Source organism: Myxocyprinus asiaticus, chromosome 10, assembly GCF_019703515.2.
Source record: "Myxocyprinus asiaticus isolate MX2 ecotype Aquarium Trade chromosome 10, UBuf_Myxa_2, whole genome shotgun sequence".
NCBI classification, from domain to species: Eukaryota; Metazoa; Chordata; class Actinopteri; order Cypriniformes; family Catostomidae; genus Myxocyprinus; species Myxocyprinus asiaticus.
Window position 1 is genome coordinate 17,749,391 of NC_059353.1, and position 144,179 is coordinate 17,893,569.

Genomic DNA, 144,179 nt, shown 5'->3' on the forward strand with positions numbered 1-144,179 from the left:
ATTTGTAATATTAATTTGATAATAATAGCCTAATAATAATAATAATAATAATAATAATAATAATTTAAAACATGGGAAAATGAGCCAAATATCATCTTGACATCGTCAAAGGCATCAGTTATTGGCGATCACTCTGACCATTGTCGATCCCCGAGATCATCGTCTGTTGGCAAAAACCTAATGTGCATTTGTCTCTATAAATTAACAAAATGTTCAGACAGTCTCCTTGCTGGTTTTTCTGACACATTCAGGATCATTACCGCTTTTGCTGGTGTCGCTGCGGCTCGCTTCGTGCATGCACTTGTAAAATTTATATTTTAAAGGCTCATTATTACAGTTTAGTATTTCTCTGTAATGTAGAACAGTGTTAGCAATGTTACTTATAACATTCTTTCTCAGCCCTGGAACTCAAACTATTTTCTGATGCCCCCTGAAAATTTCTGAAAATATATTCAAGTAATTAAATTAATATCAAAAACATGCGACTAGAGGACTAATGGCTTAAATTAACTCCTACTAGTCGACTAGGAAAATCTTTGGTCGGGGGCAGCCCTAGAAAGAATAGTTTTCAAGAGGAGGCTCAAACAGTCAAAAAACGAATAGCAGCATTTGTTCTCCCATTTGAAATCAGCCCCTGATGGTTCAAATGAATTGGCAGTTGGTCGCAGTGCTTTCCAAGATATCTTTCTTCCACTCCGTTTAATTATGCTGCAGTTTCAAACATGCAGTCTTCCAAAACGTCTTCCTGTAGCTGTAGTTTTCATTAATATAGTGCACGTATGGCATATTTCATATATTTTTTTTTTTTTTTGTGCAAAGTTATCAGTTACAATGTCTCTTACCATATTGCAGGACACATTTGTACACACTTCTACATGTGTGCACCCACTCGTCTTGCCCCTTACATCTGCCTCTCCTACTGTACACAATTTAGAATTGATTCAGAAACTGTGTTGCTTAGTTACGATGCATTATTGCTCTTCTAAAATTGGGGGGTGGGAGAGGAACTCTCTCTTCTCTCTCTCTCTCTCTCTCTCTCTCTCTCTCTCTCTCTCTCTCTCTCTCTCCCTGGCTTGTTTCATACAACCACATGCTCTGTAGGATCTTGTAGTGCTTTTATTTATTTATTTATTTATTTTTTCTCTTCATTTTACTCATTTTCCATTTAGTGCTGCAGTAAGTGTAGCCCTTAAACAGGCATGCAGCACATCTATAGAACTCCCAGTACTTAACCAATGCTCAGATTTGAAGCTTGTTTTCCAGTCTTCATTAAAATAAAATGAGTTAGAAATTTCTGTTTGATCTCTCTTCAGTTGGCATTTCTAATGTAATTTTCTTTATAAAGGAGTCATTAATCTTCAATTCTATCATATCTACATGTAAATGTAGGTTCTAACAATAGCTTTATGGATGTATATGCTTACATGGGAGATGTCCCATGCTTGTAAATTGCAGCACTGGGGACTTTTGATTTCCACATATCTGTGTCTGTACACATTAATCTTTTTATAGCTGCTATCACACAGATTAACCTAATAAAAGATGGATGAGAATGGATGTAACACATACCGAAGCATCTCTCAGAGCATCTCAGCCCTCCTTTACCTGCTCCTATCTGCTGCCTCAGCTCCTTACTGAGAAAGAACGCATTCACGAGAGAGAGAGGGAGAGAGAGAGAGGAGAGAGAGAGAGAGAGAGAGAGAGAGAGAGAGAGAGAGAGAGAGAGAGAGAGAGAGAGAGAAAGTAATGAGGGAGAGAGAGGGTGTGTGTGAGAGGAAAAAGATGCTGAATCCTGGTTGGCTGGGGAGCAGAGGCTGACTCAGTGGATCTGGACGAGCAGCGTGTGACAGATGCAATTCTCATCTCAGTCCTCGCTATCAGACCAGGGGCTCATTCACCATTGGCCCCATTCATTGGACCGGCAATGCACAGCATGCTATAACACCATGCTTCCCTTCACCAGACCCAGCGGAGCTCTCTCACTAGCGCATATCACTTGCACGCTGAGCAGAAGACTCTGCCCAGACACACTTCATCCCAGCACAGAGAGCTGAGACTCAGAGAGAGAAAACAACGAGTAAGCAGCTCTATCTTACCATCCGTTACTCTAACTGCTGTGGCACAGAAGAGGAGAGATTGGGATAACGCATTGCTGGAGGCTACTAGAAGAAACAAAGCCATGCGAGATAGAGCCCCAAAGTAACTGTAACAGACTGGGCAAAATTATACTCACCAGTGTTTGAGGATCCAAGAGGATGAGGTAACATGCTTGCTCTATTCCTGACTGATGGAAACTGAGTATTTCTTCTGAGACTGAGACTAAGAAAAGTAAGCAAACAAAAGAAAAGCCTTGTTGGGTGGACTTGTTTTGATCTCTCTTGGACTTCGTGCATGGAAGCTTGGAAGTTTCGGGTCCCCCATGGCGTGTTACTACATTGTCATCAGCTCCACGCACCTCAGCAATGGACACTTTCGAAACATCAAGGGAGTTTTCCGAGGCCCCCTCTGCAAAAATGGCAACAAAAACTTGGTAAATATCTCCCTTTTGAATGTGTATTTCATAATGTGCTTTGGAATGTTTGAAATGTTTCCATCCGTGTTTTGAAGCCTGTAATCTTACAGCAAAAGGCCTCTGGAAACTTTTCAGTACTATGATAACACTACATTCGTACACATATTGCATATTACTACAATTCATAAAGATAGTAAACAATATGTAGTTATAAGCAGATTATAACATAAGTAATTACACATTAGTTAAATTATTATTAAGACTCAATACATGTGTAATTACAATGAAATAGGAAAACCAATTTTAAATTCGACCAGGGACTTCTAATCCCTGGTCAATTTTGTGACCTGAAAAAGTATGCTGCAAAGGGTGAAATAAATTAATGTGTGCTTCCTGAAGTGTTGCAGATTGAGAAAGTGTCTAACCAGTGACCATAACTAAATTCCAAACAGATGGATAGGGATAAAATTAATCTGTACACACAATCAAGACCTGGGATTTAGTCTGACTGCCCTCAAAATAATCATCATGGGTTCCGCACAAACTCTCCTATGAACCCACTCTATCTAGGGCGCCACAAAACCAGGATTAGTAAAATATATATTTTGAAGATTTTTATTTTTTTTCTCAATTTTGTTGGCGAGTTAAGCACAATTATAAATGCAAAATAATACAATGAATGATGCAGCCATACAGAGTCATTTAATTAAAGCGCTTAGTTCCTGAATGGAAGCATCTTTCAAAGCTTTTAAATGTAGAAGGGAAATTTCATACTCTCTTTCACTGCCCGCCCTCTCAAGCCTGCTCTTGTCATCTTTGTCAGTTGGGGAAACAGAGCTTTCTTGACAGCAGCCTCCTCTCAAAAGAATCAAAAATGATTGGAGATGAAATATTGAAGCTCTTGGCTTGGGATCAAGCGCCAATGCTGCTCATCTGCCTCCCGCCTCCAGCTGAAAGGCTAATGCTGAGGGAAGGTTTGGGTGACATAACTGTGAATGCAGCAACAGATTGTTTCTCGAGCATAGAAGAAAAGTAGAATGGGTTTTCGGTGCACGTCGTCTGCTCAATCTCAACGCAGTTATCAGATTCGGCACATCTCCCACTCCATCGCAGAGAGAACCTTGTGTCATTGCTTGTAGAATTACGGAGGAGCACCATGTGCTTGCGTGTTTCATGGCGACTGCTCTGTAACACAGTAAATTTCACTCATTACTCTCTCTGCTGCATAGAGCAGCTGTAAATTATACACTCATGCACATACAAGTATGTACACTGAGTTGTATGGGAATTTAATGCAGGGTAGGAAAGCTGTGCTTATTCCAGTGCTGGTGTGGTGCCATCTGGCTCTCTCTCCTGGTGCAGTGATATTTTAGTCCAGAAGAAAAGCTTTGTGCTGTAGAACATTTGTTTAGCGAGGCTCAGACGCAGAGAAAAGGAGAGGAGAGACGCTTGCATGATAGTGGGCTACTAACGGTACAACTTAGAGAGTGTGAGTGCTCCCATATAGACACTCTCATGCAACAGTGGACTTTTACCCTATGAAACAGAGAGTCACTCAGTGAAATCCATCTCTGTAATTAGAGATACTTGCTCTCTTTCTCTCTCAGCTACCTCCACGCATCAGAGGGCTTTGATTTAAATGAAAGAGTTCACCTGTTGATGATGAGAGCGAAAAAAACAAAAGACAATTTGAGGGTAAAGGTGATCTTTGTTGACCCATGATAGGGACTTTAACAATGTTCTACTTTAACCCATTGTTTAACTGTTAGGGAAATTAACAATATCAATGGAAACCATTGCAATATACAATGGGGTTTAAAAGTCTGAGTCCACTTTGAAAATATTGTATTAAATTAAATCCTGGAAATAGAAATAAATAAACAGTTTTAAGATTTTGGAAAACTTGATATAACAAAATGTTATGACATAAAATGATAGAGAAGTTCTGGGACACTAATTAAGTTGACCAAATTGACACTGACCATGTTAAGTTCTTTTGTATAAAAAGTCTGATTTCATGGCTACCTTTGAAGCACACATATTTTGCTGGAATAACATGGATCATCAGGTTTTGCAAAATCTGCAAAATTTGCAGAAGTCTATGCCAGCTCGAGTGCATATTTTTCATTAAAGCAAAAGGGGGGCATAGCAAATGTGCATAAATTTTGAAATTCATGTTAATTTTTCAATGCAGCTTTTCGCTCAAATTGTTACAATCTAATTTGTATAATAAAATAGACTGTATTAAATTAGAATAGACAAAGAAAGTTTGACTGGACACTATTCTATCTTTTAGATCAAGGCTAATGAACGTTGAGTAAGTTATATGAAACTAGCATGTTCAAAACAATTTAAAAGTAAACACTGTGTGAATTGTAATTATATATATATATATATATATATATATATATATATATATATATATATATATATATAATTACAATTTATATCAAACTTATATAAGTATATTTTTGAAAATATAAATTTTTTATTTTAAAAGTTTTGATGATACGTTTTTGATGACTCTGTTCGCTTTATGACAAATAAATAGAAATTTGATCATTTTTTCACTCATATGTTGCCTCATACTGTCATTATTATTATCAGTCTTGTTTATTGTTTGTTCATGTGAGATGAGGCATTAAAAAATGCTGTCCTACTGTACTAAATGTAATGAATACCTGCTTGGAACTGAGCCATGTTAGGGGACTCTTATAAAGTCAGACACTGAGTGAGCACCAGTGCCTGACTGGAATTTTCCCCCTTGCTTTAGCTTCCCTTAATATGCATATCAACAGGGTTATTTCAATGCTTGTATCGATTTCCCCACAGTTGTTGCTATGTCAGCCCATCTCCCCACTGAGCTGTGATGTGAGCATCCATTTCTACTCAGTAATGCCACTTTCAGATGCAATTGTGCTCTGTGAAAGGGTCCTTTCACTAAATATAAATATGGCCTCAATGCCTCTATTGGCAGATGCATGGCCAGGGCTGTAGCTAGGGAATTCTGGGCCCCCTGAAAAAATACTGATCTGTGCCCCCACTAACCATATCCACTACCCCATGAGGAGTGTTATGCCACCTACTTACATATATAAAAATTAATAATATATATATATATATAAATACTGATTCAGATAATGAAGATATTAATTCAAAAAGGAATATAGCCTATATAAAATAATAACAGAAATATAAAAAGAAAGTCTTTTGTGAACAGTGAAAATTGCTCTAAAAAAGCTAAATAACCAGGCATTCTTGTAACATTAACATTCGGCCTCTTTTTGTGCATGAGCTTGAAAATGACAAACCCAAAGTAAAATTCTTTCAGTTCTTGAACCATTTGGTCTAAAAACACAAACTTGGGTAAAAATGTACAAATGTATAATTTTAGTATATATATATATATATATATATATATATAAAATGAGTTAGAGGTATTCAAAAATTTTGAATAGTGACCGCAAATATTATTTATGAAATACTTTTTATTTTAAATATGCAAGACTATGCACAGTGCCTCAAAAACACAAAGTCACATGTCTGATGAAGGTCTGACACAATTTTGAAGTCGATATGACCAAAACTCTTTGTTCCATAATGATTTATGGAAGTGTACTTCCAAAAAGGGCCACTTGGAGGCGCCAATAGAGCACTTGTATTAACTACTTAAACCAAATGTTGAAAGTGGTTCAAAACACACAATTTGTTTATATTTTAATGTAAAAAAACCACACAAACCAAAATATTCATGAAGATATAATTTTTTTAATTATTATTTGGGAATATATTATAATGCATTCCATGTATATTTATGCATTTTATAAACAATGTGAAAAGAACATTACAATTTGAAATGTTGCAATGGAAATAAACTTTTACTTACAATAAAGATGCTTCTGTTAATTTTTTCCCCATACAAATGTAAATTTACTTGAGAGCTTTTGCTCTGCCGTTCACCCAGGGTCTTTAGCCACTGCCTCAAGCCGAGGAGCCTCGCTCTTCCCGACTTCGATCAGTTGATCAGTGCCCCTGGATATGCAGTTGAACAGGGGGTTTGATGAAAAAATGCAGTAGGGAGGAGCAGTGCTCCAGGCCTCAGTGATGGTGACTGAAGCCGAGGAGGGTGGTGCCTCTCGGCTTGAGGCAGAGGCTAAAGGCCTGGGTGAACGGCAAAGAAAAATCAGTAAAAAAAAAAAGTCAATGTCAAAGTCAACGTGTGCTCCAGGGTCTAACTCACGGTGAGAGAAGTCGGGGAGCGTGGCTCATCTTGGCTTGAATGACATGTCCGAGCCCTCTGGATGTGCAGTTGAACAGGGGGTTTGAGTGAAAAAATGCAGTCGGGAGCATGTGTTCTCCATACCCTCAGTGATGGTGACTGAAACTAAGGAGGGTGGATCAGATTGCAGGTCCAAAAGCCGAGTTCTTTGTCAACAGTACAGCAGTAACACGCTATAACTGCACACCATGCGTAAAAGCGCAAACACAAACAAACACAGTCCACGGTTTTCCACTCCAAACCTTCGCGAATCGGCATCAGGGATATATACAACCCTTATATCATTGTTTTCATCTTTTCATTGGCTACACAACACATCAGTCAAAAATGATCTAGCTTTTCAGTAGCCGGCTTTATCCAGAGACAAACCTGGATGACGTAAATCTTTACATCACTTGTGTCGACTATCCTGTTTGGCTATTTTGAGTGACAACCCAATCCCAATTGCACAGAAAATTTGAGGGAGGGCTCATTTTGTTTGTAAGACCCTCCCAAATATCATGTTTGGGTGTTTTGCTACTGAAACATTACACCAAGTGCAAGATTTCGCAGAGAATGGACATGAATGATAACGTGTTGAATATGTAAATCCTGAACAAAGACAGATTGATCAATATTTCTTCATATTTGCACATTTTTGGACTAAAATCTCTAATGGATTTTATGTACTGGACTCTTGGAATGAAAAGCACACCGAAGTTTTGAGGATTGTGCTCATCTGTGTTTGGCTGGAAGACAATAAATGTCAGAACTTCCGGTTTCATTTTCCATGTTTTGATTTTCACTCTTGACACGTTTAATAAAATCTTATTGTTGTAACTTTACGATCATCAAAATCTCTTTAAAATATCAAATCATGAGACCCAGATCTTTCAACTGATATATTGGATGTCAATACTAGTTTACAATTTCACAGTTTAAACATGCATTAAACATAAATTAAATGTAAATAAATATGCTAGTGGGTCATTTTTGAACCACCCGTCGTTAAGAGGCGAACAAAAACCTTTATTATCAAATGGCAAGTCAAAATGTTTAATATTCCCAAATTTGTCTACAAGCATGGAATAATAAAAGCTTTTCAATGCAATATGAGTGCCATGGTTATTTTGCTTTTTTTGGACTACTTTGAACCCTTGACCATAGAGCACCCCACTTTTGTTGTGAATATTGCTATTTTTCTAATTGTTGATTAGCAAAAACTCTAATACAAATTATTGAAGCATATGTTTTACATGCTTTTACATCCATAACAAGGCTACCTCATTACACCTGGTCTGAACCAAAATGCAGTCATAATGTCTTTGATGTCCAACTCTAGACAGTACTGTATTTACTTGTACTTGTTATATAACAGCTGATCATCAACCATCCTAAAAATTAATCACATTAATATCAAAATTTCAATATTACAGTAAAATGTCAGTATTTGATACCTATGCCAGTGAAATTTCACTTCTTAAATACCAATTTCGATACCAAAAGTAATAGCCTATGTTATTGTATACACTATTTTATTTAACATTTAAAGGCTTATATACATATTACCTCAACACAATGGCATTTAGCCTTCAATAATTTCTTAAGTTAACATTGTTTTTAAGTTCTCAAGCAATTATTCAAGATAAAAAGCAATTAATAAAATAAGAACAGAGAAACAAAAACATGCAATAGAATAAAAAGTTCTTCAAAAATTTTCAGGTGACTAACAGCAGTATCAAGTATTCCAGTAAATTCAAATGAATTATACGTTAATACTTAAAGCTACTTAAGTTATTCAGCCAAGAGCAAAGAGTATATTTACTTTTCTTGACAATATTGTTGTCTTAGTAAAAACATATCAGACAGTGGCAGGTCTGTAATGCTGCATTAACACTGCAAAGCCTAATGCATCCCGTGTTTTGACACACATCTGTTTTTTTATACAAACGGACTCTGTTTACATTTATACTTCAAGACAGGGATTTTGACCTGTGATATAATTTTGTATTAGCTCTGAAATGGTGTAAAAGTTTTTATTTTTTATTTTTTTTTTTTTAACTAAGCAGATACAATATTTTTAGGCAATTAATAAAAATCTATTTAACAATAATGAAGGCATGTTTCCCACAGTTTTCACTAAAGGGAAAATTATATAATTTTATATAATAAAATGTATATAATTATACTGTGATATTTTATATACAATGACAGATAGTAGCTTAATAAAAAGCATTATTTTCCATGTATTTAAAAAAAAAAAATAAATAAATAAAAAGGGAATTAACAAGATGTGCAAAAACTACTTCACTTGTTTTAGGACCCAGTTGAATGTTGCATAATACTACATTTTTACTGTGGGACCCAGTCATGTTTATTATATTAATATAATACTGAATTATCATTATTATTTTGAGGATTCGATTTGTTTTATATACAAGTAATATATTTTCTGTCCTATTTACTTCTCTTTCACCTGGAGCTTTTATTTTGAAAAGCCAAACATGAAACGCTGTCATCTCCTTTTCTGTTATACTGTGCTGCCATGGGATTTTTGGTGCCATTGCCCTGCACTCTCTGATTTGCCCATTTGACTCCACTGAGCATGGTCCTATGGCATGCAATCTCCATGCCACCTTCCAAAGCACATAGTTTACCATGCACCATCCGTGAAACCCTAATCACAATCGCCTCTGTGTGCAGAGATGAGGCAGCAACAGACTCAAGCCTAGCCTAATCACGCACACAGAGAAAAAGAATGAGACAAAACAGAGGGAGGAGAGGAAGAAAAAAGGGCAAAATGTTATTATGTTCCTCTTACCCTTTGTCTTTTCTTGCTGGGAAAGCTGGCCCGACAATTTGCATTGTGGGAGCACAATGTGTATGTGTGTATGCGGATGTGCTGCTCTGAATTCCTTCCTAATTGAGAATTACAGCAGAAATCCAGCTCTAGCAGTGACCAGAGATCTTCTGCCAGGTAATTAATGTAGTGGCGCAGGCGATTAGCCTCTGCAACCTTTCATTGCATTTTACCATCCAGGTGTTAAGGGGAGAATCAAGCGTTTAGCTATCACACCATGCAGCATGCATTATTTACAGATGGGGAGAACCCAGGGCCATCACCACTGTATTCAGACAGATGTAGTTAACTTTATGCACGCCTGAGCCGAATGTGTGGTATGCACACACACTCACACTTAACTGATTAAAATTCACTCCATTCATGGCCTTCTGTTACTCATGAACGCCAGGTTCATTTAAATACCTTGAATATGGTGTTTTGCTTCTAGGGCTGCATCAGTTTCATTTCACAGCGCTGTTAACTTTATAACAATGGAATCATTCTCTCTAAACCCTGCAGTCACAGTGTTTGTTTCTGTAGAAATGTGTGTGTGTGTGTGTGTGTGTGTGTGTGTGTGTGTGTGTGTGGAGGTATTCAATGTGACAAATCAAATCTCTTGCCCCGGTTGTGTTGTTCTCCTCCTCTTTGTACTAAAAAGGCACAGTGCAGATTTCAGGGGCCTTATGGAAGTGCTAATCCCATGTTCTTTCCTGATGGTGAACCTATTTTCACACTGATTCACAGAAAATACCCCATTGAATAAACTGTGTATTTAGAAGGCACAAAGGCACAGCAGGGTTTCACTGAAGGCTCGCTTCCGAGGTATAATAGCACAATTACACAGTAGCATGGCAGCTTTACCCTTTCTCATTCTTGTATCCGGCTCACCTGATGTTCGGAGATGAAACGTTTGCAGCGATCCTACTCTGTCAACCCATTGTTGTCTTCTTACACTCATAAATATTTAAGCCAAACTGGCCAAGAAACAGAGGGTCTATAATTTACCTGCTGTTCCGATGTAGAAAAACATCTGAACTCAGTGAGACCGATCTTGTGCTTTGAACTGCCCATCTCCATATAATCATTGAACTTTGACAGCAATTTTCTACGCAATGGGAAGCTTTTGCACTTGTAGAAGTGGAGTAAATACCGTCCCAGCCCTGAGCCCTGGCCTTGCGCAAATGAAGGTCAATGTAGATCTGCTTCCATACACTACTTCTACCTCCTGAGAGACGATTCTTTCCATTCTGTGGCCTGTGACAAATCCACTCTGACCTTGAAAGGCTGCGACACTTAACGCTCTCAAAAGGCAGCCACTATGCATTAGTGTTTATGCTAAATAATATAAAGGCAGAGTGAAAATGCGGCACAGTAAAGGCATTAGGTACAGAAAAGTACAGGTAAAGCATTGGAGAGGGAGCGCTATGGTTGTGCAGTCCCCATCGTTGCTCATAGCCACTCAATGCAATATGAGAGCTGAGAGCCTTTTAATGTTCCCCATTCCTTTGAGTGATATTATAATGCAGAGCTTCCCAGCTGCCTCGCCTCAGTTGATTGGATGCTTGATAGAAGTGAAGCACTTCTTTCTCTTCTTTCTCCACCAAAAAAGTGCCACAGACTGAGCAAACGTGTAAACACTGAGTAACACAGCGCCAGGCCCTCAGCTCATTAAGCTTCACTGCTGCCCAACTCCCGCTTTACCTGAGCTGTTTTTTCAGCAGCGAGTGCAGGGAGGGGAAGACTATCGGGGTGTGTTTGAGCAAAGATGTAGATGCAGGGAGAGAGGTGCAGAGAAACTGTGAGGAGCCCTTAAGGTGAACACAGTATTTCTGATGAGCTCTGAATTAAAGGAATAGTTCAACTAAAAAGAAAACTTTTGCCTTACTTATTCACTCTTATGTCGGTCATAATACTCATGTGCTATATCCACATTTTTCTGAAGCCATAAAATAAAATAGCATTATTCACTGATAGTATTCCCCTTTGCCGAAGCCCTGAAATAGACTACAAAAGTCGCATGGGCAAAAATGCATTAGATTTGATGTCATGTCAAACGCCATTGGGTTTCATGTGTCTCGTAAAGCTGGCATCACACTAGCAGACTTAGAACAACTCGTTTTGGCCGAGGGTGTTACATATCTCACTGTATTCAGTCAAAGGTATGACACACTTGCCGATACAAAGTGGTGAAGGGGTGACACACATAGCAACTCACCGCAACTCTCTCTGTCTGATTCCCTGTCACGTGGTGCTTGCTGAAATAACAACACGAGAACCGCATAAGCATAAACAATTGTAAAAGAGTGATTTAGAAAGCATTCATGGAGTAACATACCTTATGAAAGTCTGTGATTGCATATTTATCCCCTCGAGGCTTGCCCTAGAATGAGTATGTCCATATGCAGCTTTCAGTGAGTAAATACATTTTGTCAATAAAAACAGACTGTTGTGCATCCTCTTTCTGATTTCATGTCATTTTTGTAGGGAAAAAACGCTTGGTGACAGAATCACTAATCCCTGGATTACTGTAACAGTTAAACAATGGGCAAGGAGGAGGCGGGAACCGGCTGAACAGTAAACATAAACTTTAATGATATAAATGAACTTAAAACAACATAAAACATAAGGACACAGACACACATGCAATGCGGCCACGTGCATCTCTCTCTCTCTCTCTCTCGAACCGGTGTCTCTAGCAGCCCCTTATCTCACTCTCCCACAGATCAGCTGATTCAGTGCTGGCCGTGCTCCATCACGGCCTGGCCACGCCCTCCTCCTCGTCACAATTACAATCAGCATTTGTGATGATATGCAGCTGAGTGCGATTGCAGATGAAAACATTTAGATCAGCTTAACATCATGTCAGTTCTTCAGTAAAAGAAGAAGCTAATTGGTCATATGAGGAGAACAAAAGGTTCCGCCCTGGTGACAAACTGATTTTGTCATATTGGATCCTTTTTTCCATTGCTGGAACCATTACCTCAGCAGGGAGTCCCGACAATGAAGTGATTATCAACCTCCCGCTGGCAGACAGTAATGCACGTTACAGTCTCCCTCTGCCTGGCCGGCGATTATGTTAATGAAGCTCACACCTGAAAATCACATGGAAAATCGGCTAGTGTGATGCCGGCTTAACCAAACATCATGCAGACTGATTACACTGTAAATTAGTCTACAGGAGGTCAAAAGTTCTGCTGTCAGTCAGTGCTTACTGAAAATTTAACCACTGCCCCCAATATCTGAAACCTAACCATCAGTGGAGTACACCTGAATTTTTGATCAATAATATAATCTCCAAATCGCGCTCACCATTGTTGATGTAAACAAGATTACTCTCTTGTTTCCACAGGACCAGAACTTGTGTCTCAGAAGTATCAGTAGCATCACAGGGAAAGGAGATTTTTTTTTTATTCTTGCAAAAATGTCTGATGGGGGAGGGCGCTTGTCAGTAATGCAAAATGGGGTTGATTTCAGGCAGCATGTTGATTTTCTGTGTGATCATGTTGCATCATGAATTAAAACCTGCACTTAGTTGCAATATTTCATTTGACAGCTGCAGCAGAGAGGAATGAACTGCAACAATTGAGTCAGTGAACGACGACTTTTATTGAGCACACAAAGCCATCGTATGGCTCCAGAGAGGCTTGGAAAATTGCATGTGAGTAGTATGGACTACTTTTATCGTGGCAGTCATTATGGACTGTTGTTATATGGGAAACAGCTGAAGATAGTTTAAAATTCACCTGTTGTGCTTCACGAGAAAAAAATAAAAAAAAAAACATCATATGGGTTTGGATGACTTACTGTAAGTGTAAATAAATAATGACCTAATTTTAATTTTAATTTTATTTTGTCTAGTTTTCCAGTTAAAATATTTACACACCAATAAAACAAGATACATCTACTTGAGAATAAAAATTGCATGAGATATAAATACTTTTCAGAGAATATATCTTTAATTAAGTACATTTTTGGAACCTTTTGGCATTTTTTTGTTTGTTTTTGTATTGAGAATGTTGTGCGTGAAAATCCCAGGCGATCACCAGTTACAGAAATACTCAAACCAGCTCGTCTGGCACCAACAATCATGCCACGGTCGAAATCACTGAGATCACCAGGATAAAAACTCTACTCATTCTGCTCCCACAATGTTATATTTTTTTCTCTCCACCAGAGAGACCAGAGCTTGAAGTCTCTATTTGCTGTTGTTAATTATTCAAGTGTCTTCACCTTCGTCTCTGGGCAAAATGGAGTCAGGCTGGGGTGGAGGCGCCTGTACAGTCTCCTGTCAGCTGCCTCTTAATCTGCAATCATTTAGATGTAGGAGGCGGAGTCAAGGTCAGACACTAGCACTTGCGTTTGATATCGGAATGATTTGTGTTCAAGTGTTTAAAATGAAATAGATAAATCATTACCAACTAATCACTATACAATTCAAAGCCATGCCTGTATTCCACAGGCTACAATTACAAATCACCTTCCAGTTTGTGTCCATATACATTCACTGAACTAGAGCTTGTGTGTGCAAACCTGAGTGTGTATTCATGTCTTGTGTTTTCCCATTTTTCATGTGTGTATTTGTGCATGTCAATGTGTTTATGTTCCAAACACATTTAAAATCTTTGCCAGGGTTTGCTTGTAGATGTAACTCTGCACGTGATTATTTTCTATGATCAGAATGAGAGCTAATTGACAGAGTGTGTTTAGAGGGTCTGATGTGTGTTTAGAGAGGTGAGGTTTGCATCATGAAATGCTACCTGACATTTCAGCCCTGGCCTCTCCAAAGCAAACGCACAGTATGGCATTTGGGCAGTATTATTATTTACTTTCTTTTTTGTAAATAGTCTTCAGCCTTCAGTGTTTGTATTACTATAGCAATGTTCAAAAAGGTATTGAAATAGCTGATGAAATGTCTAGAATTTAATGTTTGGCTTTTAGATGTATTTTACAGTAGAGACATTTTTGGATAGATAAAATGCCTTTTTACCTAAAAATATATCTTTATTGCTGATTATTATTAATGAATTGGTTATATTCAAATCTAAAATGTGCAAATAAAATCATGGGTACTTTTGGAGACTCACCATTTTGTTACGGCTTATAATTTACGCACATTATGTTTCTTTCCATTTAAATGTACATATATTACACATACAGGATTATGCATGATTATGGCTCTCTACGTTTCATAGTGCAGATATAAAAAACTTGATATAATGTTCGATATTAGAGTGAAATTATGTACATACCTCAGCAAACAAATTGAAATACAGTTTATTGAGAATCCTTTTTTTTTTTTTTGTGCTACCTCATACAAAACCCTTAAATATATTTTTAAGATCTGATGACATGAACTTTGCAAACTTTGGCAAATCCAATGACTAGTTCTACCTAAGAAACACTCATTAGGCCTCATTCATGAAACACAAGCAGAATTCATTTTTGTGTAATTTGTCACTCTCAAATCAATACAATGTAGGTAAGAATGGTTTACAAATTATTTCCACTGACATTCATTCTGTAAGTATTTCATAAATTAGGCACTTTGCTTTTGAAGTTGTTAACATTACTTTGTTTCCCGGTGGACTGATGCAAGGAGTGTACCCTGATTGCCAGGAAAATCAGATTATAGACTGCGAATATTGGAAAGCTCTTGCCATTTTTGGGTGCATCAGATGGTTGTTTTCATTGAAAAAAAGCATTTTGTTCAAAAACTTGTTTGCACTCAGACCTACGTACGTTAAAATGTAATTATGATTTAATAATATATGACATTTACTTGTGGTTTTATAGTTTCCCATCCCACCTCTATGATTACATCTTCTCATTCAGAGAAGGCTATGATCTGGACTTCAGAGAGGAGAAAACCACCAGCCTTTCATGTGGTAGCCATAGTGATAATTGACATTTAAATCCCCATTCCAAAGCTGCAATAAATACCCAAGCAGATTACAAAGTGATCCTCGTTGAGGTTTGGAGCAGATTCCTTGGGATTCAAATGTTGTTGTTGCCTGTCATGTGTTTAAAGCCATGGTGGTTCACTTCATATATATCACACATGCACGTTATTACAGCAATTTCATGCTGTTCTGCCCCTGAGCCCTGGTGCGAGACCGCTTGTCTTGCAGTAGGCACGGTGAGATGAAAGTTTAACAAACAAATGTACACACAGAGCAAAATAAGAAGAGTGATGTGACAAGGTGTCAGGCATAAACTCTTTTGCCTCCGGAATCTGAGCACTTTTGTCGACATCATATATATAGGCCCTTTTTTTTTTTTATCACAACAGGCTGAGTGAGTGACAGTCAAAGAGAGAAAGTTTTAATATGTGCATATCTAAAAGTACAGAGGCACACGTTGCATCAGGCACATTTGAAAGGTCTCTCTGATTTGGGCCAATGAAAAGCCAACAAAAACTCAATACTGCATGATCTTGCACAATCTCCCAGGTTTCCCTGCTAGTCCCTAACCAAAGTACAAATCCCATAATCCCCTCTTCCCCCTGCCATACAGGACAGTCCCCATAGCAGCCTCTGAATGACCTCTCTAATCTCTCCTCTCTAAAGTCACAAGTGATCATCAACGTTTGCATACACAGAAAAATGCATCTGTGACACAATTTACAGAGTGACTATTTGCACCCAGGTGTAAATAGCACCTGCCACACAGTGCAGCTATTTGCCCCCCAATCTAGTGGATATATAGAAATGTAATGCAAACTGCATTATAAGTGCTGCTGCAGTGGTATGAAGTGTAACATTGGTGAAATTGTGCCTTTTTGTGCAGGTGACCCAGGTTCGAATCTGCCTTTGTCCACCTCTTTTCCCCATTCTGCTTCCTGTCTCCACTCCTAATATTTGCTTTAGTACTACTTATCATAATAAATAAAAATAAATATAAATGTCATTTTACTATAGTAATATTGTAGTAACCATAGTTTACTATAAAATACCACGGTGATACTATGGTTACTGTAGTAAAACCATGGTTAATTTTTGTAAAGGAAGGTTAGGGTTAGGTTTAGGGGTAGGGGTTGGTGTGGTGTGTCTGTGGGACCCTAACCAAAAAAAAAAAAAAAAAAAAAAAAAAAAAAAAAAAACCACAATAAACACGCTGCAGTAATGGTCCTATACTGTATGCTAGTATTTAAATAGGGAAGCAAATAGTATGTCTGCCACTATCTGCACAGGGTGCAAATATCACCTACCTTTATTTGTATCAGGGTTGGGGTGCAACTAATATTTGCCACTATTTGCACTGGGGTGTAAATAGCATCAACCTTTATTTGCACCAGGGTGCAAATAGCTTCTGCCGAAAAAGTATTCTGATAAAATTTTTTTTTTTAAAAATAAAAAAATATGGACAACACTTTACAATATTGTTCTATTTATTATAACTTCAGTTACTGTATTGGGTATAATAAGCTAACAATGAACAATGATTTTGTATAGAATTTATTATTTGTGGTTAATGTTAATGTACAAATATTATATTGGTCATGTTAGTTTAAAATGCATTAACTAATCTTAATTTATACTTTTAAAGTAAAATAATAATAATAATAATATATATATATATATATATATATATATATATATATATATATATATATATACACACACACACTCACTTGTAAGCATATGTAGAAATTAACATTAAACAAGACAAATAACTATACAAGTGTTGTTCATTGTTAGTTCATGTTAAATATTGTGTTAAATAATATTAACACATACAACCTGTTTGTGAAGTGTTACCAAAATCTGTATAAAAAAAAAGAGTATGTTAAAATCCAATTATGATGTCTGATAATGTGCTTTTTGTCTGAATATTCACATTTAATGTTCTGTGCAAGATGATTTTAAGGTAGCGTGATATGTGTGCATTCTCAGGGTTCAAAGGTCAAACTTCAATCAAACAAGACAATTTATAGTATTTCCAGTACATTGATCTAGCTAGTTAACTGTGAAATTTCAGCCAAAGGAGAGATGATTGGTTAATGGTGTGTATGAGGTGTTGTCAGACAATAAAGCAACTTAAATTAACAACAGTGAGAAGTGGCGCAAGAAGAGTGCAAATACAGATTGTGTGTCTTCTGTTGAAATGGAGCAGTTTTTAAGCAAAGCAAAGGAGGTAACAATGGGGCAAGTTATGGTTGTGTCTAGTTTCATCAGTCAAAAGAAAACTGAATATGAAAATGAGCTTGTGGTAGCATCTGGACATGCCAAAGCAAAACTACCATTTACTGCACTCTACACTTTAATGAATCTGACCCTAATCCCTTTGCTTTCAAGGGACTTCTTTGAATGACATGCATTCAGTTCACACTTTTGTTCTATAATATTGTTAAAAATGTCCATAATTTATAGGTGTGCAATCAAATTGTATTCTAACCAAAATATCTGTTAGTTCAGTAGTTTGTATGTTAATGTAATCTTGTATGGAAGAGGTAAATGTATTTGGCTTGCTGTCCATATACTGAAGGGCTCGGAGCTCGAGACTCGACTCTAGTCCTGATTATCCCCTCCGACTTTACTTATTTAGATAAATGATGAATCTAGAGAACCAGTGGCGATGGGGTGGAGGAGGGATGTCAGGAGAATTATCATGGGAAGCAGGTAAGCAGCGGCTTATGTACTCCTACTCGCGGGCAATGATTTGTCAGATTAAAATAACATGCTCCTCCTGAACCTCTGTTAATTAACTCCATTTGCTGACACGGCGATGACCCCTGGATGTTTCTCATGATCTCACTCTCTCTAAACGTTTCCTAAGCACTCAGAATATTCTTCTTTTAGACAATGCTATCAAGACTCTCCATTCCGATATCTGAGGAGGGATTTAAATCAAAAGATAGATGCATCTCAGAGCTGAGAAGTAAGATTGAGGAGCTGTATTTGTGAGTGAGACGGAAACCATGCCAGCCGAGACTGATGGCAACAACAAACCCTCGCGTATTTCAGCTCTGACCATTAATTCTGCCTCACACTTTAACATTTGTTAGTTAGCTAATGTAAACAGCACATCTGACTGACAAACATATGTCTTAAAAGTGCCTGCCTGACATATTAGCGTGAAAGGCTTATTTATTTTACAAAACACCCACAAATAGTTCTTACTTTAGCTTTACACGAAGAGTTTTAAAGATCACATAGAGCTTCAAACACTCTAAACCTGCTGGTGATTTGTAAGGCTAGTTCTGCTGTTCCTTCATTAAAATTCTCCCATAGAAAAAGCATTGATTTTTTTTTTTTTTTTTTTTTTGTCTGGCAACCCAGCAGATCCTCAGAATTTATCTTCCTCTAGCCTCTCATTTAATCTCTGCTTGAAACAACAGCAGCAGTATTGGCAGTAGGGAATGTGCATGGTCAGCGTGGAGAGAGATAGAGTTGGTGCTGGCTGTGTAAATTAAAGCAGCACAGCTCAAAGAGACAGCTTTATGGAGCAGGTTCTTTTCTCACTGTGTGTATGTGTGTTTTCTGTGTGTTTACTATACATGCTTGTGTGGCGATTTCTGCATGTGGTGGTATCTGTGTGTGGTGATGGCTTTAGAATTTCACTTGTCCTCTTTATTACATTGTTTCCACTTGCGTGAAAATATTATCTCCTTTAAAGTTTTCCAGCATCGCCCAATTCCTTAATAGTTCACCCAAAAAATAAAATTCTGTTACCATTTACTCAAACTCATTTTGTTCAAAACCTATATGACTTACTTTCTTCCATGGAATGCAAAAGGAGATGTTAGGCAGAATGATAGCTTCAGTCGCTATTCACTTTCATTGTATGAAAAACTATTCTCTCTAACATCTCCATTTGTGTTCCGTGGAAGAAAGACAGTCATACAGGTTTGGAACAACATGAGAGTTAAAGAGGGCAGATATTTTATTTTTGGGTGAACTATTCCTACATATTCAAAAATGATTTAAGATCTATTCTTTGGTTCCTGCAATTCTCAATTTCCAGATTATGATTTCAGAGATTGCCTAACCACAGTGCTGTGTTTGAAAGAGCAGACCACCTTGGTATTGCTATACATGGTGGGATACATTTAATACATTGTTTTATTTTCATTGCACTCTGTGCTACAGTGGTTTATCGGTGTTGTTGTTGAATGTGGCTCTGCTCAAAGGCTCTGGTGTGCTTGTGGGGTAATGGACTAAAATTACATGATGAGGAAAGATGGAGAGAGGTGTGCTTGGACTCAGGGGAGGAGCCAGGTTCAGCTCAGGGTCTGGGCAAGTACCAGGATTTGGCTTATGTTCTCACAGTATCAGCAGAGTTCAGGCAAGGTATCTAGAGATTTAACTTGCAGGGATGGCTGTCATTCATCCCACATATCCTACCCAATTATATCGCATGGCAATCACGTCACAGTCCTGTAAGGTTGACCAATATTGGATTTTGTCGATATCGCTAACTAAGGTGCTGGAAGAAAGCCGTTAACTGATTAATCGGCCGATTAATCTCATCAACAAGGCGTTTCTGTCCACAGAACATCTGCTCACTGGATGTTTTTTTTGTTTTTGGCACCATTCTGAGTAAACTCTACAGACTGTCGTGTGTGAAAATCCCAGGAGATCGGCAGTTACAAAAATACTCAGACCAGCCACTCTGGCACCAACAATCATGCCAGCATCACTGAGATCACATTTTTTCCCCATTCTGATGGTTGATGTGAAAATTAACTGAAGCTCCTAACCCGTATCTGCATGATTTTATGCATTGCACTGCTGCCACATGATTGGCTGATTAAATAATTTCATGAACAGGTATGTGTACAGGTGTTCCTAATAAACGTGCTCCATGAATGAATAAACTATGAACAAACCCGACATACATAGCGGAAAAAATATCTGTGAACAGTCATCATTGATTTTTTACGATAACCAAGAGTTCCAAAAGCAATTATTGCCATTGATTAATTGTTTAATCAGATTACAATGATAAATTATTTGACCTCTACTTGGAGGCCCTCACACCCCCATCTCCCCAAGTGTCTGACCACTTACAGTATCTACTTTAAGTCACAAGGGATATTTGACTAAAATAAGAAAAAAAGAAAGCGCACACAATTGTAGTCTAATATTAGACAACTTAAAATAGTTGCCATGACCTGAGTGATCAGCTTGCACTGTATGTGCCAAAAGGCCTGTGGGTCCTAGTGGTCACCTCCACTTGGCAGTATCAGGGCGAGCTGCCTGAGGCTTTAGTAGCCCTTGACAGTCTGAGGCCCCAGGGCACTGGCCCCACTGGCCCCTGCCACATGGTGTGCCACACTTCAGCGACCCTGAAGAACTGTTTCCTATCAGGTCTTCCACAATTCCACTCACATCCACCTCATTAAAAGAAGAACTTCCATTGGTACTCTTGGGCTGTTGACAAATTAACATTACTAATAGTATGATTGCTGTCATTATCTTCATAATAAGTAGATTTACAGTGCAGTTTTGTGTGTTTTATAAAGTCTTTGTTGGTGGATGTATCTTTGCTGGACTACCCATGCAGCTCACCTCCTTCTCCACCCACTTCCCTCCTCTCATCTGTCAGAGTTGCACCCACATATCAGGCCACTCTCTTCTTTATTGAAATTCATTAGCAATTGCATCTAAAGAGTTTGAGGACTAAGTAAGTTTTTAAATACATGACAGAGAGAACATGAAGTCATGATTCTCCATGCTGTAGTAGTCAATAATGGACCCTAGCAAGATGAAAGGGTCTTTTTTGGAGGGAAATAATGAAACAAAGGGAAACAAAACCATTTTTATCAATACTATTAAGCAAACAATTTGGAACTTGAAAGCTTTGAAGGGAGTTTCACCTCTTCATTGCAGTCCAAAGTTGAACCTTTGGGATTGTGTTCTTCTTTGTGTTGGCCATTGTGCTTATACAATGCATTTGTAAATGTTGGCTCGTTTACCTGAACACACTGCTCCCATGGACTTTGCTTTAAATGGCACAATGACTTCAGCTGTCATCACAAAGTGGGGCCTCGATTGTTTGCCTCAAAAATAACCTGAACACAAGTTTCTGCAGTTCCTGGAGATTTGCATCTTTCAGTATCTTGCCATGTGTTCTGTACAAGGCCTTTGATTGCCCAAATTTATCTCCAGTTCAGGGGCATTTAAGGGCCCTATTTGTGAGGTTCAGATAGCATCTCCTCTCCACAGTAGAGGTGTACCTGCAGTGTACATTTATAAGCCTGATATCTTGGCATTGAATAATTAATGTGTGGTCAGTGATTCGCTAGCACTTACAGCCGTCCCCTGTAAAAGCTGATTTGATTTGCTGCTCTGGATTGCCCCAATCAGAGGCTCAGGGAGCCAATCACACACTGACTCTGACATATGTGATGTAGAGCTAATGTTAGAACTGTTTCTGAGAGCTGCCACCGGCTGGCATGGGGCCAGGGAGCACTTGGTTATTGTGTCGGGCTGAGTGCGCTCATCGCTAATGCAATTTGTCTTTGAAGAGCAGTAGTAATAAACAGAGGCATTGAGGCTATGAACTGACTTAAAACTCACAGACATAAAAATAGAGCTGGGGTAATAAAGGGGCCCGTTGAACAGGTTGTGGGATTATGAGACAGTGCTGTCTTGAATTTTAAAATACACCTAGATCCAAACTGGTTGAAACTTAGTCTGAATGAAAACAAGCAAAGTTAATTAAAAAATCAAAGCTTTATTTAGGTGCAGTATGTAACAATTTTCATGTAATATTTGCCTTTTTTTGCCAATGTGTGAACGGCTTGTAATGCAACTTAAAAAATGAGGCCTTCCCGGACTTCCTAGGTTGCCTATTAAAGCCTGTAGACTGATTTTCATGTGAAGGGAGCGGGTCGGTTTTGCCGGGAAAATCCAAAGAATGTGACATTTATGCACGTTCCTGAGAGCCTTGCCTCAGTAATAGCTTCTCTTCCACTATTCAACAGCGACAACAGACAGTCTGCAACACTAGGTAATGTTATCTTAGAGATGGAATCCAGCAAACGTCCGGCTCCCAGCACAACACTGACTCCTACACAAACTCAGAGTAAACCAAAAAACAAAACATTTATCTACTGAATGCCATCTGGCTAAGCGGGAATGTGATCGTGGTTGAGCGAAAACTAGAGTGAACATCGACAGGGCATTTGATTCCTGGAGGGACCTGCATTCGGTTTTGGGGATTAAAACTGACCCTGAATTGGCAGTAAGCTTACATAACTGCAAAGCATGTGAAATATAGTGCAATAAGGATTGATCTGTGTAATTTTACACAGCTAACGCTGACGAATTGCAGGCTACCTTGCTTCGTAACTTTCAAATAATTTCAACGATCTTCTCTTTATACTAAAAGTCAGGTATACAGGATAAATTTAAGCAAATACGCTGGTTTCTTGATCGTAGTACAGCATATGACATACAAAACATACAATAGTGCAACACAACAGTGCAGTGCAACAGTAAACTCTCTGGTATAGTTTGGTAGTATGTAGCTGTATGTGTGTATCAGTATGCTATGTTAGCTGATAGGTAGTTTTAGTTTAGTCTCAAAGTTTGTAGTAAAACAACCACAACTGTGTAATTGTAATTATGCTGCCTCATCTGTCAGCATGATGCTAGTGAATCACGTTCAGTCTCTTTGTATGTTACATCATTGTTTTTGCCAATGCTCGCTCGCTCGTGTCCCTATGGAGTGTGTGCACGAGCGCGAGAATGAGCAACAGGTAGCTGGCTGCAGTTCACTTAATGGCCACAGGTGTCATTAATAACAAGGGTTTCTGAATCTTACATACTGCACCTTTAACTCTAAATATGTTTGCATATGGAATCCAATTTTGACATTCCAGAAATTCCACAATACACGTAGGTGACTTTCATGTGAAATAACATTTTCATTCAGTTTGCTATTTTAATATTAAAAGAGAGTGTTAAAAAGTTTATTCTGCCTTTTATGTTCCACCAAAGAATAAGCTATCCCTTTAAAGTGTAGGCCTATAGTAGATTACAAATTGTATGATCGACTTGCTGCCCTTTACCCTTGTTAAATCATTTTTGTTTTTTTTATTTATTTTTTTTGCCCTCAAATGGCTTTTCTGTCAATATTCTTCTTTTTTCATTATACGATCACACCCTGTCCTAGACAGGAGCTCAGAGACAATTCTCTTGCTGCTGATCCCAGACAGATATATGCCAGAGCTGTGGCCTCCAACTTAATGTCTTTCTCCTCTCTGATGTCATAGGCTAATCAAAGCTTTCAAGTTCCATCAAATCAGGACTATCGGATCTGTTCCTGATGCTCTGCAGACTCCAGTCGTGAACCCAACTCAGCCAGAGCCATGCACGAGTAACTTAATGCAGAACATGTTTGTACTGTACTTGACATTAATTTGATCTATTATTGATCAAAGCACTTATTACTGTTGATTTTGGGTCTTGTGGCATTTACAACCGCAGTTATTTTTCTCTGCAAAAATTGGTGACATTTGTGCTCTCATTTTAGAAGGAAAGACACTTTAGCTGATAGCTGATTAAGAGGGATTCTGAATAACAAACTTATGGCATACTGAAGTTTGCTAAAAATAGCTGTAACAAGGCAGGCGAGGATGGAGGATCTAAGTGCAGCTTTTAATGGAAACAAAAGATGAACAAAAGTAACTCAGAATAAAAATGAAAACAAAACACATGTACAGAACATGACAAAATATGTGAAGACTGACCAAGAAAACAGGGAACACAAGGGCTTAAAATAAACAGGGGCAAACAAGGGAACAAGTAACACACGGGGAACAATCAGGGGAAAACCAATCATAAAATAAAATTACAAAAGGACTACAAAACTAACAGGAAACAGGAACATGGGAACTAAACAATAATTTCAACATAAGTCAAGACAAAAAACAGGGAATATGTGACAGAGCCCCCTTTTAAGGAGCGGATTCCAGACGCTCCAAAAAATAAAATAAAAATAATAATTGTCCATGGGGTGTGGGGGAAAACAGGTAGTTCAGGGGGGCACAAGGGGGAAGGGGAGCAGAGGAATAAGGAAAAGTTAGGTATGCTTGAGACCAAAGCGGAACAGGAAGGATGGAGAGCCAGGGTGACACTGCAGGCTTGGAGGACCAAGCTGGAACCAGAGGTTCAGAGGGCTGAGGTGGAGCTGGGAGCTCGGAAGACCGAGGCAGAGCCGGTGGGAGTGAGGACCAAGAAGACAAGAGCAGATCAGGCGGATGGCCAGGAGGCCAAGGAGACCAGAGAGACCAGTGCAGACCAGGCGGACGGCCAGAAGACCAGAGCAGACCAGGCGGATGGCCAGGAGACCAGGGAGACCAGAGAAGACCAGGCAGACGGCCAGGAGGTCAGGGAGATCAGAGAAGACCAGGTGGACAGCCAGGAGGCCAGGGAGACCAGAGAAGACCAGGCAGATGGCCAGGAGACCAAGGAGATGAATTCAAGGTGGGGACTGTGTCAGGAGTCCCGGGAGGCGGCCGCAGGTCCAAGACAGGGTCAGGAGGCCCGGGAGGTGGCCGCAGGGCTAAGACAGGGCCAGGAGGCCTGGGAGGCGGCCGCAGGACAAGGACTTGGTCAGGTGGTGGAACCACTGTAGGAGGAGTCTCTGGGGGAGCGGTGGAGCCGCTGGAGGAATAGTGTCTGGGGAAGTGGCAGAGCCGCTAGAGGAATTGTCTCTGGGGGAGTGGCGGAGCCGCTGGAGGAATAGTCTCTGGGGGAGTGGCGAAGCCGCTGGAGGAATAGTCTCTGGGGGAGTGGCGGAGCCGCTGGAGGAATAGTCTCTGGGGGAGTGGCGGAGCCACTGGAGGAATAGTCTCTGGGGGAGTGGCAGAGCCACTGGAGGAGAAGACTCTGGGGGGCGGAGCCGCTGGAGGAGAAGACTCTGGGGAGCGGAGCCATGGAAGCCGGAGCCGTGGCAGGCTCGAGGGGCGAAGCCATGGAAGGTGGAGCCGTGGCAGGTTTGAGACAAAGAGTCCTGGATGAATGGGAAACGACCTCCGTGGTCACGAACATGGGAAGAGACTCGGGAAAGACCTCTGTGGTTGTGGGCATGGGAGGAGACTCAGGAATGACCTCCGTGGTCGTGAACATGGGCAGAGACTTGGAAATGACCTCTGTTGTCGTGAACGTGGGCAGAGATTTGGAAACGACCTCCGTGGTCGTGTACATGGGAAGGGACTTGGGAACAACCTCTGTAGTCATGGGCATGGGCAGAGACTTGAAAATTACCTCCGTCCCTACCCTCACAGGAAGGGACTTGGGAACAGAAACTTTTCTTCTCTTCCTCCTCCTCTGAATGGCCGAAGTTGGCAACGCTGGCTCTAGGACGGGCGAGGCTGGTAACGCTAGCTCTGGGATGGATAAGGCTGGCGTGGGCACTGTTTCGTTGGCCGTGGCAGGCGTGGGCACCGGCTCATTGGCTGTGGCAGGCGTGGGCACAGACAATTTGTGAGGTAGGGTCTTCATGGGCCTACGCACTGACATCAGTGGCAGATCATTCAATTTGGAGACAGGGGCCCTGGAAGGCTTCGAGACAGGGGCCGTGGAAGGCTTTGAGACAGGGGCCGAGGAAGGCGTCGAGCAAGGGGCGTTCACTGTGGAGGGGATCTCCGAGACCACTGAAGCCAGGGTCAGAGTGGGGAGAGGAGGATCCTCTGATCCAAGAGTGTAGCCTCACATATTCCCTCCATGTGTAGTCTCCCATCTCAGGCAATTCCCTCCACCAGTAATAAGTTAAACCTATTCGGTATATTGCCTTGAGATGGGAGTCCTCAAAACCTGTAAGGCTGGCAATGGCACTGAAGCCAAAGGAGTATTCCCTAATGGTTAAATCCACCCGGCTCAATAGAGTGAACATAGCTGCTAGATCCATTTTGTAAGATCAGTCTTCCTGTAACGAGGTAGGCGAGGATGGAGGATCTAAGTGCAGCTTTTAATGGAAACAAAAGATGAACAAAAGTAACTCAGAATAAAAATGAAAACAAAACAAGGGAACCAGGTACAGAACATGACAAAACATGTGAGAAAACAGGGAACACAAGGGCTTAAATACACAGGGGCAAACAAAGGAACAAGTAACACCTGGGGAAACAATCAGGGGAAAACCAATCATAAAATAAAACTACAAAGGACTACAAAACTAACAGGAAACAGGAACATGGGAACTAAACAAGAATTTCAACATAAAAGTCAAGACAAAAAACAGGGAGTATGTGACAATAGCTAAGTTGGGTTTGTCAAAAGAACCATACAAAACACCAGTATACCAAAGAATTTAAAAGCTGAATTGTGCATTTTTTCAAAGTTAATTGTTTTTTTCCTATACCATCTTAATATGCGGAGACAACTATATGATAGCCATTTGTAAGTTGATTTCCCTGAAAACTGTAAACACTGTGGCAGTCTGCAGTTCTATTTGGTGAAACTACTGGCCCAGAAATTACACTTCAGTTTTAGCAATATTTGGATGAACATTTAAATATTTGCGGTCATTAAAAATCCCAGTACACTTCTCGTAAAGAGTAGGGTTGTAACCCCGGTGTCCTGGCCAGATTTCCCACATAAGCCCTTCTCAATCATGGCCTCCTAATAATCCCTATCCATTAATTGGCTGTATCACTCTACTCTCTCCTCTCCACCAATAGCTGGTGTGTGGTGAGTGTACTGGTGCACTATGGCTGCCGTCATATCATCCAGGTGGATGCTGCACACTGGTGGTGGTTGAGGAGAGTCCCCCTATACTATGTAAAGTGCTTTGAGTGCCTAGAAAAGCACTATATGAATGTAAGGAATGAATTTGTATTATTATTTATTTAGGAGGTCAGCAGAAATCCACACAGGGTCAGAAATCTATTCTTCTCTTGGAGGGCTTCTTGTTTGTTGCCCACCTCTTGATCAGACATGTAGTTAAAAAAAAATTGCAGAGTGCAGTATCTGCAGCCGTTGTTCAGCTAGTGTCAGCTGAAGGTCTGATATGGAAGAGAAATGGCTTTCACAAGATCCAGCAAGGAGTCTGCATCCTATCAGTTCACTCCTTTCATTTCACATCCACTGTCCTGTATCTAAATAATGTGTATTATATACTTCCTCATATGTGAGGGGGAAAAGCAATCCTCTTCCAGTTGATAGATTCACCAGGGCACAATACTAGCACTTCTCCCTCTGTGCATTGGTACAGAGAAAAAAAGACACAATTTACTGATTAAACAGGACTGGTAAGAGGTAGAAGCCTGTGCAGACACTTTGAAATTTAAGAGTCACCAAATAAGTGTGAATAATTTGGAGATGGCCAGAAGAAGTGACAGGGTTCTGTTCAAAAGACAAATGACTGTGTAAGAAGAAGAGGCTACAATGAGTATTGATTTCTTTTGTTATGGGAATTAATTTTGTCACAACTAGCAACAGATTGGCATATTGTCTCATAGTGGGCAAGCTTTCCATTAAAAATCACCTTGCCTGCCCTTCCGTCCATTGGTCATCTTTACTGCTGGTCGCCTTTTCAGCACTCTTGTGTCAGGTCTTAGACATCCGATGGAAGTCAAGCCTTACGCTCTTGCTTTGTCTAGATACATCCTATTCATTTACTTATTCCTTTCTCATTCCTTTATTAATGAGGATTACAAATGTTGAAATGTGACCTTCTGTCGACTCAACGAGGGATGAGAGATTTCTATAGGCTTAACCGTGCGGGGTGGTACAGCGCAGCTCCAGAAGGCAGGAGACACCCTCAGCGTGTGGCCTAGTCGTGGTGGTTTATCATTCATTTCAGCTGCATCTCAGCATGTCCCACTGTGCATGGGGGCAATGGACACAAAGCGCTGTTTCCAAAGTTTGACATTAAAAATGTATTGCACTTAGAAATCCTCAAGTAATTTCTGAAATCACAGGTGTAATTTTATCAAAAGCCTGAAAAGGTGTTCAAAAGTGAAAAGAATCTATGGTTCAATCTTAACAGTACTTTTGCACTACAGAATAGATAAAGTACCAGTTAGAAGAGTGCTGGCCACTTCCCTTGTTTTTTCTTTCTTCAGATGCTCACTATCTCTTCAAATGTCGCACATTCTTGTCGAGCAAGCTGTGGAGAGTTCACAGTACAGTGAATTAGAGTGCCTCTTTCTCACAGAAAAGGGATTTGGGGAACATCCAACGCCTCCGTCACACACTAGCAGTCCTGGACAGATTAGATATGGTAACTCTACCAAAACTCGCTTTTATCCAATTATCTTTGTTGTTTTGCTGCATCTGGGCCAACAACAGCAACTCTCTCCTCTCCCTTCTGTTACACCCATACATTGCTGTATCTTTGTAGTCTGTCTCTATAGAGGCAGGGCAGAGCGACTATGACCATATTAAATATGCTAGAGCTGAAGCATTCACTCTGATCCTCTCACAAGACAGAAATACACTTCCTCTCTCTGCTATTGCAACTCCATGTTCGGAGTTCTTTTGATTGCTATCCTTTTTAGAATGACGGCGCTTGTAATGCAGTCCCTGCTGACTTGCAATGGAGCAGAGTAGGTTAGTTACAAAGGCATTAGTATATTTTTGGTGTTCAGTCCCCCAGCATTTAATCTTTTCTCACTCATGTGAATGTGCTCCATGCTGTTTGAGGCTTATAATGGATTCATTTCTCTTTTTTACTGCTTTGGAGTATCTGTTGTTTGGCTGTGTGTGTGGGTTGCTTCACGAGCTGTGTGAGCATGCTTGTTTGTGTGCTTATATTTGTGGGCTTGCATTGGCATGTGTGTGTGTGTGCATGTCTCTATGTTTGGGTGTGGCTAGTCATTGTGTCTCTTCATCCCGTACTCCTTTGGGTCTGTTACACAGAGACCCTTAATTGGTGTGTGTGTGTAGATGAGAGAGGCTGTGGTTCCAGATGAGCAAAGTCAAAGTAGAGAGGGATTGAGAAAGAGAGCTATGCAGACGCTAGGGGATGGAGACAAGAAGTCATTATCAGTCAGTGTGGAAACTTGCTAAGAGGAACAACTAAATCACACCAGCCCACCCGCACAAGCTAAGGATAATCGGTAACACTTTATTTTACAGTATCCTTGTTACACATTTTACATTAATTGACTATAGTAATAACAGTCAATTATGCATGATTACAAGCAACTAACCCCTAAACCAAACCCTTACCCTAAACCTATAGTAAGTACATGTTGTTAATTAGTAATAATCAGTAATTACTTGAGTAATTACACTGTAACAAAGATAGTATAAAATAAAGTGTAACCGGATAATCTTACAAAAGACTACAAAAATAACATACAAGTAAACACACAAAAGAGTAAACAATTATTTTCAAAAATGCATAAAAAAAAAGGTTACATCAAAATCTGACTTGATGAGCCATGTTTGAACTTAAAATAAGGTAATAAGCAACAAGAATCTGTGTGTTACAGTGATTTTACTGTGCCTAAAACCCCTTTACCCATGGTATAATCGCAGTAACACATGAACTCAAGTGGCTTTTTGCTTCTATAAAACAGCAGCAACAGCAAAATAATAAACGATGCAAGTGTTCATTAAACAGTTGGATTTATTATTAATAGTTATCATATTAAACTATTCTTTCTGCCAAATAATATTGTCCATTATCCTATAAGTATAGGCTGTTTTTGATTTCCAAGCAACTTAATGTAACTTGTTGCAATAATATAGTATATGCAAACACAGGTGTGCATTCATAGTAATTTTACGACAGCTTCGAACATGGCTTACGCAATCTGAATTTACAGTGTAGTCGGAACTATTCGTTTTATAATAGTGGTATTGCACACCTGTGATTGCACATTAGTTATGTTCTAATATGTCAAGTTGCTCTCTCTTTGATCATAAGGCTACTTGGTAACAATACACTGCCTACAGTTAGGATAGTGAAAGATATGCAGAAGAATTGTCTACTGTGATTATTGTAAAAAAATGGTAATACTTTGCAATAAGGTTCTGTTTGTTAAGATTAGTAAATGCATTAGGTATTTAAATATTTTACAGCATGTATTAATGTTGGTTATTGATAATTTATCAAAATACTTTTGTTCATTGCTTGTTCATGTTAGCTCATATGGCATTAACTAATGTTAACATATATACTTTTCTCTTAAAAAAAATATTAGTATATGTTGGAATTAAATTAATTAATTATCCAAGATTAAATTCTGTATTTTTCATTGTTAGTATTGTTCATTGTTAGTTCATGTTAACTAATGAGGTTAACTAATGTTTACAAATACAACCTTATTGTTACCTTGTGTCACCTAAAATGTTCAAAAGAATATTCTTTTGAACATTTTTAGAGCTTTGTGTCTTTTGCCACTTCACATCATGCCTCACAGCACCTCTTAACCATGGTAAAATCACCTTAATGCAAGGCCTCTTGGGGTTTATTGCTTTAATTTACATTCAAGGAAGATCATTACAGAGGTGACACAGGAGCAGAATATAAGCTGTGGGATAAATGCATTGCCTCTATGACAAGAGGTTTGATCACCTCCATTTGTCAATGTACGTCACCGAGAGATTGGAGATTACGTGTAGATGACATTAAACTGGCTAACAAAGCTAAAATAACGAACCTGCCTGTTCTTTCAGTTCTAAAAGCCCACTCACTCTCCATGCACTCCTGATAATGTAGAACACCTACATTTTCAAAGTAAAAATAATACACCGATTTATGAACTGTGACATGGCAGAGATTGATTTTGGTGCCCTGATGGCTTTTTAATTATAGTATGCAAGGCCGATTGACACTTTGAGTTAAGGACAATCTCTCCACTGCTTTATATGCAATACTGTATGTGGCCTTAGCAAAATGTTAAGTATAGTGGGGTATGATATAATATTGTTCCAGGCCCACACCTGAAACATAATTAGATAAGCTATAAAAAAAATAAAAAAATCTGAGCGACAGAGAGAGAGAGAAAGGGAAATGATGGTCATAAAAATACCTATTACACAAGCCAGATTCAAATAGCTTGGAGCGTCTTGTAAAAACCCAATCACGATATGGTCTCAACTCGCACAAGAGGAGCAGCGCTCACTGATTTAAGCATTAGAGGGGATAAGATAAACACAATGAGATCAGATTAAGAGAATACAGCTGTGCTATAGCCCCTATAGCATAAGATGCAGGGGAGTAGATGGGGAATTCCTGTGCGCTTAGATCTCAAAGCCACTTCTGTAACACATGGAAAAACAACAACTCCCCCACAAAAAGCAATCTTTGTTGAGAAATGCTTTAAAACTGTTGACACCAACAACATGAAAAATAGCCACTCATTGCCGCATGTAACTCAATGAATAGTCTTTAAAACTCACTGACCTTTTGGATCTGCCATATGGTTCTGCTCAGTGGTGTACTGCAAATCTTGGGGGACTGCCCTGCGAACTTTGAGACGTGGTGTCATCATTAACAAGCATTTGTATCAGGGGTGAAATTTTACTGTTAATCTCGAAACATTCTCTAATCAAGTACGTACACAGACACTTCTACCACAAGCTTTATTTTGTGCATTTCTGCGATCAAAGATGAGTCAGACTGCAATTTATAACAATGGAAATAATAACACATGCTTAATGGCACATACATTTGAAGGTGACTCCATTGCCCCCATGAGAACTGAGGTTCGCCACAGTTCCCTGCTCACTCACATCTGCATACGCATACTGGCGTTAAGTATGTTTCAGGCCCTAAACTTTACATTTATGTAATTTCGAAAGTATATCTGGTGGACTACAGCAAGTCTACAGATGTTTAACACTGGAGATTAAAGTGTTATATTACTCAGTAAGCATTTAAATTATAAATGAGACGGAAGTGATTCTGCGGTTCTAGAATGGTGCTCCATTCTAAAAAGTTGTCTTTGCATCATAGAAAGCATACAGACTGGCAAAGGCTGCTTCTTTAGAGTCTTTACACTGTTGCTTTGTTATGACAATCTTAAGTGTCTCTGGTCCGTTGTGCATGCAAACCAATAATCAACATTCAAACTTCATACATTGTTACTATCAGAAAAGACTCAGGATTAATACAAACGTAGAATACTTATATAATTTGGCATAAGCCCCATCCTATGGTTCAGTGCTCTGATACTTGCTTGAACCGTAGGATCCTGCCGGAAGCGATGACAGTAGGGGAGTGGAGCATACCCCCACCCAGGACAGGACCTAAACTGGTGGTGATGGGGTCAAGGGGGGTGAAAACAACAGAAGTATGCCAACATTGAGAAAAACCTGAACGAGCTTATAAAGTGGAGGCTGTATTGTGATTGGATGAGATGACTGACACAATGAAACCCAAGATCTTCCCGCTAGAACTACCCTACACTTACATTTCCTGTGATTGTGGTTATATCTAAATGCTACTTCTGTGTGGCATTAAAGGGTCATGAAACCCACTGTTTCAGCACAATTCAGTTCTCACCACAGTTTTGAAAAATGTGGAGAAAAGTGGCCATGGTAAGCAGTGTAGTGAGGGGAAGTGGGTACAGATCACACCAATTGTCATTTCTCATCCCTGTCAATTTTATTTCACTTTAATATTTCAAAGTTTCCCACAATGCACACTGTAATTCACAACAACATGCACAAATATATTATACACCGTTTTGTAAGCTTGCAATTACGGATGTTCCTGAAGCTGAATTCTTAATTTGGAAAAGCATGAATAATGACTTCAAAATGAATAACGAATTCTATCAAATCATAGAATATTCGTTAGACTGATTATCCAACAAGCACAGGGATACAGCGATATTTGAAATAAACACATCTAAAATTACAACGTAATGGTGAGTCTGTGAAGCCAGTATGAATGGTGTAAACTTTATTAATGAAAATGCGCACGGTATGATTTCAAGTTTAAATGAGATGTCTCTGTTGCAGCCTCTGTTTATTGTACTTGGCTCAGAAAAAAATATATATATCCATTAGACTTATCCAACAAGCACAAGGAAAAATCTATATTTTAAATAAAAAATAAAAAAATACTGTACATTTACCACGCAATGGTGAGTCTGGGAAGCCAGTATGACTAAAGTGTAAACTTTATGAATGAAAATGTTCATGGTGTGATTTCAAATTTCATGTGTGATCGGATATTTAAGTCTCCTTTTATTGTGTGAGGCTCAGAGAAAATTGTGAGACTGATTATCCAACAAGCACAAGGATAAAGTGATATTTTAAATAAAAATATTTAAATTTACAATGCAATCATGGCTTAACCAGCTATGAGGTCAGGACCTCTGTCATTTTTTCATATTCAAAAATAACTGCACAATTGAATATCAGTTATGAATATGAATGAAAAATCAGCGGTTTAAAACTTCTCCTTTGAGTGTTTTCATGTATAATTCAGTTTAGACAGTTGGCTAGATTGTTAAGTGTCTGCTGTGTGTGAAAGAGCTGTGAGTGAGGGTGCAGGTGCAGACCCTCCTGCCTAATACTTTGCATCATTGCCACTTAAACTGACAGTAATCAAAAAGACGCACGTACACAGCGGGCGGATTATTGCTGGAAGCATACCGGATTCAGTAAGGCGAAAGCAATGATCATAATGACATTATCTGTAAGAAACTTTCAAAAAACAGCAGCACACTACACTAGTACACCATTTGTGAACACTGGCCATGATGAAGGCTAGGCTATTTAATTCATTTTAGTAGCTAATTTTTCACAACGTCATTGCTAAAAACATTAATAAAAGCATTATGAATATATATACATGTATATATATATATATATATATATATATATATATATATATATATATATATATATATAAAAACTCAGCAAAAACAGAAACGTCCTCTCACTTTCAACTGCTGTTATTTTCAGCCATCCTAACATGTGTAAATATTTACATGAACATAAAAAGATTCAACAACTAAGACATAAACTGAAGAAGTTTCACTGACATATGACTAACAGAAATGCAATAATGTGTCCCTGAACAAAGGGGGGGTCAAAATCAAAAGTAACATTCAGTATCTGGTGTGGCCGCCAGCTGCATTAATTACTGCAGTGCATCTCCTCCTCATGGACTGCACCAGATTTGCCAGTTCTTGCTGTGAGATGTTACCCCACTCTTTGGATTTTTACAAAATTATCTTTAAAATACAGTGTCCTGAAAAAGGGACGTTTCTTTTTTTGCTGAGATCTTACCCCGCTCTTCCACCAAGGCACTTGCAAGTTCCTGGACATTTCTGGGGGAAATGGCCCTAGCCCTCAACCTCTGATCCAACAGGTCCCAGACGTGCTCAATGGGATTGAGATCCGGGCTCTTCACTGGCCATGGCAGAACACTGACATTCCTGTCTTGCAGGAAATCATGCACAGAATGAAGTATGGCTGGTGGCATTGTCATGCTGGAGGGTCATGTCAAGATGAGCCTGCAGGAAGGGTACCACTGTAACGCACAGTGTTGAGATTGCCTGCAATGACAACAAGCTCAGTCCGATGATGCTGTGACACACCACCACAGACCATGACGGACCCTCCACCTCCAAATCGATCCCGCTCCAGAGTACAGGCCTCATTCCTTCGACGATAAATGTGAGTCTGACCATCACCCCTGGTGAGACAAAACTGCATCTCGTCAGTGAAGAGCACTTTTTGCCAGTTCTGTCTGGTCCAGCAAAGGTGGGTTTGTGCCCATAGGTGACGTTGTTGCCAGTGATGTCTGGTAAGGACCTGCCTTACAGCAGGCCTACAAGCCCTCAGTCCAGCCTCTCTTGCGGTCAGTCTGAGCACTGACGGAGGGATTGTGCGTTCCTGGTGTAACTTGGGCAGTTGTTCTTGCCATCCTGTACCTGTCCCGCAGGTGTGATATTCAGATGTACTGATCCTGTAAAGGTGTTGTTACATGTGGTCTACCATGGCAAGGACGATCAGCTGTCCTTCCTGTCTCCCTGTAGCACAGTCTTAGGCGTCTCAGAGTACGAACATTGCAATTTATTGTAAAGATCTGTAAAGTTATTTGGATTTTAACAAAATTATCTTTAAGTTTAAGTTACAGTGTCCTGAAAAAGGGACATTTCTTTTTTTGCTGAGTTTAAATTACAGTTTGTTCCACCTAGTGGCATTTAGTCCCCCCTGAGTTAGTTGGTACAGTACAGCTTCCTTTAGTGTATTAAGCACCAAGCAGTAAACAGAATGCACTTTTGCATAGGCCATATTTTTTTGTAGCATTGATAAAATACAAAAGGTTTTTGGTCACAATCATCTACAAAACTGAAAAGCATCTCTTGTGTCGTAAAAGTATAAAATAAAATAGAATAATGAAAAATAAAACTTGTGCATTAGGAGAAGCCATTCTTGTTTTGGGTTGGTGCATAGATGGTCTCTTCTTCTTCTGCTCTTTTTCCTGTTGTGGTGGTTAGCAAACAGCGTTGCATTACCGCACACGCCCCCTTCTGGATTGGAGTGTGGATTGCCTGTGACTGACTGATGCATTCTTCATCTGACTCCATGCACCGAACCGTGACGTCAGTACCGTGACGGTTCGGGATAAATACATGTACCGTTACACCCCTAATATGTATATATATATATAAAATGTTGCGGACTGTATTGTGTTGTGTTGACAAAAATCCAGGTGAAGGGCTGAAGTCTTCTGTTTATTGCTTGACAGAAAACACAGACAACAAGCAGGGCAGTGAATCAGTAGCTTTCTCTCCCTATTCTTCCATGAGACACACACAGCATCTACTTTTAAGACCATTATATGAATAATACAATAAAATATTAAAGAAAAATAAGGTGATGCAATTCTATACTACTGTAATGCAATTATATTTACGTTGGCCTAATTATCATGCGTCATACGGTATGTATTTCTGATGTTCTAGACTAGACAATGTTCTTATTACTTATCATTCATGCATCAATGGTTATTAATATTAAAATATTAATAAGTATTGTTGCATGAATAATAAGTAAATACATTAATTCTCCACACCTAGCCTATAGTAAATTATCAGCCAACTGTGATGCAGTCAATAAGGTCTAATTCAACAATGTCAATGTCTGTCTCCCACAGAAAAGAGAGAGAGAGAGAGAGAGAGAGAGAGAGAGAGAGAGAGAGAGAGAGAGAGAGAGAGAGAGAGAGAGTAGACTGTCAAAAAGGTTCTGGCATAGTGCACTAGCTGTATTTCTAAAGAAAATGCCTAAATGCCTAAACACGGTATCAGGAGGACAGATATGTTTAGGACAGAGAAGAGAGCAACAGGGAGGAGGAGGACAGTGTGAAGCAGGACAGGGAGAACACATTTATTGTGCATGTCTCAGAAATCTGAGCTGGTCATGAGGAACATTACCTAAGATATTATATCTTACAAATTTTCCATTTTTTGAAATGCTTTAAATCTTTCTAACAAGATATAGAAAAAACATGCTTCTGTATCTCACTCGCTCCTCAAGCAGGCAGTGTGTTTTGTGAGGGAGGGGTGAAGTGATTTCTTTCTAAATCAAAATGAACACAAATCACCTGCAAAGAACTGTTGTTTAGGGCTGTGTGGGGCTGGGATATCATCACAATGATTTCGCTGGCGATATAAAATAATGCAATACCGTGAAAATTGCGATGATTTTAATGTGGTTTTTATTTAGCCACTTGAGTTCCTAAAGAGTGCATCATTAGACTCATTTTGCAATCCTTCAGGGCTGCACAATTCAAAATAAGAAAAATCTAAATATCATAAAATTCATGATATAGTCATGTGATTATTTAACCGCAAAAGGCTGTGATAAAATGAAATTAATAGCCTACATGGTCTATTTGTGCACTGTTCTGCTTGCAAAAAAAGAATTAATAATAATAATCAATAAAATAATTAACAATGTTCTATATGGAAACTATAAATAGAATTATATGAACTATAAATAGAGTTACATTTAAAAATGGGCTTTTCATTTAGAATTGACGCACTTCCAGGTTAAACCCCACCCACATCCTGTTATATGCGAGTACAGATCCAGATCATTTTGCATTTGCAACAGATACAGAGAATGACTTCTCTGCACACCCTTACTCATAATACAATACAATCGTTCCAGCTGTTCAAATAAAAATGCTCTCTCGTTAAAACCGCCTTTTGCACACACGCATTATAAAGGTGTCCATTATTGATGAAGAGCATGTCGTCATCAGCTTTGCAGTGGAAAATATGTAGTTATCTCGTACTTTTAGATCATGCAATGTCATATTCGCCATCAACGCCTATGACTGGCTGAAAAAGCGCTTATCTCATGAATGATATAGAAAGAAAACAATGATGTGTATATGTTAAAATCTAGTGTAAATCTAACCCATACACGTCACATCCACGTGACATTTTCTCAGTGTTGATTTTAAATTTTAAATGCATACTATCATTGTCTTACATAATAGACAACACATACAAATCTGTTAACATCTGGAAAAGTGTTTAGTGTTTCATGACCCTTTAAAAAGTCTGTATAAAAACATAGTATACAGTATTTGCTGCTTTAATGTGGGTTCTATGCTAAGTGAAATCACTCTAGATAGGCAAATTTAACCATAATATAATTGGCTCATAATGCTCTGATGTGGCCTCTGCATAGAGGGTGGCAGGGGTGTCCCATACACCGGTGGTTCTGTTCTCTGGGTTTGGGGTTGCAGCATTGCCATCAGTTCAAGTTTTAAAACAGCCAGAGATTGCAGACTCCATATCAAAGTGGTTGCAAGAAAGAAAAAGAAAAACTCCTTTGATCATTTTTGCTGCATGCATGGAAAAGGGAACTATAAACTAGATTCATACTCCAGCTTTCCCACTGCCATATTAATATTTCAGCATCAACCAAGAAAGAATTTGTATTTAGAGGGTGCGTTTCTGCTCACTCTGATGAAAATGGAAAACACAGTTTACAACAGACAATCTGAATTTATGTTCTAACATGTTTTGAAAATGGCCAGTGAGAACTGCACATTGAATATCAAATGATACTCTACATCAACACGCTGTTCTCACAGTTGGTGTCAAATTGGCTGAGGCTCTCATTGTGGAAGATTCTAGTTACATTTAAGAAACAGGTGAATAATTTGTTGTTTACATACTGCACCTTTTCACTCTGTCAGACTGTGTGCATCATGTGAATACATTTATTGTTGTGGTGCCCAGCCTGTAGTGAAACGAACGTCTCTCCAGTGCCCGGTGCCAATTTCTCCACATGTACTGATAGAAAAGCACAATTTTCATTGAATGCTTTAATATCACTTGAATGAAAAAGGAAACAGTATAAAATGCTGAATTAATAATTTATGAATTTAAAAACAAACAAATTAGAGATTCTTTTCAGCACATGTTCTGTTCAAATCTAGTTGGTCTACAAAAATCTTTCATACTATTAAAAATGGGAGACCAGCACTTGACATTGTGCAGTCTTTGCTGCTTGAAAATTCTTGTCACAAGCCTTGTCTCTTTCATCAACATCAGATACACTTTCTTTCTTTCTCACTGGAGGTGAAATTAGTTTAACATTAACAGCAGGATACATCTGTTGCAATTATAAATCAAAAGAATCAATGGCTTTTTATCATTCACGTACTTCAGAAGAACAAAAATGTTCCAGTCAAGGTATGACAAGAAGCAGTCTACTGTAGCTCACTGTGAAATTCATTTGGCATATGACTGAAAAACAAAGAGCTTGCAAAAGTGAGCCAGTAAAATAGATTTGATAGAACAATGATTGGAACTATCAGAATAGCTATTATGCGTATGTATAGCATAGCTGCCGTTGTGGTTTAATTTTAGTGACAATATTCCTACGTGTACAGTGTTCTCTTTGGTTTGGTAGCCTTTTCCCTCAATCCTCACATATATAACCACTTGCCATACTTGCAGCCGTTTGAACCTATCTAAAACAGTTCATCTCCTGGACTCCCACCTTAACTCGTTTCTTAGGTCAGTAAAGGTCATATTAAAGGGAGATTTTGAGAGCTTTCACCTTTTATTTCCCCTTGGAACAGCAGAGATGCCTGTATCAGTTCCTGTGATTGTGGCAGTCAAAACAGAGCTGACATTTCAAAATGAACCGAGGACTGAAACCAATGCAGTCAATAGAGGCCAACACTTTTATGTGCCGAGCCATAGTCCACATTTCACAGCCAAAGTTGTATGCCTTAATACTTTGTGAGCAAAAAGACTGCTATTGCACTATCACCTAATCTACCCAACTGAAATACTGTTCTCCATCATTTGATCATCATTTGATGAATTACCGCTGCAATTATCAATAGAAAATTGTAAAAAAAAAAAATAATTCCACAACCTACCTTTTTACACAGGTGCTAATACCGCAGCATTCATTGTGCCAGGCAAATATTACAACCCTCTACTGACATGTTGGAGAAAGAATCACCATTGGCTAGTACATTTTTGTTTTTACTCACCAGACTTTTGACAACATGTAAGTGTAATGAAACTGAAAACTAAAAAAGATATTAAGCAAATCGAGAAGGGGGCATCTTCACATTTATATAATATTCGTATATGACATGCATGACTTCACACAGTATAGTATGCAGGATTGTACATTTTATTTTTATTTCACTTTTCATCATTTTAATTACATTTTTTTTTTTTAAATGTATTCACATTCTATCTATTCATATGATATTATGAAATTGCATTTTTTTTAAATGATACAAGCTGTTGCCTCTATTTGAAAATTATTTTTACAAAATATTCACAAGGTTGGAACCTTATAATGAACATAGAATTACACATATCACAATTATTAAATAATTATATTATACAAATAATAATTTAAATGCTACAATATCCAAACTAATTGACATGTTTCAGTGACATTTCTTTTCCCCCACAGACAGCATTTTTGTGACCATCAGCGAGAGGAAGTAAGGGCGGTGAATGGAAAAATACCTGTAAAATTATGTCAAGAAAAACCTCAAAAAATGCTTTTGAGCAGGGCAAAGTCCCAGTAAAGGTGTCTAAAGGTTTGAGGTCAGCACAAATATTGCCAAATTTGACTTTTGCAGACATTTAAATATATTTTATCCACAATGTACCTACATACAGCAGTGAGTCTGTTGTGTGACCATCGAGTACACATACCTACCGGTACATCACCATAAACATCTCTCATTCAGAAGTTAAAAATGTTTGTGTTGTTTTCTGCTCTGATTTGGCCAAAATATTGCAAAACGTCTGTGATGATCCCATCTGTATGGGAGCTGCTTTTAACTCATGAAGAATACACAGACATCCACCGAGGCATATTTGTGAACAACACAGATATGTTTACATTGTAGTCTAGTGGTGTGAATAAAGTCTGTGCTTCATGATCTTATGATGTGTTTTTTATTGACTAACATTAATATATACACATTAAATATACACTATATGTTCACATTATAGTGTTTTTTTTTATTTATTACAATGAGTTACAATTATCACATACCTTTATACAGTCTGGGTGTTATGAATAACATCATCCTATGTGCATTTCCAGTTTAATTGTATCCGAATCGACGATGTTATAAATATTGACACGTGTACAGATAACTGACATGTCTAAATAAATACGAAAAGGCCTACAAGTATTTTAATCCCTGCTCTCCCCCTTCATCACTGCTTGTCTTTTGCGAAATGAAGCCGTGTCACTTAAAAGATAAAACTTTATTTCAAGAAAAATTACATTTGGCTCTGGGAATTACACAGCAGTATCACCTTTTCAAGAGTTAGCTGACTTTTGCCGCATCCCACAGCGCAGCACAATGAAGGTAAATGGAACTTTGGTCACAAACATGGCGGCGCGGTCATACAGTGACATCACATGAAACAAGTCAATATGCAAACAAATAAATAAACAAATAAATAAACATTTTTACCAAACCCTTTAGGTATGCTGGAGCAGACCCAGTGACTGTTCTGTATGCCAGCATCAGAGTCTTGAATTTGATACGTGCATCAACCAGCATCCAGTGAAGAAAGACAAGGAGTGGTGTAACATGCCCTGTCTTTGGTTCATTAAAGATCAGATGTGTGCTGCATTCTGGATCATTTACAGGGGTCTAATTGCACATGCAGGGAGGCCTGCAATGAGAGCATAACAGTAGTCCAGTCTAGTTATGACAAGTGACTGAACAAGAAGTTGTGTGGCATATTCAGAGAGGAAGAGTCTTATCTTCCTGATTTTGTAAAGTGTAAATCTACATGATCGTGCTGTCTTTGAGATGTGGTCTGTGAAATTTAGTTGGTTATTGATGATCACCCCTAGATTTCTGACTGTTTTGGAAGGTGTTACTGTAGTTGAACCAGCTGCACAATGATGTTGTGTTCAACAGCAGGGTTGGCTGGAAAGACAAAGAGTTCGGTCTTGGCTGGGTTAAGTTGCAGGTGGTGTTCCTTCATCCAGGCCAAGATGTACCCCAGTAAGTAGCTGATGTGACTTGGACACCTCACCTCTCCAGGCTACCTTGAAGGACCTACCTGAGAGATAGGAATTAAACCATTTAATAGATGTGGCATGAGCCTATTTGTTAAATTATTTAATATTTTGTGATAAGTTACATTCGTGGGCAATGGAGGAGTGAGGAGACAACTCACACTCAACGGTAACCATCGATAAGCACTCTTAAATAATGAAACTCTCAGTTTTGGCTGTCATGCTTCCTGGTCACGCTCTCTCCCACTCTTATGTTCTGGCGTGCCTTATCAGGACTCCCTCTGCCATCACTATAATGAGAGACAGGTGTTAGAGTAATTACAACCCAGGTGACGAGCCTTACCACTTTCCCTTTCCTGCAGAGAGACACATGACCACACATCCCCATGCCACATACCCCCACCGCCGACTCAGGAGAATGTCAGCCACAACCATCTGCGATCTGTGGATCACCTCGAATTTAAAGGGCTGAAGAGCCAGATACCAACGGGTGAACCGCGCGTTAGTATCCTTCATGCAGTGGAGCCATTGCAGAGGAGCGTGATCAGAACAGAGGGTGTAAGAACAGCCCACTTAATCTTCTTGATGGTTCTGTACATTGTCTCCCTGAAGGAGAGCTTGCGACTAATAAACAGGACCAGCCATTCCTCCTTCTCCCACCCCCTGCGAGAGCACTGCCCCCCAGCCCGTCAGATGCCTTACCTCCTTTTTGGTATTGGGCATCGGGCAGGCCACAATCGCTGCGGTTTTATTAACCTGCACTTCTTCGGGTTGTCTGTGAGTCCCGCCTGTTGCAGCGCTCTCAGGACAGCCCTCAGATGTTGCATATGCCGCCTCCAGTCCTTACTATAAATTATAATATTGTCTAGATATTGTATTGAATTCAGTTTTTGCTATTCAAAGTTCCTTCCTCCCAAGCTTCCCGTATGACGTCGAGCATGCCGCGCGGCTGCCACTTATACAGTAGCTCGAATGGGGAAAACCCAGTGGAGGCTTGTGGGACCTCTCGTACTGCAGACAACAGGGGTTCGAGGCACTTATCCAAATTTTTTGCATATTCGTGTACGAACTTACGAATCATGTTTTTCAAGTCTTATTAAATCTTTTGACCTACCCGTCAGTTTACGGGTGATAAACGCTGGCTTGAATCAATTTAATGCCTAATAATTCATACAGTTCACGTAGGTGCACCAAGCGTTGGTGGATAGTGGTTTGGGAACAACCCGAATGCACCAACGCTTGATGTGTATCCCCTTTTACTCTTACTGGTATCCGATACGCACCTGCCTGATCAAGGGCGGCCTGCGGATCATCAGGGATCTGGATCAGTGTCCCCACCTCCATCACTGGACATCGATTCTGGCAGTGCCTGTCTTCCCCACAACTCCAACAGACCGGCCCAGGCTTTCCTTTCACACTCATGGGGGCAGTCTCGCGAACCTGGGAGGGGGGAGTCGAGGGAGACAAGGGGAGTAGGAGGGACAGACAAGGGGAGGGGTCCCCTGGCCCAGGGATGGGGTTTGGACGGGGCTCCTCCCCACTTCCGGGGAGCTGGAACTGGGCGGGACTGGGAGGGACGGGGGGTGGGACATGAGACACAGGGTGGAGAGAGAGAAGAGGGAGAAGAAAACAACACTGTTTTGCTGCCTTCTGGAAACGCTGCTATGTAGTCCTCTGTCAACTGAATGACCTCTTCCAGCGACGCCGGGTGGTGGCAAAAGCGGTTAAGGTCAAGACTCTGTGGTGGCCAATTCATGTGTGAAAATTATTCCTCATGCTCCCTGAACCACTCTTTCACAATTTGAGCCTGATGAATCTTGGCATTGTCATCCTGGAATATGCCTGTACTGTCAGTGAAGAAAAAATCCATTGATGGGATAACCTGGTCATTCAGTAAATTTAGGTAGTCAACTGACTTCATTTTATTGCCGCATAACGTTGCTGAGCCTAGACCTGAGCAATTGAAGTAACCCCAGATAATAACACCACCTCCAGAGGCTTGTATAGTGGGCACTGTGCATGACAGGTACATTGCTTCATACACTTCCCTTCTTACCCTGACACGCCCATCGCTTTGGAATAGGGTAAATCTGGACTCATCAGACCACATGACCTTTTTCCATTGCTCCACAGTCCAATCTTTATGCTCCCTAGCAAATTGAAGTCATTTTTTCCAATTAGCCTCACTAGCAAGTGGCTTTCTTGTGGCCACACAGCTGTTTAGTCCCAATCTTGTAAGTTCTTTTCGTCACATTGTGCGTGTGGAAATGCTTTTACTTTCACTATTAAACATAGCTGTGAGTTCTACTGTCAATTTTTTTAGATGTGACTTCAAGCGTTTTAGTGATCTCCGATTACGATCATTCAAGATTTTTTCCGACCATATTTCTTCCGTGAAGCTGACGGTTCACCACTATACTTTCAGGTTTTAATAATGCAATGGACAGTTATGGAGATGGAATTGTTGCATATTAACATACAAATGGAAAGAGATTCACAAATAGAGGCATTTGTCAATTCTGAAACAAATCTAGCATCAAGATGTGCACACAGATCTACAAATAGGTGGACTCCACCCATCGTCTACTCAAGCCAATCAGATAACGGCCACATTATTCGGACCAATCGTAGCATGTTCTATCTTCAACCAATCACGCTTCGTTTTACTATCAGGGCGGGACCAGATTCACAGCTCTCATAAGCATGGAATCAAGCACATACAGATAAGCTCCAAGGCCACAAACTTTTAAAGAAATGGATGCCATCAGAGGAATACTGTGATTTAAGTTTTGTATCATTTTCTCTCAATAATAAACATGTGTAGTGTCTTGTTAAATGTCGACAGCTGAAAATTGAGTGTCCTGATTATTAACTTTATAGCTAACCTGGCTGACTGTATAAGTCTGCTATTTTAATTTTAACCAAGTTTCTTGACTGAAATGTTTCGTCAAAACCTTTACTCTTAATGTTACATGGCAGATCCAAACAGACACACTACTAGACACTACAAAAGATCAGTAGTACAGATAGTGTCTTTATAAAACATGAATCATATTAGATGATCTTAGGAGCACAAACCATAAATTAATACCCTATATTACACAATGTACAAGATCTGCTATGGCATTAATTTGGCTTCACATTATGTTAATGTATTAACATTTTTTTTTTTTTTAAAGAATTGAAGTAATATTTCAAAGGATTTATATTTTTAGCACTTAGTGTTATGGCAGACCTGTCCAATGTTACTCACAAGAAATAATTATGTTAACCCTGTAAAACAATGCTTCTTTCATTTATTTACTCAAAGTATATGGGCTGTGAGATACAGGAGGACAATAATAATAATAATAATAATAAAAGATTTGTGGGGATACTGGAGAACTGGTGCTCTCTGCTCCACATCACAAAAAGATGGAAACAGTTGTGGGACTTTTGTGCTACTGGTGGTAAGACATCACAAAGCTCCATGGCCCAATCTTGTTTGTGTAACATGTTCTTTTCTATACAGTAATGGACTTGTTTTTAACATGTAACTGTTATTTCTTCAATAATTTGTGCAGAATGCTCTTACCCTGACTAGGAGTATCCGTCCCAGACAACTGATACAACAATATGACGTGGCAATGAGGATGTTCATGTACAACAATATCGAACAAAATGCCAGCAGTCTAATTGTAATGTTCAATTCCAGTGTCTGTGTGTGTAAATACATGTACACAAATTTATTGTATTTTGTAGTTACATGCATGACAACCTGTAATTTGTAACCAAAACAAATCATAACTTTTAACCAACAGACTTGCTTTAAAGTGTAAAAAAAAAAAAAAAAAAAAACACTCTTTAAAACCTATTTACCTCACAATGCTTTGATAGAACTCAATAAAAGATTTGTCAACTAAATGACAAAAAATATTTTGTCAAATGAGATGAGTCATCATTTATACTCATGTTGCTCCAAACCCAAATGACTGACTTTCTTCTGTGGGAGGAACTCATAAAGAGATGTCAGTAATTATGATAGGGACTAACAGCCTCGCTTTCATTTCAGCCTCATTAGCAGCATCTACATTTTACAATGTATTCTCATATTCCACAGAAGAAACAAAATAGTACAGGCTTTAAAAAAACATGAGGGTGAGTAAATGACAGAATTTTCATTTTTAAGTCAACCCAAAGACAATGTTATGGTTTATTTAAATTTTTTATTGCACTTTCATTTCAAGACATGACATTGTAAATGAAAATAAATCTGACATAACAGAAAAATAAACAATCTCATATTACACATTTTAAAAGGTGAGAAAATTATACAAACCTTAAGTTACAGTATTCCTCTAATGGCATCCTTTTCTTTAAAAGTTTGCGACCTTGGAGCTTATCTGTATGTGCTTGATTCCATGCACATGAGAGCTGTGACTCTGGTCCCGCCCTGATAGTAAAACGAAGCGTGACTGGTTGAAGATAGAACGTGCTACGATTGGTCCGAGTAATGTAGCTGTTACCTGACTGGCTTGAGTAGACGATGGGTGGAGTCCACCTATTTGTAGATTTGTGTGCATATCTTGGTGCTAGATTTGTTTCAAAATCAACAAATGCGTGTAGCAATCCGCAAATGCGCAGGAAGCGATCCACAAATAAATGTAACTGATTCACAAATGAATGCTGGACAGAGTTGTGTTTGTGAGTTAAAAAAAATCTTTGTAAATAATTTTTTTATTTGCAAATCTCATGTTATTTATTTGGGAATTCACTTTATTTTTGTGAAACTCCTAACATATATTTGTAAATCTCATTATTTTTATTTGCGAATTAATTTCATTTTTGGGAAACACATTTCTTTGTGGATCTCATCCAATTTATTTGTGAACCAACTTTCTATTTGTGAGTCTCTTTCCATTTGTATGTTAATATGCAACTATTCTATCTCCATGGACAGTTCTTAATCCAATTCCAGTGATTTCAGCAATCTCCTTAGTTGATTTCTTTGCTTGATGCAGGCCAATAATTTGCCCCTTCTGAAACACAGTAACATCTTTTCCACAACCACGGGATACGTCTTCCGACATGGTTGTTTAAGAAATGAGAAGCTACACACTGCATCAGTTAGGGTTAAAAGAATTGTTGCCAGCTGAAACATATTAATCACTGCAATAATGATCCAGTCATAGGCTCTGCTTTTTTAAATCCAAACGGTGACATTTATTTTTATTTTTTTTGGCCAGGCAGTGTATTTCATTATGTATGATTGTGCATTTAAATATTTATGTATTTAGACATTTATTACACTTAGTACTTTACTATATTTTATTGAATGTTTTTGTATGCACTTGTTCAATTTACATTGAGCTTACTTTGATATGAATAACAAGCACTAAATTGGTACTGTCTCTTTAAGAGAACGGCTGCTCTGTGAGCAAATATTTATAGTTGAATGAGCGCATGGTACATTAAGAGATAAGTTGCAGTCATTTTTACCTCATCAGTGCAATGTGTTATTAGAATTAATGTTTATTTTTACCTTTTGATCACCAACTGACTTTAAAAAAAACAAAGAATATTAAAAGAGACATGAACTGAAAATTGGGTGCGTGGATCTCATCTTTTGTCACAAAATACAGGGAATGAGCCTAAACTTTTACCTTCCGACAGGCATTCAACAGGACAGGTGCATTACTGGTCTGTAGCCTTGCTGTAAACTGGAACATGTTGTGAAAACAGTGTGGAAAAGTGCAGCCAAATAAGTCAAAATATCTATAACAATCTATATGCTGTGGAGATATTTATGCAAAATGATATCATATGTATGGTGGCAATTCTGAGGTAAAATGTCCACTGAGTGGCGCTAAAGGTGACTTATATTTTCCCAAACAGATAAGGTTTTTTAATGCTCTAGTCATTTTTAAATCAGCAAAACCAACCTCCCTTCCCTTCCCTAAACCTTAAACTTAAACCTAACCGATAGTGTCATAAAAGCAAATGTGACATGAAAAATTGCTGAAACAACCATGTCATTTTGTGGTGCTTCTATGACACTTTTGGCTCACAGGTCGACTCACATGCTCTTCAGGACTTTATGTATTTAAATTAAATACTCACAGTGCAATGCACATTTAGTGCCTGGTTAAATTGGATTGCAGGTGGTTAGTGTATAAGATGCAGGTTTTTTGCACTGAAATATCGCATGCAAAAGTGACTAAAATTTTCAGTGAATTTGTCTCATACTCTACATAATTTTTTATATATGCATTATTTATATGATGTGTTATGTGCTTCTATTTGCAAACATTGTGAAATATCTGACACAACTGCATTGATACCCAGTGAAGATCTGTTAACCTTAGGGAACGCATTACAACACCAGTTACGCTGAAGTCTAAAGATCTCACTTTAGTTGAGCTGCATTATTGATAAAATGGCAGAGTAATGTCTTTTTACATGGGCAGCAATGGTGGAAGCAGCACACCATGCTCAGGTGGGCGAATTGTGTCATTACTGTCAGTAGAGTGCCATTTGATATTTGTGATATACAGATGCACCCTATGTCCCCAGAGATCTCTAACCCAGATGCCTCATCTTCCTCCCCTGACCACCCGCACACAGCTGCCTGATCCTGGACTCTAGCAATGAACATAGCCTCTGCTAATAACCCACAACAGGATTCCAAACAACAGACTGCGCTCAGTTAGCGCCTGGGCCACAATGTTTATAGCTCCTGACACTTGACTCCTGTTGTCCTTGGGACTTATCAGCCGCCACTTATTTACTCTGTTGTCATTGCCGTACCATGGAGACATTGGTATTGCCTCCCCCTCCAAAATCTCAGATTTCACCATGATTAAAAGTCTGCTACCTTAATCAAATCCCCCCTAGCAGTGCTATTTCATTAACTTGATAAGAGAGAGCTGAACAAGCGGAGCCATGGTGCTTTGTGTGCAAACTAGGCTGTGAGCGCTCATAAACATCAGTCAGTCCTGGAGTGAACATCTGGAGAGTGTCTTGTTGTTGCAAAGGACCAGGGTGTCGTGGAAAAAGTTGTTGATGTGGTTTAGGCGTTGGACTTGAAGTGATTTTAATTTTCTGTGATGAATTCCCAATGATGCATAATTTGAGCATGACTCAAGATGCTTCTCCTCTTCTGCTTGGACAGATATGTAAAATGAGTCCATGTGAATACATTTTCTAGTGTCCCTCTAGATTGTTCTTATATGACCACACTGAGCCAATATGTCTCTGTGTACCTCAGATTCAAGATAGCCATCATTATTTCAGGGGTGTTTTTTTTTTTTCTTTGTTTACAACTAGGAGCCACAAAAATGATTGTCTGACTGCAAAATTAACATCTGCAACTGTAACTTTTTGATTGCTTGCATGCATATTATTTCATAATTGCCTAAACAGGATTATTTGAAATAAACACAGTTCTTGTGCACTTCCATTCACATATTGAAGATAATTTTATGAGACCTTAGAAATGCCATGAAATGCACATTTTTATGTCTGTCTTTCTGATGTAGAAGTATGTTATGTGGACGTTCCAAATAAATGTAAATGTCCGCATCAATAAATGTTAGTATTAACACCTCTGAGGTGCCCTGGTGTGCACACTTACCTTTTACGATGGTTAGTGCAACACACAAAATAACGTGCTTTGTGATTTTTTTATAGTAAAAATGTATTTCTTTTTTTATTTTATTTTATTTTTTTTTTTTTTATCATGCAAAGTTAATTACACGCAGTGACACAGAGAAGGAGCAACTATTAACAAATACTCAAAGATCTAGTTGGACCGCCTAAAAATGACACATGAAAATGAAGAATTTAGGACAGAAATATAATAATAAGAAGAAGAAGAATGTCAACTGTATTACTTTATATTAGTATAATATTCAGGTTTGCTGGGTTTTACAATGCCTTAAAGGAAACCAGACACTCTTGGTGACTCATTTTGGGAAAATTGCTTTATTTTCTCCGCAGATAATCTCTTTACCAATGGTACATTATGAGCATCACTGCAGTGTATTATGTTGATGCACTGAGGATTGGGGTTAACCAGCACTAAACCAGACTTTACACAGGAGAAAGAACAGAAGACATTATTTCCCTACCCTGATCACATCTGAACAGCTCTACAAAAAACACTCCAAATGCTCTTTTTGTTGTTTTTTGTGAATTCAGGTCTAGTGTGGGAAGACAAGGTTCTCTTTCTGTTTCCATGGTTGCTTGTCTTAAGCTTGGTTTTGATAAAGCGAACGCTTCCCTTAGAGATGGGGAGAGAGAGGATTAAAAGAATGAATAGAGCAGCACAAAATTTCTCTCTGAATCAGAACCATAGATGACAGTAGGTCCTGCAACCATTGTTCCAGTCTATGACACTTATTTTATTAACTACCGATAATTATTCCATCTTCTACAATTTCCATCATGCTGTGAAAAGTGAAAGGCACCCACTTGTTTAATTGCCTCTAGCTTGCAAACAAAGGCAGATAAGCTTGCAATCAGTTCTACTAAAAGAAAAATACAGCCTTTTGTCAATTTAAAAGAAGTTCTCCTTAAAGCGTTGACATACACGTTCATTCTCAAGTTGGTCGTGAATGCTGCAGAGAGGAAAATGAGGCTTCCAGCATGGTTAATTGATTCATTTGACAATCAAAATAATTCATGTCTGGATGAATTCTTTCAAAGGTTACCTAGATCCTTCGAGGAGATTTGATTGTACTTAATCTACATTACCCTTGCACATGGAATGGAACAGAGGAGCACATGCTGTTACAAATCTAGATTTTGCCTGGCTGTGATTAAATACTTATGCAATTTGTTAATTCTTTGTACACTTTGATAGCTTTTGTGGCCTGCATACAGTATCCTCGTTAGTTGGTCAAGATAACGTCCTGGTTACTTGCGTAACCTCTGTTCTCTGATGGAGGGAATGAGACGTGTCGATGTAGTGACACTAGGGATCACTCTTGGGAGCCCGAAACACCTCTGGTCTTTGAAAAAAGGCCAATGAAAATTGGCGAGTGGTATTTGCATACCACTCCCCCGAACATACGGGTATAAAAGGAGCTGGTATGCAACCACTCATTCAGGTTTTGTGCTGAGGAGCCGAGACAAGGTCCCGGCCATTTCAGCGGGTAATTCAGCGTTGTGGCAGGAGGGACACAACATCTCGTTCCCTCCATCAGGGAACGGAGGTTACGCAAGTAACCAGGACGTTCCCTATCTGTCACTCACTCGATGTTGTGTCGATGTAGTGACACTAGGGGTCCCTATACGAAATGCCACAACTGGCTGAACTGTGTTACGTGAGCTGGCGGTGTGTGATGGGCAGACCACTGTGTGCCTCGTAGCCAGTGCACCAGGCCGACACGTAACCTCCCCCAACGCTATTATGAGTGTCGAACGGCCCTTCGGGGACAAGTCGACTGCCCAAAAGATAGAGACAGGCTAGCCCAGTCGTGGCCTCTTATCCTCTTTTTTTTTTTCTCTCCCCAAAAAAAGAGTGAAATTTGTTAACCGACTGGGGCCACCATGTCTATGTCAGGGGGGTGTCACTCCCAAGCGGAAGACATTGCGGAAACCACACCCCGCCCAGAGAGGGGGGTGGGGGGTGTGGGGGTATTTTGAGTGGAAATACATCACATGGCCTTGCCGAGCTTTGTCTGAAGTATGTCATGTGGAGAAGTCCCATGGTAGGTCCTACCCTACAGGGGAGGAGTTTCTATAAACGTGGTGACTGGGGCAGAGGGGCCTCTGCCCAAGGAAGATGCAGTTTACCAACAGGAAAACGGATTAGCAGAAGATATACGTCGCATGGGGTTACCTATGGGGAACCAACACATGCGGAGCACCTACCCCTGTACAGGGCTTAGTTAGCACATGTACTGAGCCGGCAGCGAGTTTCTCCGTAAACTCGTCTGCCACAGGGCTCGGAGGAAGTCATCCAGGGAACACAGTTTGTGAACACTACTGGGAGTCAACAGTGCACGTCTTCAGCTCAAGGGAGGTGCACGGGACAAAACCGGTTCCACCCGGAGATTGTAGAACCTTGCAATGGTGTTAGGTGTTGCCCAGCCTGCTGCTCTGCAAATGTCTGTTAGAGAGGCGCCACTGGTCAAGGCCCAGGAGGCCGCCACAATCCTGGTAGAATGGGCTTGTAGCCCTGCCGGGGGCGGCACGTCCTGAGCGTGATATGCCATTGCTATGGTGTCAATGAGCCAGTGGGCGATCTTCTGCTTGCAGACAGCGCTTCCTTTCCGTTGTCCACCAAAGCATACAAAGAGCTGCTCAGAGACTCTAAAGCTCTGCGTGCGATCCAAATAGATGCATAAAGCATGCACCGGACACAGCAACATCAGGGCTGGGTCTGCCTCCTCCTGGGACAGCGCTTGCAGGTTCACCACCTGATCCCTAAATGGGGTCGTGGGAACCTTGGGCACATAGCCCGGTCGGGGTCTCAGGATCACGTGAGGGACAGGCTCTATCGCACCCTTCCGTAGGAGGGTAGCGATTTCCGCGTGCAAGGTAGCGGCGTTCTCGCCCTTCACCAAGGTGAAGTGGACGCTGCTGAACCTGGGCGGACGCCTGGTGAACTGAATCGTGTAGCCGAGTCGGACGTCCGGACCAGCCATCGCGACGGGTTGGAAAGCGCAAGCCACGCGTCCAAGCTCCGGGTGAGGGGGACCAAGGGGACAATCTCGTCGGATGTACTGGCGGGTGGGGCCTCACGGCGGGGCTGAGCCTGAGGTGCCATGTCTTGCCGTGGCCATGCTGAGTTCAGGGACATTGAAGCACTTACCTGGCTCCTTGTGACCACCCCTGGAACAGCCTGGGACGGGGGAGGAAGAGGCCTGTCCTTGTGACCCATGGAGACCGTCATATCGGGGGTGGATTTGTGCCACAGCTGGGCACGCAGGGGCGGAGAGACCGCCGCTGGAGCGCCAAACCTGCCGAAATGGAATGGTGGACGGTGGTCATGATGACGGCCGTGCGCACTGGGTATGTGACCCAAGGAACAAGGGAACCGCTCTTTTGCTGAACTTTTGGGTACCGCAGCCACTTGGGCATGTGGTGAAATTAAATAAAAAGGTAACAAAAGATTCTCCTCCCGGCCCTCCACCGGGGGATGGAGTGGCCTGCTTACCAGCTCCAGAGCAGCGGGTTTCCTCGGCCCTGGGTTGCCCGTCTCAGGGGCGCTTCGAAGACTTTCTCGGGTTCTTGGCGGCCGGCCGTGAGACGGGTGGCATCTTCTTCCTGCGGTGGGCTCTATGCCGGGGCCGGGCCGCGGGGTCAGGCTGCGGCGGAGCCGGTGCAGTCACCGCAGGAGGACGCCCTTGGCGATGAGCAGATGGGATGCAGGATCTTGAGCCGCGCTGGGGCAGGATGTGCCGGATAGCTTCCATCTGCTGCTTCACCTCTGAGAACTGCTGGGAAAAGTCCTCGACGGTGTCGCCGAACAGGCCAACCTGGGAAATGGGGTCACCAAGGAACCGTGCCTTGTCGGCCTCTCCCATCTTGACCAGGTTGAGCCAAAGGTGGTTCACCTGGTCCACCAAGGTGGACATCGCCCGCCCGAGAGACCGCGCCATGACCTTCGTCGCCCGGAGGGCGAGGTCGGTCGCCGAGCGCAGCTCCTGCATCAATCCTGGGGCGGAACTACCCTTGTGCAGTTCCTTTAGCGCCTTGGCTTGGTGGACTTGCAGGAGAGCCATGGCGTGCAGGGTGGAGGCGGCTTGTCCAGCGGTTCCGTAGGCCTTGGCTTTCAGGGATGACATAAACCTACAGGCCTTGGACGGGAGCTTTGGGTGCCATGCCGCGCCAGGTGGCGGCGCTCTGTGGGCATAGGTGCACTGTAAGCACCTTATCCACCGGGTGGATCACCGAATAGCCCTTGGCCGCCCCACCATTGAGGGTAGTGAGTGCGGGGGAGCTGAAAGATCGGGACCGGGCAGTAAAAGGTGCCTCCCGCAACCTTGTCAGCTCCTCGTGCACTTCTGGGAAGAAAGGAACAGGGGCGGGGCATGGCTGTGAGCGGCACCGCGAGCCCAGGAACCAATCATCGAGCCGCGAGGGTTCAGGGGAGAGCGGAGGGTTCCACTCTAGCCCAACGCTCGTGGCTGCCCGGGAAAGCATGTCCGTCATCTCCGCGTCAGCCTGTGACTGGGCAACCATACCCGAGGTGGGGAGCCCAGCAGAGGCTTCCGCGTCCGACTGGACAAGCCCGTTCTCCGATGCTGAGCTCGAGAGCTCATCACTTTTGCGGGCTCCAAGCAAGAGGTCGAAATCACCATGAGACAAGCCCGGCGGACACATCCGGAAGCCCGATCGGGGCAGACGAGCATGCTGGGGAATGAGAGGTCCGTGGGGGGATACCCGGCGGAGGTGGTCCCATTGGGGTCCCCAAATCGCCCCCAGTGCTAGCTGCGCTGGCCTCATACCCGTAGATAGAAGGACCGGGGCGGGGAGCCGCTGGGGTGGCTTGCTTTCTTATGAAGGCAAGCCCCGACCACATCGTGGTCCACGCCGTTGCCATGGACATGTTCTCGCAATGGGGAGTTCGCCCATCCACGAATGCTGTCTCCGTGTGGGCAGTGTCCAGACACGAAAGACAGCGATCGTGACCGTCAGAAGGTGAGAAATAACGACTGCAACCAGGAATAACACACAAACAGAAGGGCATCTTTAAAAAGACATTTCGTGTGTGCCGCTCTTTTAGAGAAATATACTCTTTTTTTAAACATACTCTTTTATTTCTGCTGAAGCGCCCAGGGGTTTTCTCTGCAGTGCACCAGTGCAGAGGGGGGAGAAGCCACTGAAATGCGCCATCAGATCCAGCAGAGGTGAATGAACAGCCGTGGGAATTCAGCTCAGTGAGCATCGACCGTTCGGCTCCGAAGAGAAAATCTGAATGAGTGGTTGCATATCAGCTCCTTTTATACTCGTATATTCGGGGGAGTGGTATGCAAATACAACTCGCCAATTTTCATTGGCCTTTTTTCAAAGACCAGTGGTGTTTCGGGCTCCCAAGAGTGACCCCTAGTGTCACTACATCGACACAATGTTGAGTGAGTGACAGATAGGGAACAGTTTCCATTCCCACTGGAAATGATTATTGGAGAAATGCAATATTTTTTTTCCCCCTAATGATACTCTTCACGTATAATTTACATTTTATAGAACCTTGGTGGAGACTGCCTTTGAGATAACCTGCTTTGCAGCTCAAAGGGTAGCCATAAATAATTACTCCACAGCTCCAAGCTTTGAACATGCTTATTGATGAGGACAAAATCTTAATATAAAGAACAGCAAAACAATAAAGGATTTTTTATTTGAGAGTGTTTAAAACAATAACTATAAACAAACAATAAAATATCTGATTTCTTAGAAACATTATAATCATTGTAATCACAAATTAATAGTCAGGTATCATTCTAAAGAAACACCTGACTTGCTGATCACATATGGGAACATCCCATGCTTTTTCATGATGTTTACTGTTGTTTGGCATCTGTGTATTTTGCAAAACAAATGTAGAATATATAGACCTTTTACGTTTTAGCCTTTCCTATTCAGTTCTCTATATTGTCCCATCAACTATACAGATCAAATTTCAGTCTTCATGGGGCATACAAAGGTTATGAGTTACCTTATAATGCCATCAGAGCTAAATCACACCTGTCAAGACTATATCACAGTAATTGTTTCAGAGGCTATTTTGGACAAATTCATTACTGGATCACTGATCATTCATCACTGAATGAATCAATCTGTTTTATGGGTAATCCATGTGCTCTGAAAGCTTGCAGTGCAGAGAAAATGGCATAATCTGTTCCATATCCCAAACCGATTATTTTAAAATGTCCACTTTTACAGCAGACAGTAATGAATTAATCAAACACATATTTTCCTGAACAGATTGCAAAGAGCAGTTAGAATATCAGACTGTTAGTTTGTGGAAATTTGTCTGAATTCTTGTAATATCAGAGTGATTTTTTCAAAGCAACGCATAATTTGTGCTGAAACAATCTGGCACCTCCAGAATTGCACCTCCAACCTCATAAACCTCTTGAATTAATGCTATGATTTATGCCATGACCTGTATATATGTTTCATGAAAAATCATGTACAGTATAATTATAATAATGAATGAAAACCTTATAAATATTTAAATACTGTGCATATACCGTATATATATATATATATATATATATATATATATATATATATATATATATATATATATATATATATACCCACAAAGTCCCCCACTGAACATCGTGTCTGTCTGAGATTACATATAGAGACAGAAGCAATTGAGACAGCCTAAATAGATAGAAGAACTGTGACGAATTCTACAAGAAGCTTGGAACATCCTTTCTGCCAACAACCAAGAAAAACTGTGTCCAGGTGCACCTAGGAGAATTGGTGCTGTTTTAAAGGCAAAGGTGGTCACACCAGATATTGATTTAGCTTTTTTATGTTTACTGGACTTTGTATGACATTAAGTGATAAATGAAAACTATTTATTGCATAATTGTTTTAAGACATCCTCAATATGCAACATTTTTCACAAGTGCATAAAACTTTTGCACAGTACTGTATATATATATATATAATATATTCACAAAGCAGAGAATCTTTTTTTGCTATATCAAAATATTTTTATTTACACACTCATTTACCCTAAAGCAGTGGTTCTCAAAGTGTGGAGTGCGCCCCGTAGGTAGGGCGCGAATGCATAGTAAGGAGGGCGTGGAAGACTGACCCGTTCTCAAATCAAAAGTTTTTGTTGTTTCAAAGGGGGGCATGACCAAATAAATTTGAGAACCACTGCCCTAAACAAGTTATTAGGAAGCTCACCACCACTGTAGTAACAGTCTGTGCACCAATTATACCCAACCTACAGTACACTACAAATGAGCATCATGACACAACAAAACTTGATTGTTCCCACCACACTCAAATAACCTGCACAATCCGTCACCATTACAAATTCGGGCACCTCAAATTTAAAAAATGTGTCATTGTCTGTGTATGTGCACACTCGCTCCAGATATTACAGTAAATGTGATTCTGAGATAATGATGACAACAGAAATATCAAATTCCATTGATCTCAGTCCACTGATCATGAAGTTATTTTCCCCATTGCTCTTCAGGCCTACAGTCTTCTGAACCTTGAGCCCTGTTATTATAATCCTGCATACAGCTCTCTGTAACAGAGCTCTGGGGTAGCAAAGTAGAAGTAGGTCATTAGAATTATTTTACATTTTTTACTCCTCATTTTTGTTCTTTTCGGTCTCTGCTCCAGTTCTTGGGGGGTGGGAGGGGCAGAAATTGCTATGCATGGTATTCAAATGGTAATCACATAACATGTAATTAGCCAAGGCTTTGTTTTTACACTTTGAAGTTTATTTGTGCCTGTTTTTTGTTTTCTACATGAAAATCTGTTTGTGTAGTCTGTTTGTTCGATTTGACCAGCATTTGGCCTGAAAGTCAAATGAAGACTGAAAACAGGAAGTAGATGTGCCCTTTTTGGGCTAAATATTTTGGAGCAAAAACCTACATCTTATTCATAAAAGGGGTCATGAAACACTTTTTTTTTTTTTTTTTTATAGATTTATTATTTTCCCTGAGGTCCACTGATAATGATATTAATGAATTAAGTCATAATCGGCCACGGTTATGATTGGCTAACAGCATGCAGGCTCTCGAAATCATCCATATTTGAAACTCATTCGGAAGGGAATGAACAAGCCCTTCTACATTATAAAAAATAAATTTCAGGGTTTACACAACAAATATCCAACACATATTAATTATGTGATCCAAATATATGAAACTGCTCATCTCAAGCACAACTGTAAACACTCAGCACCATAAAGTATCAAACAGTCATGACATTCGAAATAATTATGAATGAAACTGTTTACTTAAAGTTTTGCATCAGGTCCAAGTGTTTTTAACTGCCTCATTCTTCAATAACAGTTGCTTTGCAAAGCTTGAATCATATTATGACTGGTTCACAAGCAATCCACGCTGACATGAGCCAAAAAAACATACAATCCATGCTGAAATACACTGAAGACACATCCACATGATGCATACACATAGTCAAAAGCACAGTGTGAATTAGACGCACACATCCAGCATCACTGGAAATGTATAAAAACGGTCAAAGACATCCATCTAGCACATGTTTTCATACACCAACAATTAAAAATAGTGCAGATGGGCAAAAGAATGTGTCCACTACTTGTTTGTTGCTCAAAACAGCAAGAGGCAGATCAGCTGAATGAAACCGAATGAAGCTTCCTCTTCAAAGTTGTAACTTGACACCGCGTCTTTTAAAAGCACATTGAGATATATATTAAGTGGTCAAAGATGTCAGTCTAATGCATGAATAGCACTGGGCGGTATACCGGTTTATCCGGTATACCATTTTTAATTTCCCGTATGATATGTATTTTTCAAATAATGCCATACCGGTATATAGCTGAAACAATTGCTGTGTCTATTCAATGGGCAAAAACTTATATGACATTGTTCGCCACGAAGAGCGCTATATAGAGCGTATTGAGAAGGGATCCTTATTAACTGCATACCCTTCTTATTAATGGTTATAACTTTATAACGCAGCCATTAATAACCCGAACGGCATGCTGGGTACTGCTAGCTAGCCAGGTAGCATAACAGTCTGTTAACAGCTGGGAGATGCTCCATCACTACAGTACATTCAAAAACAGAAAATGAGAAGGAGGATGAAGAAAGAGAGACCGGAGCCAATAGAACTTGTGCCCAAGAGAGGAGCTGTGTCTGCTGTTTGGAAGTTTTTTTTGTTTTAAAAAATCTGACGTAGACCAACAGACAATATATTGCAAAGTTTGTCGAGCCACTGTTGTTGCCAGTGGTGATAACACTAGCAACTTACTCCATCACCTCAGCAGAAAACATGTGTTGGAATACCAAGAATGTATGCGATTACGGTCGCTGGATTCAAGGCCGTCAACCAGTAGCGCCAGTGAAACAGTGAAGCCAAAGGGTCAGACTTTGCCTGAAGAGGCATTTGCTCGAGGCACTGTATATGACAGGAAAAGTAAGCGGTGGAACGACACTATGAACGCAATAACAATCCACCTATGCAAGGACATGGTCCCGTTACAGACAGTCCAGAAAGACCGGTTCAGAGCAATGATTAAAACACTGGATTACTTTCTGTATGTCTTACTACAAACTCTATAGTAATCAAAGCCTTCAGTATATGACATTACAATGTTTTTATATCCAATGTACTCCTGACAGTAAAATAATCCACTATAAACCTATATAAAGGCCCAGTCATGCAAAGAAAAAAAAAAGTGATATACCGTGAAACCGCCAGAATCTTAAAAAATACTGTGATACAGATTTTAGGTCATACCGCCCAGCACTATGTATGAATATATAGAAAAATAATCTAAAATAGTCCAGATGGGTCCCCTTTGGTGTTCAGAAATAGTGAGGCCATAGTATGTCTTGCTCTCTCTCTCTGAGTACGTACTTAGAACCAGTGTGTGGGGCAAAGGGTGCGATGATTTTAAGTAGGCGTTGATGTTTTTTCGTTGTAGATGTGGTCATGAATTAATGTATCCCAGCTTGGTTACAATAAATGTTTTTATGCTTTTTTATTCTTTGAAATTTTTTTTTTTTTTTTTTTTTTATCATAGAAAGACCTCTTATATGTCAAAATATCAAAGAAAATTGTATTCCTCATGACATAACCCCTTTAACCATTTGCAATTCATTTTAATCAGGCTCTGAATGCACTGAAATAGCGGTGTGCCATAAGTATTTCAATCATTATCATTAGTTTTTGCATAAACATGCCTCCTTTCTGTTGTAACACAACTAGACACTTAGAAATTGTGCTGCGCAAATTGCGTTCAGCACTAATTTCTTGCCATGCTTTTGTCTTTATTTGCATAATTTATTTTGTGAATTGGGCATTAAAACAGCACAGACAGTGCATGCAAACAAAAACCCTTCTCTGTCCAATAGCCCAGGAACATTTAGTCTGAATAGCTTGATTCTTAGTGTTACAGAAACTGGAAATCTGTCCATTTGATTGCAAAGTCAACAGACTGAAAGCATTTTCTGAGGGCCGTTCAGACATTTGTGTTTTCCCCTTGGCCTATATGTGATGTGTGTGGCATATGTGTCTCCTGGCCCATTTCTCTGTGTTGCGCTGTGATTAAATGGTTGTTTCAGAGGCTGGGTCATGAGGCCTTTCGACATTATTAAGACAGAAGTGGCTGGCAGGGGCTGGCTGGCGCGATTGGGAGGATTAATTACAGTCTGTCTCATTTCGGCAGAGTCCCTCTTATTATTATCGATTGAGGTGGTAGAGATGAGACTTTGAAGATGCTGCTCACTTGAAGCAGAATGCTGATGCATAGGCAGCACTAGCAGCTATCACACTGGAACTACCGTTTCATCATACAGCAGCTTCAGAGCCCAACCTTAGATTAAACCCTCTCACATCATGCTTTAGTGTGGCTAAGAAGCTCATGTGCACATATGCTACACTAGGGGTCAGCAAATTTTTATTCCAATCTACATCTTGATGTAATCCTTCCTCCTGATCATGCAGCGTATTTTCATCAGCTGAATGGGAGGCTGAACACTATTAAATTGTGATGAGACTCGCGCTGCACGTGCAAGCCATTCGCGCATCACAAGCCGATCAGCAATTTAGCCCTTTTCGGTGAATCGCACCTGCAAAATCCTAAAACCGTATTTCCAGGTTTATTTTATATTTTGAATAGACTTGAAAAGATTTTTGAACCCTACGATGTGGGTTTATGTTTTCTCTCTTAATCGTTTAATGTAGTTTTGAGTGTGACCACGGTTTAAGGAGGGTGTACCTGTATGCTTGGTTGGACATCTCAAGGATTAATAGTGGTGTTTTCCTTATTACATCACGTGTTGTTGTAAATGAAAGAAACCAATGAAACATGGAATGTAGGCTGTTCAGCGCAGACTGACTGAAACAAAGCGGGCACGTTTACTCGCGCGATTAACCGAAAGTGAAGCGCTGCCAGTTTGTGATGCACGAATGGCTTGCATGCGCTGCACAAGTCTGTTGGGTATACTGCAATCTCGTCACGTTTTAACTTTTTTTTTAGCCTCCCATTCAGCTCATGAAAACACTCTACGTGATCATAAGGAAGGTTTACATCAAGATGTAGCTTGGAATGCAGGTGCAGAATTTATATAAATAAAATAGTCTCCTCTCTCGCCATTGTTGGCGTAATTCAATGGCACATGTGCCATAGGTTGCCAAACCCTGTGCTACACTAATCAACACTGCTTCAGATGAGGAATGTAAGACGATTTCAAAATCTTCTGCCTGCCACTGATGGTTCAGCTTCAGGTGCTCAGTTGCCATCGACTATCTCATAGTTAGAATTACAGCAGACTCAAAGCTCACAGAGGAGACATCCCATAGCTCTGATGATTGAAAATCTTATTGAAGTTGGGGTAGTTAACGGAAAGTCATATTATAACTAGATGCTGCTCAAGCACACCTAGTTTCACCTGATTGGCTGATTACTGTGTTAATATGATGATTCCCGCATGTTCACAACTAGTCCACAGATCGGTCTGTATGGGTCACATTGGTGAAAAGGGATGGACTAATAACAAAGTAAACAGCTTACCCAAAAATTGCAGTGAACTTTAAATTACTTTAAACAAGAAATGCATGAAATTAAATATATAATAAATATAATATTAAATAAATAAATGCAGATGTCCAAGACCCAAATGTCTCATTTTGGGAGTACACCACATGCAATTGAGTGAAGCCTTTCACCTAATGCAAATAAACACCAGGGTGGAGCTGATCTCTTTTATTGTGACATCATTACAGTGGATGTTTAAGTGAGATGTAAACACTATGGAGTAAGAAAAATGTAAAATAAAATGATGCACTATGACAAGTTTGCAGCACTTTGCTGGTAGTGGTGAACCTCCAGCAAACCTTTGGCAACAATGGACAATTTGCCACAAGTTTGCCACAAAGTTCATTTGCATGTGAAAATGATCTGTGGCAAATTTGTGGCAAGTTTGCGGCAAATTTGCCATGAACTCGAGATTTTTTTAAGGGTAAAGATGCAGAAGCACTCAGCTCTGTAAGTGCTGCAATTCACACTCCCTGCTTGCTTACACACCATGCCAATGAAGAAATTAGCAAATTAGTCATCTTTCAAAATAAACGTCACTGTCGTCTGTGGGTTGTTTTAAATCTCATCTGTTCCAGCTCAAATTCTATTGCAGTTTTTACAAGCATGCCACTAAATGAAAGAGTGCCACCAACTCACAACACACGTTTTTTGTGCTGATTTATTCGTATTCGCTTGTCACAGTTAAAGTGTACAACTATATTATGCTGTTTATGAGTGTTGCATATGCTGTTTCTATTTTTGGTCTGCAGCCCAAAATATGTTTTGGTTCATATTGCATCTCAGCTTTTGTATGGTGCAATAATAATAACCTATATTTAATTTTTTTTATGAATATGCATGTAGAAGATGAATATACATGCATGAAATTAATATCTATTCATGAGAAGGCTTAGATTTTGTGAGCACTCTTTAGATTATTTTTAACAACATCAACAACAACAAAAAAAGGATTAATAAAAGCCCCATTTTACAAATCAAACCCATCACACCATGTCTGAACTAGATTCAATGCAATTAAATTGATAAGAGATAAATACTCCTTCATTTAAAATCCATAAGTTCCATGAGTTTTGTCTTAAAAAAAACTATGATGAGAGACAAGACATTTCTCAATTGCTTGGTTTAAATTTCTTTGACATTGCTCGAAGTAGCCCTGCCCACCATGAAATCTCATTGGTCCAAACTATGACTCCACATAATTGTTGTGATTGGCTGCTATGGATTCTTTTCACAGAATTCAATGACAAATTTCCACTTGTAAATCTTGATGTAAATCAAGTAAACTTTCTGTGTATGACTTTCTTTCGTCTTCTGAACACTATCTGATTTTCTTCTAAAAATCTTAAAGTCAGAATAAAATGAATCAATAAAAATTCAATGGTGTAATGTTTTCCATGTTTTCTGAAGCAATCTAATCGGTTTTGGGTGAAAACAGACCAAAATGTAACTCCTTTTTCACTTTACATCTTGTCATTGCAGTCTCTAGGAACGATTATGATTTCAAGCTCAATAACACTTCCTATTGCTTGAAGCATGCGTAGAGCGGTAGATAGAGCGAAAGGAAGTGTAATCGAGCTTGAAATTATGATCACAAAGGAGACTGCTGCTGTCAAGATGTACAGTGGCAAAGGAGTTACATTTTGGTATGTTCTCACCCAAAACCCAACTAGATTGCTTCAGAAGACATTGATTAAACCACTGGAGTTGTATGGATTAGTTTTATGCTGACCTTATCTAATTTTTGGAGCTTTTGGAGTTTTGATCACCATTCACTTGCATTTTGTGGACCTAAAGAGCTGAGATATTCTTCTAAAAATCTTAAATTGTGTTCAGCAGAAGAAAGTCATAAACATCTGGGATGGCATGAGGGTGAGTAAATGATTAATGATGAATTTTCATTTTTGAGTGAACTAATACTTTAATGTTCTTCATAAAACCGATATTTATATCACTGAGATTTCTTCTGTTATATGACCCTGGTATTGACACACACACACACACACACACACACACACACACACACACACACACACACCTAACCCTAACCCTAAACCTAACCCTCACAAAAAACGTTATGCTTTTTTACATTTTCAATAAAACATAATTTAGTATGTTTTTTAAGCTATTGAAATTATGGGGACATTAGAAATGTCCTCATAAACCACATTTATAGCATAATACCCTTGTAATTACCAGTTTGTAACCTAAAAAAAGTCCTCATAAACCACATAAACCTGTGCACACACACACATAAACTTGTTTTTATATCATTCTGGGGACTCTCATAGACTTCCATGCATTGTATGGACTTTATACAGATCTAACGATAATTTCTATCTCCTAACCCTACCCTACCCCTAAACCTAACCCTCACAGAAACCTTTTTGCTAGTTTCCATTCGCTTTGTGCCAGTGAATTTAGGGCGTAAAAAGAAGAACTATCTTGTAAAGACTACAATCAAGTGCCCTTGACTTGAAACTGCAAATTCCTACGAGGAACACAGCACCCATTGACACAGAGAACGAGACAAGATGAGTTAAAAAGTAAGAAAGCGAGAAAAAAATAAAAAATAAGAGAAAGGGTGTGGGACTGTGCTGACAAGCAGTCAGTGGAGATGTGCCTCCATTTGACAGCTGCTAATTTTCCTAAGGTTGCCCTCCTATTGTGAGGGAGGGAGAGATGTGATAATTATCATCTGCAATCAACTGAGGTTATGAAGGGAACAGCTTATGTTTTTCTTTGGCTTTTCAGAGACACGACACGGGAGCTTGGATAAATCACAGGGAGCATGCAGCAATTAGAGGGACGTTTTTTCTGCTTGATGAAGCTGAGCTTGATAAGCCTTTCCCAAATGTCTTAAAAAAAAAAAAAAAAAAAAAAAAAAAAAACTTAGCTCTAGTCAGGTGTTCTAAAAGTTGTAGATGAGAGTAGCAGACTGAGTGCTATGCTGCCTGTCAAAAATAGAGTAACATGTTCAAACATACAGTTCAAACTAAACATAATTCCCTTTCACACCTAACAATGTGGCCTAAGTAAGTATGATGCAGTAAAATACTATGTGACGCAATGCAATGGGCCCTTTTCACAATTCCAGTTTTGGAGTGTGGAAATAAACTATGGCAGGGTAAACAAAGCCACTGGCATATAGAGATAAATGGGGGGGGGGGGGGGGGGGGCATAGCAAATGTAATTGCAGCGCATAATTTTTACTGTTACTACTTCAGTAGCTGTACTATAATAGTAGTTTGATTTCATAAAATAGTTTGCTTTTTGTGTGTGTGAGTGGGTTTGGATGGTTTGCGAGCAGAGGTGGGTAGAGTAGCCAAAATCTGTACTCAAGTAAAAGTACAATTATAAAAAAAATAAATAAATAAAAAAAAATAATAATAATTACTCAAGTAGAAGTGAAAGTACTAACATAAATAATTACTTTAGTAAGAGTAAGAAAGTATCTAATTAAAAGACTTGTTACTTTCACAAATGACATAATGGACATTAACATCCTGGTTACTTGCATAACCTCCGTTCCCTGATGGAGGAAACGAGACGTTGTGTCAATATAGTGACACTAGGGGTCACTCTTGGGAGCCCGAAATACCTCTGGTCTTTGAAAAAAGGCCAATGAAAATTGGTGAGTGGTATTTGCATACCACTCCCCCGAACATACGGGTATAAAAGGAGCTGGTATGCAACCACTCATTCAGGTTTTGTGCTGAGGAGCCGAGACAAGGTCCCAGACATTTCAGCAGGTAGTCCAGCATTGTGGCAGGAGGGACACAACGTCTCATTCCCTCCATCAGGGAACGGAGGTTACGCAAGTAACCAGGACGTTCCCTATCTGTCACTCACTCGATGTTGTGTCGATGTAGTGACACTAGGGGTCCCTATACAAAACGGCACAATAAGCTGAACTGTGTTATGTGAACTGGCGGTGTGTGATGGGCAGACCACTGTGTGCCTTGTAGCCAGCGCACCAGGCCGACACGTAACCTCCCCCAACGCTATTATGAGTGTCGAACAGTCCTTCGGGGGACAAGTCGACTGCCCAAAAGATAGAGACAGGTTAGCCCAGTCGTGACCTCTTATCCTCTCTTTTTTTTTCTCTCCCCCCAAAAAAAGAGTGAAATTTGTTAACTGACTGGGGCCACCAGGTCTACATCGGGGGGGGGGGGGTGTCACTCCCAAAGGGAAGACACCACAACCCACCCGGGGGGAGGGGGGTATTTTGAGTCAAAAAACATCACATGGTCTTGCCGAGCTTTGTCGGAAGTATGTCATATGGAGAAGTCCCATGGTAGGTCCTACCCTATGGGGGAGGTGTTTCTACAAACATGGTGACTGGGGTAGAGGGGCCGTCTGCCCAAGGAAGACACAGTTTACCAACAGGGAAACAAATTAGCAGAAGATATAGGTCGCATGGGGTTACCTATGGGGAACCAACACATGCAGAGCACCTACCCCAGTACAGGGCTTAGTTAGCACATGTATTGAGCCAGCAGCGAGTTTCTCTGCAAACTCGTCTGCCACAGGGCTCGGAGGAAGTCATCCAGGGAACACAGTTTGTGAACACTACTGGGAGTCAACAGCGCATGTCTTCAGCTCAGGGGAGGTGAAAGACACTATGCACAAGCGATACACCCGGCCAGCTGTCCAGGACTTATCTGCTTGTGCCTGCCACTACATGGGACGAAACTGGTTCCACCCAGAGATTGTAGAACCTCGCAAAGGTGTCGGGTGTTGCCCTGCCCGCTGCTCTGCAAATGTCTGTTAGAGAGGCGCCACTGGTCAAGGCCCAGGAGGCCGCCACACTCTTGGTAGAATGGGCTTGTAGCCCTGCTGGGGGCGGCACGTCCTGAGCGTGATATGCCATTGCTACGGCGTCAATGAGCCAGTGGGCGATCCTCTGCTTGGAGACAGCGCTTACTTTCCGCTGTCCACCAAAGAAGACAAAGAGCTGCTCAGAGACTCTAAAGCTCTGTGTGCGATCCAAATAGATACGTAAAGTGCACACCGGACACAGCAACATCAGGGCTGGGTCTGCCTCCTCCTGGGGCAGTTCTTGCAGGTTCACCACCTGATCCCTAAAAGGGGTCGTGGGAACCTTAGGCACATAGCCCGGTCGGGGTCTCAAGATCACGTGAGAGCAGCCTGGACCAAACTCCAGGCACGTTTCGCTGATAGAGAACGCTTTTAGGTCTCCTACCCTCTTGATGGAAGTGAGCTAAGTCAGGAGGGCAGTCTTTAAAGAGAGTGCCTTAAGCTCAGCTGACTGCAGGGGCTCAAAGAGGGCTCCCTGTAGACCCTGAAGAACTACAGAGTGGTCCCATGAGGGAATGAGGTGCAGTCTGAAGGGATTCAACCTCCAGGTGCCTCTCAGGAAACTGATGATCAGGTCATGCTTCCCTAAGGACTTACCGTCCACTGTGTCGTGGTGAGCCACCATAGCGGCTACATACACCTTCAAGGTGGAGGGGGACAGCCACCCTTCCAACCTCTCCTGCAGGAAGGAAAGCACCGATCTGACTGTGCATCTCTGGGGGTCTTCGCGTCGGGAAGAACACCACTTAGTGAACAGACGCCACTTCAAGGCATACAGGCGCTGCGTTGAGGGGGCCCTAGCCTGAGTGATCATGTCTACCACCGCGGGTGGTAGGCCACTTATGTCTTCCACGTCCCATGCAGGGGCCAGACATGGAGATTCCAGAGGTCTGGTCTCGGGTGCCAGATGGTGCCCCGCCCCTGAGAAAGAAGGCGAGGAGCGTGAGGTCAGAGAACCACATCTGGGTGGGCCAGTAGGGTGCTACCAGGATGACCTGCTCCTCGTGCTCCCTGACCTTGCACATGGTCTGTGCAAGTAGGCTCACTGGGAGAAATGCATATTTGCGTAGTCCAGGGGGCCAGCTGTGTGCCAGCGCATCTATACTGAGAGGTGCCTCAGTCAGGGCGTACCAGAGCAGGCAGTGGGAGGATTCTTGGGAAGCAAACAGGTCTACCTATGCCTGCTCGAATTGACTCCAAATCAGCTGGACCACCTGAGGGTGGAGTCTCCACTCTCCCCTGAGGGTAACCTGTCATGACAGCGCATCTGCTGCAGTGTTGAGGTTGCCCGAGATGTGAGTGGCTCGCAGCGACTTGAGGTGCTGCTGACTCCAGAGGAGGAGACGGTGGGCAAGTTGTGACATACAATGGGAGTACAAACTGCCTTGACAGCTGATGTATGCCACCGTTGCCGTGTTGTCTGTCCGAACTAACACATGCTTGCCCTGGATCAAAGGCCAAGACCACCGCAGGGCAAGCAGAATTGCCAACAACACGAGGCAGTTGATGTGCCAACACAGCCGCGGGCCTGTCCAGGATTCGGCGGCTGGGTGTCCATTGCATACAGCGCTCCAGCCCATTTTGGAGGTGTCTGTCGTAACCATGATGCGCCTGGAGACCTGCTCTAGGGGAACGCCTTCCTGTAGAAATGTGAGGTCGCTCCAAGGGCTGAAGAGGCGGTGACAGACCGGTGTGATGGCCACGCGATGTGTTCTGCGGTGCCATGCCCATCTCGGGACTCGAATCTGGAGCCAGTGCTGAAGCGGTCTTATATGCATCAACCTCAGCGGAGTGGCCACCGCTGAGGATGCCATATGCCCCAGGAGCCTCTGGAAGAGTTTCAGTGAAGCCGCTGTCTTCTGTCTGAATGCCTTCAAACAGGTCAGCACCAACTGTGTGCGCTCATTCGTGACGCACGCTGTCATCGAGACTGAGTCCAACTCCAAGCCGAGAAAAGAGATTCTCTGAACCGGGAGGAGCTTGCACTTTCCCCAGTTGACCCAAATCCCTAGTCGGCTGAGGTGTGAGAGCACCAGGTCCCTGTGTGCACACAACACATCCTGAGAGTGAGCTAGGATTAGCCACTCATCGAGATTGTTGAGGATGCGAATGCCCACTTCCCTTAATGGGGCAAGGGCTACCTCTGCGACCTTCATGAAGACGCAAGGGGACAAGGACAGGCCGAAAGGGAGGACCTTGTACTGATATGCCCGACCCTCGAATGCAAACCGCAGGAAAGGTCTGTGTCGAGGTAGAATCGAGATGTGGAAGTACGCGTCCTTCAGGTCTACCACCGCGAACCAATCTTGATGCCGGACGCTCACTAGAATGCATTTTTGAGTCAGCATCTTGAACGGGAGTCTGTATAAAGCCCGGTTCAGTACTCACAGGTTCAAGATTGGCCGCAACCCACCGCCTTTCTTCGGTACAATGAATTAGGAGCTGTGAACCCCTTCTTCATCTCGGCCGGAGGGACAAGCTCTATTGCACCCTTCCATAGGAGGGTAGTGATTTCCACGCACAAGGTAGCGGCATTCTCACCCTTCACCAAGGTGAAGTTGACGCTGCTGAATCTGGGCAGATGCCTGGTGAACTGAATCGTGTAGCCGAGTCAGACAGTCTGGACCAGCCATCATGACAGGTTGGAAAGTGCAAGCCATGCGTCCATGCTCTGGGCGAGGGGGACCAAAGGGACAATCTCATCGGATGGGTCGTCGCGGCAGGGCAGAGCCTGAGGTGCCACGCCGTGTCATGTCCGTGTTGAGTTCAGGGACATCGAAGCACTTAACTGGCTCCTTGTGACCACCCCCAGAACAGCCTGGGATGGGGGAGAAAGAGGCCTGTCCTCGTGACCCGTGGAGACCGTCACATCAGGAGACCGCCAATGGAGCGCCAAACCTGCCAAAATGGAATGGTGGACGGTGGTCGTGATGACGGCCGTGCGCACCGGGTATGTGACCCAGGGAAAAAGGAAACTGCTTTTCTGCTGAACTCTTGGGTACCGCAGCCACTTGGGCATGCGGCGAAATTAAATGAAAAGGTAACAAAAGATTCTCCTCCCGGCCCTCCACCGGGGGATGGAGTTGTCTGCTTACCAGCTCCAGAGCAGCGGGTTTCCTCGTCCCTGGGTCACCCGTCTCATGGGCATTTTGAAGCCTTTCGGCGGTGGGCTCCACGCCGGGGCCGGGCTGCAGGGGCGGGCTGCGGTGGAGCCGGTGAAGTCACCGCAGTAGGACGCCCATGGCGACAAGCAGATGGGGTGTGGGATCTTGAGCCACGCCGGGGCAGGATGTGCCGGATAGCCTCCGTCTGCTGCTTCACCCTCGAGAACTGCTGGGAAAAGTCCTCGACGGTGACGCCGATAAGGCCAACCTGGGAAATGGGGGTGCCAAGGAACCGTGCCTTGTCAGCCTCTCCCATCTTGACCAGGTTGAGCCAAAAGTGGCGCTCCTGGACCACCAAGGTGGACATCGCCTGCCTGAGAGACTACGCCGTGACCTTTGCTGCCCGGATAGCGAGGTCGGTTACCGAGTGCCGCTCCTGCATCAATCCCGGGGCGGAACTACCCTTGTGCAGTTCCTTTAGTGCCTTGGCTTGGTGGACTTGCAGGAGAGCCATGGCGTGCAGGGTGGAGGCGGCTTGTCCAGCGGCACCATAGACTTTGGCCGTCAGGAATGATGTAAACCTACAGGCCTTGGACGGGAGCTTTGGGCACTTCCGGGAAGAAAGGAACTGGGGCAGGGCATGGCTGCGAGTGGCGCCACGAGCCCAGGAACCAATCATCGTGCCGCCCGGGTTCAGAGGAGTGTGGAGGATTCCACTCTAGCCCGACACTCGTGGCTGCCCGGGAAAGCATGTCCATCATCTCCACGTCAACCTGTGACTGGGCAATCATACCCGAAGGGGGGAGCCTAGCTGAGGCTTCCGCGTCCGACTGGACAAGCACGCTCTCCGATGCTGTTTTCGATAGCTCATCAAATTCGCGGGCTCCGAACAAGAGGTCAAACTCGCCATGAGACGAGCCAGCGGACTCATCCGGAAGCATGATCTGGGCAGACGAACGTGCTGGGGAATGGGAGGTCCGTGGGGGGATACCCGGCGGAGGTGGTCCCACTGGGGTCCCCAAATCGCCCCCAGTGCTAACCGCACTGGCCTCATACTCATAGGTAGAAGGACCGGGGCGGGGAGCCGCTGGGGTGGCTTGCTTTCTTACAAAGGCAAGCCGCAACCGCATCGTTGCCATGGACATGTTCTCACAATGAGTACATGACCCATCCACGAACGCTGTCTCCGTGTGGGCAGCGCCCAGACATGAAAGACAGCGATCGTGACCGTCAGAAGGTGAGAGATAATGACCACAACCAGGAATAACACACAAATGGAAAGGCATCTTTAAAAAGATGCGTCTTTAAAAAGACGTTCCGTGTGGGCCGCTCTTTTAGAGAAATATACTCTTTTTTAGAATATACTCTTTTATTTCTGCCAAAGTGCCCAGGGGCATTCTCTGCAGTGCACCAGTACAGAGGGGGGAGAAGCCGCTGAAATGCGCTGTCAGATCCAGCAGAGGTTAATGAACAGCCGTGGGAATTCAGCTCAGTGAGCATAGACCGTTCGGCTCTGAAGAGAAAATCTGAATGAGTGGTTGCATACCAGCTCCTTTTATACCCGTATGTTCGGTGGAGTGGTATGCAAATATTCATTTGCATTTTCATTGGCCTTTTATCAAAGACCAGAGGTGTTTCGGGCTCCCAAGAGTGACCCCTAGTGTCACTACATCAACACAATGTCGAGTGAGTGACAGATAGGGAACTCCCCTACATTCCATTACATAATACACATTGAACATGTATTACAGAATTATCATTATTATTATTATTATTATTATTATTATTAATTAGTGAATTCTGTCATCATTCACCATCATTTTGTTCCAAACCCGTATGATTTTCTTACTTCCATGCAACACAATAAGGAGATATAAGACAGAATATTTGTCTTGTACAGAATAACAGGGTAAACACAGGAACAAAGTAAACATCCACAATGGGAAAACACAGCAACAAAGGACGCCCAAGGAGGGCAGGAAGGAGAGACAGGGCCAAGATGGAGCCGGAGAACAAAGAGTCCAGAGCAGAACAAGCTGTGGTCAAAGGACCCAGGAGACCAGATCAGATCAGGCAGACGATCATGGGACCAAGGAAACCAGGGCAGGTCAGGCAGATGACCAGGGGACCAAGGAAACCAGGGCAGACCAGGCAGATGACCAGGGGACCAAGGAAACCAGGGCAGACCTAGAAGACGACCAGGGGACCAAGGAAACCAGGGCAGGTCAGGCAGATGACCAGGGGACCAAGGAAACCAGGGCAGACCAGGCAGATGACCAGGGGACCAAGGAAACCAGGGCAGAACAGGCAGACAACCAGGGGACCAAGGAAGCCAGGGAAGATCAGGTGGACGACCAGGGGACCAAGGAAACCAGGGCAGATCAGGCAGATGACAAGGGAACCAAGGAAACCGGAGCAGATCAGGCAGTCAGCAAGGAGACCAAGGAAGCCAGAGCAGATCAGGGTGGATGGCCAGGAGACCAGAGCAGATCAGGCAGACAGCCAGGAGACCCAGAAGACCAGAGCAGATCAGGCGGACGGCCAGGGGACCCAGGAGACCAGAGCAGATCAGCTGGACAGCAAGGAGACCAGGGAGACCACCTCAGGGTAGGGACTGGATCTGGAGGCCTGGTTGATGGCCACAGAGCTGAAACAGGGTCAGGAGGCCTGAGTGGGGACGACAGATTAGAGACTGGAGTCATGGAAGACTCTGAGGGTGGAGCCGTGGAAGGTGGAGCCATAGGAGGCTCGATGGGCAGAGACTTGGGAACAGAAGTCTTTCTCCTGGGATGGACGAGGCTGGCAACTCAGGCTCTGGGATGGTTGAGGCTGGCAACGCAGGCTCTGGGATGGATGAGGCTGGCAACACTGGCTCTGGGATGGACAAGGCTGGCAACGCTGGCTTTGGGACGGACAAGGCTGGCAACGCTGGCTCTGGGATGGACGAAGCTTCCAGCTCGTTGGCTGTGGCAGGCGTGGGCATTGACTCGTTGGCTGTGGGAGGTATTTGCGTTGGCTCGTTGGCCGTGGCAGGCGTGGGTGTCGGCTCATTGGCCGTGGCTGGCATGGGCGTCGGCTCGTTGGCCGTGGCTGGCATGGGCGTCGGCTCGTTGGCCGTGGAAGGTGTGGGCGTTGGCTCGTTGGTCGTGGCAGACGTGGGCGTTGGCTCGTTGGCCGTGGCAGGCGTGGGCGTTGGCCGTGGCAGGTGTGGGCTTTGGCTCGTTGGCCGTGGCAGGTGTGGGTACTGACAATTTGTGAGGACGGGTCTTCGTGGCCCTATGCACAGACATCAGTGGCGGATAATTCAACTTGGAAACCGGGGCCGTGAAGGGCTTCGAGACAGGGGATGCGGAAGGCTTGGAGCAAGGAGTCGCAGAAGGCTGGGCTGTGACATGGCGTGGAGCAGACGTGGCTGTGACTTGCTGTGGAGCAGACTTAGATGCGGCTGTGACTTGTTGTGGAGCAGACTCAGACGCGGCTGTGACATGGCGCAGAGCAGACTCAGACGTGGCTGTGACATGGTGCAGAGCAGACTCAGATGTGCCTGTGACATGGCATGGAGCGGACTCAGACGTGGTTGAGACATGACGTTGAACGGACTCAGATGTGGCTGAGACATGACATGGAGCAGACTCAAACGTGGCTGTGACAAGGCGTGGAGTGGACTCAGGCGTGGAAGACTCTGAAGCTGAGATCGGGATTGAGTTGGGAGGATCCTCTGAAACGAAGGTTTCTAATATCAGCCCCACATATTCCTCCCACGTGTAATCTCTGGTCGCCGGCAACTCCCTCCACTGGTGTGAAAAGAGTCCAATCTGATATATGGATTTCAGGGTGGTATCTGAAAAGTCTGTGTACCTGGCCAGGATGCGAAACAGGTGTGAATAATCTTTGATGGGTAAGTTCGCTCGGCTCAACTGAATGAAGGGAGCTGCTAGATCCATATCAGGAGGTCAGTTGTTCTGTTGCAGTGATGGAGGTAACGAGGGCAGGATCTAGGTGCGGCGAAACAGTATTTAATCAAATAAACAAAGTACAGAATAACGGGGTAAACACAGGAACAAAGTAAACATCCACAATGGGAAAACACAGGAACAAAGGAAACATTAACGATGGGAACTGGATTACACAGGAGGTCAAAACACATAACAACTGACAAGGACTAAGCAAACAACAGGGCATTAAATACACACTGACTAATGAGGGAATGGAACACAGGTGAGAACAACTGGGAACAGCTGGAAGTGATCAGAGCAGGGGATTGTGGGAAGTGTAGTCCGGGGGGAACAAATGACAGAGGCAAAACACAGGGCAGACAACAGTGAATCGTAACACTTGTCTTAATTTAACTACATCCTCTCCCAGTGTGCAGGGGGCTAGTGCTTATAGAGGCAAAATCATAATGCAAGTCACTTTGGTACAAAACCTCACATGAGACGCTTACAGATCCCAGATGTATTAAACTGAGAGGATAAGGCTGAATTGCTCATCTAACACCTACATCAGCCTTGTCCCAGTCAACGTATATTTCACTCAGGTCTACAGGGATTCCTCTCTCTCTGTAAGCTTTGAGTCTACAGTCTACACAGCCTCGAATTACAGCCCACTACTAGAAGCAAACATGATGATTGCAATGTGTTTGGAATCAAATGCATAATTTTTAAATGTGGAGAACTGATGTACAGGATTATAGGCTTTGGACATTTGTTCTTGATGAGTAAAATGAATACATCATGTGATGTGAAATAAACGCTTTAAGAGCTTTAATTTAGCATTAATGGATCAATGACTTTGCCCACAAATGTGTTTTCCAATTCTTCCTGTAACAAGGTTGCTCTGACACATGTGTTTAAAATTGTAGTGGAAATCCTCTTTGAAAATGAGCTCTGTCATCAAGCAGAACATGTTTCAGTGTTTGGCCTCTGACAAAAGGATATTTTTCTTCATTTTGTTTTCATTTTCATTTTATTTGTAATGTCCTTCAAATGAAAAAAAAAAAAAGGGGACAGACACACACATGCTCACATACACACGCACAAGTGAAATGAGCACACTGTATTTGTTTAATGCATTCACAGTACACTGATCTTGCAGCTGAATATGAATATGAATTGTATGCATAAGTGTCATATGCATTACTATACAGTGTGTGATATATCCCCTGAGCAATGTTTATTCTGAGGTACCAGAAATGCATGGTTCTGGTATGAAAGTGTTTCCCATGATAAAAGGCTGTTCGAAAACCCAGTGCTAAATGAAGCTCTGATGTACCCTCTTTGCCCTTATTAGAATAAATACAAGTTAGTCACAATATGCAAAGTTCAAGACTGAACTTCTTGTGATTTGCATAAGACTAAGGAAAGCTGGGGGCTTGGGTAGCTCAGCGAGTAAAGACACTGAATACCACACCTGGAGTCACGAGTTCGAATCCAGGGTGTGCTGAGTGAATCCAGCCAGGTCTCCTAAGCAACCAAATTGGCCTGGTTGCTAGGGAGGGTAGAGTCACATAGAGTAACCTCCTTGTGGTAGCTATAATGTGGTTCTCGCTCTCGGTGGGGCGCGTGGTGAGTTGTGCATGGATGCCGCAGAGAATAGTGTGAAGCCTCCACACGCGCTATGTCTCCGCGGTAACGCGCTCAACAAGCCACGTGATAAAATGCGCGGACTGATGGTCTCAGACGCAGAGGCAACTGAGGTTTGTCCTCCACCACCTGGATTGAGGCGAGTCACTATGTCACCACATGGACTTAGAGTGCATTGGGAATTAGGCATTCCAAATTGGGGAGAAAAGGGGAGGAAAAAAAAGACTAAGGAAAGCTTACCATCTTAATGTAAAATGCAATGCAAAAGTTCAATAAAACCCACAATAAAGTAAGCTTAGCTGTATTCTTAGTTATATTCTTAGCATATTTACACAGAGCCAAACCAACTCACTGCAAAGTGTGCAGTTATTGAGAATGCCTGCACCTTACATTGTTTTAAAGTGTGACCTGAACCCTGCTTTGTATTGTCTATAAAGTGCAGAATCTATAGTAGTGAGTCGTCTGTTTTTAGTTTTGGAGAGTGTATTTAGAAATCCTTCTTCAGTACAGTCAATGTTCCATCAGAAACAATATGCTCGAAGAGGAGTAAAATGAATCCTTTAAATACACTTGAGTGGGAGGAAACAAGCGGATCATGTCAAAATATATTTACTCTATAGTTTCGCTAGCCAGGAAGAGGGTTTTCATTGCTTGCTGTTGCTTGAACTGGAACTAGTGTACACAGAGTATATTTTAATTAAGGAGTGAAAGATGACAATATGTGATACTAATTCAAGTTTGATTATTAACACTGTGTAAGCAAACAGAACAATGTATTTGGACAGTATAATAATAATAATAATAATAATAATAATAATAATAATAATTCCTTACATTTATATAGTGCTTTTTAGGCACTCAAAGTGTTTTACATAGTAGTGGGAGACTCTATTTAACCACCACCAGGGTGGGGCATCCACTTGGATGATGCGACGGCAGCCATAATGCGCCAGAACATTCAACATACACCAGCTATTGGTGGAGAGGAGAGTACAGTGATGTTGCCAATTCAAAGGGGATTTTTAGGAAGCCTTGATGGATAGAAGCCAATGGGCAAATCTGGCCAGGACACCGAGATTACAGCCCTACTCTTTTCGAGAAGTGCCCTGGGATTTTTATTGACCACAGAGAGTCAGTACCTCAGTGTGACGTTGCATCTGAAAATTGGGAAACATTTAGCATGTGAATGTGGGTATGAAATATATGATATTGGTCTTGGTGAACTAGATCTGCTAATGCTGCTGCTGCTGCTGTTTCAGAGCAAATACGGAGTCTTGATACTGCTAGAAAATACAGATACATACAAGGTTAGCATGTGGACATGCTGCTGCTGCTGCTGCACGATTATACAAAATGCAAGACATGCTGCATCAAGCATGTATTACATGCTGCTGCACAAATAGACATAACAAACAAAACAGGGAGCTGCACAAAATGCATAACACACGAAATACAAACCCCTTATCTAAACTTAACCAATCAGTAGAGTGTGTAAACATGATAGGAAGCTGTTAAGTGTGACAGAAGCAAGTAATTGTCACGTATTATATGGAAACGATGTCCAGCAACATCATTGGCTGTAGTGAAAGTTGTAGGAATTAAAACGGGTGCAGTCGCACGAAATCATCAGGGCTCCAGACTGTGATTAAAATGGTTGCAAATGGGACCAAAAATAAATGATTGTGACAATCATTTAAAATTTAGTCACCATTGGTGACAGTTGGGATATGCTTTCATATGCAGTTTCATCAGATATCATCTTGTGAGTTATTGAATACACCTTTAGAGCGCCAGTGTGTCTCGCGCCGCATTTCACAATTTCTGTTGATGATATGAGCTCGCTGGCTGAATGCAACAACAAACACAGTGCGAGCCATGATGTACGATTTGTGAACAAATTACTCTTTTGAACTGGTTCTTTATAATGAATCACCCAACAAGAGCTTGTTTCAACTCAGGAGCTCAGGTTAGCTGTTTGAATTAGAGTAACTTTCTCAGCGAATCAGCTGTCAGTGAGTTTACAACTGGTAGCACAGACATTTCAAAATAGTAGTCCCATGTGTATTTTGGGCTTGTTTATAATTAAAAGTCCCATGTAATGTACCAAATATATATTTTTTCCTGATGATTATTGATTGGAATTGGAGTAGCACAATAAACTGCATCTGGGATTTCATTCAGTTTGCACTCTTGTAGTCTTAGATTCTGGGCCATCTAGTCACAGTAAAGAAAGGCTAAGTTTTTTTATTTTTTATTTCATATATATATATATATATATATATATATATATATATATATATATATATACGTACATTCTATCAAGTCTTTCTGCTTTCCTGATCTGGAATTTATCATGCTTCTGTGTCGACCATTCTGGCTACCGAGGGAATTCACAGCGGTCATTATCACAGCTGTGTACATCCCGCCACAAGCCGACACAGACCAGGCACTTGAGGAACTGTATGGGATTGTAATCAAACAGGAAACCGCACACACTGAGGCCGCATTCGTTGTGACCTGGGACTTTAACAAAGCCAATTTTAAAGCAATTGCACCAAAATACCACCAACACATCAGTTTTAACACACGAGGAGACTGGGTTTTGGACCATTGCTACTCTCCCTTCCGGGATGGTTACAAATCCCTCCCCCGCCCACCATTTGGCAAATCGGACCACTCTTCCATTCTGCTTCTGCCCGCTTACAGGCAGAAACTGAAAAAGGAAGCACCCACCCTCAGAACGATTCAGTGTTGGTCGGACCAATCAGAATATATACTACAAGACTGATTTGATCACGCGGACTGGGAGATGTTCCTGTCCGCCTCTGATGACGACATCAAGGTTTACGCTGATAGAGTAATGTGTTTCATCAGAAAGTGCATAGAGGATGTTGTTCCGTCCAAAACAATACGGATCTACCCGAACCAGAAACCTTGGATTAATAGCGATATTCACGCGGCACTTAATGCGTGGACCTCCGCTTTTAATTCCGGGAACGCGGAGGAGCATAAACAAGCCAGTTATGCCCTCCGAAAAACTATCAGAGCAGCAAAACGCCAGTACAGGAACAAGATTGAAGGACAGTTTAACACCACCAACTCTAGAAGCATGTGGCAGGGGATTAATATCATCACAGACTTTAAAGGGAAACTCTTTAAAACTCTGCCATGAACACCGCTGCCTCTTTCCTGGATGAGCTAAATACTTTTTATGCACGGTTCGAGGGAAATAACACAGCCCTCGCAGAGAGAGCTCTCGCGGCCAAAGCTACAGAGGTTAGTTCACTCTCTGTCTCTGTAGCGGATGTAACCCGATCCTTCCGACGGGTGAATATCCGTGAAGCCGTGGGTCCAGACGGCATTCCGGGCCGCGTCATCAGAGCGTGCGCGAACCAACTGGCTGGTGTTTTTAAGGACATTTTCAACCTTTCCCTCTCCTTGTCTGTAGTCCCCACATGCTTTAAAACGTCCACCATTGTGCCTGTACCAAAGCAATCCAAAATTACTTGCTTAAATGACTGGCGCCCTGTTGCTCTGACCCCCATCATCAGCAAATGCTTTGAGAGACTAATCAGAGATTACATCTGCTCTGTGCTGCCTCCATCACTGGACCCATTGCAGTTTGCTTACCGCAACAACCGCTCCACTGATGATGCCATTGAATCTACACTACACACTGCTCTCTCCCACCTGGAAAAAAGGAACACTTATGTGAGAATGCTGTTTGTAGACTACAGCTCAGCATTCAACACCACAGTGCCCTCCAAGCTTGATGAGAAACTCCGGACTCTGGGCTTAAACAGCTCGCTGTGCAGCTGGATCCCGGACTTCCTGTCAAGCAGATGCCAGGTGGTTAGAATGGGCAGTAACATCTCCTCATCACTAACCCTTAACACTGGAGCCCCGCAGGGCTGTGTTCTTAGCCCACTCCTATATTCCCTGTACACACATGACTGTGTGGCAACACATAGCTCCAATGCCATCATTAAGTTTGCTGATGATACAACGGTGGTAGGTCTGATCACTGACAATGATGAAACAGCCTACAAAGAGGAGGTGGTGTCAGGAGCACAACCTCTCCCTCAACGTCATTAAGACAAAGGAGTTTGTGGTGGACTTCAGGATCAGAGAAAGAGAACACAGCCCCATCACCATCAATGGAGCACCAGTGGAGAGAGTCAGCAGCTTCAAGTTCCTGGGTCTCCACTTCACTGAGGAACTCACATGGTCCATCCACACTGAGGCCATTGTGAAGAAAGCTCATCAGCACCTCTTCTTCCTGAGACGGCTGAAGAGTTTGGAATGAACTGCCACATCCTCACACGATTCTACACCAGCACTGTAAAGAGCATCCTGACTGGCTGCATCTCCACCTGGTATGGCAATAGCACCGCCCACAACCGCAAAGCCCTGCAAAGGGTGGTGCGAACTGCCAGACACATCATCGGAGGTGAGCTTCCCTCCCTCCAGGACATATATACCAGGCGGTGTGTGAAAAAAGCTTGGAGGATCATCAGAGACTCCAGCCACCCGAGCCATGGGCTGCTCTCACTGCTACCATCAGGCAGGCGGTAATGCAGCATCAGGACCCGCACCAGCTGACTTCATGACAGCTTCTTTCCCCAAGCAATCAGACTTTTGAACTCTTGATCTCTCACGATCAATATACATCAGCACTGCACTTTATTAATCTATTATCTCACACCGGACTGTCATAAATTATATTATCTCTTAACAACACACTGGCAACTGACTATCAACCGATAGCCTGAATGTCAGTACAGTACAATACAACCTACTGTACATTTTTTATATATATACTATATTTTTATTGTATAATGTGTATTCTATATTGTGTGTATTGTATAATGTACATTGTATGTTATTATTTGTATATTGTGTGTAATTATGTGTATATTAGATTTTAAACTGTGTTGTGTAAATTTGATGTTTATTGTAGATTGGTATATATCTCATCACTGTCACGACTGCTATGTTGTTCGGAACTGCACCCAAGAATTTCACACACTATTGCATGTGATTTGATTTGATTTGATTATGTAGATTCTGAAGGGCAGTACAAAATAAAATAAAAAAATATATTTTATCTCTAATATTTGTATAAATTCTGAAAGGGGTGTGAAAACTTATGACACAAAAGGGGAATGCAAATTTGTGCACTCAACTATACAGTATATATACTAAACACCCGATTAATGAGCCATCAGCTGTCTTTTCTTTGGCTTTCTATCTTGTTTTTGAACAACAATCTAAATCTAGCAGTTCTGTGATGTGGCAACTAAAACCAAAATGTTTCAGTTTAGGAGACAATGGCTCCTTCATAATTTTTTTAGTCTGGAGCCCTGATCATACGAATTAGCCAAATGTAGAAAAGTCGTACGAATCCTGACAATTTCACCGTGAGAGTGTGTTGGAATAAATGTCAAATTAAAATAATAAACGTGGTCAGACAAAGACCAGACTTATTTACACCAGTGGTCTGATTGAAGGTTCATGTGTTCATTTGAGGAATCTCTGATCTGCAGTATCTGAATTGCCTCTCAAATGAATACATTGAAAAGTCACAGTGTTTGCTTATTGCACATTGCTCATTTTCAGGTGATATTGCATATCATCTGTCAAGTCATGCATTAAAGTAAAAGTGTTTCGAAGTCATAAGATAGCATCGTGTGAGTAACAGAGTGAAAAAATATGTGTTTATGACCTGTTAACCTGCCGTTTTACTCGTAAATTGTGAGAAAGTGAATAAAACGTATTTTTGAAGCGACTAAGATGTTCACTAGAACAGACTGAAAATATGAATGAAATTCACAACAGCTGTGCCTGTGAGCAATATGCAAAGCTAATATTTTCTTGTTCCTCATAAATTATGCGAGAATATTAAAAAAATAAAATAAAATAAAAATAATCCTAGACAAAATTTAATTTTTGATTTTCTTTATTTGACTAGCTATTGTTCCAAGGCTTCTGGAAATGTGCATTAATTAATCAAAATGTTGTTTTTAAATATGTTTTTTTTTTTTCTCTAGATGGGATTTTTTGAAGGACCATCTTCAATTTCTCTATTTGCACCAAAATACGCTCTCTAACCCTTTGGCCTATCTTTCAGAAAGTGTCCCTATACTACACCACATAAAAACATCACTCAAGAGTCAAAACCCTTGTGTGGGATAAAAAAGTACAATAACAGTCTCTCTTATCACCACTCATGTATCCTCTTGTCATCAAATTTTGTCTTTGTTTCATTAAATTTCTGCAGCGAGAGGGCTCGTTAGTTCTCAACCTTGTGCTTGACCTTGTAAGACGAGACACATGATCTTCAGATTTTTGTGTTCTTTTGCTTAATTTTCAGTGAAAGGAAAAGCCATGTTAAGTTGTGTTCCAGATTTTGGAGATGCAGGGGATGCTGCAGAACTGTGCTATTTATATTACTGGAACACCCCCTGTGTGTCAACCCATCAAAGGATTTGTTTTAAATCAGACAGTAATCCACTGTATGCAAATACCCTTGCCTTTTGATCTTTAAATGGAATGCCAGATTGAAGACTGCTGCTACAAATATTAAACAAAAGACAAATGTTTAGTTTGCAAAATGTTTCTAAACACATTAGATATTCCTGCATTAGATTAGTTTTAAAGGCCCAACAAGGGGAACTTTTCACGCTGAATGACATGAAAACAGAGCAGAATGTGAAAAGAAGCAGTTATTACTTTAGTCATAACTACACCATTCTTCCCACAACTATAATAATTAACTACATTTTTATATTTTCTGAAGAAGGTGGTTGCTAGGGGATTGCTATGGTTTTCTGAGTGATTGTTAACTAACCCAAGTCAAAATTGCTATAGATCATAAGTCAGATCACTTAGAAAAGTAATAGCACACCTCTTCCGATCAATCTGCACGATTTGACTATCATTTGTCTGTAATATACACAGTACGAAACGAGTTATATGGTGAAATGCAATACTAAGTATTTTTATGTGCTAATATGAGCAACCATAAGAATGATGCTTGCCTTAGCACAAAAAATAATGCATTTTATTTGTTTTATTTTTATTTGTTTTTTATTACCCCCTGGCACTCAGCCTATGGTCCCATGCCCTTGAGAACAGCCTTTCTATTTTTAAATTTTGAGAGGAATAAAGAGAGGTATGGGGGATTTCTCAGCTTGACACAAAGTTGTTGTTAAGTGGCTGCTTTCCCCCATACTGTGATTAGATCTTTCTGCTCTGTAAATGAGTTCACAGCTTCACACCACATCAGAGTTTTTCCACATATTGGATCTGTTGTTTAATTTTGCTCCCAAACAACTTCAAGTACAAAAAGTTGCTGAAGTCAACTTGGATTGTTATTCTTGGGTTATTCTAGTTTTACAAGTTTGTAGAATATTATAATCATTTTTTATTGTTAGTTTTTGTTTCTGTTTTAATTTCAATTTGTCTTTTCAATTTAGTTTAGACTCTATGTCCGTTTTAGGTATTTTTATTTTTTAGTTAGTTTTTCAGTATATTTAGTTATTATTTTAGTGTTAGTTTAAGTATTTTAGGGCTTCCAAAGTTAATGCATGAACAGATATCATTTAAATATGTTTAATGTCGTTAAATGTCACAGGGCCATCTAGTGTTATCACAATCTAGTTGCATTTTAATGTGTATCAAAAACCACAATGAAAATTAAGTCATTTTTATCTATATCTACATAATTTTTTGTTTTTATGTTATGTTTAGATCCATTGTGTAGGTAGCTAATAAGTCCTACTAAACAAAAGTGTTTACCTCATAACTCTCATGGAAGAATTTTCCCTATTCACTCTTAGGAAAAAAAAGTATTTCGGGGGTTCTATATAGAACCTTAGGGTTCTTTACCCAGCTCCAAAGAACCCTTAATGCCAAAAAGGTTCTATTTACAAAGATTTAAAGAAAAAAGAACCCTTTGACATGTTTATCTTATACAGTCTATGGTATAGTCTATTCTTGACTCATAATTCAACAAATGATGCAAAACATTGTGTTTATCATAATCAGCAAACAACTTGAGTGTGTAGCTGGTTATTTTTTGTCCTATCTACATAGCGCAAAGGCACATTAAAGCCGCGTGCTCCAGACACGCAACTGGCGTGAGTGATCAAAACGCACGAGCATCCTATTTCAAATTTCAACGGTCACGGAAAGTCGGTTGAGCTGTAAGTTTAAGGGCGACATTACCATGGTAAATAAGAGAAATAAACTAATGTGTTGATTAATATTATGCTATTTTTATTTATTTTGACCTAACTCTTTGTTATTTATGACTTACACATTTATTTCAGCATGCACAAAGAATAAATGTCGACAAAACTGTTTCGTCCAGGCCTCGTCCAGGATATTCTCCGCCAGAAGGTAATTTCAAATTTGAATCACTAAAATCTCTGTTTTGGATTGACAAGTAATCCTGATACCAGGTCATGTTATTTCTTTCTTTCTTTCTTTCTTTTTTGCATCAATAAAACATGGGAAAAACTAAACAAGTTTCCAGGAGCACATCACAGCATTGAATTACTGCACTGATATAAAGAGATTAATGTAGCTTTATTCAGCTCTGTGTGAATATGTCAAATGTCCAAAGTCAGAGAGAGGAAGTGATGGAAATGTTTCAATTTCTCAACTTGTGAATATTTAGTGTTAGAAGTTTTACTGTCATGTATAGCCTACAAAAATATGATAATTATGTATTTTATATAGAAGATGTCATATTAATTTAACATGTTTTTTTTTTTGTTTTTTTAGCAAAGACCTTCAACTAACTCAACTAATGCATTTCTGAAGTTCTGACCATCAACATCATCAGAGTTATGACAAGTGGAAGTCAAAGGGACATTTGACTTCAGAACAATGGCATAAAAGGAATATATTTTTCTATTATTTCTCAATTGCATTGCATCATGGTTTTTTTACACTAAATAATGGTTAATTTCTGTTTGCAGTGGCTCTGGAGTGCAGCATTACCAGTTTGACCATCTTCATACAGATAAAACACAACAATTTTATGCATGTACGTTTTAAGACGTAATTTAGAGAGATGCCAATTTCTTTGTTTTTAATTACTCTGCATTCTGACAGCAGGTCTATTAAATATTTCACATACTTGCAGGGATCAGCACATCCATCCTCAACCTGATCTTTCATATGGTGTCAAGACCCCTCAGAGACTGCCAAACTGGACATCAAACTGATGACATGAAGATGGCTCAAGTGAAGTGAAGTTTAATTTGTTGTCTCTAAAAGACCTCACTCAGTTTGTCAGACCAGTGGCAACAAAATTATTTTGTATCTGCCCCAGTGCTAAAATAGTTTAACAGCTTTTCATAGGTTATTTGTTTTTATTTATTTTAATTAGTTTTTTGCTTGTTTAGTAATCTTACTTATGGTTATAATGTTAACTCACAGTTAATGTTAAATTATTTAATTTTATGATTTTTATATAAATAATATTACTACTAATGAGCTTGTAGCTTATTATTACAAACCTGTGGATTTATTAAGTCAATTCTCTTAACTATTGCATTATGAATTGTGTTAATTATTGCTTGTGTTATTGTAAATACAAATTATTAAAAATATTTTACTTAATGATACTTAAATGTCTTTTATATGGTTATTTCACTTTCTTAGTGATATAGTATATTAACTATTACATTTGCATATTTAATGTTCTTCTGGTATAAAAAAAAAAAAAAATGTAAAAACTGAACAAAAACCAAATGTTATGATTTTATATTGGGAACCCCTAAAAGGTTCTATATAGAACCTTCCAACTTGGCTCAAAGAACCATTTAGGGTTCTTTTGATAGAACCCATAAAAAGGGTTCTATATTGAAACTTTTAGGGGTTCCAAATATGAAGCGAGTGATAGAACCCTTTAGGGTTCTATATGGAACCTTTTCTTCTAAGAGTGTAAGACTTGACCATGTTCTGACATAATTTCAGTCTAACTTTTCAGTGATACTGAGCTAAGAAAATATGCATCACTTTTCATCACACATCAAGCTAATCAAGTGATACTGATTTCATTACCTGTAAGCTAGCCACTTATTAAGTACAATTATATGGCAATTGTTTCATGCTGTTACACAGTGTGAGTAAGTGAGAGGGATGTTATTATCTTTGCATATAATAGAAGTGTGTTTAGCAGCATCACAGTATTGTATTCTCACCTAAGATGAGTGAGAGACAGGCCATTTTCACAAGGCAACAGATCATTGGAATGAGCTGGGCTTCGCTGTCTCTCAGTGTACTGGATTTGATGCAGTTGTGAGAAGATTGGGATGTCAGCAATAACACCAGACATATGTTTGTGGACTTTGATTGATGATTATAAACATATATCATCTATTGGCCATCTCATCCAGGTTGACAGGTTTGATTGTTAACTTAATCACCCCTGACTGATTTACTAGTCTCCCTCTACGTGCTGTTCTTTACAGAGGTGTGCTGAAGAAGTGTTTGGGTGACAGCCTAACGTTTAACTCAACAAGGAGTTATACGGTAAACTGATCCCAATTAAAACAGAAGTGCCTTTCTCTGCCCTGCAGTCATTTGGATTTGAGATCTTTTGGGAATAGAGTTTTTGTGTCTTGCTTTGAAATCTGAGTTTCCATACATACCAAGCGATAAATAAATTAGATTAGAAATACAATCTGCCCATGGTGAAACTATTCCCATCTAAGTTTTGTTATAAATCAATATTTAATAAAGAGTTTTAAAGAAGCCAAAGAAAATGAGGGTGGCATCATGGGAGATGAGTTCAGTTTTATGAGCATCATCAAAGAAGAGCACCACAAATATTCTCCCTCAAAAATTATTAATACATATCAATATGATATAACACATACACACACACACACACACTATATATATATATATATATATATATATATATATATATATATTTGTGTAAGTGCCATGCCCATTTAAACATTGATTGACTGCAATTTCCCTATGCAATTTAAAAAAATAAGATAATTCATTTGCACAAGTATTTTAAATAAACAAGTTGAAAATTGTATTTATCTAAAATGCTGTAACAGAAATCAACCATTTACATGTCAAAACCAGTCCAATCGAGTCGTACCTAACCTACCTCTGGCACCAAGTAAGCCAGGATCACCACAGGTGCCCCCTCAGAAAATATAAGTGCATAAAGCACATTTATTTAGTTAACCATATCAAGTAAATAAATAACAGGAAAGAGTCTGCCTGTATTAATATAAAATTTACTATTCTCAACTATAGCTAAACGCTCACAGCAGAGAATTTGCAAGGACATTTGAATGTAATGGGTAAAATGGATTTTGCCAAACCGATTTATTTATATATTTGTTATATATAAACTGTTCAGTCACGACAAAAGCCAAGGAATGCTAAAACATTTAATTTATTACAGCTCAAGTACATAAAGTAGGACATTGCATGTCAACACAGTGTGTCACACAAAATTATGATTTTATAAGTGTTTTTAAACTAGTTGGAAGCAATTATTCTGATGGATTATGATGTTTATTTTTGCTTCAGGACTATGCTGAGAATGAGAAAACTTTGGACAAAGCCCTGGAGGACCTCAAGGCCAACTTCTACTGTCAGCTGTGTGACAAGCAGTACTACAAGCATCAAGAGTTTGACAACCATATCAACTCGTATGACCATGCTCACAAGCAGGTAATGGTCCTGTTGTGTGCCCCTTGAGACATCCACTGAAAGCAAAGCATAGGAATAAATGAGTGTTTTGGAAAATGACAACAAATAGATTTTGTAGCACGTCTGTACAGCGCAAGACAAATGGATTTCCCCTTGACTCAGAGCCAGTGGAGTGCTAGTGGTCTTATGGAGTTTTAATTTAAGGGCCATAGATCACAAGCAGACAGGATGATTAGAAGTCATAGTGTTTTGTTGTTGTTTGTTCCTGTTGTTTTCCCTATTTCATGAGACAAAGTTAAGCTGACCTATTCTTCAAGGGTTCGTTCACCCAAAAATTTATATTCTGCCATCATTTACTCAGTCTCATGTTTGCTAAACCTGTATGACTTTCTTTCTTCTTTGGCACACAAAAGGAGAAGGCAGAATTAACCTCAGTCACCATTCACACCTTTGTATGCAAAATAGGTGTAATAAAGGTAAATATTGACTGAGGCTGAAATTCTACCTAAAATCATCTTTTGTGCTCCATGGAAGAAAAAACATCATACGGGTTTGGAATATCATGAGCGTGAGTAAATGATGACAGAATTCAAATTTTTGGGTGAAATATTTATTTGAGAACCACAAATTGATTTCTGTAGTTTACATAAATATACAGTAATTCTTGAATAGGGTAAAGGTAAACAGATTTGGCTCATTGTCCATAGTGGAGGGCTCGAGACTCGACCCGAGCTCTGAACATCCCCCTGGAAATTTCTTGAGTTTAGTAATAAATAGAAGAATGTGGAGTTGGGGAGGCGGAGGGATGCTGAAAGAGTGAGGTAAGCAGCGGTTTATATATGCTTACTCTGGCGTTGTGCTTAGCCAGATTAAATAATCATGCTCCTCCCGAACTTTGTTTATAAAACTCCATTAAGTCATAAAGCCAACATTTATAAATGAGTGGCTGAAAACACTTTCAATTTATATGTTTAGCCTTTTGGTGAGAATATTTGATTTTGAGCACATTTAGTCTAGTCAGTATTGAAATCCGCTGAGCCATTTGAGTATTATACACACTGTGATATGAAACTATGGCAAGTGAACAAAAGTGCTAGAGAAAACCTTAGAGAGCAACAAGAACCTGTGTTTGGAGACATGGAAAGAAAGAAAAAGGAACATTTGTCAAAGTTATTCTGTGCCACACATAGGTGTCTTAACTTCAAGGCAGTTTCACACTCAGTATGTTGATTTAAGAACTGCCAGCGTCCAAAAATAGCACAGTAACCTTTAATAGCAAGTTAAAGCTTTAATTCCACCACTTGTCCTGGTGTTTGATATTGGCCCTGACCCCTGTGCTCTGACTCACTCAGAAACTAAATGCATGGAGTCTCTGGGGCCCGCTGTGCTGCCAATAACAGGGCTCACTGAACTATCGACTGAACACCATCTACGAACCCTCCACCCATGACCTTGCTATTGAACACCTCAACAGGAGCAAAATGAATGGATTATAAAGGAAGAGGCCACTGTCCCTCACTCACTTGATATGGGTGCTACACTGCTTGTTTGTGTCAGTCAGATGTGTTCATTGTATGGTTATGGGCCTTGCCTCAACTCCTCACAGTTTAAACTATTACAAAGCACAAGCAAATGCTACCATTCAGCTTCTCAACAAACGTGGGTTGATAGATGAGGAGCACAATTTCCCAGCCCCCCTCAGGAGCTGGCAGAGCATGTCTGCTGAGAATATAATGGAGTACGGGAGGCCTGAGGCCCCACAGGAAGCCCAGAGTTAGAGAAAAGCCCAGTGTTCCTGTCAGTGTCTGAATCATCAGTGCAAATGCTTCACTCTCTGACTGGTCTCAATATTGCTTTTAATTAAGAATAGAAATTATTGTGTTAAAACTTTCATTCATTTTCAAGCGGCCTGTCAGTCTCTTCTGCCCCCACTATACATGAAAGATTTTTACACGGTATCTGCAGTCACTGTGCAGCTCTCTCCTGTCAGTGCGGCATCCTACTATAAATGATGTAACCACATCCAGTCATGTGAAATACAGGCTACATTAGCGGCTCATTCCAGAGCTTTTCTCACCAAATATATTAACAATCAATGAATAACAGTTCCTCCAAGCAATGCACCTGAGAGTCAAATAAATATAGCTCACGCCAACTTGTTTGCTATTTTCTGCAAGGCTGGCTGACAATAAAACAGTATGACAGATCAGGACTGAATTTGCCCATGCTGTGCCAGCATAGAGGGACAAGATAGGATATAGGCCAGGTGTGCATTGAGACCCCTATCCTGATGGGATCAAACTAGTTACCCTGGTGTGCCCACTCCACACTGAGTGGCCCTATAACATGACAAAATTATATCTGATGTGACCGCCTTGCTTTTCCCTGACTATGAGACCCAGCCACTGTAAATGCAATCACTGAAGCCTTCTCAAATAGGAGAGGTTACAGCTCCACTGAACTGTGTATAACAGAGCAACCTGAGTGGAATGTTTAATGTTGGGGCAGATGACTCTTCTTGGCTGTCTGGAGAAACCATCACTAGGTTTACTCTCAGCTGTTACTATTAAGTTTTGAGGCTAATTTACATAGAAGGGAGACATGTTTGCCCTGAAAAGAATGACTAACTTAAAATAGATACTCGTGGAACATCACTATTTCAGCACTGATTGCGCCTGGTTAAACTGGATTGCAGCTGGTTAGTGAATAAGACGCAGGTATTTTGCAGTGAAATACAATGCACAAAAGAGGTGCAACTGTTTAGGGACATGGTCATATAGACTGTCTTGCTTTAAAGATGCTTTTCTAAAAGAGGTTGTTCTCTGTCTTAAAGCTAAGCATGAAGTATTAATGGATAATTGAATGAAAGCTTTCAGGATTAATTGGATGTGATAACTGCTCTTGAGCTAGTTGTTGCTTGTAGACGTCTGGTGCTTTCAAAAGGAATGTAGTCGTTAAACAATCATAAATATCATATTCTTGTGAATTATTAATGGAAGTAAATTTAGATTATTCAACTGACTTAATTTAAGTGTATGCTATATGTTCAGACGTAATCCCAATCAATACATTTCACTGCTTGAGATGCACTTATGGCCCTAGCATAAGATACTCACAGTGGTTTGCATCAATCTTGCATTCAAGGCACAAAACCTATCAGACCAGGAAACAAATGCAAATAAGCATCACTGAGTTTTATATAAAATAAATAGGACAATTTCATGGAGTTAAGCAACCTCATTTTCAGCTTCTTTTCATTTGCAGAGAAAATGGATTTGATGAAACATAACATTTGTGTGCAAACACCTTTATTACATTTTTTTTTTTTCCAGTGTATTCCTCAATGTCTGATACACAGAGATACCCAGTCTTCATAATGAATGATTGTTAAAGCAGGGGGAAAGGTTCATGCTCTTAAAGAGGATTATTATTCAAATAGGTTTTGTCACTCTGCTGTCGACAATCTGAGGTGAATGAATAAGAGGTTCTATGTCACCCTACAGAGGCTGAAGGAACTGAAGCAGAGAGAGTTTGCCCGCAACGTGGCCTCCAAATCCAGGAAGGATGAGAGGAAACAGGAGAGAGCTCTCAGACGCCTACATGAGCTTGCTGAACAGCGCAGAGAGGTGCAATGGTGGGTGAAGCTTTATTAAATTGCTATTTCCTTTTTTACATACTATGTGTCATAGGCTTGATTATAACTTATTTTTCCCAGATAAAAACCTTTATCAATTAAATTTGGTGTGTGTATTTTCATATTCATACTGTATATTCATATGTACAGTATATATCCTTTCAGTGGGTCTCAGACTTTTTGCATACACAGTGGATTCCAAAAGTCTTAGACCACATTGAAAATCTGATCTTAAATCTGAAAATCTTCCAATTTTCATCTAAAAAAAAAAAAAAAAAAAAAAAAAAAAAAAATTATTGATATTTTTTCTCAAACTGTAATGATAATAATATTAACACTCATATTCAGACCCCCAAGTTCAGGCTTCCACCCCCAGTTTGTAGTATAAAGTGAAAACAGCAGTCAAACACAATTCCATAAGCCTGAAATGTGTAGTCTTATGGACACATCAACACTTGCATCTCATATAATATCTTTTTCTTTTCTAACTCTCTTTTTATGGTGCAGTGCCCCAGGAAGTGGTCCTATGTTCAAATCGACCACGGTTGCAGTGGAAGGAACTTTCAGGGAGTCCTGCTGCGATGATTCCCAAGAAGAGAACCAAAGCTTTGCGAGTCAGGACTCAGGAGGTCAGATCCATTCCAGCAGCTGTGGCTTAGCTTGTAAGCAGTCACCATGGCCGTACAATGGGAAGGCCAAAAAGCAAACTTTCAGACGCAAAATTGCATTTTCTTTTTCCTTTCCAAAGAAAGCATCTGTTAAGCTTGAGTCATCAGCGGCAGTTTTTTGTGAGAGCATGGAGGAGAGATCGATGGAGCAAAACCGCAGGCAAAGACTCAAAGTACCCCCTGTCGAGCTTGACCTCCCCGGCTCCCCCACAGAGGAAAAAGTACTAAATTGTGAGGAGGCATTTTACCACACTGGCACACAGCAGGGCAAGCACTTCCAAAAAATTGGCAGCACAGGAAGTCAGGAGTCATCAGATACACCTGTGGGGAGGGAGAGCCTCTCGTCAAATGCCTCAGATTTGTGTGCTTTGCTCGTTTACTCAGAGGATGTGCCCAGTCCCTGCGTCCCCCTCGTAACCACTTCCCCTTTTCATTTAAACAGTGCTGATATTGTTCTCGACTCTGACGACTCTTTTGAGATCCTGAAAAGCAGCAATGCTGAAAGTAAACCTGAGACCTCTGAAGAGGTGACAGTAGAGGAGAGCAGCATTACACAGGAGGGGCACTCAAACTTTAGTGATCCTCCCAAAAAGAGTTTCTCAGATGTGTCACCCAAGAATGATTCTCCTCCAAGAAGACAAGTCCTAGTGGAGGATGCAACTGAAAAGACATCATCCCTTTTCACAAAGCCCAGCCAGCCTTTTTTCTCTGTTCTAAGCAGGGATGGTAACACCATATTTCAGTGGCCCTCTGAGATGGTGACCTTCACAAGGACAGAGCCATCCTTGTCTTTCAGTTGCAACCCCCTCCATTTTGACTTCAAGAGGTCACGGATTAGAAGGCCTGCTGACACTCAGGAGATGACTGAGCCCAAAACTGATGAGGAATTATCTGTCTGCTCAGGTTTCAAATCTTGCCACTCTGACAAGGACATTGAGGAATCCACAGCCAGCCCTAGAAACAGTCCCAGCCAAGGGCCTGAAGGCAAGGTCAGAAAGTGTTATCAGTATTCAAGTGACACAGAGAGTTGCGTCAGGCTGAAAACATATGACGGGTGTAGACATTCCAAAGATTGGATTCATGCAAGTAGGAGAATGGAAGAGAAGCTTCGGGCCAGGGATCGACGTTATTACAGGAGCCATGGCAAAAGGAAGCGAAGGAGGTGGAAGAGGAGGAGAGAAAGACACCGGGAGACAGAGAGCAATGCGGTAAAATGTAAGAAATTCTACAGACGGCTTGGGAGTGTGGAAGGACTTGATAGCCAATTTAGAGGCACCACTTTACAGCAAGTGCAGCCATTAGAAAAGTCAAAGCAATCAGCTCAAAATCAGGCTGAGGACAGCAGCACAGCTCCCATGGTTAAGGAAGGGGCGGGAGGTACAAGGCAGGAGGCACCAGCCGATGTAAACGGCTCAGCGGGCTGCATCATTCTCTCTGATGAGTTCTGCGCCGATGTTGAAAAGGTGCTTGGTAACAGCAGGAAAAAGCCTGACAATCCAACTGCAGGGGAGCTAACAATCACAGGACAGTATTCCAACAGCCATAATGCATATAACTTTCAGAGTTCCAGCACAGCCCTGAGGTGCCCAGTGGAGGCATCTCCACCACCTAAGACTGACAGAGATGGACCTAGTGAAGGACAAATTTTGAAAAGGCCACGTGAAGATTCTCAAAGCGATGGAGATGAGCACAGACCAGATGATTATTGTGGCCTCTGCAGATCATTAGAGGAGATTTCTGATGGATGTTCATTAGAAGAATATGCCTCTGCAGATACAGAACTTAATTGTTGTGAGCACAGGATTTTAAGGAAAAGACTGAAACGGACACATGTCCAAGATGAATCATCATGCCTTGCAAATAAATGCCCCATTGTTAAAAACAGAGTTCTGGAAGAACAGGACAAGGCCACGGAGGAGTATAGCATGAAATGCCTTGTTTTAAAAGGCATGTGTGACAGCTCAAATGGGTCAGACCAAATTCCATGCAGTATTGATGATAGAGAGAGCAGTGTGGTTGATTCTCAGACATTTACTTCCATTAGCAATTCCCTGGATCATACTGTGGTGGATAGCAGTGATTGGCAGCAGAACTCCTCCTCTCAGATCAATTCTTCATGCACCAAGGGCAGTCTAGCTCTGTTGGAGACTAATTCAAAGCTCTCAAAGGAGCTAACAAAGGAGAACAGTAACATGTCTAAAGCAGTACAAACCCCTGTAAAGAATTGTAACAAGTATTCAGTGGCAGCTCAGGCCTGCCTGCTCGATGTAAGAGAGATTGCCCTGCAGAGGACTGAAAAAGCCACTCATGACAAATCATGTCAGCACAGCCTTCAAACCCCACTGCAGAGGTTTCACCTAGGCATTCAGGCTGAGGAGAAGTTAAGCAGGGAGTGCTTCCACACCACCAGCAGCCTGTTCCAACCTCCTCCATCATTCCAGCCTCCCTCAGATGCTATGGAAAGACACTGTCTCCTACAGATCCAAAGCCACAGACAGTTGCTGCACCAGCAGGTGTTTCCTGCCAAGCTCAAATCCGTCCTGCCCAGGCCACATCTGCCCATGTCATCTGCCCACCTCAATCCAGTTCACCTGTCCTCCTCCATACCTTCTGGCTCCATCACTATACGTCACACCATACTACAGAACCACCCTGCTTTCCTTCCCCCACAACCCCGCCTTTACCCCCAGGTACTGCCTGTTTCTCAACTTCCATTGGGGCCGGAGATCTGTCCGCCCGCTGCTACTCCCTTCGTGACACCTTCACAGGTACCTGTGGTTCCGGCACCCCCAAGTATTCACCCTATGACTGTGACATTTCATGCCCTGCCCCGACCTGCCATGTTTCCGTCCATGTTACCCCCTCATCTTGCTGTCATGCCCTTGCAGCCTCTCTTCTAGTTCTACAGTTATTTCTGTATGTATATATATATATATATATATATATATATATATATATATATTTCAAAAGTGAGAGAAACATCTTCAGCAATGCTCCCTAAGGTAGAATGTTGAAATAGGAAGGATAGTCCCTAGGTGGCACACAAAAGAGTTGTCTTTGCAGTTTGGAAAGAATGCTGTTTCTGTGCCATTTTTGTCAGTAGAGCTTCTTTAAGAGAAACACTGCACAGTGCTCGTATTAAGAAGTGTATAACCAACCTACCTGATTTATTAGAAATTGTTGATCAGAATAATGATTTTAACAGATTTTGAACACCAAAAAGACGATATTTTCATAAGGTCATGCAAAGCATGATCATTTAAATCTAAACTGTAGGCGCACATCTTGGTAGAAAGAAATTATTAAATATTCTAAATACATAAAAAAAATGCTTTAGTCTACATACACTTAGAGGTATTAACAATATACTGTAATAATAATAGTTAGCCCTGTGATAGACTGGCCACCTGTTAAGAGTGTTTCCCTGCCTTTGGCCCAAGGTACCCCCTGCAACCCTACTTAGGATAAGCAGGTATAGAAAATGGATGGATGGAATAATAATATTAAGTATACCATAACTATGGTTGCTATTGTCTTACAATCTGTAGTGATATGAATACAGGATGTCCTAAATGGTCAAACAGATTTTCATAGTAAGCCTACAGAGAATTGATGTAACACAGATATTTATCATGTGTGGCAGCATTTAAAATGAATTACACTGGTACCAGTGTATGATAGTAATTTCTTTAAATATACTGCTACTTTGCCTGTCAAAGGCTAGCGGAATGCAGCAGGATAACGCTATGCACCATGTGCTATGAAAGCACAGTGTTGAACACAAACATAGATCTCATTTATATGACCAGTAGTGTAAAACTTTACAATATGTGTGCATTAATATGCATTATTTCATGCTTAACTAATGCACAGATAATATTGAGTTAATGTATGACTCATGATTAACTAAGCCATTCATTAATGATTTCCACATCAGCAACTAATAAAGAGTATGTCTGATTAATATATTAAGTCATATATGAATTGCTATTAATTAAATGTGTCATCGTGGATTAATTCCCTAACAACTTATTATATGAACTAATAATGTTAATTAATGTGTTAATTACCACAATGAGCTGAAGCCATGTATTTGAACTTCCACCCAATACAGGTGCACTAATATGCATTAATACATGCTTAATTATTGTCATGACTTGAGAACTAATTTATAATAAATGACCATCACTGGACTTTATAAAAGCTGTTTATTTAACATAGGTTTCCAAAAACATTGCCTCGCTAAAGAAAAAAAAAAAAAACAGAGGGATGCAGAGATACAAAAAGATATCTAAAAAATATCACACACACACACACACACACACACACACATATATATATATATATATATATATATATATATATATATATATATATATATATATATATTTTTTTTTTTTTTTTTTTTTTTTTTACATTTTAGAATAATAGTAAAGTCATCAAAACTATGGAATAACATAAATGGAACTATGGGAATTATGTTGTGACAAAACAAAACCCAAAATAAATCAAAACTGTGTTATATTTTAGCATCTTCAAAGTAGTCACCCTTTGCCTAGAATTTGCAGACATGTACTCTTGACATTTTCTCAACCGCTTTCTTGAGGTATCACCCTGGGATGCTTTTTAAACAGTACTGAAGGAGTTCACATCTATGTTGGGCACTTATTAGCTGCTTTTCTTTATTATTTGGTCCAAGTCATCAATTTCAAAAAAAAATATGAAATAAATTAATATGGTGGCACAATTATATTTTTGTCTACAAAACTAATTTCAAACATTTTAGCATATGCCTTCAGATCCAAAGATTTTTAAGATCATGAGAAACATTTCAGTCAAGTGTTTCAAAAGTTTTGACCGGTAGTGTGTGTGTATATATATATATATATATATATATATATATATATATATATATATATATATATATATGTGTGTGTGTGTGTGTGTGTGTGTGTGTGTGTGTGTGTGTGTGTGTGTGTGTGTGTGTGTGTGTGTGTGTGTGTGTGATATTTTGTATATCTCTTTTTTTATCTCTGCATCCTTCTGGCAATGATTTTGGAAACCGATGTTAAATAAACAGCTTTTATAAAGTCCAATGATGGTCATTAATGATAAATTAGTTCTCAAGTCATGACTTTTTAGGCAGTACTTTGGCTGTATCAGCATTTGTTTTAATGAATCAATAACTAATGGTTTGCAAAGATATCATTATGTTATGACTTTACTTGTTGAGGCACATGACTATTAACTCATCATTAAGTAATTGTTGTAATTAACACATTAATTTGCAGTAATAATGCAGTAATTAAGCATGTATTAATGCATATTAGTGCACCCATATTGGGTGGAGGTTCAAATACATGGCTTCGCCTCATTGTGGTAATTAACACATTAATTAACACTATTAGTTCATATAATATGTTGTTAGGGAATTAATCCATGATGACACATTTAATTAATAGCAATTCATATATGACTTGATATATTAATCAGACAGACTCTTTATTAGTTGCTGATGTGGCAATCATTAATGAATGGCTTAGTTAATCATGAGTCATACATTAACTCAATATTATCTGTGCATTAGTTAAGCATGAATTAATGCTTATTAATGCACCCATATTGTAAAGTGTTACCAGTAGTTTTTATGCAAATTGAAAAACCCCATAGCATGTAATGGGAAAGCTGAATGTGACTGTTGACAGAGCTGATATGACCAATTATATTTCGTATTTTGCTAATTACCTGCAGTGTCAACCTCAGAGCAGTGAATGAATGGATACACAGATAATAGTTACAATTATACTACAGAATGTGTTTTGTGTGGTTCCATATCAACTTCAAATTGTAGATCCTACATGCTATCTGAAATATTTCAAAAAAGCACAAAAATTACCAAACGCTGATCCACACATGCGTGTTTCCTGTATCCCTGGTATTGTAACCTGCTTGGATTAGGTGAACATAGGGTAGATCTATCTGAAAATATCAGTACATTCGTAAGTATCCTGGGCTGAAGCATTTATTTAGGGAATTTTATTTTTCCTTATAAAGAACTATTATTTTTGCTTTTGTATATCTGAAAGGTTAACATGTCCAAGAATGACCAAATGGCCTGCCTTGTGAAGTAAAAAAAAAAAAAAAAAAAAAAACTTTTACAATTAAGGCAATGCTTCTTCTTGGTTTGTTGATATTTTTGGTTTGATTTGTACCAGACATACCATTACAAGCCTTGGTGGTAAAATGCTAGTAATATAATTAATTGCCATAAATGTTTAAAAAAGAAGTTCAGTTTTGTTAGTGAAGGATTACATTTCTTCTACTTGCATCAGATGAGAGTCTAAACTCAAGAGAAGGATTAATTTACTTATTTAAAATACTAACTACTAAGATACTTGAATGGAAAAGCAAGCCTAGTTAGTTTGAGAAGACCAGAGCAAATTCTCTGTGTCTTTGAGCTTTCACAATCCTTTCATTTTCAAAGGAGATGTGTTGACTGGAATTAATGCATTTTTGATTTTGCAGATAGCCATATGGAAATTGAAAGATATTGTAACACTTAGTGAAAAAGACTCAGAAATAAATGTTATTGCAAATTAAACAACAGTAATAATACATTTAATTACAAACAGGTAACAATCCAATGTCTAAGTTTGAAAGACAATTATGTAAAAGAAGAAGAAGAAGAAGAAGAAGAAGAAGAAGAAGAAGAAGAATAAGAAGATCTACTAATTAAAATAAATATATTGTATTAGATAAGTCCCATGACGGATTTCCTTGATGCTAAACTGGCTGATATTTGTGAGGTATTTTTTTATTTGTCTGAAGATCTCAAAAGCATGTAATTTCTTTATGTAACAGCTTAATATACACTTGTGCATTGCAATGAAGTGTGATATTAGAAAGACAAAAAGAAAATGAAAAGCGATAGAGGTAGTGTGAAAGAGAGGCTCTTGATATTTTAAAACATGTTCCACAAAGCCCTGAATACCACCCAATTGCCACCTCTTAAATCATGTCAATTCTGAAATTCTAAGTGCACAGGAAATTCTGTAAATGCACAATGGTACTTTTACCTGCTGGTGATTCTGTAATATGCTGTAAATCAGTACTATTTATAAATCATGTAATATGTAATGTACATGTACATATGTTTTATGTTTTTATTGTGCAAGGTACCCTGAATGTATGAATTATTTAGATAAGATAAAACAACTATGTTTTTTACACCACTTTGCCAACTGAATGATGCTGAAGTAATATGTAATAAAATAATAAAAAAAAAACAACAAAACTTTCTTTCTTAAGATGTGTTTCACACTGCTTCTGGGTTCACCACACACTGAGGTGAAGAAGTCCAGAGTATGTGACTAAAAACACACTAGAAATTAATGCTTTTTGAAACCAGGGAAAATCCAGTGTTTTTTGTCACAGTTGGGAAAGAACTGTTGAATATTTCAACTTAAGGTCTCGCACAAGCGATACAGAGGTTATTGAGCAAGACAGCCATGGTCATTTTCTAGCAACTTTGAGAAAATGCTTGCTATACCATTGTGAACTTGAGGTTTGAAATCTGAATGATCTCATTAGGATTTGTAGGTTTTCGTAATGTGTGTGGAATGAACTTTTGCATTGACACCAAATCGTACAATATCTACATATTGACAGCATCTAAAATGCAAACCCTTTAACATATGAACAACTTTAGAGACATAGAAATGATGAAATGAAATTAATTATTTGGGGTTCAAAGAATCAGAAGTTTCTGAACAGCTGACAGCACACACACATAAACACACACTGAAAAATCGACATTGTTAACGTTACATACAAATATCTACGAATACCACTGAAATCACCCATTTGACAAATGACATCATTTCGCAGAATAATTCTGATGTCCTGTATACGCCTGATTAGCTAAGCTGCTCTTCCCCTCCAATCATTGATTCACATGTATCCAAGTTTCCTCAGTTAGACATTATTATCTTTTTTCTGCTTGTCTATAATCGCAGGCTTTCAAAGCTGTTTTGTGTACAGACCTGTTTTAAACAGGAAAACAAACACTAGATTTCTTCAATAGACAACACAAGATTGTCTAATAGTTTGTGACTCAAAGGGCCAGTCACAGCATTCCCCTGTGCCATTTTGTTTCCCTGGAACGGATGTGTACAATTTCTACACCCGCTACCTCTATCCCACTGAGCCAAAACATGGTCTTCCTGCTGTCCACATTTCTGCTGGGTCACACAGAAACAGGAATTTATTTAATCACTTCTCCCTGGACCTGGACAACCCTAGGATGGCTGTTGGGCTCGTGTCTTTGTGAGAGTTGAGCTAAACAACTAATCTCCATATTTATTCCCTTTTACATAAAAAAAAAATATATGTATCATTTGCATAAAGCGTTTGTTATATAAAAGTGTTAAGTTACAACATTTTGTGAGCTGGCACTTTGCATTTCCTCAGAGCATATCTTGCCTGCAGACTTATGGACCCTCTCTATACAAACACCCACGTACCGCACAGCCTCTCACATCCAGAATAATGCAGGGATAAACATATGCCTGGCTACCCACAGACAAAAGCATTCTCTGTAATCTTAGTATTGTATTGGTCTAATCATGGTTTCATATTCATCCGAATCTGAGCATTGTCTTAGTCAACTTGTTTGTTGAGCAGAGCCTCACATTTAGAGGATGGATTCTATATTGGGGATGCGGCTCACACAATTAACAATCTCATTTGTGTCATCTCATTATCCTTTTTGTTTTTTGCTTTCCCTTTTATTTTCCTCACAAGGTCAAGGAAATACACAAGAGAGTGATGCAGGAAACTGCAAAACACACAAACGCACACAGGGCTGTCAAGCTTTTAACTAAAGTTTAATTAACGTTTCCATTCTCTTAGAGTGGGATTTTATTACTAAATGAAGATGAGCTCCTGGATAATTTCACCCTCATTATTATGAAATAAAAGGAAAGATTTTGTGGCTCTGTTTGGCAAGAGGAGAATTCGACTTAAGGACAATAAACTATTAAATCTGCCTTTTTTAATTATTATTAATTTTTATTAGACACTGTCGATGGTGTGTATTAAAACCTGACCTCAAGTGAGGCTTTTTGTATGGAATATGTGGAGCTCTTAAATTGTTTGTGTTACACTGAATCCAACAGTACATCAAAGAAGTTGTAAAGAAAGTTATTATTAATGTAAGTAAGAGCAGATTTGACAGGAGTAGCAAGCTTACAAATTTCATTGCCTTAAGTCTCTATTTGAAATATTAATAGCATATTAAGAAATATCAAATATTACAAACATCTAAATGCATTAAATAATCAGGATTGCATGGCTAATGGACGCTTAAATATAATTCCACAAGAGCACCAGCTGATAAAATATGACAAACACTGCAAAAAAACATTTATATCACATTGAGAAAAAAAAATCTTAATTCTCATAAAAATGTGCAAATAGAAAATTGTTAATAAACATTTTTGCATACAAGACTCTGGTGTATAATTGTCTGATGTTTGATTGTGATTAAAATAGCTGAACATATTATAGCTGTGAATCATTGCAACATTTTGTTATTTGTAACAAAGACATATATTCATATTTTCCTGGTTATCTTCTATAGATTGAACAGACTTTCTATACGTCCAGTTAGGTTCTAATTACATGTAATTGTTAGTATCTTACACTACGTATTTCACTGTTTTAGTTACACAGTCATGACAGAGAACCATGGACAGTGTCCCATGGGGGAAAAGAAGGTCATAGAGTCTTAACAATCTGAATGGTTTTTGATGGCTATGAATTGCCTCATTGCTCTCATGACACAGACTATCTTCATACTGGCCCCAATGGCTGTCCCCTTAAATCATTTTATTGATCTTGCTGTCACTGATCTAAATGCACTGCACTGGGTATGTGATTTGATGATTTCTGTCAAAAAAAGGAGTCAGGGGCCACTAAGTTCACTAAGCATTTCAATAGAGATGACTTAAGCTTGGGTACCTGCATTCACTCTTTAAAACAATATTGTACACACATTAATCACACAGTCATTATTCTTTACATTTATGCATTTGGCAGATGCTTTTATCCAAAGTGACTTACAGTGTACTTATTACAGGGACAATACCCCCGGAGCAACCTGGAGTTAAGTGCCTTGCCCAAGGACACAATGGTGGTGGCTATGGGGATCGAACCAACAACGTCCTGATTAGCCCACTACGCCACCACCACTCAGTCTTTATATATCATAAGTATCTGAAGTCTGAAGAGATTTTCATTCAGATATTACATTTTCTATTTCTATTTTCTAAATGTTTCTATTTTAATTTTAATTTACTTGCTTGTAATTATCATTAGGAATGTTGCAGATAAAATATTATTTGATAATATTATATGATATTATACTAAAAACCATGTTTCCACACCTTTTGACCAATTAATTTTCTTTTGAAATTATGATTTTTATAATTATAAAAGCATATTTCATTTTAGATAAATATTTTAGAGCCTTGCATGAATAGACAAATCTATATTCACTAGAGAAATTTCCAAGACTTTCCCAAGCATTAAATCACAATTTTAAAATTCCCTAATATTTTCATGTTTTCCGTGACCATGGGAAGCCTGTTGAATGAAATATTGTCCTAACTGTAAAACAACAGAAAACAAGCAAACATGTTTAATCCAGACACCAGTGTTTGTGGTGTCATTTACTCATGTAGTACTTGTTACATGATAGATTTCTTGAATAATTAATATAAATATTGTCAAACATTAATGTCTAAATTTCAAAGTTTCAAAGATAGGACATCTTGTCATTGACAAGTGAAACAGTGATAGTTTAATAACAGAATCAAAGGTTTCCTCTAAACGCAGAGCCAAATTTAATTGCCGTTAAAGACCGTCGTCTATGTTGCATTAAGGTTTCAATAACACACTACTTTGATGTCCTTCAGATGGTAAAATGTTCACCACCCCATTTGATTGGCCATGATTATCTAAAAATCAGTCAGAATACCAAAATTAGTGAGCTGTTGTTTAGATCTGAATTAAAATATTACTGGTTTGAACTGATTTAACAAGGGCAAGTAAATAGGCTACTGTTCCAAATACTTGCCTACATTCTGTTACCTTTAGCTTTGAGTTCTGAACACCAAACCTCAATGCAGAGCTGGGCTTTATGTTGAAAACATTGAAATGTTATTCACATTTCACAATTTCACATCACCATTGCACCTATTGTTGGGTTATTTCCCCATAAAAACAATGTGTAAATCAACGTTGTATTTCATTTCCTCTCTGATTAAATTTCGTTAATAGATCGGAGGCTTACACTTATCTGTAAGGAACATGTATGGCAATTTGCTCTCTGCAAAATTCAGATCAGTAATAATTTACAGAATTAAGATCATTTAAGCTTTTCACATTAATAAACTGATTTCTAGGGACACAATAGCGTTACGGTTGCTATATTTAATTAAATGCCAAAATAATCCCCAACTGTGAGAAGAAATAAGCAACCATCCTTAAAATAGTGTTGCCTTAAGTAATACTATGACTCATTTACAAATGTGCTATTGACTTTGGCAGTAATTTTTTTAAATACACAGGGGTTGTAGAACTGCGTCTTTCTCTGTCTGGAATCATGCAGCAGTTTTGTGAAAATGTAAAAGCTCCTCAGAAATGTTGTCACATTGACTTTAACCAAACTGACAGATCTGAATAATATGAAAAAATAAAAAGTGTCAACAAAGTCAGTGCAATTAAAAGAAAATAAATAGCAGATCTGTGCTTGTATATGTATAGTACAAGGTAATGCAAAAAGAGTCAAACGCAGTAGATATGTAAGAATAATTAATTATATGCCAATTATATCAATAGCCTATGATGTTCTTTCAGTTGAAGTTCTCATAAGTCAGAATAATTAGGTACGTTATGTATGTGACAGCATTTCACTCTATTTCACTCTCCTCTATACACCAGAAGTATTGAACATTTCTGCAACACATTATGTATTTTCTTGGAGGCATTGCAGCTTGCAAACTGAGCAAAATTATGTCCCATATACTTAAAATTATGCTCTTACAATACAACACTGCATACTTTCATGTATACACCCTACAACTTGAATGAAAGCCACTGTTGCCTTGGAGAATTGCAAGTCACACAGCCATATTAAATGAATTATTGCGAATAACCAGTGTGATATTAGAATTCTTAGATATGTGTACGTAACATTGACACTTTATGTATTATATATTATATGTATATTTATATATACTTTTGTATATTTGGATAGACAGTGAAGTACAATGTCAACATATTTACAGCATCTTAAACATTTGCACTTTTACTAATGTACAGCTTTAGAGACATACAAATCTTTACCAACAAATTCTGACGATTGAATGACAAATTAAGGTAGAACTAAAATCCAGATAGACTAATAAAAGTATAATGATATCCACCCTTTGTTTGGTAACAAATCGTGTGAAATGTAAGTGAAACACTATTGATATTACTTTGTAATAGTAATGTGCGTATCACTAATTTCTGGATTTGTGTTTGTGTGTGGTCGCAATTTGTTCTGAAACTTCTGATTCTTTGAAGACCAAAGGATTCGTGAACATTTTATATCCCTAAAGTTGTTAAAAAAGACTGATCTCACAGTGAATTCGGCGACAGCAGGTCAAAAGTTTGGTTGCTGAAATTGGTCTGTTCTTACTGAAATTTTAATCACTGCTCCCAGTGGCTGAAACTGGAGGTGTTGTTGAACGTATGAGCGCATGTGAGATCCAGTTTCCAGGTAAAGAGAGTGGTGCCAAAGGCAAGTTGTATTTTCAGCAGTCCTATCAGTCGTATTCATTTTTTAATCGCGATTTGAAAGTGCTGAAATTTGACACTACAGTGTGTAAACTTATTTTACTGTCAAAATGCATTTATTTCCATCTTAGGAAAGAAAACAAAAGAATATGTAGCAATATAATGCTTTATTAACATTTTCCAAACAAAACTTTTCACAGTTTAAAGATAGAAATGCACTAAAATAGCACCAATTCAAGTAACATTAAGTGTTTCCCAAAGTCCAAGTGGGAGTTTTACTAATTGAAAGAACTAGTCTCCCCATAGGTGGCATTTTCATTGCAATGCGCATTAAATCTCTTAAACTCTCATCCACAACAATATTAATCTGCTGGTAGACTATGACTATCCGCTTTCCTTCAGCAATCGGGAAGCTGTGTTCATGATTCCTGTTAGGGCATCAACACAATATAAACCCATGTTTTGGAGGGTGCTCACGCAATGCACAATCAGTTGCGACAGAGGGAAAGGTGATCACATTGGAATTTATGCAAAAATGTCTCATGGGCTGTGGCACTTGTCAGTAATTCAGCATATTGGGGCAGATTTCAGGGTACCAGAACATTTAGTAGCAATATGCCAATTTCCTGTGTGATCATGTTGTTTCAAACGTAAAATCCTTTTCATTTTAGATGCTGTCAATACGTTGATATTGTACGTTTCCATGCAATCATACAAATATGTACCTATGATAGAGCCACACTTTGTGTATAAATAACTACAAATATTAATGAGATCAAGTTGGATTACCATGCAATTCTCTTTTAGAGAACCAATGCATGCACATTTCTTCACAGTATTTTTCGAATCATCGTCCTGACCATGCCAGAATAACAGAACACAATTGTTTCACAAAAAATGCATTATTCAATTAACTTTTGCCCTCGCAATCGTGAATATATATATATATATATATATATAAGGTTGTAAAGCTTCTCAGTGCCTCCATGTATTCATTCAGTGGACCAAGAGCAAGGGTTGTTCACCATTGTATGATGAGGTAAAGGGCAAGAGGTGGCTATTAAATGAGGATTGGCTGTTATCTTCTTCTCCTGCAAAACAGGTTCAGTGAAAATGGAAGAGGCTGAATGCATGTCATAAACGCAGGCTGAAAGCAGACTGAATATGCTTAATGTCCTCTAATATGGCCAATTCAACCATAATAGAGACATTCCGATGGATTGACAGCTATTTCCTTTATTGTCCTATATGGAAAATAGCCTCTTTCTGCCTGTAAATCACATCTTATAAGATGATGAAAATCATATGCATCATGCCAAGTGAAATTCATATAGACTGCAAAATATCTTACTGTGGAGCAATGCCACCTTAAAGTGTGTGGGGGGCATACTGATTATTTTCAGGTCATGTAGAGGTCTCGGCATTCCCTCAAGAGAACAGCAGTTATCAGGTATTCTACACTCATGAAGTATTCGTCACATCCCTAACAAAACACCGTCTAACTAAACAGCTCAAGAGAACTGTCCTTTATAATCAGGTATTTCACATTCAGCAATTAGAGTGTGGAAAAACAGCATACTGACATGGTCCATAAAATCCAGTGTGGAGATGTTCAAGGCTTTGAGAAATTATTTGTGTCATTTTCAACAAAAATGCCTTGAGGGTGCCTTGCACTAAACTTTCAAACCATTTCAGACGCTCTCTATTTCAGAAAAAGCCGACTGATCTAAACAGTCTTATCCAAGCCTGTGGATGTGTTTTGAGGTAATGTGTAATGGAAACAGGTGAAAGTGACAGGTGCACATTTGTGGTATCAGAAAATCAACAGAATGACTCAGGATTTCCCCGCACTGCTTGTCTCGTTAATGGCCTTCATTTTGGTACAATTGCTCCCGACAGCTGCAGAGATAAAAATGCTGTTGCGGCTCAATAAAATAAAGCTTTATGATAGATGTTTGCTCAAGGGGTATTTTTTTCTTCCAAACGAGCAACTCTCGGAATGACAATCAATGAGTGGTTTGATCTCTCTAATGATACTGTCACATATTAATGAAACAAATCATGCATTCATAAATAGAAAATTAACTCTGCATTGAAATTGACATAGCAACTTCAGGGAGATCCACTGAAACATGTTTGTCACTATGCTTCATTTGAAAGAGCAATCATAATTGCTAAGCCATGATTTCCACTTGTGCATTGTCCTTACAGTCGGCTAATAACAGAGCTTAACCCTCTGGGGTCTGAGGGTGTTTTGGGCCCTGGAGAAGTTTTGATATGCCTTGACATTTGTGCTTTTGTCAGTTGCTTACAAACATATTAATGGCTAAAGTCTGATAACACTGTATTCAGCACAAATTGGGCTACATTAATATGTGAGCAACATGTATGTACATGTTTGTATTTTTGAGAATAAAACGTTTATGCGTGCTTTTTGAAAAAACAAACATTTTAAGTCACTGAAATAAGGCCATATAACACATACTAAACATTTGAGACTTTTGAGAACTGGATCTTGTTCTTGAGAGTTTTTGCTACAAAATGATGTGAAAACCATCCTGATCACTCATTCATACAAAACAATATAGTCATTTAACTTTTGTAAGACACTTTTAGTGTTAGAAAGGCCATATGTGAGGAGGCGTGGATGATCATGAATATTGATGTGATTCATACCTGAGGTGACAAAGACCCCTTCCCTGGGCCTATCAGTGAGGAATGTGACTGAGAGAGAATGAATGTCAGGAGACTTAATGATTGAATGTATTGTTTGTAGCTTATTCACAAAATCAAGTTAAAGTTAAAAGAAGTAATCTGAATGTACATTTTCTTTACATAAAGACTTTACTTAAAAACTTTAGACCTACACTACTGTTTAAAAGTTTTAGATAATTAAGATTGTTTAATGTTTTTAAAATAAGTCTCCTCTGCTCACCAAGGCTGCATTTATTTGATCCAAAATACAGCAAAAACAGTGATATTGTGAAATATTTTTACAATTTAAAATAACTGTTTCTATTTGAATATATTGTAAAATGCAATTTATTCCTGTGATCAAAGCTGAATTATTAGCATCATTACTGCAGTCTTCAGTGTCACATGATCCTTCAGAAATCATTATAATATGCTGATTTTCTAATATAAGCATATTTACAGCACATTTTACACATTTACACCTGAACAGATATTTGCAAGCACAAGCTTCATTGATGATGAGGAGGCAGCATAACACTAGTTAAAATATAATCTAAACATTCATATTATTTTTATATCATATTACATATCATACAGCATACAATTTAAATACCTGCTTTAGCCGTAACAACATTTAAATGTAACTAAAACTTGCCTATTAGGACATATTTCAAATTTTAATACTCTGAATACTGGCTGGAAAGTCTGGAAATAGTCCAACTAGTAAAATATGTACATGTTTATATAAAATAGCATGTCAACTAATGTAAGTAAAGACTTACTCATTATCTCTTTAGTTTCATACAGATTACATTGCAGGAGAATATTTGTTTTAAATTTGAATTGTTTTATTTAAAAGTAGACATTTGAAGCTTTCTTTAGACATATGTTTCATGTTTGTCTGATAAGTATTCGCTGAGTTTCAGTTCATTTTTGTGACTTGTTTCAGAAAGATGCTCGCAGAGACAGAGACGGCTGAAAGCGCACCCTGTTTATTTTCTTTATTTTACAAAAGCACAAGGTTTTGTTGTTATTGTGAGTGTACACAAATAAAAGTGATCCTTTATAGTCTCTAATGATGCCTTACACTTATCTGTATACCCAAAAATGATGGAGTATTTTAAGTTGTTTCCGCTGTTATGAGGAAAAAATCCAGCAGGACGCGCCGGCACGTCCGTCGACCCCTGAGGGTTAACATAAATGACTGCAGAACAAGTGGTTGGCTATATTAAGCGGAAATGCCCCATGATTGAGCGTGGCCCAAGCGTAAGAGTCTCCATTGAGGGTTTACAAGAAATAGAGTGAGGTTTGAGCTTATGTGTTCCGTGAGCTTCTCTTACACACTTTTCTGCCACAAGCGGTCTAAGTAATTAATTGCATTTAATTAATTGTGAAAAAAAAAAAAAAAAAAAAAAATCAAGCACTTACAAAAACCTGACCCCCATCGCCCCCAGGGAAGAATGCCTAGCCGGAAAGTGTCCTGCAATCAGGACTGCTCAGATAAAAGTAATTATGTGGAATTATCCAGAAATCGATGATGGAAAAATCATCAGTGTGTTTAGGGAAGAGCAGAGTAGGTGAACTGGCCTGGCCTGAGCACTTGTTTTTCAGTCTCACTGTGGCAAACATGTAATGAATATTCAACAAACACCTTCCACGGTCAAAAAACGCAATGGCTGGATTCTTACCGAAGGCTGACAAATTCATAATTTAAAATAACTATGATTAATAATAATACCAATAATAAACCATGACTTGCACTGCACACAAATAACTAATATTGGCATTATTTTCATGTTGTTTAGCCAGAGGGGAACTGGCCCCCACAGTGAACCTGGTTTCTCTCAAGGTTATTTTTCTCCATTAAATAACATCTTATGGAGTTTTGTGTTCCTTGCCACAGTCGCCTTCAGCTTGCTCACAGGGGTTCTAAATACAATTATTATTTAATTATGTATTTTTTATACACAATTTACAATCATATTTAATCAAACTACATTATGATCACTCTAAGACTTTATAGATATTACAGTTCATTTTCTGTTAATGCATGATTTTTGATACCCGTTTCAGCTGGTATAAACTTTGTGACTCTGTTGTGCTGGAGCTCTTTGCATTGTGCTTAGGGAATGGCTCTAGGACATGGCTGTAATTGTTGCTTGCAGCTATATTTATTTTTGTTATTATGTTGGCTTGACCAAAATCCCTATGTCTGTTCTAACTAATCAGAGTTACATTTATTGCATCTATCTTATCTATTATATGTAAGCATATGGACACTCAGCCAGTCGTTATCACAAAATAATCCCTGGCAGGGTGATCAGGCCCGGATGTGGAAGTTAAGTGTCTGAGTTCTGCTGGTGTTTATTTTGTGAAATTTGACCATCTGACAGCTCATTATCCCACTAATTGCAAGACTACTTGCTCAATTACTAAATAAATGGACATGAAACATTGATTTGAGTTTGAATAATTTTAATAGCTTACTTGTAGAGATTGCAGATTGATGCGAGAAGTAGGAAAGATGACAAGCAATACCCGAATGGCCATCCATCCATCCGTCCATCCGTAGGTCTGTCTGTCTGTCTATCTATCTGTCTGTCTATCTCTGTCTGTCTATATCTATATTTCTAAGTTGTTTGTCTTATTGTAACATCTATATAACCATCAAACTTTTATATCTAGTTTAAACTTTCAGACAAGTCTTTTACAAGCCAATGTAAACATTTTAGTTATGTCATCTACAGTAGTTATGTCATTGATGTTGTTGTTGTTATCAACATAAAGATTACATTTTGTAATTTTGTACTTTAACATTGTAGAATTATCTTCAATAATGGCAGTGCTCTGGAGCAGTAGATAAAATGAGGCTTTAGAAAATTGCACTTGAATGTTGTCACTGGGGGGTGTTGAACCCTAATCAGTGGGGAGTTCTCACTGCAAATCCTGCATTATCTCCCAAACCCATTGCTCTGTGGCACAGTAACCTCAGCTCTTAGAAACACTGCAGACATGGCAATATTTTTAGGATTTGCCAATACTACTGACATAATTTCTATGGAAACCAGTAACTGAGACATCCTTTATTTCTAGTATCGTATACTTTCCTACTGGTTTTTATTGCTGTTGTAATCAGATCTGACACAGCTTGAATGGCATTGTCACATTTAACTGTGAATAGGTGATGCATATCAAATCTCTCATTTTGAGTAGGCAGTGATTTTATAATCAGTATTGTACACTGTCCAATAAATGATGACCTTGAACAAAATAATAATAAAGAATAATGTTCACTGTCAGACTGTTTCCTTTGTGATTTTTAAAGCTACAAAGGTCTGATCATCATTCACTTGAATTGTAAGGATCAATATTCTTTAAAAAATATTTTCTGTTTGTGTTCTGCAGAAGAAAGAAAGTCAAACACATCTGGAATGGCATGAGAGTGAGTAAATTATGAGAGAATTTTCATTTTTGGGTGAACTATTTAATGATATCATTTTAAAATATCTTCAATATTAGACTTGTTTTGCAGCTATATGCATCAAATGTTTGGAAGGAATTACACAAAGAGGAGCAAATTGTGCTCTATTTTTTATTTATTCTTTTTTACAGTTATATGTTAGTATTGATGGTCATTTGCAGACAAGGGCCAGATGAGAGTTGAAAATGTCTATCAGATCTCTCCATATCACACAATCATTAAGTTTTAGTAATGCCTTTATTTTGCATAGTGGTGGTCTACAGCTTAATAGAAATTTCACAAAATCTCTTCCATCTCCATATGGCAGCTAATGGCCTTACAATTGGATTAGGGGAGATGCAAGATTCAGGAGGCTATTATTATTGGTCTAATGGTGTAATTAGTATAATGCTGGGAGAGGATGATACATCTGTGTATATTGTGGTTCAAGTAAACTGATACAATCTTGTATAGGCAGATAAGTAATTCCATAATGGTGGGACTTCTTTTTCCATGCCTTGCTCTAGAGAGGTTAGATGTGTTATGTTTGCAGATGATAATATTGCATCAAAACACGGATGACTGTCATATTATACTTTACGAAATATTCCTCCAGTTATGGAAAAAATGTCCCAGATACTGTTCACCCTAGTCTCTCATATTCACTCTTTACACTGCAGAGGCACTTGAGCCCAAAGTGCGTGCCCCAAAGAATGAAAAATGACCCACCATCTGCGTCATTAAAAATGACCTCTCTTGTCCCTGAATGTCATACACCAATGAACCAATATTAGCAAATCAGCGCACTATATTTTCATTAAAGCAATAAAAATTGGAGATCAACTTCAAACTATTACCCATTCCATGTGGCAATTTCCTCCCCATCTCTATTTAAATAGGCAAGGTTATTAGAATTGGTAATTGTATCGGGCACATTATGCCACGCTAATGCAGTTCAATAGGTACTGTAATTGTTTGCTTACGGGCAATGGAAGGGAAGCCAAACACTTGAGACAGATCAACTGAGAAGAGAATTAAAGAGTAATGTTCAATGCATCTTAATATTACGATTGCCACAACGGTGGCGTGTGGGTGCTTGTGGTGCTTCCCTCTGCCCCCCAACACCCCCCCACCCCCCGCCCCCGTCTATTTGCTGAGATCACACAGACAGCTTCCATTATGGTAATGTTTGCAAAGAGGGGCATGTTTCTGCTTGGCCTAGCTCTGCCATGCCTTGGAGATAGAAATTTTCTCATTCACTGACCATAAAGACCACTGTTCACTGCACACCACTCACGCTCAGGGGAAAAACACAGACCAATTCCCAACCCATGTTTTCCAAGGTGTTGCATCTTCCCTTATAGGGATTCAAATGATTTATTTTTTCCAGGTGATTGAATGGATGCATGGCAAGCCCCCGGTGCATAGTTTCTGATCAAGCTGATGTACAGATGAAGATTATTAAGAGGCTCAAAGCATGCACAGTTGATGGTTTGCCAACAGTTGAGGAATGTAGAGACCACACATACTATTGTCTTGAAAGACACTAAAACATACACAGTCTCCAAAACATAGGCTTTTCACATCACCATTTACTGTGATGTCTGATAAAGGTTGAAGTTTCCTCAAGAGCTCGAGTTAAAAAAGGGCATGATAACAAGCAACTGCACCCACTCAAAATTATAAAATTGTACTCATTGTACCCTAGATAAAGAGGCACAGTTACTGAGTGCGACTTTAATTTAAACATTCTAACTTTCTTAGCCTTTGGATGCTTTGACCTATTCTGATTTGTTATTCCTTTTCAGGCCAGCACATATGAGAGAAGGCCACTGGACACAGAAACCTTCCAGTGGAAGAGGCCCTCAATACAAGTCACTCATGCTAATTCAGAGACCACGATATACTGAGATGTGCCCATGACTAATAATGCCTACCACGCAGATGCTTAACATGGTTTACACAAGTAGGACATGTTCCTGAATCAACATTCTTTGTTGTTCCTGGAACAACGGGTATCAATCAATCAATCATTCCTCTCTGATTTTTGTGTTCAGTAGTTCGCAAGTTAATGTAATCCTGCTTAGAGGATAGTGTAGACATTTGTGGCTCACTGTCCTGGGTGAAGGGCTTGAGGCTCGAGGCTTGACCTGAGCGGCTGTTTATATATGCTTACTCTAGCAATGTGATTGATCAGATTAAATTACCTTGATCCTCCCGAACCATATTTATAAAACTCCATTTCAGTAGTTTGCAAGTTAATGTAATCCTGCTTAGAGGACAGTGTAGACATTTGTGGCTCGTTGTCCTGGGCGAAAGGCTTGAGGCTCGAGGCTTGACCTGAGCACAAATACCCCCCAAAAAGATGCCAGAAAATGGGACAGTGAGCTGTTGTCTATGGAGTCTTATATTTGAGATGGGATGAAGTATTTTATGATACCTCTTGCATTTGAGACGAGACAAAGTATTTATGATACTATACCTCTTGTACCACAAAAAAGGAGCGTGGAGCAATGAAATGAGTTTGGAGAAGGGGGAGGCGCTTGCTGAGCCCTGCAAGAGGTGGGCAGAGGTGCCAAAGTATTATAGAATGAGCGGGGGTTGCTAGTGGAGGCAGCCTCACACTAGGGTCCACTCAGGGGATAGGAAACTGGGAGGTATAGAATAGGTAGAGGTGGAGAATGGAAATTAGGTGGAAACACTGAAGAGACAGTGGTGGTTGCAGCCGCATAGAAATGAGCTCTGTGAGAGCTGAAAAGCGCTGGAGGGCATTAGGGCCGGGTTTCCCCGGATGGAGGCGAGAATCCTAGCAGCCCGGATCAAACCTTAAGTCTCCCTCCAGGCATGGTGAGTTTGATGGATGGGCCTGTGCAGTGAGTGGGCAAACCCCGAGGGACGGAGCACTGCTCCGCTCGAGCAGGTGAGCTCAATCTGCGATCGAACGGGGGCTCTCGCTGCATTCGACCGGGAGAGACCTTCGAGCTTAGAATGGGAGAGCCTACGATACAAATAAACATGAATAGCTCACTCAGTGTTCAAAACAGAGAACTCCCACTGTGGTTTGAATGGGAGAGCCCTTGTGGATTGTGCTGGGGGAGCCAGGCCCATCCGAGCAGAGACATGAATCCTAGAATTTGAGGGTTTAGAGAAATGTGGCCCTGACAAAGAGTGTTTGGGCAATGAGTTAACAGGCCGATAGTAAGTAGTTTTTAAGTTTGTTGGGGTGTGAGGCGAAGGAGGATATGGAGAGGAATGAAAAATCTGGAAAGGGCAGATTGTAATTTAGGTGGAAATCTTTGAAGCATTTCCGAGCTGTCCAATATTTTGTAGGGTTCAGGGGGAAATGGCAAGAAGAATGGAGTCCTGGGGGCTTGGAGAAGAAGTCTGGGAGGGTGATTTTAAGGAATTTCATTTCTGAATGGGGAGGAACTGGGGTTGGTGTCAGATTTGCTTATAGGGCCAAGGCACTGAATCTCTGAAGGAAAAAGAGAAAGTCAGCAAAATGTTTTTTAAGCCTGGAATGTTTTCTGCTTTAATTATGGTTAGCTGAGGAGGGATTTGGGATGAAGTTCACTTGCGGAGGCAGCCTTGTTCAGTTAATGGATCCAGAATAGGAGAGATTAGAATGGTAGAAGGGAGGGGATAAAGTGAAGAGGGGAATGGGTCTGGAGCAGGGTTCACCAGCGGAGGCAGCCTCACATGGTAATCCACTGTAGTGGCCCATGGATAGGAAGGGGAAGAGGGATGGATGTTAGCAGAGAGAATAGGTTGCATGGGAAACAACTAAGGTGTCTGGAATGTATGTAAGGCAATGTCCGGATACCTGCTTGCATGGCATTTGTGATATGAACGGGCTGAATTCTCAGGTGCGGGATCACATGGTGTTCAATGGGAGAGCATGTGATCCGTGTGAGAATGTTTATGCTGAATTTACTGGGCTCGTTTGAAGCTGTGAGCGGCTGGATCCGCAGGCGTGACCCACACGGCGTATGATGGTTGGATGAATGGGATGAATCCTCGAGCGTAGCGTTTAACAGGAAGAGCCCTTGCTTTCATGTGCAAAGTTTATGCTGCAAATAAGCAAAAACTCACTCTGTTGTACAAATGGGTTGAGCACAGCATCCGCTGTGAGGGCATATGGTAGGCTATGTTCAAATGAAATTGATTGGTGCAAAGATGCAGGCTGATGGTGAGCTGTTTAGGGAAGACCTGAAACAGCCAGATTGTTGTCAGTTGATAGTTATGTGATGGTTTGTTTGGTATGAATGGCATAATATGGGTTACAGAGCAATGGAGGCTGAGACGCCTGGCCTGAAATATGTGCTGCGGTTCTGGCATGTGACCAGTTGCGGCACTTGGAAACCACGTGCGCTGTTTGCAGTGTAGTGGGGGTTTGTTGCATGGCTGGAAAGACGCCACAGTTGCAGCACTTGGACAGCGTGTTGCAATGATTACAGTGTAGTTGGAGGTTTAGTCATACAGGCCGAAAGATGCCACAGTTGCGGCATCTGGGCAGCCCATTTGAACAACATCAATTAAAGCTGGTTTGTCATGAAATTAGAAGGCACTTGGAGCTTTGTAGATTTGTTTTCCAATGTAATGCGAGTCATTTCATGACTCTGTATAAATGGCATGGGGTGACTCGTCTCGTTTGATGAGGACATATGAAAACATGGGAGTTTGTGCCTGAGAGTTAGATTTAATGGATACTATAAGAACACCATTTGCAATAGTGTGGTGAATAAAACTACTTTTTTATATTGATGAGTTGTAATAATTCTACAGAAACTGAAAAACTGGAGTATAAAGCAAGGAGTCATTCAGCATCGACTAAAACCTGTAACTTTAAGCTTGGATGGAGCGTAAAATTATGGCAGATGTTGCATGCTTTTAAAATCATGCAGCAATTAATTTGTATGGACAAGCTTGTAAATAAAAGTTTGTAATCCAAAGATTTGGGCAAAAGTAGAGAAGAAAGTGATAGACTGATTTACCTGCATGAAGCATTTGTCCTGACGGGAGGAGGGAAAGACACTATGTTATAGTGTAGAGCTAAGTGGAAGTTTGTAGCAGCGCTTGCTTTGTGTTATCGAGGCTGCATGGCAAAGCGAGCTTGAATGTGGAGAGGAGGCGAGTTTGTGGAATGATTATGAATGGGTTCGGACACGATGCGTGATCTGCCTCTTGTGGAGCTGAACTGGGCTCGTGACTGCTCTGACAGAGGCTGTGTAAAACTGCGGTGTGATTTGTAATGGTCAGAGTGAGTGCTGCGCGGCAGCGAGCTTGCGTCAAAATGTCTGTGTTGGTTTGAAAACAAGTTGTAATTAGAGCATAGGTCGATTGAAAGGAATTCACTGTTGCATGATTGCCCCTGTGTTGCGAATGGGATAAATCGCGCACTGGATGGCATTTTGAAGGGAGAATGATTGTGATTTTCATGTTAGAAGTAGACAAACAGAATCGCTGAATGGATTGCGCCCAAAATGGGCTGTGTGGCGAGATAATTAGGCTGAGGGCAATCAGCTGTGTAGGAGAACCTGATTGAAACGTTAGTTAGGCTTTGTTCCCCTCGTGTTCAAATGGAGCTGGGATAGAATTCGAGAGGCATGAGCAGGGGCAGTGCCCTTTCGCGGAGGACATGTCTGGGTGAAAAGTTTAGATAGGAGAACATATGAGCAGTCGTAGCAAGCTGTTCCACATGTATATGGTGCCGAAGCAGCCATTTTGCAGAAGCAACTTTATGATATAAACTACTTTGGCGAATGGAGCATAGAAAAAAGAGTAAAAATGTAACACTTAGTACACTCGACGGCCATCTTTGGAGTGCTCTTGGGCAGGCTGGACAGCTATTTTTCTATGTACATAAGCGGCATATACTTGAATAGGAAAAGACAGAAAAACGGTTGGTCAAGATTACGATAAAAGAACATATTTCAAGTAAAATCTGACAATACTGGTTTCATAAATTGTGCTTCTTTACCTTAGTTTATGCTAAAAGCACAATTTTACCGGCTTGTCTAGCTAATGTGCATGTGCATTCTTGATTTGACTGACACGCGATGTCTGTTCCCTATCTGTCACTCAATCGACGTTGTGTCAATGTAGTGACACTAGGGGTCACTCTTGGGAGCCCGAGACACCTCTGGTCTTTGATAAAAGGCCAATGAAAATTGGCGAGTGGTATTTGCATGCCACTTCACCGGACATACGGGTATAAAAGGAGCTGGTATACAACCACTCATTCAGATTTTCTCTTTGGAGCCAGACGGTTATGCTCACTGAGCTGAATTCTGCTGTTCATTCAACTCTGATGGATCTGACAGCACATTTCAGCGGCTTCTCCCTCCTCTGCACTGGTGCACTGCAGAGAACGCCCCTGGGTGCTTCGGCAGAAAACAAAGAGAGTATATTTTCTGATCGAGTCCCGAGATGGGCATGGCGCCACGGGACACATCGCGTGGTCATAACGCCGGTGTGTCACTGTCTTTTCAGTCCTTGGACCGACCTCTCGTTTCTACGGGCAGGTGTTCCTCTAGAACTGGTCTCCAGGCATGTCGTGGTCACGATGGATGCCTCCAAAACGGGCTTGGGCGCTGTTTGCAACAGGCACACATCCGCCGGCCTGTGGATGGGCCCGTGACTGCATTGGCACATAAACTGCCTCGAATTGTTGGCAATTCTGCTCGCCCTGCGGAGGTTCCTGCAGTTGATCCAGGGCAAGCACGTGTTAGTTCGGACAGACAACACGGCAACGGTAGCATATGTCAACCGCCAAGGCGGTCTGTGCTCTCGTTGTATGTCACAACTTGCCCGCCATCTCCTCTTCTGGAGTCAGCAGCACTTCAAGTCGCTGCGAGCCACTCACATCCCGGGCAACCTCAACACTACAGCGGATGCGCTGTCACGGCAGGTTACCCTCAGGGGAGAGTGGAGACTCCACCCTCAGGTGGTCCAGCTGATTTGGAGTCGATTCAGATGGGCACAGGTGGACCTGTTCGCCTCCCAAGAATCCTCCCACTGCCCGCTCTGGTATGCCCCCACCGAGGCTACCCTCGGCTTTGACGTGCTGGCACACAGCTGGCCCCCTGGCCTGTGCAAAAATGCGTTTCCCCCAGTGAGCCTACTTGCACAGACCCTGTGCAAGGTCAGGGAGGACGAGGAGCAGGTCATCCTGGTAGCACCCTATTGGCCCACCCAGATGTGGTTCTCGGACCTCACGCTCCTCACGACAGCCCCCCCTGGCGAATTCACCTGAGGAAGGACCTTCTTTCTCAGGGACGGGGCACCATCTGGTACCCGTGACCATACCTCTGGAGTCTCCATGTCTGGCCCCTGGACGGGACGCAGAAGACCTAAGTGGTCACACAATCACTCAGGTTAGGGCCCCCTCTAAGAAGCGCCTGTATGCCTTTAAATGGCATCTGTTCACTAGGTGGTGTTCTTCCCGGGAAGACCCCCAGAGATGCGCAGTCAGATCAGTGCTTTCCTTCCTAAAGGAGAGGTTGGAAGGGAGGCTGTCAACTTCCACCTTGAAGGTGTACGTTGCCACCATAGCACCGCACCACGACACAGTCAACGGTAAGTCCTTAGGGAAGCACAACCTGATCATCAGGTTCCTAATAGGTGCCAGGAGGCTGAATCCCTCCAGACCGCACCTCGTTCCCTCATGGGACCTCTCTGTAGTTCTTCAGGGTCTACAGAGAGCCCCATTTGAGCCTTTGCAGTCAGCCGAGCTTAAGGCACTCTCCTTGAAGACTGCCCTCCTGACTGTGCTCACTTCCATCAAGAGGGTAGGAGACCTGCAAGCGTTCTCTGTCAGCGAAACGTGCCTAGAGTTCAGTCTGGGTTACTCTCACGTGATCCTGAGACCCCGACCGGGCTATGTGCCCAAGGTTCCCACGACCCCTTTTAGGGACCAGGTGGTGAACCTGCAAGCGCTGCCCCAGGAGGAGGCAGACCCAGCCCTGTCATTGCTGTGTCCGGTGCACGCTTTATGCATCTATTTGGATCGCACACAGAGCTTTAGGATCTCTGAGCAGCTCTTTGTCTGCTTTGGTGCACAGTGGAAAGAAAGCGCTGTCTCCAAGCAGAGGATCGCCCACTGGCTCATTGACGCCATAACTATGGCATATCACACCCAGGACATGCCACCTCCGGTAGGGCTACGAGCCCATTCTACCAGGGGTGTAGTGGCTTCCTGGGCCCTGGCCAGGGGTGCCTCTCTAACAGACATTTGCAGAGCAGCAGGCTGGGCAACACCCAACACCTTTGCAAGGTTCTACAACCTCCAGGTGGAACCGGTTTCATCCCAGGTAGTGGCACGCAATACAAGTGGATAAGCCCAGGATAGCCGGCCGGGTGTATCACTTGCACATAGCGCCTTCCACCTCCTTTTGAGCTGAAGACGTGTGCCATTAATTCCCAGTAGTGTTCACAAGTTTTGTTCCCTGGTTGACTTCCTCCGAGCCCTGTGGCAGTCGAGTTTTTGGAGAGACCCAGTACACGTGCTAAACTAAGAGTCCTGTTCTGGGGTAGGTGCTCCACATGTGGCGGTTCCCTGTAAGGCTAACCCCATGCGATATATATCTTCCACTAATTCGTTTCCCTGTTGGCAAACTGCGTCTTCCTTGGACACAACCCCTCTGCCCAAGTCTCCATGTTTGTAGTAACTCCTCCCCCGTTGGGTAGGATCTACCTTGAAGACTCTCCACATGGTCGGAAAGACCACGTGACATATTCTTCCACTTAAATATCCCCCCTCTCTTTGGGCGAGGTATGGTCTCCGCGGTGGAGGGGAGGGACACCCCCCGACTAGACCTGGCGGCCCAGTCGGATAATCTCCCTTCTTTTTTAGGGAGTGGAAAAAGAGAACGGGAATAGAGGCCACGATTGGTTTAGCCTGTCTCTATCTTTTGGGTAGTCGACTTGTCCCCAAAGGGCCGTTCGACACTCATAACTATGTTGGGGAGGTTACGTGTTGACCTGGTGTGCTGGCTATGAGGCACACAGTAGTCTGCCCACCACACACCGCCAGTTCACGTAACACAGTTCAGCCAGTTGTGCCGTTTCGTATAGGGACCCCTAGTGTCACTACATCGACACAATGTCGAGTGAGTGACAGATAGGGATCGTCATGGTTACTTGTTTATCCTCCGTTCCCTGATGGAGGGAACGAGACGTTGTGTCCCTCCTGCCACAACGCTGAACTACCCGCTGAAATGGCCGGACCTTATATTGGCTCCTAAGCATAAAACCTGAATGAGTGTTTGCATACCAGCTCCTTTTATACACGTATGTCTGGGGGAGTGGCATGCAAATTCCACCCGCCAATTTTCATTGGCCTTTTATCATAGATCAGAGGTGTCTCGGGCTCCCAAGAGTGACCCCTAGTGTCACTACATCGACACAACATCTCGTTCCCTACATCAGGGAACGGTGGTTACACAAGTAACCATGACGTATCTAAAAGGTGAATAGCTCTTAAATTTGTATGGCAAGACTTCCTTTTCTACATCCGTTGACTGTTGGGCATTGTAATTTCTCCCATTGATTTTAAAAGAAGTGGCCTGAATCTGCTAAATAGTCTCTGACAGAGCTTAAGTTGGAATGGAATGGAACTGAACACAGAACACAGGGGTCTTAAGATGCTTTAAATAGTTGTTAGATTTTTAAAACACCGTCTTAAAAATGTGAGATGCAATGCAATAGCCAAATTAATCATAAATACATCACAGACCAAAAGGTAAAAAAAAATAGTGCAGATGTGACTCACCCAATCGCCACCATAGGAACAGCCTAGGGAGACACTATTTGGTTTTCTTGATTTTCTTGGATGAACAGAATGGGATGAAGCCGTGCAGATTTTGGTATTACTTTAGATTGCTTTAAAATGGTTTCCAAAAGTTAGAGCAACAAAGAAAGAACAGTGCCAACTTAATATTCAGCTCTTGTAAATAAGCATCTGGTCCACCTGACATGCTAAAGGGCTAATGATGCTGTATTATGTGTTGATTCCCAATGAGCTCCAAGCTCGTTGTGTTTCTGTGCTTTCAGGTTCATTTCTGTGATGATGTCTCAGACTCCCTTTTGTAACACCGTACTTCATTACAGAGTCTGAATGCAAATAGTACATAGTGAGATGTGTTGATTGCTGCGATTAGGGTGGCAGGGAATCGCTTGGCTGTTCTTCTGCTGCACCTGCAGTCAACAAATTGTTTATTCCCCCAGTGTCAGCAAATATATTTAATATATGTAAATATAAGTGATGAAGGACCACTTGATATATTTGAGGACATTAACATACAAATCTTTACTTTATTTATTGATTTAAATTTGCAGAAAGGATGTTATAGAAGTTCTGAAAAACAGCTGCACTTCTAACTAGTCAATTAAATCTTTTACTGTGTTAGCTGTTGTTTTCAAAACTATAGGCTTGGTCAGGCTGTTGGATATGATGAGTATATGTAGATTCTTTGAAACAATTATGCTAATCTACAGCAAGATAGCATTTAATTACACATGAAACACCTTTAGACATGTTATTTACACATTGTTTTCTATTATTCTTTTCCAAGAGTTTTGTTCAAGAATTTAAGGATTGTTCATCAGAGAACCTATTATAGAATTTGATTTAGCTTTCTATAGGAAGCAATTGATAGACATAATGTGTACATCCAGATCAGACTATCCTGAAGTGATGTAAAATGTTAATGAATAGGAAATTGACAAAGTGTAACATTGGTTAAAGGAGTGGAAGAGAGGAGATGCTGGAATTACATCCAATCTTTTAATAGTAGATGCTGGAGTGAAACAAATATAGGGAATCAGTCAAGGTAACATGCTGGAGTGGAATTAATATCATACAAGGAGTCTAACAAGGAAATACGCTGGCGTGGATGCTGGAGTGGAACATCATACAAAACATAACAATATAACAATTCATAACCAACTAAACACTTTATGAACTGACAAGGAATTAATACAGCAAGAGGGTATTTATACAAGCAGGTGCAGATGAGGGAATGGAGAACAGGCGAGGAGGATTGGGAACAGACGGCAGTGATGAGGGCAGTGCATTATGGGAAGTGTAATCCAGGAAAAACTAAGGAAGGATGACACAAAACCAATTCAAAATAGGAGTCCATAGAACAGGAATAAGGAATAACTGTGACATTAACCCCAAACCCCCCCCCCCCCCAACCCCCCGACTCTTGGCAACCCACAGATGGATAAGGAGGGTAGGGTGACGCAGAAGGTGAGGAAGGATCCAAGGAAGATGATCAGGAGGCCTGGGAGGCGGCTCTAGGAAGGGAATGGAGTCCAGCAGTTTGGCCGCAGGAGGTGGAAACCTAGGGGGCGGAGCCATAGGCGGATCCAGAGGCAGAGCAGCAGGAGTAGGGACTTGAGATCTCGATGGCAGAGCCGGAGATGGAGCCACAGGAGGATGGAGGATTTGGATCTCAAGAGGAGGAACCGGAGGTGGAGCTGGCGGAGCCACAGGAGGATTGGGATTTGAGACTCAGGTGGTGGAGATAGTGGCAGAATGGGCTGAACCGTAGGAGGTGGAGTTTCTGGGGTTGATGGTGGAGTCATGGGAGATTCAGAGGGTGGAGCCGAGGGAGGCTTGACATAGGCCGGTGGAGCAGCAGGAGTTGGGGTGAAGTTTAGGAGGTGGAGACCATAGTGGAATGGCAGAGCTGTAGGATGTGGAGATCCAGGGACTGAGGGCAAAGCTGATGGAGACACAGAGGGCGGAGCCATGGATGGGTCAACGGAGGCATGTGGAGCCGGGAGAGGCTCGATGAAGGCATTTGGAGCCTGGAAAGGCTCGATGAAGGCATGCGGAGCCTGGACAGGCTCAACGAAGGCATGCGGAGCCTGGAGAGGCCGTGGAAGGCAGAGTCATGGGAGGCGGAGCCAGGGAAAGTGGAGCCGTGAGAGGCTCGAGGGGCGTAGACATGGATGACTGGGAACTGACTTCCGTGGTCGAAAGCACAGGTAGAGACTGGGGATAGACCTCTGCAGTCAAGAGCACAGGTAGAGGCTGGGGAATGACCTCCATGGTCGTGAGCAAGGGCAGAGGCTGGGGAACAACCTCCATGGTCGTGAGCAAGGGCAGAGGCTGGGGAATGACCTCCGTGGTCGTGAGCATGAGCAGAGGCTGGGGAACGACCTCTGTGGTTGTAAGCATGGGCAGAGACTGGGGAGAAGGTGTCCTTTTCCTTCTCCTCCTCTTCTGACCAGCAGGGAACATGGTTACGTGGATGGTCGAGGCTACAGGCATTGGCTCTGGGATGGGCAATGCTACAGGGATTGTCTCTGGGACGGGCGAGGCTACAGGGATTGGCTCTAGGACAGGCAAAGCTACAGGGATTGGCTCTGGGACAGGCGAGGCTACAGGGATTGGCTCTGGGATGGGCGAGGCTGCAGGGATTGGCTCTGGGACGGGCGAGGCTACAGGGATTGGCTCTGGCTCATAAACCATGGCAGGCATGGGCACTGGCTCATTAACCGTGGCAGGCATGGGCACTGGCTCATATACCATGGCAGATGCGGGCACTGGTTGTGGCCCGGGGTTCCCTTCATAATTCACAGTGTACGGGGGAAATGTATGGAGGAGTTACCTTGGAGACGGGCCGTGGAAGGCTTGGAGCAGTTGTCCTCATCCTCCTTTCCCACAGTGAAGGGTGAGCCACAGTGTTCCAGAGCCACCTCCACATAGTCGGCCAGCATCAGTTCCTTTAGTGAACTATTCAGACCAGCTCTGAAGAAAACGACCAGAGAGTGGTCATCATAGTGCACCAAATTCGCTAAATGGAGAAACTCATGCATGTGATCCTCAACTGACCTGTCTCCTTGTTCGAGGAGGAAGATTCTTACAGCCGGTATGTCTATTTATTCGGTCAGTTCTTCTGGTTGGTTCTAGGAGTGGAAGAGAGGAGACGCTGGAATTACTTCCAATCTTTTAATAGTAGACGCTGGAGTGGAACATATAGAGGGAATCAGTCAAAGTAACATGCTAGAGTGGAATTAATATCATACAAGGAGTCTAACAAGGAAATATGATGGAGTGGACACTTAAGTAGAACATCACACAAAACATAATAACGTAACAATTTATAACCAACTAAATAACACTTTATGAACTGACAAGGAATTAATACAACAGGAGGGTATTTATACAAGTGAGTGCAGATGAGGGAATGGAGAACAGGTGAGGAGGATTGGGAACAGATGGCAGTGATGAGGGCAGTGCATTATGGGAAGTGTAGTCCAGGGAAAACTAAGGAAGGATGACACAAAACCAATTCAAAATAAGAGTCCATAGAACAGAACAGGGAATAACTGTGACACACAGATGCTTTATAGGCAACATCTGGTGGTTGATTTATACTTTTTGAGTTTTACCCAGAGAATTGATCAAGGTCAATTAAGGTGAATTTTACTAATCATAACACATAGCACTTGCTTATATTAACAAATACTGCAGTGTACAAAATTTGAAATTAAACAATGTTGCCTTGTAAAGCTTATGCTGTTATACATTGATATTATGATTTTAACTTCTTGACCTTACCCCATTTATCAATATATCATCTTTTACTATGCATAAATGTCAGTTTTAAAACAATGGACCAATCAAAGGGAGCTGGGGACATGACAGGCATCTAAAGCATGTTGAGTGTTTTCAGTATCAACTGTGACATTTTTCTGCTATAATGTCTCATGTGTAATTGATATATGAATAATAAATATCTTGTGACAAAGCTGAACCATAAAAACTTGTCCCTAGACCCTACATTTGTTCTATTGTGTTCCGTCTAACTGTTGTAGAATGCAAGAACGCATCCTGAGTGCACACCCCCTTGATTTGTCATATCTTTTTCTATTTTGTTCAGCTTATCAATAAACCATGGCACTATGTTGCCTTGAAGAACATGTTCCAAGTGCCCCATTTCTATTTAGTTCTATTAGCTCAATAAACTAATATAAATAATGAAGACCGGCCATTGTACCCTGGCTATTTATTGTTCCTTCCTTCGGGTTGCCATCCTGTAATGTTGTAAGTTACTAGCGCTTTCGATTTGCACAGCACCATTATATGAGCAGATGGCAAGGTTATATATTTACTGTCAGATATTATTAAGGCCTGGGCATGTGGTCAGCTGAGATAGCAAGCATATGTTTGTGCCACAAAACAGTGCCCTCCAAAGGAGGCTGATTGAGTTGACACCAACAAGGACAAATTCTCCTTCATTGTCACTTCCTTTTCACTTCAGTGCTAGCAGATAATGCATGAGGCCTGACTTAAAAAGGCCATATCTAATGTGCTTATTCAAAATGTATTTTTAAATGTTTACCGATTAGAGCTAATGTCAGTCTTTATTTTCATGCTTTCATTTGTCTCTTTCATCCCTGGCAAACCTAATGGATAGGGTGCTATTTTTGTTGCAAAATTTGCTTTTTTATACTGTGGAAAAATCGTATAGTTTTGAATCTTCTTCAGTCTCATTAGAAAATCTTCTTTTGCAAAGCCATGACAGATCAGGCCATAACTTATATTTGTTTTTACAGAAACCAAAACAGAAAAGGGTTTTATAATTCACTTGATGGGATTGAAAGGTTAATAATTAACAGAGGAAATTTAGAATGCCATTGCCCCTGTATGGTGCAAATGATTTAGACAGATCGCCCTCTTTACTGACTGCATTTGAGCTCAGTTGTTAAAAAATGATTCAATCTGTGATAATTAGCAAAGTGGTTGAGGAGCTCCCTTCTGCTGCAGTATTCAAAGATGAGTCATACATTCAAACACTGAATATGAAAATGATCTTTATTCACTGGGAAAAATGGCTCTGACAAATCTGACTGCACATATGCGCACACACATCGACACACAGATTTGAAGTCTAGATCTCAAGCCTCTCATATTCATTCTTACAAACTAAACAAGAGAGACATTTGACAACAACAAAGAGAGATGAAGGTTTGCAATTTGAAATGAGCATGTAAACAGACATTCACAAAGAGCAGCTCACCTCTAGACTGTCAGACTCCCAGGGGGTTTCAGACTCTCAGTAAACCAAACCACACTTATTACGCCAACCTCTGTTTTCACTATTAGTACCTCACACAAACCGGGAGTCTATTTCAGCTCCAAACGTTTTGCTTCATGAGTACTCATGAATACCAGGAGACTATTGCTATGCATTGTCTCTTTGAATATGCTTTATAGCAGGAGCAGGGCCTTGCATACCCAACGCCTTTCATTATTGTGTCCCGTTTAAATTTCCTTTTACACAGGGCCTGTTGTGTGATGCTTCCCTAAAGACATAAATACAGAATGTAATGGCTCTCTGAATGTACTCCTTTTTTAGAATAAAGGACAGAATCACCTCATATATTCACTGGGGACGTATTCTTAGAGAAGGATGTGCGGCATACATTACATTATGGAATTCATGCAGCTTTACATCTCTCTTTAATGGTAAAATGCAAGAGTTTGACATGTTTGACAAGTTAGTAGGCAAAGCAAACAGAGAATCTTAGTCATTCTAAATGTCTATGATGAATGCACAGAGATGAGAACATGAGATTAGCAGTAATAATTAAGTTCAGGCATGAAACTCTACATGACGCAAGCTGATTCTTTAAACTTGTTATTTGTTAACGAATCACCTCGCCTACATTAAATATACAATATGTTATGCCAATCGGCCTGCATGGTGTAAGCTGATAGGTCCTTTGACATGTAATAGGGTAGCCAATCAAATTCCGTACTCTCTCTGTGTCTAACATAGAAATTTGCAAGTTTGCAAGTAAGACAGTTTCACTGCAGCGCTCTGTGAGAGTTTTCTCTAAAACCCTCATCCTCCCCAGCTCCACCTGTCTAGATTTGCCTTATTGGGATTGGATTTATGTCTTATTGTTAGAGTTGTTAGAATTAACGCATGCAATTAATTTAAAACATTTAATGCATACATTTTGCATTTATCATTAATACAGCATAAACACTGGTGTGAAGGGCAGAACCTTTGTAATGTGTCCACCCGGAGTCATTACACTGATGCACACACCACAGCACCAGAGCCCTTCAACCAAGTAGAGCCTACAAGCTTAACATACGCGGCGGTCCCATTAGTGCATTTATATGTTTATATTGTGGACAGCTTTGTATGAAAATTTTTAATAAAGCATTATATTGCTACATATTGTTTTGTTTTCTGCCTAAGATGGAAATAAATACATTTTGACAAGAAAATAAGTATATATAGTGTCGAATTTCAGCATTAATCATGATTAACTACAAAAATTAATGTGATTAATCGCAATTACAAATTTTAATCAACTGACAGCACTACTAATTGTGCATCAGAGGCAGCATGTCCACATGCATAACTGAGTATGTCTGTTTATGTTGTAACAGTAGCAAATCTCCGTACTCACTCTGCAGCCGCAATAGCAGCAGCAGAAGTCGCGTAGCAGATGTAGTCCGCCAAGAACAAAATCCTATCAATATGTCATACCCACATTAACATGCTAAATCTTTCCGAGAGTTGTCATGGCTGAAATATGTTAATATATTGGTTGATAAAACAACATAACATAAATTATTATTAGTACTAACCCCCCTACACAGGTTGCCTGTGAAATGCTCTCTGACAGCAAAGGCTTTTTCATGAAGAAGATCAATGATATTAGAATGCCGATCAGCTCGTCCTCATGTTGCGCTAAGGTTAGACAGCACTCACCACAAAAACTTCAAAAATTATTCACTATGTCTGATTTTGAGGCAATAGATGGCAAAACCCTGGAAGAAATAGTACAGCATCTTAAAACGTTGACCTGCTGTCTTGACACACTCCCTACTTCATTTTTCAAAAATGTGTTTAACTGTTTAGAAAAATATCTGTTAGAAATAGTCATTGCCTCACTCCTTTCAGGCACCTTTCCATTGTCCCTGAAAACTGCATTTGTCAAACCCCTTCAAAAAAAGAGCAATCTGGAAATCTCTATGTTAAACAACTACAGATCAATCTCAAATCTTCCTTTCATAGGTAAAGTAATTGAAAAGGTTGTTTTCAATCAGCTGAACAAATTCTTAAACTCGAATGGCTACTTGGACAACTTCCAGTCTGGTTTCCAACCACATTACAGATGGTGTTCATAAAGATACTTAATGATATTCAGCTAAATACTGATTCAGGCAAAATATCAGTGCTGGTATAACTAGACCACAACATTCTCCTAGACACACTGGAAAACTGGGTAGGGCTCTATGGGATGGTCCTCAGCTGGTTCATGTCATATCTAGATGGGAGGGGTTACTATGTGTACATAGGGAACTATGAATCTGAGTGGACATACATGACATGTGGAGTCCAACAAGGCTCAATTCTTGCACTGCTCGTTCAATCTTTATATGCTCCCACTAGGCCAAATTATGAAAAAGCACCAAATTTCATACAATAGCTATGCAGACGACACCCAGAATTACCTAGCCCTGTCACCAAATGACTACAGCCTTATAGACTCTCTGTGCCTGTGCATTGATGAATTTAACAGTTTGATTTGCAAAAACTTCCTTCAGTTAACGACAAGACAGAGGTCATTGTATTTGGCAACAAAGGCTAAAATTCCAAGGTGAACACATACCTTGACTCCAGGGGTCTTAAGACAAAAATCAAGTAAGGAATCTTGGTGTCATTTTGGAATCAGACCTTAGTTTCAGTAGTCACATCAAATCAATAACTAAATCCTATTATCATCTAAAAATTATTGCAAGAGTTAGATGTTTTGTATGAAGTCAAGATTCATCACCAGTAGGGTGGATTACTGCAATGGACTTCTCACCAAGGAGTACAACTTGTACTCCCATAGGCCACAGTTGTCAGTCCTGTATTTGAGTGCTTAATATAGTTACTGTACGTTCACACACAGTTCGGTTATTTACGAGAGTGACAACCGCATTCTAAAAACCGAACTGACACCCCGCAAATTTCTCACCACAGCATTTTCGGCAAACCTGTGCTGTGTGAACAGAACTGTATTGGACAACTAGTTGTCAGTCACGTTATATAATGTAAGTCACGGAGATTGAGATATGATGGAGATATGATGGAGATATGATATATGAGCATACGAAGAGCCAGCCTCTGTCTTCCACCAGAGCTACTCATGGGCGCGAGCCACACGACACAAATGCTGCACTCTGCACTTAAAAAGCATTCAAAGCCGCTGTCAGTTAATTATGATATGGTGGATGAACTTGCGCCTTGATTGGACTCATTTATTTAATTACCTGCCATCAATTGTGATAACACATGCCGGTGTTCATCATGGTTACTGGTGTAACCTCCGTTCCCTGATGGAGGGAACGAGACGTTGGTGTCGATGTAGTGACACTAGGGGTCACTCTTGGGAGCCCGAGACACCTCTGGTCTTTGATAAAAGGCCAATGAAAATTGGCAAGTGGTATTTGCATGCCACTCCCCCGGACATACGGGTATAAAAGGAGCTGGTATGCAACCACTCATTCAGGTTTTACGCTGAGGAGCCGATATAAGGTCCGGCCATTTCAGCGTTGTGGCAGGAGGGACCAACGTCTCGTTCCCTCCATCAGGGAACGGAGGTTACATCAGTAACCATGACATTCCCTATCTGTCACTCACTCGATGTTGATGTCGATGTAGTGATTCTAGGGGTCCCTATACAAAACGCCACAAGGCTGAACTGTGTTACGTGAACTGGCGGTGTGTGGTGGGCAGACTTGCTGTGTGCCTCATAGCCAGCACACAAGGTTGACACGTAACCTCCCCCAACACAGTTATGAGTGTCGAACGGCCCTTTTTGGGGACAAGTCGACTACCCAAAGATAGAGACAGGCTTAACCCAGTCATGGCCTCTTTTCACCTTCTCTTTTTCCACTCCCTAAAAAAGAAGGGGGATTATCTGACTGGGCCGCCAGGTCTAGTCGGGGGGTGTCCCTCCCAAGGGGAGGACACCGCGGAGACCACACCTCGCCCCAAGAGAGGGGGGGATATTTAAGTGGAAGAATACGTCACATGGTCTTTCCAACCATGTGGAGAGCCTTCAAGGTAGATCCTGCCCAATGGGGGAGGAGTTACTACAAACATGGAGACTGGGGCAGAGGGGCTCTGCCCAAGGAAGATGCAGTTTGCCAGCAGGGAAACAAATTAGCGGAAGATATAGATCGCATGGGGATAGCCTTAAAGGGAGCCACACATGCGGAGCACCTACCCCAGAACAGAGCTCTTAGTTAGCACGTGTACTGGGCCGGCAGCGAGTCTCTACGAAAACTCGACTGCCACAGGGCTCCGAGGAAGTCAACCAGGGAACAAATTTTGTGAACACTACTGGGAATTAACGGCGCACGTCTTCAGCTCAAAAGGAGGTGGAAGGCGCTATGTGCAAGCGATACACCCAGCCGGCTATCCCGGGCTTATCCGCGGTGGTAGACCACTTAGGTCTTCCACGTCCCGTCCAGGGACCAGACATAGAGATTCCAGAGGTCTGGGCACGAGGGCCAGTAGGGTGCTAACAGGACGACCTGCTCCTCGTCCTCCCTGACCTTGTACAGACTCTGTGCAAGCAGGCTCACTGGGGGAAATGCATATTTGCATAGTCCGGGGGGGGCAGCTGTGTGCCAGGGCATCTATGCCGAGGGGAGCCTCGGTGAGGGCGTACCAGAGCGGGCAGTGGGAGGATTCTTGGGAGGCAAACAGGTCCACCTGTGCCCGTCCGAATCGACTCCAAATCAGCTGGACCACCTGAGGGTGGAGTCTCCACTCTCCCCTAAGGGAAACCTGCCGTGATAGCGCGTCCGCTGTAGTGTTGGGGTTGCCCGGGATGTGAGTGGCTCGCAGCGACTTGAGGTGCTGCCGACTCCGGAGGAGGAGACGGCGGGTAAGTTGTGACATACAGCGAGAGTGCAGACCGCCTTGGCGGTTGACATATGCTACCGCTGCTGTGCTGTCCGTCCGAACTAACATGTGCTTGCCCTGGATCAACGGCCGGAACCTCCGCAGGGCGAGCAGAATTGCCAGTAACTCGAGGCAGTTGATGTGCCAATGCAGTCGCGGACCCATCCAGAGGCCGGCGGTTGCGTGCCCATTGCAAACAGCGCCTCAGCCTGTTTTGGGGGCGTCTGTTGTGACCACAATGCACCTGGAGGCCAGTTCTAGGGGAACACCTGCTCGTAGAAACGAGAGGTCGGTCCAAGGGCTGAAAAGATGGTGACAGACTGACGTAATGACCACGCGGTGTGTCCCGTGGTGCCATGCCCGTCTCGGGACTTGAGTCTGGAGCCAGTGCTGAAGTGGCCTCATATGCATCAACCCAAGCGGGGTGGCCACCGCCGAGGATGCCACATGCCCCAGGAGCCTCTGAAAAATTTTCAGTGGAACCGCTGTTCCCTGCTTGAACGCCTTCAAATGGGCCAGCACCGACTGGGCGCGCTCATTCGTAAGGCACGCTGTCAAGGAGACTGAGTCCAACTGCAAACCAAGAAAAGAGATGCTCTGAACCGGGAGGAGCTTGCTCTTTTCCCAGTTGACCTGAAGCCCTAGTCGGCTGAGGTGTGAGAGCACCAGGTCCCTATGTGCGCATAACACGTCTAGAGAGTGAGCTAAGATTAGCCAGTCTTCGAGATAGTTGAGAATGCGAATGCCCTCCTCACTTAATGGGGCAAGGGCAGCCTCTGCGATATTCGTAAAGACGCGAGGAGACAGGGACAGGCCGAAAGGGAGGACTTTGTACTGATATGCCTGACCCTCGAACGTGAACCGCAGGAAGGGTCTGTGTCAAGGAAGGATCGAGACGTGAAAGTACGCATCCTTCAGGTCTACCGCCGTGAACCAATCTTGATGCTGGACGCTCGCTAGAATGCGTTTTTGCGTCAGCATCTTGAACGGGAGTCTGTGTAAAGCCCGGTTCAGTACTCGCAGGTCCAAGATTGCCGCAACCCACCGCCTTTTTTTGGTATGATGAAGTAGGGGCTGTAAAACCCTTTCTTCATCTCGGCTGGAGGAACAGGTTCTATCGCGTCCTTCTGTAGGAGGGTAGCGATCTCCGCGCGCAGGGTGACAGTGTTTTCGCCCTTGACCAAGGTGAAGTGAATACCGCTGAACCTGGGTGGGCGCCTGGCGAACTGAATCGCATAGCCGAGTCGGACGGTCTGGACCAGCCACCGCGACGGATTGGAAAGCGCAAGCCATGCGTCCAAATTCCACTTGAGGGGGACCAAGGGGACAACTTTGTCAGACGTACCGGCAGGTGGGGCCTCGTGGCAGGGTGGAGCGCGAGGTGCCACAGCACGTCGTGGCCGTGCTGAGTCTAGGGACATCGACGCACTTACCTGGCTCCTTGTGACCACCCCCAGAACAACCTGAGACAGGGGAGGAAGAGGCCTGTCCTCGTAACCCGTGGATGCTGCCACATCGGGGGCAGCTGTGTGCCACAGCTGGGTGCTCGGGGGTGGAAAGGGCACCGCTGGAGCACCAATCCTGCAAGAAAAAGCCCGTGGACGGAAGCCGTGGTGACGACCGTACACACCGGGTATGTGACCCAGGGAGGAAGGAAGCCGCTCTTCTGCTGAACTGTTGGGTACCGCAGCCACTTGGGCATGCGGCGAAATCAAATAAAAAGGCAACAAAAGATTTTCCACCCGGCCCTCCACCGGGGGATGGAGTGGTCTTCCTACCAGCTCCATGTGAGTGGGTTCCCTCGTCCCTGGGTTGCCTGTCTCAGGGGCGCTTCGAGGACCTCCGTGGGTTCTTCGGCATCAGCTGTGAGATGGGTGGCGTCGGCTTCCTGCGGTGGGCTCCACGCTGGGGCCGGGCCGAAGGGGCGGGCTGCGGCGGAGCCGGTGCAGTCACCGCAGGGGGACGCCCTTGGCGATGAGCAGACGGGGTGCGGGATCTTGAGCCGCGCCGGGGCAGAATGTGCCAGATTGCTTCCGTCTGCTGCTTTACCATCGAGAACTGCTGGGCAAAGTCCTCAACGGTGTCGCCGAATAGGCCCACCTGGGAAATGGGGGCAGCAAGGAACTGTGTCTTGTCGGCCTCGCCCATCTCGACCAGGTTGAGCCACAGGTGGCGCTCCTGGACCACTAGTGTGGCCATCGTCCACCCGTGAGACCGCGCCGTGACCTTCGTCGCCTGGAGGGCGAGTTCGGTCGCCGAGCGCAGTTCCTGCATCAAATCTGGGGTGGAACTACCCTCGTGCAGTTCTTTCAGCGCCTTGGCTTGGTGGACCTGCAGGAGAGCCATGGCGTGCAGGGCAGAGGCGGCTTGTCCAGCAGCACTGTAGGCTTTAGCCGTCAGGGATGACGTGAGCCTACAGGGCTTGGATGGGAGCTTAGGGCGTCCACGCCAGGTGGCGGCGCTCTGCGGGCATAAGTGCACCGCGAGCGCCTTATCTACCGGGGGAATCGCCGTATAGCCCCTGGCTGCCCCGCCATCGAGGGTAGTGAGAGCAGGGGAGCGGGGGAGAGTTGGGGCTGGGCAGTGAAAGGTGCCTCCCACAACTTCGTCAGCTCCTCATGCACTTCCGGGAAGAATGGCACTGGAGCGGGGCGCGGCTGTTTTGAGTGGCGCTGCGAGCCCAGAAACCAATCATCAAGCTGCGAGGGTTCAGGGGAGTGCGGAGGGTTCCACTCTAGCCTGACGGTCGCGCCCGCCCAGGAAAGCATGTCCGTCATTTCAGCATCTCCCGAAAGAAGAAGCCCAGCTGAGGCTTCTGCGTCCGACTGGACAAGCCCGCTCTCCAATGCTGCACTCGAGAGCTCATCATCTTCGCGGGCCCCAAACAAGAAGCCAGACTGACTGTGCGACGAGCTGGTGAACTCTTCCGGAAGCCCGATTGGGGCAGACGAGTGTGCTGGGGAATGGGAGGTCTGCGGGGGGATACCCGGCGGAGACGATCCCATTGAGGTCCCCAAATCGCCCCCAGTGCTAGCCGCGCTGACCTCATACCCGTAGGTAGAAGGAGCGAGGCGGGGAGCCGCTGGGGTGGCTTGCTTTCTTACGAAAGCAAGCCGCAACCGCAACATTGCCATGGTCATGTTCTCGCAGTGAGAACATGAACCATTCATAAACGCTGCCTCCGTGTGGGTCGCACCCAGACATGAAAGACAGCGATCATGACCATCCGAAGTTGAGAGAAAACGACCGCAACCAGGAATAACACACGATCGGAAAGGCATCTTTAGAAAGACACGTCTTTAAAAAGACGTTCCGTGTGTGCGCTCTTTTAGAGAAATATATACCCTTTTAGAGGGGAAAAATGCTCTTTCAGAAAATATACTCTCTAGTTTTTCTGCCGAAGCGCCCAGGGGCGTTCTCTGCAGTGCACCAGTGCAGAGGGGGGAGAAGCCGCTGAAATGCGCCGTCAGATCCAGCAGAGGTGAATGAACAGTAGTATTCAGCTCAATGAGCATGACCGTTCGGCTCCGAAGAGAAAATCTGAATGAGTGGTTGCATACCAGCTCCTTTTATACCCGTATTCCGGGGGAGTGGCATGCAAATACCACTCGCCAATTTTCATTGGCCTTTTATCAAAGACCAGAGGTGTCTCGGGCTCCCAAGAGTGACCCCTAGTGTCACTACATCGACACCAATGTCGAGTGAGTGACAGATAGGGAACTGGATGTCGCCATCTTTGATATTTACTTTAGTCACTATAGTCACAGCTGTTAGAATATGGGCTTGACTATGGTTATTCATTTATAAAGACAGTATTCAAGCTGCTACTGTAAGTTGTTGTATGAACATGACTTTTCAAGTGTCACACTTGTAAGTAAATATGGTTGTCAATCCCAAACACTGACTGTGTGAACGTAGCCTTAGAGAAAAATAAAGATCAAATGAACAATGTATGAAGATTTTTACTTTAACCGCTAACCTAAACCCTAAATCTTAATTACAGTCTAACCCCTTAACCAAACCCTAAACCTATCCTTGATTTTAGCAGGAGAATCAATGTAGTGTCGCTACCACAAAAGAAACATCTGTGTCTTGAACGAGCGTACTTAAGAATTTTTGTTTTTAGCCCTAACCCAAATCTAATCATAATTTTAATTGGAAAATAATGTCTATGTACCATGAAAGAAATAAAACATCAGGCTTTATAATGAGACAAGTACAAAGTTTTACTTGTTATTGACATACTTCTGTCATTTGTAATGCATAAATAAACATGGAATGAGTAACCAAATTTGATTACAGACGTTTCCTAAAATAAGGTGTTGGATAGGAGGCAAGCTAAAAACTGATGCCTGTATTGAATCCATTTGACATTTTTTTCTGTTGATTTGTTGTCAATGGAATAAAAGTCATACATTTCTGTACAAGCCAAGTTGTATGATATCGTACGATTTCGCCATCTCATACAAATTATTATGGGTTGTAATGAGACTATGTTGATTACTATTATGTTTACCTACTCCTAGGAATTTCTCAGTCCAGTGAATATTTGGAAGTGCTAATTCATTGTGAAGGAGCTAGACCCTATCGTGGTCTTTGCCACCAATTCTTCTGCACATCATATTCTGCCAATACTGTTAAAAGTGGTGTCTGTAATTTGTTTGATATTAAAATACTTTCTCCTATCCCAGCTTAATATGCAGAGATAACCATAAGTAACACATTTCTAAGCTGAGTTCGCCGAAAACTTTAAATACTGTGACACTCTAGCGCTATCAAAACATTGTTCCTTTTGTTTGAGCTACTTACCATGGTGGGAGTTTGGGACTATCTTTTTGTCCGACTAATGTCAAATGAGGCAGTTTTAAAAACAGTCATATTTTTGTTGTGACACTAATGGCACAGAAATTGCACAGCTTTAATTCTGGATTCAATTTCAGTAGCATGGTACAGGTTTGTTTGATTATTTTATGCTTTTTCTGTCGTTCTCTAATGTTGTATCTTGTAGCTTTTTAAAAGCCCCCCAGTCCCCTGTGTGTTTTGCCCTCTAGGCTCATTTCTGAATGAGGTCTCTAAGCTTCTTCCCAGTGTAAAGTGTGCTACCGCTTTTTGACACCAATTTCAATATTCAGGCTGATGTCCCCAGCAGTCCTTCAACATCAAATGTCAATCATCCTCTCTATTCCCCTGTGATTCCCAAGGTGGGAAACCAATTTAATTTTGTGTCTACAAGAACTTGTCCCCCACCTAAAATCACTGTTACCTTGATCCATATGTATGATTACTTCATCTCATACCCCCATTCTCTGTCTACCTGGGAGTAAAAACAGAGACAGAGGAATTCATGGTGACATCATTCTGAGGAGCTTTTATGGGTAAATATTATAAAGAAATATGATATAAAAAGAACAATAAGGGAAATAATCAAGGCTCCAGGAAGGTGTGAAGGTCAACTGGGAAGGATGATGTCCTTTTTGGAAGTGATGGTTGGATTGTGCAGGGAAGGCCGTAAACCCAAAGGTAGGATGTTATGATAAGGTGCTATCATTGGGGGATGTTGGCGGGATGCCTAAAAAGAGAAGTTAGTCAGAATGTTAGCCTCAGTCACCATTCACTTTCATTTCTATGGAGAAAGATGCAATGAAAGTGATTGGTGACTAAGGGTGAAAAAATTATGACAAAATTTTCATTTTTGTGCGAACTATCCCTTTAAAGTCACTCTTTTAGTAACACTTGATACCCTCTGCCCTTTAGTCTCAAAAAAGGCTTTTCACCCTGAGAACTTCTGAGAACCTCTTGACTTCCTTTAACAATGTGCTCATCATCTGTAACTCACACACTTCTGTAATTATCACAGCAACCCACTACTCGATCCCATGGCTGTCTCCACTCCTAACCTTTCTGTGAGACCCTTGAATGAGTCTTTTACCAAGTACTGTGCAGCTCTTTTCTTCTATGGTGTCAACACACCCCTGATTTTGTTCACTCATTTGACTTTAAGATCTGTTTAATCCCAATTTTCATACCCATCTGATGGTAAAAGCTGCAAGCTGGTCTTGCTTCTATATCTATTTTATGCAATAGTTTTGGAATGTTTTGTTTTCAACACATTTTCTAGTCAATAACAACCTGCCTGACTTCTATTAATCAGACTTCAGACTATGTACAGTAACTGGTCTGTATTGACTGGTCTGCTGTACTTGATACTGTCAATCACAAACTGTTGATTTGAGGGCTCAAATGGGGATTTCTGAATCACTACATGGTTTATATCCTACTTGGATAGTAGACCTTCCTAGGTTGGTCTTCAACCCACATCCTCAACACTCGGGCCGCATAGGGATCAGTGCTTGGCTTCATAATGTAATAACAGGTCCTTCTTTGACCACTGCTGTGCTTCTCCACTCTAATTGTTCAATGGCCAGACTATTGCAATTTAATTTACTGGCCTGCCTGCATGTGCCACACATCTCTTGAAATGCATCCAATATTCTGCCGCTTGATGTCTATTTAAACTCCAAACATTCTCTCAGGTTACACCTCAAGATTTTACACTAGCTGGCAGTGACAGCTAGCATGAAACTGACAGTTGTCAGTGCACAGGCACTAGCCAAGACAATGTTTCTGGAATATAATGTCGCCAATGGCCTTCCATGATTTATTTTCAAACTTTCATTCAAATTGTACTGTACACCCCTCTTCTTGCTTAGTTTCCCCATCTATCACCGTGAAGGCTTCCAACTTATCAAGTTAGTGTGAAATAAAAGCGTCAAGACACCTCTTGAATATTTTACCTGTCTCTGGACAAGCTTGGCTTATTTCAGGTTACTTTAAATCATAGTTTTTTTTTTTTTATTTTCTTTTAAGTTTTAGAAATGTAACCTCGTGCAACCCCGCATACACATGCGTAGACATTGTAGTTTGGCTTCGCTATACATAAATACATTTCATTTAAACCAAATGATCTCAGTTCAGGAGACTCTGGGCAGTCAGAAAAGGGTTATACTTTCAACATAAAGAGTCAACATGGTTGTCAGACATTGGACAATGGTAATTAGTACTTGGATTTAGAATTTAGAATTTAGAATGTATCATTTTATTTTAACATTATTGGCAGTGATTGGATGATGCTGGCCATTACTTTGAATCAGAATTATTTATGATAATTTCTGATTGGTAAAATGCTTCAGTACTGGCTATCACTTGTTTGACAGTGCAAAAAGAGAGAACATTGAGATTTTGTTGCCATAGTAAAAAAAAAAAAAAAAAAAAATTAAACAAAAAACAAAAACAAACAAATCATTGTAACATAAGTCAAATCAAGTCAAATAATTTTATTTGTATAGCTTTTAGTTGTGCTTTTCCCAATACACATTGTTCCAAAGCAGCTTTACAGAAAATCAGTTATAATGTCTCTAAAACATGAATAGCTAACACTCCTGGAAACAAACAATTTGATGACAAACAAAAATCTCTATAGCTTGGTATTATTTAATATTTCACAACTTTGTCCCGCTGTCCACATATGTGGACATATATTTTTAGAAAAACTGCTACTAGTTACAAATCAAAAAGGGAAATGGAAAATGCACACAGCAGTCACACTCGGGTCTCAGGAGGATACAGTATAGCCTTCTAAATCCCTATGCTGAACAATTTATCAAAGGTTAAAATGTCCCTTTCTGAAAAAGGAGTGAAACAATACTTTTTATGACTCTGAAAAATATTTTAATAAAGAGTTTACCCTTTCATCATATATCGACAAATCTCCTTGATATATTCTTCATCGCGCACAACAGGTATTGATGATCTCCTCTATGTCACAATAAAAATCTATTTCTCTGTGTGTGCTGGTTGAAATTGTGACTGCCTTGTTGTTGACTCCCCGTGAGTGCTGTTGACACTGTGTTTCTGTTGTTGAAGCTGGCAGGGGTTCTGTCACTATGAAAAGGCTTCACACCGCCTCTCAGTCTGACCTGCACACAGCACCAATCCTCTCACAGTCTCAGTCATTGATCTTCTCTGCAGCCCTGCTCACCACCACCATAACTTAGACACAAAAGACTTTCACCTTCTGAAAGACAGACCTTATCTACAAAATGACTACGACCTCTAAAGACATGCATGTCTGATATTAAGCACAGTGGCTGTTAGAAATATCTTGTTTTGTGTACAGATATTATGCATAAGGCTCTTTAAGCCATTGTATCTGTGAATTTAGTACCAATGGTAATTTTCGTAGCAACACACACCACCAGGATGTTGGAGTTATGTATACTGCCCTAGATCAAAAGAGCCCACCTCCATATCTATATGATTTTCTGGTTCCAAGATATAGCAGTGGCCCCTAGCGGCACTTAGGGGCCCCATGGTGCCCACACCACCACTCGGTATACTGCCCCAAGTTAAGAGACCATGTCTCTATGATATGTTGGTACTGAGATATAGCTGGGGCATGTTGCTAAAGCCTACAGATGCTAGGGTGTTATGGATGATAACTAGGGCATGGCTAGGACATTGCTATGGCATGACTGAATGGCTGTTTGTTGAGTCAAAAGAGCCCACCCCTCTATGACATTTTGATGCGGAGGTACTGGTTGATCACTCATCACTGTTCATAGTTAGATCTATGGGAGTTTTTCGCCATTTTGTTTTTTTTTTTTTTTTTTTGTCCACCAGGCGAACATTGAAAGTCTGAAAAGTCATAAAACACCTCTCCTCAATACGCCACATTATCATCAAACAGTGTTGGATACGTTTTGCACATAATAAGATTAGGGTATGGGATTTTGAAAAATCCATAAATGTAGTTAGTGAATGATAGATTGGGTTGGATGGGATTCTTCAGTTGGGGTCTAAAATGAGGTATGCAACAGACTGGAACAGCAGGAAGAGAATTTTGGCTGTGATGAAAGAAAGAGTATTAAATAAAGTACTTTATAGGTGTAGGCAAAATGACTAGAATCTCCATTAGAACTCCCACAGAAATTCTCCCATGACTTCATCTGATGAGGCTGAAGAGGAGGAGGTTGCTGCTGCAGTGCAGATGCACTGAGCGTATAATGCTGAAGATTAATGGCTGATTGGTTGGCAGGTGTGAGAGAAGCAAAGGGTATTCAAGCAAATGGGAAGCAACACCATTTAAAGAATACCAGCAATAAACTGGATACTGTGCTTGCAATGGGCCTCCTTACAAAAATTGAGAGTATATGGCGATTTTGCCGCATACTTGCCGAAAATTCACCACTGATTATTTTTACATGCAAATGAGCTTTGCGGCAAACTGTCCATCCATTGTTGCCAAAGGTTTGCTGCAGGTTCACCACTACAGGTGAAGAGCTGCAAACTTCTGGCAAACATTTGTGACAAATCACAAGCTCATTTGCATGTGAAAATAGTGGCAAATTTGCTGCAAGTCTTCAACTAGTTTGCCAGAACTCTAGTTTATAAGGGCAATGTCTAAGCAATGAGCTACATAATTTCTTAATTGGCTGGCTAGGAAAGAATTGGAATTATTTAGCTGTAATTCTGCAACAATAGAAACCAATCAACAACAAGTTAGTCCATAAACTAATAAAATGATATAGCATTTTTTTTACAAATTCTACGCCTCACACATTTCCAGAGTACTGACAAGTGTGGTGGCTGATGCTAACATGCTAAAGCTAGCTTCATGAAATGGTGATTCAGTAAATCACAAAATCCTGTCATGAATGAGTTGAATTATTTCCTTGATCATCTTGCTTTTAAAGTTCCAAATTCTGCCTTTTTATTTCAGCCTAATTCAGTTGTTAAGGTCTGCAAAACTCTGTCAAAGTCATTAACCTAAAATAAAGTAAATGCAAAATCGTATGGTAAGCGTAAAGTTTTGCCGTAAACCATCTCTGTTCATAAATTACATTTAAAAAAAGGCTGTACTTCAATTTAAAACTAAGCGTGTAAACAAGCTGTTGAATATTACTGATTTATTTATTGTGCTCCCTTTAACAATCATCAGAAAATTTTGACTACTGGTCTTAGCTCCATTTAAAACCAAGAAACTATGTATAACTGTATAGTACAGTAACATTATTGTGACAACATACCTCAAGAATGTAAGGAATTATATTTAGCTTGTATTGTATTTTTATTCATGATATTTTATTTATATGCTGCATATACTGAATATATATATATATATATATATATATATATATATATATATATATATATATATATTTCATGCAAAAGTATATTTTAAGACTGCTTTATAGTCTTTAAAGGTCACTCTGTGCAATCTAAAATTATTCTTAAATGCTAAGAAAACAGTATTCATAGTTTTCTCTATATCTTGTCTACGGTTGCTGACCTCAGCAGGTATGTCTGAAGGGACACAAGCTGATTTATTTATGTATCTAATTTGCAGGCAATATTGAGCATGTGGTGAAATGACAAGATCACCTTCAGAATTTGTTTTAACAGCTTCTGTAAAAATTAAATGAAATTGAAGCTTCTGTTTTCACAAGCATTGCTCTATTTAAAAAGCCAAGACAAAGTTTCAACAAGTTTGTTATCATCGATCTATTTTTTTCGATCTATTTTTTTTTTTTTTTTTCAGATATATCCTGTACGCTGTGATGTTCATACAAATATTGTTAGTGACAGGTGCTCCAGGTAAGCATATTCATAATTCATTGACCCTCAACATACGGATATTCAGTATATTTGTGACCTGCTTATGCTCCTGTTCAATTATTCCTGTTTAAGAATGCCTCCTCCTACTCAACACAATCAGAGGTGAAAAAGCTACTTTACTTTTCTTTGGCATAAATGAAGTGATAATTATGTGAGCGCTTGTTATGTTTTCCTGAGTGTTAGACTCATGCGAATGTGTTGTTTCAATACAAATACATTTCTTAAAGGAAAAAGTTTTCTTTGGAATTGAAAAAGCACTTACATTTTAAAAATCTAGAAGGATAATTCTCACGAAACCTGTCAAGAAAAGGTCCTGGTCTTATTTTACTCCAAAATAAATAAATAAAAATAAAAAAGACATTTTATTATAAATATAGAAAACGAAGCCCATTTTTAGGGTCATTATGTTGTTGTTTTTTTTTATTTTGTTTATTTTGTTTTTTACATTGTGACATTATTTTCATGACAGTTATGAACATTTTACCCCCGTTTAATTCTCATTACCACAATGCATAAAAAAGACTCATCAATCTCATCAAAAACTATATATATTTTTTAATTATTATAGTAGACTCCCTTGGTACTGTCATTGGCCTTTTAATTTTCACTGACTGTATGTTAAGAAATGTATAGTATTTGTACATCGTTCTCTCTCTCTCTCTCTCTCTCTCTCTCTCTCTCTCTCTCTCTCTCTCTCTATCTATCTCTCTCTCTCTGTCTGTCTGTCTGTCTGTTGATTTGGAGTTAAATATGACCAGGCATAGTCTTGTCATGTTTAATGAGAATCACCCAGAAGTGAACATGTACGTTCTTTATGAATTTTAAGAAATTATATTTATTGAACATGCATACAAACATACACTCACTGAGCCCTTTATTAGGTACACCTACTTATTCATGCAATTATCTAATCAGCCAAATGTGTGGCAGTGGTGCAATGCATAAAATCATTCAGATATGGGTCAGGAGCTTCAGTTATTGTTCATATCAACCATCAGAATGGGGAAAAATGTGATCTCAGTCATCCACTTCCATGGCATTATTATTGTTACGCCTGTACTTTTTGTTATAGGGCTCTGATCTTTTCTTGTCTCATGACTCATTATACTCTCTCTCATATCTGCTTCATCACTGCATCTACTCTTACCTCCGCTGCTTCCACTCTGACCTCATCACCTTCAGCTGACACTTCCCGTAGAAAACTACTTTCTAGACAAATTTCTTTTTATATTAATATAATGTTATTCTACTATTCTGCTATTAATTTTATGTAATATCCTTTGGAACAATACTGTGGCATCCCATGATATCAGATAGTGATGGTATCAGATAGTAATATCATGGTACTCAATGGTTACCACAATAATTGACCATTGTATTTTGCGCCAATATACTTGTGATGCTCAAAATTAACTGTTTTTTTTTTTTTCCAAGTCAAAAAATGTATTTAACATCATTGAATCAACCTGAATGTATTGGGTTACACAAACAAAAATAAGTTTAAGGGTTAGATAAGGTAGAAAAAACAACTGCAGACTACCACTTTAACAGTGTACATGATGTGTCCCAATCCCCCCCCCCCCCCAAAAAAAAAAAAACATGATAATACCATGGTACTTTTTAAAAGTGATATTCCATATGTTTTTTTTTTTTTTTTTTTTTTTATGACCAGAAGGGCACCTTTCAATTTTGGAATAAAAGGGGTAGAGGATCAAGCCCCCACTCTGTGAATGCCACTGCAGCACAGATTAAGATTTTCAACCTTTTCACCCTTCAGATAAACATAAACCACATCATCTAATCAAATGCCTGGTCATCATGTGTCATCAAACTAACATTATTAATCACTTCATGATTTATGTAGCATAATTTATTCCATTTCATTACCAGCCATCTTTTTCTGTTCCAACTTGCCTTGCTTCACATCAAACTGTCATCCCAGGCATCACAGATGTGATCTTTCATGAATATATGTGAACATGATTGGGGCAGCTAGTATAATTCACTTTGGAAAGATATCATTATTATGCATAGAGTTGCAGGAAAATGTAAAATAATGAGACAATGACAGATAGAATTTGTATGGAGAGATTCTGGGCTGGTCAGAGAGAGGAGACACAGCACAATGGTCATTATTTTTTATGTGTAGCCCTGACGATGTTGTTGGACATGTCACTAGTTTGTTCTCCATCTTCACTGGGCATGCCATTTGGTGTGCTGCACGCAATATTGATTGTGAACAGACCAATCTTCACATTAATTTCTTGAAAATGATTATAACATGAACTGATTGCATAAGTAATTTCTGGCTGGCCTAAAGGAATCCCTAATATGGGCTTCAAAACAGTTGTGGTCGTAGTGTATATTAAGAATGAAAATTATATAACCGTAAAATATTTAGAGTGAGTCAGCGGAAAGTTATTCCACACTCAGCTTTCTACTTTCAATAAAACAGTTACAGTATAATGGTATACAAAATGTTCATTGTGCCAAGAACCAAGTGGGTTGTGATAATGTTATAAAGAATTCCATTTGGAAATACAGACATAATTGTCATACTAGAAATATCCATCTAGGAGATAATGTTTTCATTATTTAACTTGCCAAAGTGCACTTGACACTACCTACCAGCCTGTCTCAGGGACCTGACAGCTGTTCAGGAAATAACATTTTGTGTCATTACAGAGAATTACAAGCTCAATCCACGATCAGAGTTTCATCAGAATTAATCATGACATCCCCATATGGGGTGTCATTTTTAATCTAACTTCTCTGTTTTGGTCAGCTGAAATAAGAACATTTGGTTTCTATGCACAGTAGCCTACATGAGGCCCTACCAGCATTGTGGAACAGCTAACATCCTGGTTACTTTCGTAACCTCCGTTCCCTAATAGAGGGAACGAGAGGTTGTGTCGATGTAGTGACACTAGGGGTCACTCTTAGGAGCCCCAAACACCTCTGTTTTTTTTTAAAAAAGGCCAGTGAGAATTGGCGAGTAGAATTTGCATGCCACTCCCCCGGACATATGAGTATAAAAGGAGCTGGTATGCAACCACTCATTGAGGTTTTGTGCTGAGGAGTCAAGACCAGGTCCCGGCCATTTCAGCGGGTAGTTCAGCATTGTGGCAAGAGGGACACAACGTCTCGTTCCCTCCATCAGGGAACGGAGGTTACGAAAGTAACCAGGATGTTCCCTATCTGTCACTCACTTGACATTGTGTCGATGTAGTGACACTAGGGGTCCCTATACAAAACGGCACAACTAGCTGAACTGTGTAACGTAAACTGGCGGTGTGTGACGGGCAGACTG

At 41.0% G+C, this 144,179-nt stretch overlaps 1 protein-coding gene across 6 annotated transcripts; it reads left to right on the forward strand.

Moving 5' to 3' along the window:
- The first annotated feature begins 1,827 nt into the window (after positions 1–1,827).
- On the forward strand, positions 1,828–95,135 carry LOC127447177 (zinc finger protein 804A-like). Of its 6 annotated transcripts, XR_007898354.1 has the most exons (5): positions 1,828–2,530; positions 83,354–83,463; positions 83,590–83,659; positions 84,047–84,311; positions 84,411–84,879. XR_007898354.1 is itself a non-coding variant. In XM_051708815.1 (4 exons), the coding sequence occupies exons 1-4, from the start codon at positions 2,420–2,422 to the stop codon at positions 94,153–94,155; spliced, it is 3,447 nt and encodes a 1,148-aa protein (XP_051564775.1). In that variant the 5' UTR covers positions 1,828–2,419; the 3' UTR covers positions 94,156–95,135. The 6 variants fall into 6 exon arrangements, 1 of the variants encoding a protein (XP_051564775.1); XR_007898351.1 differs by having other exon boundaries at positions 81,307–83,659; XR_007898352.1 differs by having other exon boundaries at positions 83,354–83,659.
- The last annotated feature ends 49,044 nt before the right edge of the window (positions 95,136–144,179 follow it).

Coding starts and splice junctions, on each gene's coding strand:
- LOC127447177 (XM_051708815.1), top strand. CDS start 2,420: ATGGCGTGTTACTACATTGTCATCAGCTCCACGCACCTCAGCAATGGA. Junction 2,531..86,830: donor AAAATGGCAACAAAAACTTG/GTAAATATCTCC, acceptor TTTTTGCTTCAG/GACTATGCTGAGAATGAGAA. Junction 90,588..91,094: donor CAGCGCAGAGAGGTGCAATG/GTGGGTGAAGCT, acceptor TTTATGGTGCAG/TGCCCCAGGAAGTGGTCCTA.